Below are 144,179 nucleotides of genomic sequence, written 5' to 3'. Positions count from 1 at the left end.
AAGTGATGCCAAAGGCCCACATGACTGACAATATTTAACAGTATAGGCAACGGGTCACCTCTAATGGGTAGAGAGAGGTGGCATGCCCTGCATCTCATTTCCACGGTCTCATGTTCCTCCATATGAAAGATTAGATGCCATTGTTGATTGCCTGCAGTATGGAGGTCCGTACTACCAGTGTCAGAATTCTCAGGATGTATATGAAGCAAGAAACTATAAACATTTTGACTGCCTGTACTCTCCGCAAAATGGATAGGTTGAGGGGTGCCCCTTTTGCATTTTCCCCATTTAGTGCTGGCCATAAGTGGGTCTAAGGTTTTCCATATCAACGTTTCCAACCCACAGTTAATATACATCCCCAGATATTTCAAGCGGTTCTCCTTCCAATGGAAGTTGTATTCAGTTATAGCCACTTTTGTGATGGCCCAGGAAAGTAGCAAGCCTTGCTTTTGTCCTAGTTAAACCGATTGCCTACAAACTTCTGGATAGTAGACACGAGGGCTGGCAGAGATATAGGCAGGTCCGCAAGGGTAAGTAGTATGTTATCAGCAGACAATAAGATTTGTGAAGTGATCGCTGGGATGAAGAAGCCTATAAAGCAAGGATCTGTCTGATGACAACTGCCAGGGGTTCTAAAGCGAATGGGAACTGCAGAGGGTAGAGAGAGCAGCCTTGAAGAGTACCCCTCCTGATCCTGAAGGAGTCTGAATGGAAGCCGCCGCAGTTCACCTGTGACATGGGTGCCGCGTACAATCATGAAATAAAGTTGTCCCCTAATCCAAACCACTGGAGCATCCAGAAAAGGTAGGGCCATTTATATGTGGTTGGCGTATAAGAACAGGTTGACCCTCTCCTCCTCTGTGTCACTCGAAAGCCATAGAATGTAGGACAGAGAGTGTAGATGATTGCGGGACGAGCTACTGGGTATAAACCGTACGTGGGAGTCATGTATCAAGGTGGAGATCAACTATTTAAGGCTGGCCGCTAATATTGCTGCCAGCCGATTTACATCAGTATTGAGCAGGGATATGGGGTGATAGATGCCTCATTGAAGCAAATCTTTCCGTGGATTAGAGAGGACTGTAAGAAGCTCCCTATTGGTTGAGAGATGTGCTAAGCTTCTATCGTCCTCTGCCTCTTTGAATACATCATAGAGGGAATCAACTACTTGGGTTGTGTCTAAATGTAGTATTCGCCTGGGAATCAATTTTCCCTAGGTGGTTTATTATAGGGGATGTCAGTGATGGCTTCTGAAATTTCCTCTTTTGTTATTTCACCTGTTGGGAAGGCCATGCCCTGGTCAATAACAGATTAAATAAGTGGTCTTCTATGCTAGTCTCATCCCTGACTTCCAAGCTGCAAATGACCATGTAGCAGGTCACAAAAGTGGCATTTATCTCTTGCGAGATCATAGTCAAGTCAAATCAAAGATATTTATTAAGCGCACATATTACCCGGAGGTACCATGGCGCTAGCGTAAAAACAACTGGGGCTAAGAAGGTTAGATGAGGAGTAGAGCGATCATCATAAATGATCAAATAACCAGGTTTTTTATTACCTGTGGAATAACTTGCTATCTGTGATGGAGAGGAGCTATGATGAAAGTTTATTCCAACAGGCACGTGCCAGGAAAGAGAAAGATCTACCGCCATTCCTGACAGTGCAGATTCTACGAGGGGTAAGAAGAAATTTGGTACATGACCTAAGCGTCCTATTAGGTTGGTACCAGCTGAGTTTTTGGGCAGAATAGCTTGGCCCATTTCTGTACATGTTCTTGTGAACCAGACAGAGGAACTTGAAGCGTATTTGCTTCCTGATGGGAAGTCAGTGAAGAGTCTTAAAACTGGGCGCTGATGGGGACCTCAAAGGGCAGTTTAGAATGAGCCTGGCAGCAGTATTTTGCAGGACTTGAAGCCTAGAATAGAGCTCCTTGTTAATGGAAGCCAACATGGCATTTCCATAGTCAATACGACTTATGATTATTCCCTGGACTTTATTATATTGGGATCCATTAAACATTTTTGCGTAGGTTGCGCATTATTCCATATCAGGTACTGATTATATGATTTATATGGCTTTTCATTGACAACTGATTATCAATCATCACTCCAAGGTTCTACACCATGGGCTTGGAAGATGGACAAGGACCTAGGTTTTGGGGCCACCAGTCATTCAACCAAAATAAGTGTGCCTTGCCAAAAAGAATGACCTCTGTCTTACTACCATTAAGCTAGAGATGGTTGGTATGCATCCAGTTGTTGATGTGGGTCATACAATTTTTAAACAACGGAGCCTCGTGTTGGTAGACTCAGGGCCTAAGGTAATCAATATTTTGGTGTCATCCGCATATGACACCACATCAAAACCATAGGACCTGATTCCATGGATGGCTGGAATGGCCATCGCAGCCTCTCACTAGTGCATTGTGCAGCCAGTAGGCAGCCTACCTTTCCAATCTGCTCGTAATGTCGGGTCTGTAGGAAGTGGAGAATGTATTCTGCATTAGCAGTAAGCAGAGAGTTCAGTTCCATTTTCACCCATTCCAGGTTTCTGTTTGAGCTTAGATTGGAGCATATGTGATGGGATTGTATTATGGATTCAATGTCCTTTCTAAGTTTGTATAGCAGTCTGACCTGTGCTTATTGGCAAGGAAAAAGTCTCTCATGATCGGGCCCCTTTGGAGAGCCTTAGCCATGGCCCAGAATATATGGGGGTTGACCGATATAGTATTGTCCACCAGGTATTTAGAAAGATGGATTTTCAACCAGTTCAGCCAGGGAATCTCTCATATGAAATATTACAGTGCCATGGCTTCCTGTGGCACACGGTAAATTGCTGTCAGTAGAGAATCCTGTCGGGTCGTGATCATAGAGCCACTGTCACCAAAAAAATAGTTGCTGTGGGAATAGGAGTCATGGGTCTGGGAGTCGAAGTTGTACCCCTTGTCTAGTGGATGGAGGAGATGCAAGAGGTTGAATAGACCATGGCGATCTAGGAGATCCTGCAGGAGGGCCAGGTCATGATCATGCGTGGTGTCCAAGGGGCCTTGCCTTGCAGTTCTAGGTGCATATTCTAGGCTTCCAGAGGCAGGGACGGGCTCCAGTGTAATGAGTGCTTGGGCATCCTCTTCAGTGCGACTGAGATGCTGCACAGCGGATCAGGGCAATTCAGGAGGGTGCAGACAGCCCCAGTGCTGTGTCCTTGGCAGCCCTCTCTCACCTCAGGTGTATCGCTGTGCACCGAAATGGTCATGCCGGGTGAATAGCAGAAGGTCTTGGAGCAATCCAGGCCATAAAAAGAATGTGTGGTGCACTAATCGAGACTCTATGGGTAACCAAGTGCACTCACACAGCTGGCTGTAATCCACCTTGTAGGTCTTGGCAAGGTGTGATCGAGAGGGTTTGTAGAGCCGGCGCCCACCGCAAAAGTGGGTCCCAATTCATTCTCCCACTCTTCTACGGTGGTAGCCCCAGGTGTGGGCATCCTTGAATGTGGGAAGAGCTGATCGGGCAGTTGAAACTCCTCGCAGGTCAGAGGAGCTTCACACAGAGGCAGCGTTGTCATTCAGCAGCCTGACTTCTTTTTAATATTTTTGTCAACCCGCTGGTTTATTTAGCGGAGACATTAGGGGCTAAGGTGATGGCCTAGGCTGATGACACCCAGCTGCTGTTCTCTTGGGGAAGGGGCGATGACTCAGTCCTTTCTGCTCAACACTGTCTGTCCTCTGTATTTCACTGGCTCGCCCAGGCGCAGCTGAAATGTAATGAAGAGAAGTCTGAGGTCCTCTTGTATGGCATATTTCCTGCTAACTTCAGAGAGAGTATCAAAGAAGGGTTCACCCAAACAAAGTCGCTGGGACCTGGGTAATATAAGTACTGAGAAAGGGGGTCCCAGCAAGAGTTAACAGTTTCAAAAAATAAAATAATGAGAAAAGAGAAGTCAATTAGCCTGCATTGTGGTTTATTCACAATGTAGGTATGTTCAAGTTGTCATCAATTTAAATACAAAATCACAGATACTTTGTAGTGCCCCGGGGGGGAAAAGGGGAGGTGATAAAGTGCAGGGAAGTGTGGGTATAGGATGGTGACAATATAAAAAACGGCCAGTCGGCCTCACTGTACTGTGTATCAAAGTCCAATAGTGGACGCATAGAAAGACCGTGGGTTCAATACATCATTACATATTCATCATGCTCCACATATTACAATAAATGTTCAAATCATGGGGTGAAGCTGAAAGAACTTCTAAGCTGTCGACGTTTTGACCCTCTACTCGTTGCAGGTGTTAATTGTGACCTTGCATCGGGGTCTTCATCAGGACGGGGGTGGGGGCAGGCAACCAGGGGTTGCTCGTCTCCAAGATGGATGAGGTTGAGGACGCTCTCAAAGGGAAGAATTTCTCAAGATCGTGTAATGTTGGTGTAAGGCGTCCTGCAGAGAGAGGCTGCGGCCCCCGGGCTTCACCTTGCCCAGCGCAAGGTTAAGAAGCCGGCTGGGACCTGCTTCGGCACTCTGAAAGCTCTGAGGACGTTTCTTCCTCTCCTTCCAAGACCTGCTAAAGAAACTGTTGCTCTGCGCTTGTCCCGCCTGGACTATGCCAATGCTCTTTATGTTGGCATCCCGGGCTACCTCTTAAATAAATGGCAGGTTGTTCAAAATTCGGCTGCCAGACTCCAGGTGGGTCTGTCTAGCAGGTGTAGTGTGCGGGCTCACTTGCGTTCTCTGCACTGGCTCCCAGTGGAGTCCCGAATAAAATTTAGATATTGCCCATAGAGCTCTTAATGGCCTGGGACCTATCTACCTACAGAAGAGATTTGCTTTTTATAACCCAGTGAGACAGCTGCATTCTTCTCTCAACTTCTGGTGCAGACCCCTAGGTTCAACCGCCTAAGGCTCGTTGGGAGCTCCTTTGCCCGGAAAGTGGCCCTGGCATGGAACGCACTGCCCCTGGTTCTGCGCGGCATTCATGATCCTGCGATCTTAAGAAAAAGTTTATAAACTTTCTTATAGTTCTGCTCTGCTTCCTTTTTCATGTAAGTGCCGGGACACTCTGTTGAGTATCTGTGCGCGTTATAAATACATATAACATAACAACACAACACTTCTCCCACAAAACCTACAGTCTTGAGGATCAGTGTGAACCTCTGAGGTCATGTTGGTTAGTGGCAAGTGAGAGTCCCTAATAATAACCATGAGTTTGAGGACCTGACAGGGGATTAAGAGACCTGAGGAGGAGCAATGGCTCGGGGATCTAAGGGTGAGCAACAGATTCAGGGACCGGATGGTGAGAACATGTATTGGCCAATGACATCCGTCGGGCGACCTGTGGAGGAGCTGCAATGAAATAATGGTGTTTTAACTTAAGTATTGGATAATTTTGCTGGCTCTAGATAATTTGAAAAGATTAATTTATCACAAATGTCTCTCCAATTCAAGCTCCTGATACTAAGCAAGCAACATTTCATGAAGGGTTTGGATCTGCAAATGTAGGTGACTTTTTTTGAGTATTTGTACCATTATTTTGGTCCTAATACAATGCTGTCAGTTATTCTGTCCTCATCTTTACACTTGCTCTGCTTACGTGTACAGTGTCTCGGTCCTAGTTGACTAAATTCATTTCTCGGTTGCTTGCTATACACGCATACCACAGGCATGCTGTCAGGAAAGTGATCCCATGCAGTATGTAGAAGGGGGGCAGTGATAGCACAGCATTCAGCAGGGATGGACACACACACACATATACACCTACCTTTCTTCAAGGCAACATGGCGACTCTGATGGGGATAAGAGGGGATGCGCCACATCAAGAAACGGGTCGCTTCTTCCTGTTCCTTCCATTCCTGCCAGCCAGTGAGGAAAGATAGCACATCACAATGAGGGGCAGGTGAGGGGGTGCACACTCTGCTGCCTTTGCAGTGAGTCATGACAGTTTCCTCTTGTTCCCCTGAGTCTTTGTCGTAGAGCTCCAGCTGTTGGTCTAAACCCATCCCTGTTGCCTTGGTTATTTCACTTCTATCGGTGCGCGTGGTGTGAGTGAGGAATATGAGGAGTGAGATACGTGAGTGCTATATTATGTAGGTAGGAAAGAAAGAGGACAACCCAATAACCTCTTAAGGGTAACAGTCCGTACTGGGCTAAAAGGCCAACGAGGTGATCTTTTGTCAAGCGAATGTATGACGTTACAACGCATGCTTTTACCACGCATGCTGTTACAACGCAGGTTTTACCACGCATACCATTACAACGCATTACACTTGGGGGTGCTGGATAGTGAATAGTTTAAATTACTATTCCAACTCCAGTCCCCGTGGATAGTAGGGAAGGTGTTGGATAGTAAATTAAACCTATTCCCTATCCTAGAGCGCCCCCCAGTGTAATGCGTTGTAATGGTATGCGTGGTAAAACCTGCGTTGTAACAGCACTGCGTGGTAAAAGTTTCGTTGTAATGGTTGTAAACCGTCATCCACACCCTATGAAACACTGCCCTGAGGATGGTCTAATGTATCCATTAAGGCAGAGACTGAAACGTCAATGGTTATCCCACTTGATTCAATTAAAACAACATTACCTTCCATATCCAATGTGATTTCTTCTGTGGACTATCTTTGAACAAGTGTGGCTCATCATACACATGTCAAAGAATTGTTTTGAACCTGAATTCTTCAATATGTTGTTAATTATTTATGACAAGTGTTATTATAAAAGCTGCAGTTAAAACTGGCTTGAGTGATGCTCACCAATCAGTCTATTCAATTGAGACCATTGGTATTGCAAAAGCCAATCACTAAAGCAAATATGAGTTATGAGTGTAATGTATGTGATAATATGGGAGATTCTGGGTAACAAAACACCTCTCTGCGCACTTTAATGCGGTGTAATAGCAATCCACCTATATCATATCCATAGTCACTTTTAACATATGCTTTTCACAATAAATATATCTAGCCTCGTGTTTTTGCGTAGCTTTCCATAATAAACTGATCGGGCCGATTGATACAGTAAAATAGATTTTTATTATTTCGGGCCTATTGCTGCAGTAAAATTGGATTTTTATTATTTTGGAGAGCTAGCAGCTGAGGGAAATTGGTGTGGCGTTACTCAAGCGAGTTTAACTACAGCTTTTATAATAACAGGGTGCTGCGATTAAAGGTTGAATGTTTGTCCCAAATAAAAAATGTCACTCAAAATGCTATGCATAGATTATGTGGATCAAAATCATATTCTGCTCTTGGTTTTACCTCCCTGTATAAAGACTGAGCAGCATGGAGAATGTGAGCTGGAGTGCTGTCTTCTAAGCACTGTCATCAGTCACAAAAGAAAGAACAGAGTCCGGGAGGGGAGAGAAGAGAGACAGAAATGATGACAGCACTGTGATCAGTCTGAGAGAGCAGAACCCCGAGTTCACTGCTGAACATCCATGGAGAGGGAAATAAACATTGTGAGTGGGGTGGGGAGGCTTGGATTCTTGTGACAGCATGGGGTTAGGGAAACATGGGAAAGTACTGGGCTGGCTGATGAGCTATGGAGTTTTGTGGCTGTTTCTGCAGACAGGTTGAATCTGTGTGCTTCCAGGCACTGGAGAGTTGTGCATGCCCTGAGTGTAAACAGATCACTGTGATCCCAGGCGTGCATGCTTCCTGAGAGTGTAACAGCGACTCCGGCTGTTTGCAGAAGTGTATTCCTGCTGACCCCCTGCCAACCCTGAGTGGCGAGCATTCAAGGAAGTGAGGTCATGAATGCATTTAACCACTTGGGAACCACCAGAGGCATTTTTAAATGGTGCATACAGCCGTACAATGCAAATACTAACATTTTATTAATGACAGCATTTCCATTTGTAATGGTGCATACAACCGTAGAAGGCAAATTCCAAACATATTCATAGGCGGCCGGTCCTGAGCAGGGGTCAGCTTACCTGTGGTGAGAGGTCATCCATTGCAAACTCTCTGCAGTCCAGGCTAGAGGCGCGGCCTTGGGGCGACCACTTACAACAGAGAGAATCCATCCACCAGGACTGACGAGTCCCCAGAGGGACTTGGGGGCATATAAAAAACGGCCAGCGATAATCATTGCTGGCCGTTCTTAGCGATAATTATATTTTCGCAGGCTATCTCTGGTAATTATCACCCTGGTAGCGCGTAATTCACAACACGTTACTCCAGGGCGATAAAAATTCCAGAGAAAGCGAGGTTATCTCCCTTTTGCAGGGAACATCGCTGGTTTTCCACCGATGTTCCCTGCAAAAGTCAGGATTTTAGCAGACGTTAGATTTTGACGAAAAGGGCTGTTTTCGCTAAAATCTAATGAGTGCTAAAATCATGTGGGCTGCCTTGTAAATATTGTGATGTAAACATCAGCGATATTTGCAAGGTAGTCCTTCTGGGGTACGCCCAGTAACGCCCACGTTGCATCTCATTGGAGATGCAAAGGGAGGTGTTGGGGAAAAAGGGTGCTAACATGCGATTATGCATGTTAGCACCCTCTTGTAAATAGGGTGCTGGTTTTATCTCGCTATTTTGGCTTTGTAAGCCAAGAAAGCAGCGATAAAGCCCTTGTAAATATGCCCCTAAGTCATCGGAAACTTCTGTGCGATCTTGTGTCCAGGCCTGTGTTGCAGCTTCTGGTCTCAGCAGGTCCGAGCTGGAACTGGGGAGAAGTGCACGTGACTGATTGAGTGCTGGAATTTTGAATGCCGTTACTGCAGGAAGGGGAGGGGCCATCAAGCTCAGTGGGCGCTGTTGCCCAAGCTCTTAAGGGCTTATTGGGGTGTCCTCTTTTTTTAAACCAACATAATATAGCATTCACATATCTCCCTTCTCATATCCGCCACTCACACCACTCGCATCAGTCGTGCCACGCATACCACTGGCATATCTTACACCACAGCTCCCACAGAGCTCTCATCAGTCACAACAATAGCACCAATCACTCCATTATCATTATTCTCAAAAGTGATATCACTCATATTACGCACAACGCTCACTTATTTCACATCACTCACGGTTCTCACAGTGCTCGCCCTACCTTTATCATTCACACCCCTCATCATGCTTACTGTGCACATCACACACTGCTGTCAGAACACACAACACCTACTTTGACTGCACTATGTGAGATGTCCCAGACTGTACACCCTTCTGTGTTGGAGCCTGCCTGATTTCAGTTGCCCATTGCCTGCTTTGGTACAGATTCTGGTGGAACACTTGTGATGTATGGGAAACAGTGGTTTAAAAACCGAGACACCAATCAAAATGTACCTAGTTCCAATTGATGCTAACACAGCTCTTCAGAAGCACGAAGGCTAAGGATGAAATGAAATACCAGCATTTGTAAAGCGCACAGCTACCTCCGTAGTGGTATCCAGGCGCCTGTGGGCCGTTTGGAAGATTAAGCAAGCTATTGCCCCTAGTCACATGGTGCTGGGCTAACCTGCTGCTGGCGCCGGGGATCGAACCGGGAACCCTGTTGTCTGGAGTCAGGCACCCTGGCCGCTGCGCCACACCTCTTGCACTATCTGTTTCCTCTGTATGTTTGCTTGCTCTAGGTATGAGCTTGTGTACCACCCACATTGTCCCTAGCCACTTAGTAGTGACAAGGGCTCAGTACAGTAGGCTCTGTAGAGCTAAGACGGCTGCGGAAAAGGTTACATATTTGGTTCCTAGAGGGCAGACTCAGACTTGCCTCTTCAGGGACCTTAACATGAGAATGATGTCTTGACCTTCGAGGGTGCAGGTTTTTGATATCAATCCATTCCTTCTAATCTGGTACCTGTTTCTAGGGCAGTGATGGGACCTATTTCCCTGGCAGTCACTTCCTCTTTCTTGTCAAAGCCTCCAACAGATTCATCTGATGTCTAATATGCTTCATTTCTTCCCACCTTTATGGATCTCTTGATTGGTGCAAGTGCATAGTGTTTTTTCCAATATCATTTTCACAAGAGAAAATGTTCTGTGGATTCACTTCATCGCTGAAGGAGACTCCTTCGCTAAACCCAACTGGCACTTTCATCGTGGTTGGTTTCCGGGTGAATACATTCTTCTTAGATTTCTCCCGGATTCTTCAGATCTCTTGAAGTCAGCTGCAGCTCACAGATGTGCTTTCTCATTGACAAAACCAACTTTGTATATACCGCATATTTTCGTACCGGCATCGTAATCAGGGCCTTAGTGTTGGGAGATGTATGGATTGAATATTTTTGCTATAACAACTTTGGCATGGTGTTATACAGCTTTTACCAATGATGCTTTCATATTATAGTCTACTTGGATATGGCATACTGTACTATGAGATATATTTATATAACATTTTATGCTTACACACAGCTATACAATTTTAAATATCCTTTTATTACAGACATTTAAAAGAGCTTCACGTCGCAGGGAGAATCAAATGTATCTTAACATATGATGTCACCAAAGTCGACAATGGAATGTGTGCAATAAACCTTGATCAGAAAGCTATTTACAAATCAGGTGAGCAGTTTTTGGTTCAATCCGAAAATGAGAATAAAGGAAAGTACACTGTTGATTTGGTCTACATGTCATCTGACTGTCATTTCGCATCAAGAGTCAATTGTGTAAACATATAGCCATTGTTCGATTCAAGAGTTCAGACTTTGGAATGGATGATGATGTGAACCATTATGAAATAGCAGCAGGACTACAATCTGAGAAAGGATATGTTGTAGATGGCATACTCTTTATTGTACATAACTATGGACATATTGGCATTGCAAACCTTAAAACTGACACACGTACATGTCTTGCAAACAGCCATGGGTAACAGTGTGTATGCATGCATGTAGCAAAATCTGTGCACACAGACATCTTTATAGACAATGGAGATGGTTTAAAACGCATTAAAAAATCATGCTTAAAGAAACACACTAGAGCAATGTAATGTACAACCCACACCTCATCAGAGCACATCAAAGTATTGTAAAAAACAGGCGCTTAGGGATCTCAAAGAATGGAGTGAGTCTAAACCATGTAACAATTTGTTTGCATCCTTCAAGCATGCACATCAGCTAGTTTGGGGAAAATACAAAACTACACCAAAAGTAGAAAGAATGAAAAGCTAAAAAGCTATCAGAAAGCAACTGAAGGCTGAAAAAGGTGTTTATTAGCAATGCATTCCTACCACATTTCACAACGTAGGATCAAGCGTCTTTATACACATCGCCAGAGTGCTCCCCAAAAGCAAAGAGTGTATATTAGCAAGGGAAACCCATTGTGCAGCGTAGACCAATCAATGAATCCGGAAATTATCACATATAACCATGACTTTCTGACACTATATTGACATTATGTAATGCACATATTACTGACCCTAAACTGACTCTTGCTGTGCCTGCATTCTGACATCTAGTAGGCAATGTGTAGTGACAACATTAAATAAATAAATAAGCAATTGCTACAAGATACAATTGAGCAACCAAACCTTCACTTAAACATATTGGGATCCAATTTTGTCAACTACAGATACAAGCCAAGAAGTGTAAAAGGAAATTTGCAATTCTTTCATTCAGAGTAAATGTTTAAGGTTTTTATACTAAGGCTGCAATGCCTGTGCCCTGTTCAGCAACACACACAGCACATACCAAGCAACACGTAACACACAGAAAGGGGCTTCAGGGCAGTCCTCTTCAGCTGTGCCTCACTGATGTGATTAATCTAAAACCAAAAATTCCTTGTTATAATCTGACCTCACCATTTTTTTTATTTTTATTTTTTCAAAGCATGTTTAATTGGGCAAATGTTTCCTCTTTCCATATTCTATTCTTAGCTCATACTTTGTGCCTGTGATATTTCTATGCATGAGGAGAAGGAGCCCTCAGCAGCATTGGAGGCATCATTGTGGTGGCGCTGAAAAAGTTGTGAAAGGAAAGGGCGCTGCAGCTAGCCAATGGCTCCCAGAAACTGGAGTAGCAAATAGCCCTCAGAGGCTGGGAGGAGGCCAGTTGGCTGCAATGTACATCACAGGAGCAGGAGGAGGGCGATGATGTGGAAGGGGAGAATGAAATGTAGGTGGAAGGAAAGAACCTCCTGGCCACGGCCCCATATACAGCGGGAGTAAAGTCCCCTGATGGATACAGAGCAGGAAGCAAGGTGTCCTCAAGCAACCTATCCCCTGAAAAGTTGGAAAGCTGAAAGAGAGCTGATAGAGTGACTGGCCACCGTGGCCATGGAGGATAGGAAAGCAGTAGCAGCTACAAAGAGGGCCTCTGTGGTTTATGAAATGTGTCAGAAGGAACAGCACTTGAAGGCTAGAAGGATAAAAGGCTCACAGAGTTCAGTGAAGATGGTGGCAGCAGTACAGAGGTTCCTAGAGGAGGTAAAATGGCCCACATTCCTAAAGATCTAGTGCCTAGCTATGGGTTACGGGATATTTATAAGTGATTTGTAAGGAAGACCTGTGAATACATAAAGTACCAGAGGAAGACTGGAGGGCTAGTCTATGGAAGCATGTGCCGGTTGTTCGGAGGGATATCCTGTTGGGTTTAGCTGTAGCTGACCAGATGACATGTGCCCCATGAAGGCAGCCCCTAACCCCTTCGGTGCTCAGGACGGACCCCGGCTATCCGACTTCACAGTGGGCAAGTGCTAAGGACGGCCGGGAGCCGTCCGAATCCCGCCCACTTATTAATTCTCCCTCACAGCAGGAGAATTTGCGCAGAGCCGAAGGGGTTAACACCAAATTTGGCTTCACTCAGGAGAAAAAACGCTTGAGGTTCAGGTATAGTCACAAAAGTCTAACCAGTCTTCACTAAATTTTTGGGAATACTCTGGTAAGCCACTAAATTGTTTGGTGAAGGACATCAAAGTGAAAGACTTTTTAAAAATATATCTTTAGTGGCATTTTGAAAGGTAAATATACATTTACTGTGTACAAGTAGTTGTAAAGAAATGCACATTTCACTTGGTTATACATATTCTGCATCAGTTTCATATTATAGTACATAGGCATCAATTTTGTCGATTTCCTTTCATACATGAAGCAATGCATATATCAATCTTGTATTCTGTACTTCGACTTATGTGTACTTGAGAGAGTTACTCATGCCCATAGCTAAAGATACATTTCTATGTTCTCATGTACTATTAATGTTTAACAAACTATAATAAACATTTGGTGGTGTGCCTCCTGGCCTCTCCTACGCTACAGGGTTTTTTCTCTCATGTGCTTCTCAGATGATGTGGTGATTGTCTAGGACAGTATATTGTGCCCAATAATAATCTCTATAATTTGAGAAAAAGGGGATTTGAGGGGTTCTGCAAGTGAGAGAGTCACGGGCCCAGGCCTGTCTCTCCAGCTATGTAATTTACATCTTTGTCCCTATTTTGGTTCCTCTGTCCCGGGGTTATTATCCCTCATTTCTTCTGTTCTAGCTTCTCCGCTCTCTGATTCAGTTTTGTGTCTACTTTCCCATCCTCTTACCATCTCTGTCCATAATTCTGCTAAGGATCTTCTACTAACTCCCTGAGTGACTTCTTTCTGTGATTCCCTTAGTTCTGCTGTGTTTCATACGTCCACATTGTTCCCTCATCGTTATTGAGGGAGTGATATATGCTTTCCAATGTTGGGCTATCTGTCATCTCGCTAGCATCAGCACTAGGTCTGTAACTCTGTCCCCTATTTGCTTAGCTTTCATTCTAGGGAATAGACCTAGTAGGCAGACCTTAATTATGTTTGGTAGGGTTTTCCCTATCATTGTCAGGATTGCCTTCCAGAATCCTCTCAAGTTTGCACATTCCCAAGCCACATATGTGAATCCCACATCTCCCATTCCACTTCTCAGGGAGGCCTGGGTTGCACCTCCACATATAATGTTCAGTCTATGGGCTGTCAAGTATACCATGTATATATAATAAAACCGAATCACTTTGAAGTTGGAATTCCTATAGACTCTTTACGGGCTCCTAAATTCTTGGGTCAATTCTTCATCTAATAACTGTCTCCCGACTATTGTGTCCCTTTTCCCTCTGCTGTGGTCTAGCGGCTTTTTGACTGCTTAAAGTAGTGCCTTATATAACCAGTTAATTAGGTGTCTGGCTGCTCCCAAAGTCATCAGCACTTGAAGCACTCTGTGTGTTTTTGGCAACTCTAAACTACTTTGTCAGAGATCCCAAAATGATTGTGTCAGTGAGTGATAAGTCAGAAATTGCCCATGTGGTAGGTTATACTGGGACATATATGGGTATTAAAATTCCCATTTGGAAGCAGTCTCCGACTGTTGTGATAACGGCCGTAGTCCATTCTGCGAGTTGGAGTCTTGTGTATGGAGCCAAGGTATCCACAAAAGGGACTCCGGTGAGGGGTATTTTAGGTGCATAAGGACGGTCCTCGCCTGTACTTCGGAGGCATCTCTTCCAGTAGTATACCGCTGCTTGAAATAATACATCTAATTTGGTATAGCTACTGCCAGATGTAGCAGTTGAGCCAATAGCCTTATTTGAGTATATTGCCCTCTCTCCTCATCTATTGAATCCATATTTTGAACATCCAACCACTGGGCCATCCATTGAAGTTGGGCTGCTGAATAATACAGTTCAAAGTCGGGGCCCCTAGACCTCCCCACTCAGGTGCTCTTTGCACCACTTCCAAGGCTACCTTATTTCGCTCCTAGTCCCAAAATAACTCCCGGAGTAACTGATTCAACTCTGAGAACCAGGACTGAATTATTACCACTGGCAAATTCACAAAAAAATATAGTAGTCCGGGGAGCATGATAATTCTTTAGAGCGCTATGTGTACCATCAGTGATAGTTTCAGTGAGCGCTAGTACTTCACGCACGTCTTTAATGACCTAGTTATCGGGTTCAGGCTGCCTTCTCGTAGTTCTTCTACTGTATGGAATATTTGTATTCCCAAGTGGTTGAAGTTATGGGGGGACCAATGCAGTCCCGGACGGTGATTCAACGGTTGTGTGCAATCATTTCCTAGTGGGGAAGGCACAGGTCTTGGCTTATTTGTCTTTAGCCCGGCTAGTGTTGCATATTCATCCACCATACTCAGGGCCTGTTCTGCACCCCTGCCTCCATCTTTTAAATACAAAAGATCATCGGCATAGAGAGAGATTAAGTGCAATATGTTTCCCATGTGTGTGCCAAAAAGATGTCTTCATTGCTGAAAGGCTAATGGGTTTGTCTCTATTGCAATTGCAAAAAGCAGTGGGGAGTTGGCACCCTTGTTTAGTGCCTCTATATATCTTATATGGTTCCAAGATTACCCCATTAGTTCTAACCAGTGATGTTGGGTATATTGATAATATTTCACCAATTTTTTCCTTCCCCTTCCCAGTCACATTGGTTTCATTGTGACATCTAAGAATTCCCACATGGAAACATGGATTAAAATCAATCTCGGCGAAGGCTCTCATGTCTCTAGGAAGATTGAGACGAGAAGCGGGGTACAACAAGGCAGCGTTCTGGCACCTCTCCTTTTTAACTTATTCATAATGGATCTCTCACAAATTCTCGACAGCGTCAACAACAACTAGATGGGGTACGTATTTCTAACCTTTTATACGCCGACGATCTGGTGTTGCTTAGTCACACGAAAGTGGGCCTACAGAGGCTACTTGATGAACTGCTCCCCTACACTAAAAGCAACTTCCTAGAGTTGAATCTGTCAAAAACAAAAACAATCTCCTTTGGGAAGCAAAAGAAAAGGTGTGGTAAAAATAGACTCAACAACTCACTATAAATATCTGGGAATATTTCTCGACTCCTGAAGTTCTTTTGTCAAACAGAAAGAAGCACAGAGGACCAAAGCTCTGGCTTTAGAGGTTGTCGCCACGAAACTTTCCAAAAAACTACTTGGCCCCAGCTTAATCCCATTGTTGAAGGTGATGAACGCCAAGGTAGCCAATTCATTAACGTATGATCAAGAGATCATGATGGGCACCACGAATACCCTCTTAAATAAATTAATAACAAAAATGTGTAAACGTGCATTTCATCTGCCAAAGTCAACATCGCCTGCACAAGTTCGTCTAGAATTAGGTCTACTTGATCTCCACGGCACAGAGACTAGTGCCTTCATAAAGTTTTGTAATTGACTGCGTCATGCCCGGGAGGGCTCTTTGGAGGCCAGACTCTGGCAAGAAATTCAGAAAAGTCAAGCCAGTAACAAATATCGGATCCACTTGGACCAAAGTTTACAACAACTCGGTGTTGAGGAATTCTGGGGAACAAATCCCTCCCAGTCGGCATTAAAAGTAGTCATTAAGAAGAGCGCCAGGCTGTGGTCCTTCCATTCAGACAGGGCAATACTGTCAAAAAGGAAACACGCCTGGGCAGTGATCACAAATTTTAAACCTGGGGTTGTACCCCCCCATTTATCAAGCACATTTGCACTTTTTTTTTAAAGAAAGTTGTTGGCCCTAAGGATGGGTGAATGGCCTTTTTTAATGAATCTGCCAGAAAGGCGCCGACCAGATAACTATACTCACTGTATGTAAGCTGTGTGGCTATCACAGCGAAGAACTGGAACACACAGTTTGTCTATGTCTCGCATTGCTCGATGTCAGACGTTTTTTACTGCGTGAAGAATAGAACAGGCTTGGAATTCGATCATGCCGCCAAGCCATAATAGCAGCTTTAAACCCGAGCAATACAAAGCTGAACATCGGATCAACAAAACTTGTAATGAAGGCGCTAAAATGTAGTTGGAAGCCATTAATGTTTCCAACCATTCCCCTTTACGGCAGAGTGGCACTCCATCTCTGGGGTCAGCATCTGTTCTTTAACTACCAAAAACCTGCCGACCCTAAGCTGGCCCTCGGTTGGAACATTAACCGCCAAGAAGGTCTCCAAGGTTCCAAAGTAAAATGCAAATTTGGACTTCTGTATAATTTTATATACTGTTTTTTCTTTTAAAGAATATGTCGCAACTGTTTTTATATTGTAAGGGTTTTTAACCACATAACAATAAAGCCTTTCATTTCTGAAAGCCGGAATGAAATGTGATACCAGAATTCCCACCTCACTGAATAAAAGCCTTCTCCAGATCCAGATGAGCGCCTCCGAATATTGGATCCTTTCAGGGTGATGCATAACATGAAATTGGCGCTGCAGGTTCTCAGATGTGGATCTTGCCGGCACAAACCTATTTTCGACATTATGTATCAGGTCAGTCTTATAGGATAGAAGGCGAGTGGCCAGTACCTTGCTCAGAACTTTAAAGTCAACATTAGGCATTGAAAGGGGACGATGATCTGGCACATGTGGTTGTGATGTTTTAGACTTTGGAAACAGTATGACCAGGGCATCCCTGGTCCAGGGAGGTAATTCCCCCTTGTCCCAAGCTTCTTTGTATAGCGCTTCTAACTTCGGTACGAGTATCTGGGCGTAAGTAGAGTAGATTTCTACTGGCAAACCATCTGAGACAGGTGTCTTCCCCATTGCCATTTCCTTAATCACTGCAGAGATTTCCTGCATGACCACTGGACCTCCCAGGCCCTCTTACCTGTCGTGTGCTAGGGTTTCTAGGGGTAGGGGTACTAAATATCCCAAGAGGTCCTCCTGTTACTGTGGTCTCGGTCTACTGTATAGTTCTACATAGTAGGCCCTAAATGCTTCGATTATCTCTTTAGGATTATACACTATCCTCTCATCTGCCACTCTAATCTGGGAAATGGGGGAAATGGGGGACCACACATTCTTGGGATGCACCAACCAAGCAAGCAATCTATTTGCCCTACCCTTCTCCATATGTACCCAACCCTGATATTCCTGCACGTCCAAACATCTCAATCTCTCCAAAGCCTTGTCATATTTCTGTTTAGTATCACTTAGTTTTTTCTGTGTATCTGCACCTGAAGTTAGTGCAGTCTCCTTTTTTTTTGCAAATGGGTTGTGAGTTTTGTAAGTTCCTCTAAGATTGTCTTCCTCATTCCAACCTTTTGGTCCATACACTGCCCTCGTACTACTATCTCGAAGGCTGCCCAGTCTACAGCCCTGGACTTAGTTGAGCCTTGGTTAATCTGAAAGTACTCTGTAATGGCCATGAGTTGAAGGGAATGTCCTCTAGGACTGCTGGATCTAGTCTCCAAGTGGGGGCAAGTGCGGGTTCCAACAGGGGATAGATATGAAGTAGTAATAGGTTGTGATCAGATACTGTACAACCAGATATTCTGTATGGGTGACAGCAGATCCCAGTCGTTCTGAGCAGGTAAACATATCTAGTCTCGTATGCAAGCTTTGTGATTGGAAATACATTGAATAATCTCGCTTGTTGCCATGTAATGTTCTCCAAATGTCCCTCATATTCCATGCCTCAACCAGGCCCGGAATCCCTTAGTTATTTTAGGTATAGGGGTACCTTTCAGTGGGGAGTCGATCTGTCTAGTTCTATATAGGCTACACAATTGAAATATCCTCCCAGTAGGATGTGGGAGGTATCCAATGTGGTGAGCTGTGTTGACAATCGGCGTAAGAATTGTACTTGGTTCTGATTTGGTGAATAAAGACTCCCTAAGGAAATCATTTAACCAAGTATTTTTCACTGTATCAAGACACATCTGTCCTCTGGGTCTCTGATGGATCTGTCTTTAACTATAGGAGTAGGCGCCCTGATCCACCCCCCCCCCTCGATAATACAGAGTATGTGGTGGCATATATGTGACCCCACCATTTACGTGTCAACCGCTTGCTCTCATCTAATGTGAGATGGGTCTCTTGCAACATAGCAATGTGTATTCCTCTGTGTATGAGGTAACTGAATTTTATGTAATTTAGACATCGAACCCATCCCTCCCACATTCCAGGTTATAAATTTTACATCATGGTGTAATAGTGGCATAGCAGACATTGTCATGTTTTAGAACTTTCTCCATCCCCACCCCACTCTTCAACCCCACCATCACAGTGAACATGTAACATTGACAACCACCTGGAGACCACCAAACGTCCCCAACAAGTAACTCCCTCTCCCTAGGGTAGCTTTGCAACGACTGACCGCCCAAACCTGTTAAACTTTAAAGTCATTAGTGGAAGAGTGTTCCCTCAATCCGCCCAGTGAGGACTATCTGGTGGGAGGTGTGCAAAGTATTAGTCACTGCATGTATCTCCACCAGTGGCCCCAGTAGTCTCTGACAGGCACATACGTCCCTCCTGCGGTGGTTAGTCCTCCCACTCCCCTGCCTATCAGCAATTCCCCTTCCCTGTGGTTAAGGTCTTCAAAGTCACTAATATCAGGTTTCCTCTATGTCTCTGTTATCTCACTTCAGATACGAAAGGGCAGAGCTCCCTGTTTATTCTTACCCTTAGTAGGTCTCAACTATTTTTAAAGGAGCTGTTAAATAATGCTTTTTGTTGTTTGTGGAGTAACCCCCGGTAGTATTAGATCACGTCTGACCGAGTCACCTGACACTGATTTCTCTGTGCTATGCTCAGAAGATTTCCCAGAGCTTTCCTTCTCTGTCTACTGTGTCAACACCTCTGCCACCACCTGTAATGCTGCCATTCGTTCCTGTGCCATCACTGATGAGAAGGGTTTCCGTAGATGGATCCTTCCTGATGAGTGCCTGGGTTGGTTCTTTTGCTGTTTAGGTGTTCTAGAGGCATGGTTCTCCCCTTGAGACACAGCATCACCCTTTTGTTAAGTTTCTAACCAAGCCCATATGTCTTCCGGTGAGTTGTAAAAGTGTGTTTCCCCATCTAGTGTGACTTCAGTTTCACTGGGTACAACAGGGAGTATGTTATGTCTTCCGCTCTTAATGCTTCATTGGCTTCCATGAAGAAGGTAAATTGGGCCTGTACTTTCGCCATAAAGTCTGGGAGGGTGGACACTCTGATGTTTTCAATCACATAGGGTCTATCATTACAAGCATTTTGGATGAGGATATTTCAGACATTTTAGCTCAAGAGGCATGCTATTACCGGGTGGGGGGGAGTCGCTCCGGCACCTGTGGGTGTGATGGCACCCTATGTGCTTTTTCCAGTGAAAAAAACTTTGTGAGACCTGGGGCTACCGTGTTTCGCAGACATCCCTCCAAGACAGTTACCATGTCAGTGCTTTCTCTACCTTCCGGTATTCCCACTACTCGTTTGTTATTGTGTCTAATACGCGTTTCTGTATCTTCAGTCCTAGAGTGGTCACTCTGGAGCACAGGTCTTCCAGTTTGTGGGACATAATTGTCTGTTTCGGTTGTATAACATCTACTGCTTGTTAAACTGTTTTCATCCTGTCCACCAGCGTATGGTATTCTGCCTGTACTAGTCACAGGCCAATGGATGCTGTGCTAATGTTTTGTTGCAGTATTGCTTTTGTATTTGTGATGCCCGCCAATATCTTATCTAGGTGTTTGTGTATGGCCTGATCTGTGGGCTCTGGCCCTCCATGTTTGGGTCATTGGGCGTGCTACAAGCCTCCCCCTCCTCAGAGGGCGCACCTCCCTCTTTCTGCTGTGGCTTGCCAATGTTTTGCAGCTTTCTGACTTCTCTGGTTCTAGTGGAGTAGTTCTCCTGGTCATCGCTGGGGTCTTGGTTTCCAGGCGGCAAAGATTTCAGTGTACACTTCATGCACTTATGTGGAGTTATGTTTCAGCTTTTAATCCCACCTTTTTATGTATTAACCCTATTTTCCCTCATTCTTTCCGGCCAGTCGTTGCAATGACGGTTTCAGCGTCACAGGTGCATAACTTCTTCTATGTAGCAGACTTTCTGATTGTTTCTTTCTCTTCCGGCTCTTCTGGGCTTGGCTCTGCTGCGGTACCTTCAACCTTGGAGAGCGCTGATTATTCCCTTGTGGTTTCTCTATTTTCACCTCCTTTGTACCATGTGTTTGGGGTCTCGGACGAATTGCAAGTCACAGACCTGGACCAATCCTCTCCAGGCACTTATACGGTCATGGGGGCTGAAATCTTGAGGGCCCGCTTGGTTCCCTTAATCACCGGTCAGTATCGTCTCCGGCCTCTTGCCCCCTGTGTTTCTTGCTTCTTGCAACTATATTGGCTGGTAGTTCCCCCACTTATGACTAGAATGGGTACGAGGCATCCACATCAGTTAACAAGTCACTGCCGATGTAGCCTCTGCCGACATGGTTCCTGGTGTCCCTCTCTAGAACCTCATCTTGCAGCCCTCCACTACTTTTTCAAGCCGGGACCCTGGCTATGGTTCTCTCCACAATCTCCGATAGTTGGCTGGGCGCCCGTCCTGTGGGCTCCATCTTTCGGGCCTTCCTTGTGAGTCTCAGCTGAGCTGCTCAGGCATCTTATCTTGATTAGCTGCTTGTGGCAGATTTCTCTATTGGGGCACTCTAGTGGTCACCATTACACTTTCAGCTTTCCAATGCCGCAGCTCCAGGACGTTGAAGCAGCCTTCCCAGCAGCGCTGGCTGGTTATACCTTCTGATGAGAAGTTACCCGTCTTACGCACGTTAAGCTCAGGTGCGTGTTCGCCGTCAGCTCGCAGCCTCCGGCTCACATCATACCTCACCAGGGCTCGAGTCGGGGTACCACGCAGGTGGACGGTGTCCCCCTACTTATTTTACCAGGATTCCGATAACTATAAACTGCAACTGAGTGCAAGCCACCTTTTGTGACGTCAGCGTCCCCCCACTAATTTTTTTTTTTAGGACTTGTGGCCTGTACCTCGTGGTGTTACATCATTGTTTGGTGTCCTGACACCATTCCACTACTGCTCCACTGGCTTCCTTACATTGGGAGGTGGTTTGGGGTTATTCAGGCCCCATTAGGAACCTGGCATCCCAGAATTTTTATTGGCCCGCTGCGGAGCTACTCATTCATATGGATGCCATTGTTTGCATCCAAGCCATGCCTCAAGCAAAGTGAAAGACTTTCATTGATGGTACAATGTGGTTCTGAGCGCAAACATGTTCAGTAATTGTTTTACAGGTAAAACCTGACAGATTGCAATATCTACTACCCAGGAAGCGTGTAAGGGAGGATGACCTCTGGCTTAGTTCTGGAGTGTCAAAAAAGATACCTAGGTGGTATTTACTGAAGGTGGATCTCACTAGACCACCAAAAGAGGTTTCAGGGCAAGGATTGCCAATACAATCCTGATCAAAGGAACCAAAGAAAAGTGGCTTTAATTTGAAGAAGCTGCAGGGTTACTTCAGTTCCAAGTTCCATGAATGCTATCAGTATGAGCTCTTCGAAGGGGATTTTATCTCTCAAGGAAGGAACCATTCCCCCTATCATTGTCCTATCCACAGGATGGCTAGTATAGTCAAGAATGAGGTTGCCCCTGTTAGTGTTGGTGGGAGTGCAAAGGTTACTCTAGTGTCCCTGGGTGACAAGGAAGTGATGCCAAAGGCCCACATGACTGACAATATTAAACAGTATCGGCAGTGGGTCACCTCTAATGGGTAGAGAGAGGTGGCATGCCCTGCATCTCATTTCCACGGTCTCATGTTCCTCCATATGAAAGATTAGATGCCATTGTTGATTGCCAGCAGTATGGAGGTCCGTACTACCAGTGTCAGAATTCCCAGGATGTATATGAAGCAAGAAACTATAAACATTTTGACTGCCTGTACTCTCCGCAAAATGGATAGGTTGAGGGGTGCCCCTTTTGCATTTTCCCCATTTAGTCCTGGCCATAAGTGGGTCTAAGGTTTTCCATATCAACGTTTCCAACCCACAGTTAATATATATCCCCAGATATTTCAAGCGGCTCTCCTTCCAATGGAAGTTGTATTCAGTTGTAGCCACTTTTCTGATGGCCCAGGAAAGTAGCAAGCCTTGCTTTTGTCCTAGTTAAACCGATAGCCTACAAACTTCTGGATAGTAGACATGAGGGCTGGCAGAGATATAGGCAGGTCCGTAAGGGTAAGTAGTATGTTATCAGCAAACAGTAAGATTTGTGAAGTGATCGCTGGGATGAAGAAGCCTACAAAGCAAGGATCTGTCTGATGACAACTGCCAGGGGTTCTAAAGCGAATGGGAACAGCAGAGGGTAGAGAGAGCAGCCTTGAAGAGTACCCCTCCTGATCCTGAAGGAGTCTGAATGGAAGCCGCCACAGTTGACCTATGACATGGGTGCCGCGTACAATCATGAAATAAAGTTGTCCCCTAATCCAAACCACAGGAGCTTCCAGATGAGGTAGGGCCATTCATATGAGGTTGAACACTTTCTTTGCGTATAAGAACAGGTTGACCCTCTCCTCCTCTGTGTCACTCGAAAGCCATAGATTGTAGGACAGAGAGTGTAGATGATTGCGGGACGAGCTACTGGGTATAAACCGTACGTGGGAGTACGTTCAGACTCCTGAAGGAGTCTGAAAGGAAGCCGCCGCAGTTGACCTGTGACATGGGTGCCGCGTACAATCATGAAATAAAGTTGTCCCCTAATCCAAACAACTGGAGCATCCAGAAGAGGTAGGGCCATTCATATGAGGTTGAACACTTTCTTGGCGTATAAGAACAGGTTGACCCTCTCCTCCTCTGTGTCACTCGAAAGCCATAGAATGTAGGACAGAGAGTGTAGATGATTGCGGGACGAGCTACTGGGTATAAACCGTACGTGGGAGTCATGTATCAAGGTGGAGATAAACTATTTAAGGATGGCCGCTAATATTGCTGCCAGCAGATTTACATCAGTATTGAGCAGGGATATGGGATGATAGATGCCTCATTGAAGCAAATCTTTCCGTGGAGTAGAGAGGACTGTAAGAAGCTCCCTATTGGTTGAGAGATGTGATAAGCTTCTATCGTCCTCTGCCTCTTTGAATACATCATAGAGGGAATCAACTACTTGGGTTGTGTCTAAATGTAGTATTCGCCTGGGAATCAATTTTCCCTAGGTGGTTTATTATAGGGGATGTTAGTGATGGCTTCTGAAATTTCCTCTTTTGTTATTTCACCTGTTGGGAAGGCCATGCCCTGGTCAATAACAGATTAAATAAGTGGTCTTCTATGCTAGTCTCATCCCTGACTTCCAAGCTGCAAATGACCATGTAGCAGGTCACAAAAGTGGCATTTATCTCTTGCGAGATCATAGTCAAGACAAATCAAAGATATTTATTAAGCGCACATATTACCCGGAGGTACCATGGCGCTAGCGTAAAAACAACTGGGGCTAAGAAGGTTAGATGAGGAGTAGAGCGATCATCATAAATGATCAAATAACCAGGTTTTTTATTACCTGTGGAATAACTTGCTATCTGTGATGGAGAGGAGCTATGATGGAAGTTTATTCCAACAGGCACGTGCCAGGAAAGAGAGAGATCTACCGCCATTCCTGACAGTGCAGATTCTACGAGGGGTAAGAAGAAATTTGGTACTTGACCTAAGCGTCCTATTAGGTTGGTACCAGCTGAGTTTTTGGGCAGAATAGCTTGGCCCATTTCTGTACATGTTCTTGTGAACCAGACAGAGGAACTTGAAGCGTATTTGCTTCCTGATGGGAAGTCAGTGAAGAGTCTTAAAACTGGGCGCTGATGGGGACCTCAAAGGGCAGTTTAGAACGAGCCTGGCAGCAGTATTTTGCAGGACTTGAAGCCTAGAATAGAGCTCCTTGTTAATGGAAGCCAACATGGCATTTCCATAGTCAATACGACTTATGATTATTCCCTGGACTTGATTATATTGGGATCCATTAAACATTTTTGCGTAGGTTGCGCATTATTCCATATCAGGTACTGATTATATGATTTATATGGCTTTTCATTGAAAACTGATAATCAATCATCACTCCAAGGTTCTGCACCATGGGCTTGGAAGATGGACAAGGACCTAGGTTTTGGGGCCACCAGTCATTCGACCAAAATAATTGTGCCTTACCAAAAAGAATGACCTCTGTCTTACTACCATTAAGCTGGAGGTGGTTGGTATGCATCCAGTTGTTGATGTGGGTCATACAATTTTTAAACAACCGAGCCTTGTGTTGGTAGACTCAGGGCCTAAGGTAATCAATATTTTGGTGTCATCAGCATATGACACCACATCAAAACCATAGGACCTGATCACTTTGGCCAGAGGTGTCACATAGCCAGTGTACCTCTGATTCCATGGATGGCTGGAATGGCCATCGCAGCCTCTCACTGGTGCATTGTGCAGCCAGTAGGCAGCCTACCTTTTCAATCTGCTCGTAATGTCGGGCCCGTAGGAAGTGGAGAAAGTATTGTGCATTAGCAGTAAGCAGAGAGTTCAGTTCCATTTTCACCCATTCCAGGTTTCTGTTTGAGCTTAGACTGGAGCATATGTGATGGGATTGTATTATGGATTCAATGTCCTTTCTAAGTTTGTATAGCAGTCTGACCTGTGCTTATTGGCAAGGAAAAAGTCTCTCATGATCAGGCCCCTTTGGAGAGCCTTAGCCATGGCCCAGAATATATGGGGGGTTATGACCGATATAGTATTGTCCACCAGGTATTTAGAAAGATGGATTTTCAACCAGTTCAGCCAGGGAATCTCTCACATGAAATATTACAGTGCCATGGCTTCCTGTGGCACACGGTAAATTGCTGTCAGTAGAGAAACCTATAGGGTCGTGGTCATAGAGCCACTGCCACCAAAAAAATAGTTGCTGTGGGAATAGGAGTCATGGGTCTGGGAGTCGAAGTTGTACCCCTTGTCTAGTGGATGGAGGAGATGCAAGAGGTTGAATAGACCATGGTGATCTAGGAGATCCTGCAGGAGGGCCCGGTCATGATCATGCGTGGTGTCCAAAGGACCTTGCCTTGCAGTTCTAGGTGCATATTCTAGGCTTCCAGAGGCAGGGACGGGCTCCAGTGTAATGAGTGCTTGGGCATCCTCTTCAGTGCGACTGAGATGCTGCACAGCTTATCAGGGCAATTCAGGAGGGTGCAGACAGCCCCAGTGCTGTGTCCTTGGCAGCCCTCTCTCACCTCAGGTGTATCGCTGCTGTGAGAAGTTGGCCTGATGTATGATGTCTCCAATTCTGGGGGCACCTTATATCAGTCCAAACAATCCCTTATGGTGGTGGTTGTAAGTCAATCTTAAAGACAAGCTATCCTAGAGGTAGCATGGACTAAGCAGCCTAAAGGCTTAACTCAAGAGGACATGTGAAGCCAGCTGTTTTACTATATGCAATCCTGTGATATCAAATGAAAGGACACCACACAAGTTATATATTATAAAAATATATGTATTTATTCTCAGAATAATCCCCAATACTCTTTATGAGTAAATTAAGCACAAGCGTTTAAACAAGAGCACAGTATAACATATACAAGTTGCACAATTATGGATGAGGCCGGTGGCCTCTCAAACCATATATCAAAAAAGTGGTATAAGAATCACTAATCGATCAGGAATCGCTGGGACTACACTGGACAAACAGCAGTTAGGACGGAAGTAGCCCGTGGGATTCGGGTGCAGTGCTGAAAGCACACGCATGCACCAATGCAAAGTCAATGGTGCGTAAAAGTTATCGAGTTACAGTTTTAAGAGTCTTCCGACTGGACTACAAGGACAAAACTTTAGACTTAGACACTAGAGGTGTAAACCACTACAGGAGCACTGGCGTTCAAGAGTTACCTCACCCACAAGATGTGTCGGGTTTCATCACGAAGATCTATGGTGCCTGGAGATGAAGATGCTGCAGGCGCCCAGAAGAGAAGTGTCCCGTATGATCCAAGGGTGGATCGAAGATGTAGAGTACCTGAAAGCAGAGGGGATAGAGTCTGGGTCACTAGCCAGTGACCAGGAAGGAACCAGGAAGGAACAAGGCAATGTCGGCGCAATCAGGTGCTTGTTGTGAAGCTTGTCTCCGCTGCCACGTGGTCTCTGGGGTACCGAGGATGTCCTGGAGTGAATTACGAGCTGTCCCACAAAGGCTCACGCTGTCGGCAGTGTCGGCTTCAAGATCGGAGTCAACAGGCCTTGGCAAATGCAACACACGCAGGATTCGAAGATCGCTTCTTACTCGGACCAGCAAGGTCTGAGCGGGTGCTCCTTTTCAGGGGAGCGAGGGCCAGTCTGGAGCAACCAGACTAGCAGAGCAAATTCAAAGGTTCATCGGTACTGGGGCCACTAGCCAATGGGCAAGCGACCGGACCAACGCGTCAAGCAGGAAAATGCAAAAGGGCCCCACACAGCACTCGAGGAGTGTGGAGGGGTGAGCTTCAGTGCAAAAGCTGCTCGGGGCTGGAGCTTCTCAAACTCCAATGCACAGCTTCGAGGGAGCCTCGGATGCTGCACGGTCAGCGCTTCGTAGTTTTTCCAAGATGGCCGGCCCCATGCTTCAGGTTGCCTCCACGGGTCTCAGCTCTGCAGGGACTGTGGATCAGGCTGTTAGAAGGCAGGCACGCTGGATCTTGTTGATCTCTGTCGCTCGAGTTCTGGCGGGAACTGCAACAAAGCAAACATTGAGGTGCTGGATGGTGCCTATTTGCACAGGGTGGTCACTCCTTGACCACAAGGGAGATTCTTCAGTCTTCCATGTCAAGTGGGATGTCGAAGGTTCCAGAGTTTCGTTTCATAAGTTTCAGTCAGGATAATCTGATGTGCATCTGCACAGCTCCTACCTTTATTCCAAATCAAGGGGCTGGATTACCTGCTAGGTCCCTCCTATGGGTGGGACCCAGGAAGGGGGTGGTAACACCCCTTTCCCTTTGTCCAGTTTCGCGCCAGGACTGGGGCTGGAGTGCCCCAGAACCGGTTTGACTGGATTTTGCCTGGGACACCTTGTGCGCCCCAGGCAGTGTCTAGTTTCTTTCAACCCTCCCTGCTCCAATCCACTATCTCCTGTCTGGGGTGGTATAGCACCTCCCTGTGACAGGAAACCCTTTGTCCAGGCCTCCCCTGCCATGTTTCGGTCAGCAGCAGGAGGTCAGACTTGTGTCGGGGCAGCAGCGTCCATTTTGTGATGCTGGGGCTCTGGTTAGGATTAACCGCGTTTTAAGTAAAGTAACATGTCTTCTCCCTCTAAAAGGGTGGAATGCTACCCCTGTTGCCAGAACTGGCGAGGGGGTAGTATCCCAAAGTGTATGACACCAAACACGACATGTTTTGATAAAGCCAAACCAAAGTTAGCATTAACCGCGAGGATTGTAATGCACTTAAGAGTATATGGTATGGCAGTATCACTGGAACAGCATTAAGGAAATGGTTCCAACACTGAAGACAGGCTCAGCTCATGCTAGAGCACCATCTCACATAAAACCAAGATCTCAGCCTCCAGGATTGGGAAGGCCTGCCATAGGAGTGACTTATAGGTGTCTATGTGTCCAGATATAGGTTTAGACATAGGTATACTATATCTAAGCAAGGGGTGAGTACACCACCTTGCCCCAGATGTGTGAACAGCCAGTTGTGTCAATTTAAGTACCAGCCAGGGGTGGCAAAAGATATGCTACAGCCCCTGGTAGGCCTTGGATGTATCTATGCCCTGGGCACCTATAGTGCACTGTACAGGGGCTGATAAGGTGTCCAGTACCAAATTGGTTATGTACCTATAGTACATGTCTGTGAATTTAGAGAGAGAACAGCAGGCTGGGGGTCTGATTAGCAGGTCCACAGTCGAAAACCAGTGAAGCAAAAAGCAAAAATTGGGGTGACCATAGGATAGCAGACACTTCTCTCCTACACAACACCCCCCAAACACAGGGACATTAAACTTAACCTTGACCAGATAAGTCTTCATGTTTTAAGTGGAAGTACCTGGAGAGACCATCTGCATTACCATGGTCAGTCCCTGGGCGGTGCTCCACTGTAAAGTCCATCGCCTGTAGGGAAATGGACCCCCTGAGTAGTTTGGGGTTTTCACCCTTCATCTGATTGAGCCACAAGAGGGGCTTATGGTCTGTCTGAATTAGGAAGTGAGTACCAAACAAGTATGACCTCAGCTTCTTCAGGGCCCAAACCACAGCAAAGGCCTCCCTCTCAATGGCTGACCAACGTTTCTCTCTTGGGGTCAGCCTTCTGTTAATGAAAGCAATGGGCTGGTCTTGACCATCTACATTAAGTTGTGAAAGCACAGCTCCCACCCCCAACTCAGAAGCATCTGTTTGAACAATGAACTGTTTGGAGTAGTCAGGACTCTTAAGGATTGGTGCAGAGCACATGGCCTTCTTCAGGTCATCAAATGCCCTTTGACAGCTAACTGTCCACTGAACCTTTTTGGGCATCTTCTTGGATGTCAGATCATTCAATGGTGTCACTATGGACCCATAGTTCTTTGCAAATTTCCTGTAATACCCAGTCAGGCCCAAGAAGGCTCTGACTTGTGTCTGGGTAGTTGGAGGAGCCCAGTCCTGTATGGCCTGGATCTTGCTCTCCAATGGTTGAACTTGGCCTCCACCTACTAGGTGGCCCAAGTACACAACCTTGCTCTGCCCTATCTGGCACTCAGTAGCCTTGATAGTCAGGCCTGCCTTTTGCAGGGCCTCCAGAACCTTCTTCAGGTGGATCAGGTGATCCTCCCAGGTAGAGCTAAAGACAGCAATATCATCTAGATATGCTGCACAGAAGTCATCCAACCCAGAAAGGACTTGATTCTCCAACCTTTGGAAGGTGGCAGGTGCATTCTTCAAACCAAAGGGCATCACCACAAACTGATAATGTCCACTGGGGGTAGAGAATGCTGTTTTGGCTGTAGACTCAGCTAACCTGATTTGCCAATAGCCAGCTGTCAAATCAAATGTGCTCAGATATTTGGCAGAAGCCAATTTATCAACGACCTCATCTGCCCTTGGAATGGGATGAGCATCTGTCCTAGTGACAGCATTGAGACATCTATAGTCCACACAAAATCTCATTTCTCTCTTTCCATCTTTGATATGAGGTTTTGGCACAAGGACTACTGGGCTGGCCCAGGGGCTCTCTGATGGCTCAATCACTCCAAGTTCTAACATTTTCTGCACCTCAGCCTTTATACAATCCCTGACATGGTCAGGTTGTTGGTAGATTTTATTCTTGACAGGCAGACTGTCACCAGTGTCCACCACATGGGTGCACCAGTTAGTTTGACTGGGTGTAAGAGAAAACATGTGTCTATGGGCTTGCAACACCTGTCTGCAGTCCATCTGTTGTTGGTCAGTGACGCTGCCTGCCAAGGCTACTCCATTCACTGAGCCATCATCAGGGTTTTGGGAAAGCAGGTCTGGGAGAGGGTCACTCTCTTCCTCCTGTTCCCCATCTGTAGCCATGAGTAAACCCATGTCTTCCCTGTACACTAATGCTTTCAATCTGTTCGCATGGAGCACCCTGTGGGGGCTCCTAGGGGTGCCAAGGTCCACCAAGTAGGTGACCTCTCCCTTCTTTTCAATTATGGTGTGTGGTCCAGACCATTTGTCTTGGAGGGCTGCTGGGGCCACTGGCTCCAATACCCACACCTTCCGCCCTGGCTGGTACTCAGTCAGAACAGCCTTTTGGTCATGCCAAGCTTTCTGTAATTCTTGGCTGGCCTCCAGGTTTTTGGATGCTTTCTCCATGTACTCAGCCATCCTGGAGCGGAGACCAAGTACATAGTCCACAATATCAAGTTTTGGCTTTTTGAGTGGTAACTCCCATCCTTCCTTCACAAGACACAATGGACCCCTCACAGGGTGGCCAAACAAAAGTTCAAAAGGGCTGTAGCCAACCCCCTTCTGTGGGACCTCGCTGTAAGCAAAGAGTAAGCAGGGTAAAAGGATATCCCATGTACGCCTGAGCTTTTCAGGTAATCCTTTTATCATTCCCTTTAGGGTCTTGTTGAATCTCTCCACAAGCCCATTGCACTGAGGATGATAGGGTGTGGTGAACTTATAGTTCACTCCACACTCTTTCCACATTGCTTTTAAGTATCCAGACGTGAAGTTGGTACCTCTGTCTGAAAGTACCTCATTTGGAAAGCCCACTCTGGATAAAACTCCAAGTAGGGCCCTTGCTACAACAGGAGCTGTTGTGGTCCTCAGGGGAATTGCCTCTGCGTACCTGGTGGCATGATCCACTACCACCAGGATAAATCTGTGCCCAGATGCTGTTTGGGGATCCATTGGTCCAACAATGTCAAGCCCAACTCTCTCAAAGGGCACCCCCACCACAGGTAGAGGTATAAGGGGGGGCCTTTGTGGTGCCACCTGATTTGCCACTGGCTTGGCAGGTGACACAGGAGCGACAAAACTCCTTGGCATCTTCTGACATGTGAGGCCAGTGAAAGTGAGGGACAAGCCTGTTCCAAGTATTGTTCTGGCCTAAGTGTCCTGCAAGGGGAATATCATGGGCCATGGTTAGAAGGAAGCCCCTAAATTGCAGAGGTATAACCAACCTCCTGGTAGCACCAGGCTTGGGGTCTCTAGCCTCTGAATAAAGGAGCCCATCATACCCAATACACCTTATGGGTAACTTGAGCATTCCCAGCAGCCTCAGCAGCAGCTTGCTGTATGAGGGGTTCAAGAGAAGGGCAAGTTAATTGAGCCTGCCCCAGATCTGCCCTTGAGGGTCCCCCTGCCCCAAGAAACTCAACCTGATCAAGTTCAAGCTCTTCTGGGACAGTCTCCTCTTGGATCTCAGAATCAGTCTCCTGTGAGGTCTGATCCTCAACCTTGGGCAAGTGGGAAGGCACTGCCTTGACCCTCATGCTCTTTCTCTTGGGTTGTGGTTGGTCTATAGTTTCAAGATCCACCACAGGTTCAGGTAGGCACTTCTTGGCCTGGGACCTGGTTATAGCAAGGACATGTGCTGAAATACTTAGCATTTCTGCATGGGTCCTGTACTCCACTTCTGACCATAAGGATTCCTCAAGATCATTGCCCAACAAACAGTCAACTGGGAGGTCTGCACTAACAACAACTTTCTTGAGGCCAGTTACCCCTCCCCAGGAGAAGTTAACAACAGCCACACTATGTGTAGTAGTGGCATTGCTAGCATTGGTCACTAGGTAGTTCTCACCTAATATCATCTGTTCAGGGTCCACAAAGTTAGGTGTCACCATGGTGACACTGGCACAAGTGTCCCTGTAGGCCTGAGCCAGTTTCTCATTAATCAAAGGTGTCTGCCTGTACTTGCCCAAAGTATTAGGACTTATAGTAGAGGACATAGCTATGTCCCCCTCACAGATCAGAATTGCCAGAGTAGGGATTCTGACTAAGCCAGACTCCATCTCAGATCCCAGGGTTAACCTTACTATCCCCTTGGGTTGTGCACTACCACTGCTAACTGTACTAGGGGGTGCAGGTGCCTTAGGGACTGCAGTGGTAGGAACTGGGTTTCTCTTAGTGCATTCACTTCCCCAATGAGAAGTGGACTTACAAGTATTGCACCAAGGTTTCTTTGGGCCATCCTTCTTCTTTTTCTAGTTTCCATTTTGGGAACCACCCTCCTTATTAGAATTTTGGGGGCCTGTAGAAGACTTCTGGTCTTTTTATTTCTTATCTCCACCCTTCTGGTCTGCTTTCTTCTGATCACCTCCTTGGTTCTGGGGTTTCTGCTTAACCCTTGTTCTGACCCATTTATCTGCCTTCTTACCCACTCCTTGGGGAGAGGTCAGATCTGAGTCAACAAGGTGTTGATGCAATTGCTTGTTCTGACAGTTATTAAGGATCTGCTCTCTCATTATAAGATTGTACAATCCTGTATAGTATGAGACTTTACTTCCCTGCAACCAACCCTCCAGAGCCTTAGTGGCATAATCAACAAAATCAGTCCAGTCTTGAGTCTGTGCTTTTGGGGTGTCTCTGAACAACAACCTGTATTGCTCAGTGGTTAGGCCAAACCCCTCAATAGGAGCACTCTTCAAGACAAAGTAGTTTTTAGCATCCTCAGGTCTAACAGTCAGGAGCTAATCTCTGCCTTTCTCAGAAAAGGAGAGCCACAAGATTGCTGCCCACTGATCTTGATGGACCTGCTGTACCATGCAGGCCCTCTCCAGAGCTGTTATGCATTTGTGGATATCATCCCCATCTCTGTAGGGGGGGCACAATCTTACTCAGGTTTCTATGTTCATAGGACCTGTCTTTATCCTTAGGGATAATGCTGCCACCAGTGGGAGTCTCCCCACTCAATCTCTGTTCTCTTGCCAAAGCAAGTCTAGCTTGGGCCAGGGCTACTTCCTTCCTCTCTATTTGGAGTTTAACAGCTCTCATCCTGGCCTTATGCTCTTTCCTCTGAGGGGAAGTCATTCCTCTATGAGATTCTCTTGAGGCACTAGAAATGTGAGAATCCCTTGAAGGGGTTCTCTCTCTCCTGTTGCCTGGGAGAATTCTGCTATTGGGTCTGGAGAAGTGTCCTTCTCCATTCACATGCAGGGCCAAGTTGGCTTGGCTAACCCTTGCAACTGGTACCTGGTTTCCCCTCTGATCCTGATCTGACTCTTCACCTTCCGATTCAGGGTCTGCCTCCTCATTTTCTACTTCTGGGGAGGTATTCTCAGTCTCTGGGGGGTTCACTCCTTCTCCTGACCCTCAGGGAACTATTCTAGCTTTCTCAAGATCATCCTTCTCCGGGATGGCTATCAGGATGGGAATGGTAGGGTTGTGACCCTTTCTCAGCTTCCTTGCAGTGCACAAGGCACTCAAGTCTCTATGGCTGAAGCTCAAATCCCACCGCTGCCACCAATGTGAGAAGTTGGCCTGATGTATGATGTCTCCAATTCTGGGGGCACCTTATATCAGTCCAAATAAACCCTTATGGTGGTGGTTGTAAGTCAACCTTAAAGACAAGCTATCCTAGAGGTAGCATGGACTAAGCAGCCTAAAGGCTTAACTCAAGAGGACATATGTAGCCAGCTGTTTTACCATATGCAATCCTGTAATATCAAAGGAAAGGACACCACACAAGTTATATATTATAAAAATATATGTATTTATTCTCAGAATAATCCCCAATACTTTTTATGAGTAATGAAGCACAAGCGTTTAAACAAAAGCACAGTATAACATACACAAGTTGCACAATTATGGATGAGGCCGGTGGCCACCCAAACCACATATAAAAAAAGTGGTATAAGAATCACTAATCGATCAGGGGTAAGGCCTAGGGCCTTGGGAATCGCTAGAACTACACTGGACTAACAGCAGTTAGGACGGGAGTAGCCCGAGGGATTCGGGTGCAGTGCTGAAAGCACACACATGCACCAATGCAAAGCCAATGGTGCGTAAAAGTTATCGAGTTACAGTTTTAAGAGTCTTCCGACTGGACTAAAAGGACAAAACTTTAGACTTAGACACTAGAGGTGTAAACCACTACAGGAGCACCGGCGTTCAAGAGTTACCTCACCCACGGGAAGCGGGTGCACAGGTGCAAAGATGTGTTGGGTTTCGTCACGAACATCTATGGTGCCTGGAGATGAAGATGCTGCAGGCGCCCAGAAGAGAAGTGTCCGGTGTGATCCAAGGGTGGACCGAAGATGTAGAGTACCTGAAAGAAGAGGGGACAGAGTCTGGATCACTGGCCAGTGACCAGGAAGGAACCAGGAAGGAACCAGGCAATGTCGGGCGCAATCAGGGGCTGGTCATGAAGCTTGTCTCCGCTGCCACGTGGTCTCTGGGGCACCGAGGATGTCCTGGAGTGAATCACTAGCTGTCCCACAAAGGCTCTTGCTGTCGGCGGTGTCGGCTTCAAGATCAGAGTCAACATGCCTTGGCAAATGCAACCCACGCAGGATTCGAAGATCGCTTCTTACTCGGACCAGCAAGGTCTGAGCGGGTGCTCCTTTTCAGGGGAGCGAGGGCCAGTCTGGAGCAACCAGACTAGCAGAGCAAATTAAAAGGTTCGTCAGTACTGTGGCCACTAGCCAACAGGCAAGCGACCGGACCAACGCGTCAAGCATAAAAATGCAAAAGGGCCCCACGCAGCACTCGAGGACTGTGGAGGGGTGAGCTTCAGTGCAAAAGCTGCTCGGGGCTGGAGCTTCTCAAACTCCAATGCACAGCTTCGAGGGAGCCTCGGATGCTGCACGGTCAGCGCTTCGAAGTTTTTCCAAGATGGCCGGCCCCACGCTTCAGGTCGCCTCCACAGGTCTCAGCTCTGCAGGGACTGTGGATCGGGCTGTTAGAAGGCAGGCACGCTGGGTCTTGTCGATCTCTGACGCTCGAGTTCCAGAGGGAACTGCAACAAAGCAAATGTTGAGGTGCTAGATGGTGCCTGTTTGCACAGGGTGGTCACTCCTTGACCACAAGGGAGATTCTTCAGTCTTCCACGTCGAGTGGGATGTCGGAGGGTCCAGAGTTTAGTTTCATAAGTTTCTGTCAGGATAATCTGATGTGCATCTGCACAGCTTTTACCTTTATTCCACATCAAGGGGCTGGATTACCTGCTAGGTCCCTCCTATGGGTAGGACCCAGGAAGGGGGTGGTTACACCCCTTTCCCTTTGTCCAGTTTCGCGCCAGGACTGGGGCTGGAGTGCCCCAGAACCAGTTTGACTGGATTTTGCCTGGGACACCTTGTGCGCCCCAGGCAGTGTCTAGTATCTTTCAACCCTCCCTGCTCCAATCCACTATCTCCTGTCTGGGGTGGTGTAGCACCTCCCTGTGACAGGAAACCCTTTGTCCAGGCCTCCCCTGCCAAGTTTCGGTCAGAAGCAGGAGGTCAGACTTGTGTCGGGGCAGCAGCGTCCATTTTGTGATGCTGGGGCTCTGGTTAGGATTAACCGCGTTTTAAGTAAAGTAACATGTCTTCTCCCTCTAGAAGGGTGGAATGCTACCCCTGTTGCCAGAAGTGGCGAGGGGGTAGTATCCCAAAGTGTATGACACCAAACACGACATGTTTTGATAAAGCCAAACCAAAGTTAGCATTAACCGCAAGGATTGTAATGCACTTAAGAGTATACGGTATGGCAGTATCACTGGAACAGCATTAAGGAAATGGTTCCAACACTGCAGACAGGCTCAGCTCATGCTAGAGCACCATCTCACATAAAACCAAGCACTCTGCCTCCAGGATTGTAAAGACCTGCCATAGGAGTGACTTATCGGTGTCTATGTGTCCAGATATAGGTTTAGACATAGGTATACTATATCTAAGCAAGGGGTGAGTACACCACCTTGCCCCAGCTGTGTGAACAGCCAGTTGTGTCGATTTAAGTACCAGCCAGGGGTGGCAAAAGATATGCTGCAGCCCCTGGTAGGCCTTGGATGCATCTATGCCCTGGGCACCTATAGTGCACTGTACAGGGGCTGATAAGGTGTCCAGTACCAAATTGGTTATGTACCTAAATGTAAATGTAGTTGAGCTTATATAGCGCACAGCTACCCGCAGTGGGTTTCCCGGCGCTTGCTTAGGGAACCCTTCCTGGTATTCCCCTGTGAGATAGCAGGGTATCCACAAGGTGAAAGTCAGGCATCCCGCCGCGAGGGGCCGTTGTGGAGATTAAGCAAGCTATTGCCCAGAGTCGCAGAGCGTGAACCCGTGAGTCAAGGAGGCACCGGGGCGAGAATTATCGAGTCCTTGGAATTTTTAGCCCAAGACCCGCCGAGGCAGGGAATTGAACCCTGGTCCAGGACCGATCTCAGCTTCCGGGTCTGCTGCCTCTAACCCCTGAGCCACACTTCTCCACCTATAGTACATGTCTGTGAATTTAGAGAGAGAACAGCAGGCTGGGGGTCTGATTAGCAGGCCCACAGCCACATTAAGTTGAAAACCAGTGAAGCAAAAAGCAAAAATTGGGGTGACCATAGGATAGCGGACCCTACTCTCCTACAGCTGTGCACCGGAATGGTCATGCCAGGTGAATAGCAGAAGGTCTTGGAGCAATCCAGGCCATAAAAAGAATGTGTTGGGCACTAATCTAGACTCCCTGGGTAACCAAGTGCACTCACACAGCTGGCTGTAATCCACCTTGTAGGTCTTGGCAAGGTGTGATCCAGAGGGGTTGTAGAGCCGCAAAAGTGGGTCCCAATTCATTCTCCCACTCTTCCACTGATGGTAGCCCCAGGTGTGGGCATCCTTGAATCTGGGAAGAGCTGATCGGGCAGTTGAAACTCCTCGCAGGTCAGAGGAGCTTCACACAGAGGCAGCGTTGTCATTCAGCAGCCTGACTTCTTTTTAATATTTTTGACAACCCGCTGGTTTATTTAGCGGAGACATTAGGGGCTAAGGTGATGGCCTAGGCTGATGACACCCAGCTGCTGTTCTCTTGGGGAAGGGGCGATGACTCAGTCCTTTCCGCTCAACACTGTCTGTCCACTGTTTTTCACTGGCTCGCCCAGGCGCAGCTGAAATGTAATGAAGAGAAGTCTGAGGTCCTCTTGTATGGCATATTTCCTGCTAACTTCAGAGACAGGCTGCGGCCCCCAGGCTCTGGGGGTCTGGTTCAAGGAGAATCTGACTTTTTCGACCCAGGTTAAGAAGCCGGCTGGGACCTGCTTCGGCACTCTGAAAGCTCTGAGGAAGTTTCTTCCTCTCCTTCCAAGTCCTGCTAAAGAAACTGTTGCTCTGCGCATGTCCCACCTGGACTATGCCAATGCTCTTTATGTTGGCATCCCGGGCTGCCAGACTCCAGGTGGGTCTGTCTAGCAGGTGTAGTGTGCGGGCTCACTTGCGTTCTCTGCACTGGCTCCCAGTGGAGTCCCGAATAAAATTTAGATTTGGGCTATTGCCCATAGAGCTCTCAATGGCCTGGGACCTATCTACCTACAGAAGAGATTTGCTTTTTATAACCCAGTGAGACAGCTGCATTCTTCTCTCAACTTCTGGTGCAGACCCCTAGGTTCAACCGCCTAAGGTTCGTTGGGAGCTCCTTTGCCCGGAAAGTGCCTCTGGCATGGAATGCACTGCCCCTGGTTCTGCGCGGCATTCGTGATCCTGCGATCCTAAGAAAAAGTTGAAAAACTTTCTTATAGTTCTGCTTCTGCTTCCTTTTTCATGTAAGTGCCGGGACACTCTGTTGAGTACCTGTGCGCGTTATAAATACATATAACATAACAACATAACACTTCTCCCACAAAACCTACAGTCTTGAGGATCAGTGTGAACCTCTGAGGTCATGTTGGTTAGTGGCAAGTGAGAGTCCCTAATAATGACCATGAGTTTGAGGACCTGACAGGGGATTAAGAGACCTGAGGAGGAGCAATGGCTTGGTGATCTAAGGGTGAGCAACAGATTCAGGGACCGGATGGTGAGAAAATGTATTGGCCAATGACATCCTTCGGGCGACCTGTGGAGGAGCTGCAATGAAATAATGGTGTTTTAACTTAAGTATTGGATAATTTTGCTGGCTCTAGATAATTTGAAAATATTAATTTATCACAAATGTCTCTCCAATTCAAGCTCCTGAAACTAAGCAAGCAACATTTCATGAAGGGTTGGGATCTGCAAATGTAGGTGACTTTTTTTGAGTATTTGAACCATTATTTTGGTCCTAATACAATGCTGTCAGTTATTCTGTCCTCATCTTTACACTTGGTCTGCTTACGTGTACAGTGTCTCGGTCCTAGTTGACTAAATTCATTTCTTGGTTGCGTGCTATACACGCATACCTCAGGCATGCTGTCAGGATAGTGATCCCATGCAGTATGTAGAAGAGGGGCAGTGATAGCACAGCATTCAGCAGGGATGGACACACACACACACACCCCTACCTTTCTTCAAGGCAACATGGCGACTCTGATGGGGATAAGAGGGGATGCGCCACATCAAGAAACGGGTCGCTTCTTCCTGTTCCTTCCATTCCTGCCAGCCAGTGAGGAAAGATAGCAAATCACAATCAGGGGCAGGTGAGGGGGCTCACTCTGCAGCCTTTGCAGTGAGTCATGGCAGTTTCCTCTTGTTTCCCTGAGTCTCTGTCTTATCAGCACCAGCTGCTGGTCTACATGCATCCTTGTTGCCTTGGTTATTTCACTTATATCAGTGGGCGCATGGTATGAGTGATGGGTATGAGGAGTGAGATACTTGAATGCTATATTATGTAGGTAGGAAAGAAAGAGGACAACCCAATAACCTCTTAAGGGTAACAGTCCGTACTGGGCTAAAGGGCCAACGAGGTAAATGTAAATGTACAGAAATTTATATAGCGCAAATCACCAAGCGGTTTCTAAGCGCTTGCTTAGGGAACCCGTCCTGGTATTCCCCTGTGAGATAACCCCGGCAGCGTATCCGCAAGGTGAAAGCCAGGCATCCCGCCGCGAGGGGCCGTTGTGGAGATTAAGCAAGCTATTGTCCAGAGTCGCAGAGTGTGAACCCGTGAATCGAGTAGGCACCGGAGCGAGAATTGTCGAGTCCATGGACATTTTAGGACTCAAGACCCCGCCGAGCCGGGAATTGAACCCTGGTCCCGGGCTGACCTCTGCTTCCAGGTCTGCCTCCTCTAACCAGTGAGCCACACTTCTCCACCGAGGTGATCATTTGTCACGCTGCTCAAGACCTATATCCAACCCATTGAGCTATGATATGTGAATAAAACTAACCATTTAGGGGTCAGTCATCCACACCCTATGAAACACTGCCCTGAGGATGGTCTAATGTATCCATTAAGGCAGAGACTGAAACGTCAATGGTTATCCCACTTGATTCAATTAAAACAACATTACCTTCCATATCCAATGTGATTTCTTCTGTGGACTATCTTTGAACAAGTGTGGCTCATCATACACATGTCAAAGAATTGTTTTGAACCTGAATTCTTCAATATGTTGTTTAATTATTTATGACAAGTGTTATTATAAAAGCTGTAGTTAAAACTGGCTTGAGTGATGCTCACCAATCAGTCTATGCAATTGAGACCATTGCTATTGCAAAAGCCAATCACTAAAGCAAATATGAGTTATGAGTGTAATGTGATAATATGGGAGATTCTGGGTAACAAAACACCTCTCTGCGCACTTTAATGCAGTGTAATAGCAATCCAGCTATATCATATCCATAGTCACTTTTAACATATGCTTTTCACAATAAATATATCTAGCCTCGTGTTTTTGCGTAGCTTTCCATAATTATCTGATCGGGCTGATTGCTGCAGTAAAATTGGATTTTTATTATTTCGGGCCTATTGCTGCAGTAACATTGGATTTTTATTATTTTGGAGAGCTAGCAGCTGAGGGAAAATGGTGTGGCGTTACTCAAGCGAGTTTAACTACAGCTTTTATAATACCAGAGTGCTGCGATTAAAGGTTAAATGTTTGTCCCAAATAAAAAATGTCACTCAAAATGCTATACATAGATTATGTGGATCAAAATCAAATTCTCCTCTTGGTTTTACCTCCCTGTAGAAAGACTGAGCAGCAGGGAGAATGTGAGCTGGAGTACTGTCTTCTAAGCACTGTCATCAGTCACAAAAGAAAGAACAGAGTCTGGGAGGGGAGAGAAGAGTGACAGAAATGATGACAGCACTGTGATCAGTCTGAGATAACAGAGCCCCGAGTTCACTGCTGAACATCTGTGGCGTGGAGAGGGAAATAGAAAGTGTGGTGGGGAGGCTTGGATTCTTGTGACAGCATGGGGTTAGGGAAACATGGGAAAGTACTGGGCTGGCTGATGAGCTATGGAGTTTTGTGGCTGTTTCTGGAGACAGGTTGAATCTGTGTGCTTCCAGGCACTGGAGAGATGTGCATGCCCTGAGTGTAGACAGATCACTGTGATCCCAGGCGCGCATGGTTCCTGAGAGTGTAACAGCGACTCCGGCTGTTTGCAGAAGTGTATTCCTGCTGACCCCCTGCCAACCCTGAGTGGCGAGCATTCAAGGAAGTGAGGTCATGAATGCATTTGACCACTTGGGAACCACCAGCCTTCACAACTTGATGTTTTGCACTTCATCACAGAGGCATTAGACCAACATTTCCATTTTTAAATGGTGCATACAGCCGTACAATGCAAATACTAACATTTTCTTAATGACAGCATTTCCATTTGTGATGGTGCATACAACCGTAGAAGGCAAATTCCAAACATGTTCTTAGGATTGCCGGGCCTGAGCGGGGGCCAGCTTGCCTGCGGTGAGAGGTCATCCATTGCTAACTCTCTGCAGTCCAGGCTAGAGGCGCGGCCTTGGGGCGACCACTCACAACAGAGAGAATAATCCATCCACCAGGACTGACGAGTCCCCAGAGGGACTTGGGGGTATATAAAGAACGGCCAGCGATAATCATTGCTGGCCGTTCTTAGCGATAATGATATTATCGCAGGCTATCTCTGGTAATTATCACCCTGGTAACGCGTAATTCACAACGCGTTACTCCAGGGCGATAAAAATTCCAGAGAAAGCGAGGTTATCTCCCTTTTGCAGGGAACATCGCTGGTTTTCCACCGATGTTCCCTGCAAAAGTCAGGATTGAATTTGAATTTAAAAGTACTTTTAGAGCGCACGTATACCAGCGGTTTCTTGGCGCTATAGCTAACGGACTCTGAGGTTGCAAACAAGGAGGGCAAAGGGAGTATTTATTCAAAGGACTTCGTGAATAGGTGGGTTTTAAGACATTTACGGAATTGTGGGTAGAGGGCAATGGAACGAAGTTCAAGGGGGAGGGAATTCCAGAGGGTGGGGGCAAGGACAGCGAATTTAGAGCCTCCCCATTTCTTTCTCCGGAAGCGTGGGATGGTGAGGAGGGACTGGGAAGAAGAGCGAAGATCCCTGGTGGGAACATATAAGACAATCTCGGAGGAGATGAACGCTGGCGCCATGCCAAGTCGGGCCAGGAAAGTAATGGATGCGAGCTTGAATTGGATTCTAGCTCGTACAGGGAGCCAGTGTAGGGATTTCAGAAGAGGGGTAGAGTGGTGAAATTTAGGGAGATTGAAGGCCAGGCGGGCCGCCTGGTTTTGTATCTGTTGTAGGCGACGCAGACTGTATGCAGGAATACCGGCATACAGGGCGTTACCATAGTCCAGGCGGGACACCACCATGGCCAGGATGATAAGTTTGAGGGCAGAAAAGGTAAAGAAGCGAGACACCCTGCGAATAGTGCGTAGTGAAAGAAAAGAAGAAGATACCACGGAGCTAACCTGGGAGTGAAGGGTGAGTTGAGAATTAAGTTTTATACCTAGTGTTTTGACTGAGGGAGAGGGAACAGGAGAAGGACCAAGAGAGGGGGGCCAAAAGAGGGAGGACCAGGGGCTGGATGAACCACCCGTCAACACCAGCTCGGTTTTGTCAGGGTTGAGTTTGAGGTGGTTGTGGTTCATCCAGTCCCTGATATGGAGCATCACAGTTTGAAAGTTTCGGACAGCAGAGGGAGAAGAGAGATTGAAGACCAGCTGGAGGTCGTCTGCATAATTGAATACGGCGACCTCCATCTGTTGAAGAGAGAAAATCAGGGGAGCAATATACAGATTGAACAAGAGGGGAGAAAGAGAAGATCCTTGGGGGACCCCGCACTGAACTTTCCGGACGTCCGCCGTGAAGTCACCCAGGCGAACGGCCTGGGTGCGGCCGCTCAGGAAGGAGGATAACCAGACCAGGGCAGTCCCTCCGATCCCCGCCGCCTTGACACGGGAAAGTAGAATGGTATAATCCACCGTATCAAAAGCGGCTGAGAGATCAAGGAGCACAAGGGCCTGGTGCTGATTAGTATCCATACCCTCCCTGAGGGTGTCCAGGACCGACATGACGACGGACTCCGTAGAGTGTGCGGGGCGAAATCCAGCTTGGCGGGGGGCAAGAGCTCCATACTTCTCCACAAAGGAGCTCAGGGCGCTGGTGACGTGGCGCTCGAGCACCTTGGCCAAAAATGGCAGGAGGGAGATGGGGCGGAAATTGGCGGGGACAGAGGGATCTGCCCCAGATTTTTTCAGGATGGGCACAATTACCGCAGATTTCAAGGAGTTAGGAACTATGCCTTGGGCTAGAGAGCTGTTAAGGAGGTGAAGGGGGGGGTCTGGACAAGAGACAAAGATATGACGGAGGATGTGAGCGGGGCAGGGGTCGAGCGGAGAGCCAGATTTGATCAAGGGCACCAAGGAGGTCAAGCTTTCCAGAGTGATAGGGGGAAGGGTGGTGAATACACCCTTGGGGGGGGGACAATGAGGATCAACAAAAGATAAGGAAGGAGAAGGGATATTGGCCTTGATGGTGGTAATTTTGTCAATAAAATAATTATTGAGAGAAAAACAGAGTTCTTCGGATGGGGCTGGTTTGAGAGTGGTTCTGTCCGAGAACGCCAGGTTGTGAATGATGGTAAAAATTTCCTTGGACTGGTTCTCCGCGGCTAGGATTTTGGAGGAGAAGTATGATGTTTTGGCCCCCAAGATGTCTTTTTTATACTGGATGAGTATGTTGGTATATTCCAGTTTCAAAGCGGGGCAATAGTTTCTCCTCCAAGCCCGCTCCGCGCGGCGCACTGTTAGTTTGGTGGCCTTAAGCTCTTCATTGAACCACCGGTTGGCGTCCTTATCGCGTTCAGAAGTAATGCGTTTGAGCGGGGCAACAGAGTCGCGGCCGTGGGAGAGCCACTGATCTATGGCTTCAACCTGGGAGACGGTGGTAAGGCCCTGAAGAGAAGGGAGAGAGGAGGTGAGGAGGGCAGAAAGATTCTCAAGGTTGACACGGCCCCATGATCGGACCCAGGTGTTTTTGGGTCGGGGAAGCTTAATTGGGGGAAGAGTAGAAAGGAGAAATGAGATCAGGTGGTGGTCAGACCAAGAGCAAGGAGAGATTGAGAGTGATTGTACAGGGCAGTTCAGGGACCAAATCTGGTCAAGCAAGTGACCTTTAATGTGAGTGGGGGAGTGGACATGGGGTGTGAAATTAAGGGAGTGAAGGGTTTCAGAAAATTCCTTCGAGGATGGGCATTCGGCGGGGTCGGAGGGCCAGAAATTAAAATCACCAAGGAGCAGGATAGAAGAATTGTTTACTGTAATGGTGGCCAGGACCTCCAAGAAGTCAGGGAGAAACTGTAGGGGGGACTGAGGGGGACGATAGGTAAGAAAGCAAGTCAGGGGAGGAGAGGTGAAGACTGTGCGGATCACCAGAAATTCGGTGGTCGCAATGTTAGGCAGGGATAAAATTTGAAAGGGAAGATCGGTGCGTGCGATGACCGCCACGCCACCCCCGGCTCTACCTGATGGACGGTCCGCCCTGAGGGCATAGTAGGTGGCCGGTAAGGTGGATAAAAGGGCGGGGAGGGAGTCATCGCTGAACCATGTCTCAGTTAAAAAGAGAAGATCGGGGGAATGGAGATCCAGTAGGACCGAGAGCTCATGTGCATGAGCGACAGCGGACCGGGTATTAAGGTAGAAGGCCGTAAAGGTTTTGGGGGTTGATGAAGGAACCGTGCTACCAGACGTGGGAGAGAAATCAACTATGGAGAGAGGAGAGAGAGGGGCGGTGGGGGGAGTTAAACCAAGAGAGGAGATGCGGGAGCAGATGGAGACCGTGATGGGCCAAGGGCCCTGGAGGCTACGAAGTAGGTCCGGGGTGTAGGTGATAAGTGGGGCGGAGTGACATGCCCCTAGTCCCGGCCAGTCGCGGACGGGCGCAGACGGGCTTGCCTTAGGCGCGCCTTCGGCGCGCAATCGTCGCGCCCGTTGCGCTCGTCCGCTGCGCTTCCTGCCAAGACACATGATTTAAGGCAGTGGGACAGGATGTTGGAGGGGGCGTGGCCAACAGAGGGGGCGTGTCTGTGGCGCGCCTCGCGCTCGAGAATGGCGGCAGAGAGAAGGGGGTCGTTGCAGCGTGTAGCGCTGTTTAAAAGATGCCAAGGAGTGCAGGTAGGAGGGAAGAGTTACAGGAACACAGTACACAAACAAGTTTTTTAAAATCAAACTTATGCTTTCTCCCGGCTATTTTGCCTCAGGAGTCCAATCGCTAGTGAGGCGCCTGCCGTCTGCGCATAGTATTTATACAATTTGGCGAGGGGGCGTGGCCAACAGAGGGGGCGTGTCTGTGGCGCGCCTCGCGCTCGAGAATGGCGGCAGAGAGAAGGGGGTCGTTGCAGCGTGTAGCGCTGTTTAAAAGATGCCAAGGAGTGCAGGTAGGAGGGAAGAGTTACAGGAACACAGTACACAAACAAGTTTTTTAAAATCAAACTTATGCTTTCTCCCGGCTATTTTGCCTCAGGAGTCCAATCGCTAGGATTTTAGCAGACGTTAGATTTTGACAAAAAGGGCTGTTGTCGCTAAAATCTAATGTGTGCTAAAATCATGTGGGCTGCCTTGTAAATATTGTGATGTAAACATCAGCGATATTTGCAAGGTAGTCCACTCATTGGAGATGCAAAGGGAGGTGTTGGGGGAAAAAGGGTGCTAATATGCAATTATGCATGTTAGCACCCTCTTGTAAATAGGGTGCTGGTTTTATCTCTGCTTTTTTGGCTTTGTAAGCCAAGAAAGCAGAGATAAAGGCCTTGTAAATATGCCCCTAAGTCATCGGAAACTTCTGTGCGATCTTGTGGCCAGGCCTGTGTTGCAGCTTCTGAGGTTGTAAACTGGTCTCGGCAGGTCCGAGCTGGAACCGGGCAAAAGTGCACGTGACTGATTGAGTACAGAAATTTTGAATTCTGTTGCTGTAGGTAGAGGAGGGACCATTAAGCTCAGTAGGCGCTGTTGCCCAAACTCTTAAGGGGTTATTGGGGTGTCCTATATTTTTTATACCAACTTATATAGCATTCACATATCCCCCTTCTCATATCCGTTACTCACACCACTCGCATCATTTGCGTCACGCATACCACTGGCATATCTTACACCCCAGCTCCCACACAGCTCTCATCTGTCACAACAATAGCACCAATCACTCCATTATCATTATTCTCAAAAGTTATATCACTAATATTACACACATGGGGGCAGATTTACAAGCCCTTTGCACCACCTTTACGTCACTTTTCCCATGTTAACAATTAGGCAAAAGGGGAGCAAGGGGCTTGTAAATGATCCCCATAGCTCACAACGCTCACTTATTTCACATCACTCGCGGTTCTCACAGTGTTCGCCTACCTATATCATTTACACCCCTCACATCAATGACATCCATCACATCCCACACTCCTTTGACATCAATCACACGCTGCTCATATCAGTCACTGAAGGTACATCCTAGACATCATGCTTACTGTACACATCACACCCTACTGCCAGAACACACAACACCTACTTTGACTGCACTATGTGAGATGTCCCAGACTGTACACCCTTCTGTGTTGGAGCCTGCCTGGATCTGAATTCTCCTTCAGTTGCCCATTCCCTGCTTTGGTACAGATTCTGGTGGAACACTTGTGATGTATGGGAAATGGTGGTTTAAAAATCGAGACATCATTTAAAATGTGGCTACTTCCAATTGATGCTAACACAGCTCTTCAGAAGCACGAAGGCTAGGGATGAAATTAAATGAAATACCAGAATTTGTAAAGTGCACAGCTACCTCCGGAGAGGTGTCTAGGCGCTGGGGGCCGTTGGGAAGATAAAGCAAGCTATTGCCCAGAGTCACACAGTGCTGGGCTAACCTGCTGCCGGAGCCGGGGATCGAACTGTGAACCCCGTGGTCCGGAGTCAGTCACCCTGGCCGCTGCGCCACACCTCTAGAACTATCTGTTTCCTCTGTACGTTTGCTTGCTCTAGGTATGAGTTTGTGTACCACCCACATTGTCCCTAGCCACTTAGTAGTGACAAGGGCTCAGTACAGTAGGTCCTGTAGAGCTAAGACGGCTGCGGAAAAGGTTAACTATTTGGTTCCTAGAGGGCAGACTCAGACTTGCCTCTTCAGGGACCTTAACATGAGAATGATGTCTTGACCTCCGAGGGTGCAGGTTTTTGAGCCCAATCCATTCCTTCTAATCTGGTACCGGTTTCTAGGGCAGTGATGGAGCCTATTTCCCTGGCAGTCACTTCCTCTTTCTTGTCAAAGCCTCCAACAGATTCATCTGATGTCCAATATGCTTCATTTCTTCCCACCCTTTATGTATCAATTGATTGGTGCAAGTGCATAGTGTTTTTTCCAATATCATTTTCACAATGGAGGTTTATAGATGATGCAGTTTTACAGAAGAGAAAATGTTCTGTGGATTCACTTCATCACTGAAGAAGACCCTTCGCTAAACCCAACTGGACGAGCGTCCATCTTGGCACTTTCATCGTGGTTGGTTTCCGGGTGAATACATTCTTCTTTAGATTTCTCCCGGATTCTTCAGATCTCTTGAAGTCAGCTGCAGCTCACAGATGTGCTTTCTCACTGACAAAACCAACGTTTCATATATCTCATATTTTCGTGAGTGTATTTTACTTCATCTCCAGTTGTTGAGTGATTTTATCAAGTTACTTCATATACCATAAACATTCATAGCTGTGGCAACTGCACACGGACTCATTTCAAGTAACGTTCAGTTTCACCTCATGTGCATTGACCATTCAGATGTCAAACTGCTTTAGAGCTTCTATACAATCATTTTATTTTGTGTAATTCTGTGGAAGTCTACAAACTCGTATGGAGTCCTTTGAAACCTGAGAGGCCCTCTATACCAGAAGAAATGCACTGGGGGTAGCCAAAAGCAAAGCCCTTGAAACACAAAAAGAATAAATGCCCCTTCACCAATGGCGTCCATATGCAAACTGAGGAAAATACATATGTCTGCAACATCTCCTGTCAGATTATATCACCAAACGTGAGTTCTGGGTGAGAAACCAAGCACACATTAAGTTAAAAAAAACTCAGCAGAAGTCATGCAACTGCTGATCTTTCTGAGTGTTAATAAGGAAAGGGAAGAGGCAGACCTTTTGTTGTGTTATGTGATCATAATACGGAATGAATGCTCAAGCTCTTCACATTTCAACACAGTCTCTCAAAGACGATAGATATCATCAGTCCCTCCTCTAGGATATTGGAGGGATTTTATTTACAATTTTCCTTCTTCACCAACAAAATGTGGATTGCAGTAACCGTTCAAAATGAACATTTTTGCTTTTGGATTAGTTCTAAATATTTGTCTTTTGCTTTCCCACTCCTTTTGATACCTGCATACGTTACTAGCTCTATTATTATTTTTTTCTCCATTTTACATATCTAGCTGCATAAAATTCCAGGATTAGCATTATAACATTTCAAGGGACTCCACCACTATATCTTGAGAAATATGACAAAAATATTGCAACCACTACATTACAAAGAAAGTATAGCGAATCAGGTAAGGATTGAACAACAATAAATGTATACTTGTATTAACAACTTAGGGGTTCATTATGATGTCAGTGGGACCGACACAGACGTTGTGTTGGTCCCACAGACATCTGAAGCAGCGGTCAGACCGCTGCATTACAATGTGGTCGGTCCGACAGCATGTGTGAGGGACAGCCCGCTGTGGTTCCAACGGGCTGAAGTAGCCTGTCGTCCCTGCAGTCTAAATGTAATCCCTACAATGAGGGCTGTGCCTGCTCAGGCACTGCTGTAGGGATTGCAATTGCCCTTTCCAACAGCCTTTCAATGGCAGTCCAACTGCCATTGAAAGGCTGTCAGAAACTGACTTTTGGGGCCCCTGTCCCTCTGCGACCTCCACTATCAGGCCACATGGGCATCACAGGTGCCCCCACAAACATCCAAGCCCCATGTGGCAGGCATCATTAGTTGCCTTCCACAGCGTGCAGGGGTGTTTAAAAACATGCCTTTTAGCATTGGGGCTTGTGCTGCGGCCTGGAAAAGTGCTACAGCACAAGCCCCAATGCCAAAACAGGTAGTCAGATCCTAATTAGGTGGTGGGGGCTGTCGACTACCTGTCGGCCAGTCCCTTTCCCGCAACAATGTGGATTGGACACTTGTCCGACCGGCATCATAATCAGGGCCTTAGTGTTGGGAGATGTAATGGATTGAATATTTTTGCTATAATAACAACGTTTGTATGGTGTTATACAGCTTTTACCAATGATGCTTTCATATTATAGTCAACTAAGATATGGCATACTGTACTATGAGATCATTTATTAACATTTTATGCTTACACACAGCTATACAATTTTGAATATCCTTTTATTACAGAGATTTAGAAGATCTTCACATGGCAGGGAGAATCAAATGTATCTTAACATATGATGTCACCAAAGTCGACAATGGAATGTGTGCAATAGACCTTGATCAGAAAGTTATTTACAAATCAGGTGATCAGTTTTTGGTTCAATCCGAAAATGAGACTAAAGGAATGTACACTGTTGATTTGGTCTACATGTCATCTGACTGTCATTTCGCATCAAGAGTCAATTGTGTAAACATATAGCCATTGTTCGATTCAAGAGTTCAGACTTTGGAATGGATGATGATGTGAACCATTATGAAATAGGAGCAGGACTACATTCTGAGAAAGGATATGTTGTAGATGGCATACTCTTTATTGTACATAACTATGGACATATTGGCATTGCAAACCTTAAAACTGACACACGTACATGTCTTGCAAACAGCCATGGGTAACAGTGTGTATGCATGCATGTAGCAAAAGCTGTGCACAGAAATATTTATAGACAATGAAGATGGTTCAAAACGCATTGAAAATCATGCTTAAAGAAACACACTAGAGCAATGTAATGTACAACCCACACCTCATCAGAGCACATCAAAGTATTATAAAAAACCGGCGCTTAGGGATCACACATAATGGAGTGAGTATAAACCATGTAACACATAGTTTGCATCATTTAAGCATGCACATCAGCTATTTTGGGGAAAATACAAAAATACACAAAAATTAAAAAGACTGAAAAGCTAAAAAGCTATCAGAAAGCAACTGAAGTCTCAAAAAGGTGTGTATTAGTAATGCATTCCTACCACATTTCACAACGTAGGATCAAGCGTCTTTATACACATCGCCCAGAGAGCTCCCCAAAAGCAAAGAGTGTATATTAGCAAGGGAAACCCGTGGTGCAGCATAGACCAAGCAATGAATCTGGAAATTATCACATATAACCATGACTTTCTGACACTATATTGACATTATGTAATGCACATATTACTAACCCTAAACTATGAACTTTCGCTAACAGACCCCACCGCTATCTCTTTCCTCTGACAAAATAAAATAAAATATTAATCTATTATGTCAATGAAATGTTGATAAGTTATGACGTACTGAAGCAAAAATATTTGTCTCAGCTGTTGTAGGAATAGAAATCAAGTTTGTATCTACTGTGATTGATTTTGGGATCAGTTTAAGTTTACAAAGTTTTAAAAGCATACCTCTCATGGTTTGAACGTTAACTGGATTTAACTGATTTTAATATTTGTTACAAAACATACACTTTCTGAATTATAGTCATATTCAAGTTTGTATTCAATACATCTTGTAAAAACATAATAAGAATCAATGTTATTTCTGTAAAGGTATTTGCCCAATGTGCAATTATGGAATAGAATATCTTCCTAGAAGAATCACCTGAGTGTCAGAGTCCAAGGTACAATGGAACACCAGATCCCAGTGCAGGTGCAGAACAAAGCAAAAGTAGATTATCAAAGATCTGTCAACTGGGTATGGGCCAGTCAAAGAGGTGAAAGGAAGCTGTCAAGAGACAGGTGGCATCTTAGGGCGAAGCAACAATTTATATAAACCATCCTTAAAATGTAATAATGAAAATACCACTAAAACGTTTCTCTGATAACAAAACGGAACACAACAAAAAAGTCCCCTACTTGTCATTTGCATGCTCTGCACTGAGAAACATTTCTCGTTCTTTTAAAAAATGGCAAATCATTTTTGTGGAAAGCGAGATCATTTTTGAACCCATTCCATGGGTTACCAGGTCAAAGTCCACCATGCATTTCTGAAGTTCTAATGAAGCATCAGACACTGACTTTCTAAAAAAGAAAAAAAAAGAAAAGTAAAACAAAACCGTTAATACAAAGAAGAATGTTTAGAGGCATTGTCAACTGACTGTCTTTTTTAATTTAGGTAAATACATAGATTTAAGATTGAAACAAAAAAATAGGCAGCTTTGTGGTGATGGCTGCTGACAAGATACTAAAGTACCTCTTGTTGACAGTCTGCCTTTCTCAAGGTTTTAGGAGTTTCCCTTTGCAGGTCAGGAGGTTCTAAACCTTTGGGCGTCTGGTGATTCCTTATTAATCAACACTGGAACCCCAGGGGACCTCCTGCTCCCCAAATTATTATTGGAATCCACGGACCCCCCCACTGAGTCATGACTGCTATCAGAGGGCCTCAGCCTAAGCATTGTTGATTATTTGAACCACAAAACACACAAAAATTACAGAAAAAAACATTCCAATACATAAATGTTGATGTATTTATATTTAATTTGCAAACACATATAACAAAAAAACTAAATTGTAATTTTAATGTGAATGTTGGAGCTTTTCTAACTTCAATTGGGGCTCTCATTATCCATACTATAGTCTGCTCGATGCACTTGCACTGCTCCCACGAATCAATCTGAGGATACTCATGTGATTAGTATTCTCCAATTTCAAATTCCTTCGAACTTACAGTACAATTCAAACTTTTCAATTATACATTTATCTTCTTTTATTATACACATATTATTATTCTGTTAATATTATTTAATTTTCTAAGTAGTCGCGGACCCACTGAGGATGGTTTGCGGGCCCCTGAGGTCCCGGGACCACAGGTTGGGAACCACTGGTCTATAGCATTTGTGCACAATGCAAAAGATGACACCTATTAGTGGGAACCATCAACCAGATTCACCCAACAATTCGTTCTCTCGTGTCTACCGCTATATCTACAGTCAAAGAGCAACAGTGTTGTTGGCTTTATATGAAAAAAGGAGGACTAATAAGGGCTACTGGTACAACATTCACAAGAGTCAAAAAATTTATTTTTCTCATTTGTCCAGTCCCTCTTTCTCCAGACATTTCAGCTCGCTTGGGCAGTAGACCTACAAATTACAGTTCCAATGTGAAGTGAGAGATAATACCATTGGAGGAAAATAAGCCAAGCAACCGCTTTACAAAAGACTTCTGGTAAGGAAGGCCCACACACAACTTAGGTTCCTTATGCTAAAAAGCCACAAACAAGATGAAAAGCATTAAACTTGAACACATTTCTGTGATACATGAAAGAACAATGGAATCTATGGATCCTTGTCAACAACCAGAGCAATGTGCAACAGAGACTAGTTGCCCTACACATTTCCACCATAATTCAATATTATGCTAAATTACATCTTCCTCATTGAGCCAGCGAAATGGATGTTAAATGTTAATCCTCATGGTGTTTTTTCTGCTTGTATGAAAATGGGCAGCCTAGTTTAATTTGATGAATTAATGGTATGAAGAAATGAAAATTTATAAAGCACACCGGTAATCTAGATTGCCATTCTGGATCTAGGGACAACTGTAAACTGAGACCAACCAAGATTTAAGAGTATTTTTTTGCTTTGTATTTACCAAGGTAAATAATTCGCCTCATTGAAACACAAGTCCCAGCTAGTTATAATTTTACTGGCTTAAACAAAAAACCTTTTAATCTCTGTCTACTGTGCGTTCTTTTTCCTTTTAACAAACTTGATTTAGCCGAAGAGAAAAAAAGATAGATACATTTAGGTAATGATTGATGAATACCATTTCAGCAAACAGTTTGTGGCGGGGGAAGGACACAAGAGCGCTTCATCTCCAAATTGGAATTATGACTGGTTTTAAATGTTTATTAAAATAGGAAAACCTCTCATGTCCGGAAGAGAGAAGAGGAAAAATTAGTAAATGCTATAAAAATGTATCTACACCTTGCTACTCACCTTAATTGTTTTGACTTCAGGATTGAGTCTTCCAAATCTGAATTTGTCAATTGATGTGGTTTATAATTGGGTTTGATATATCGGCGGGATAATCTTCCCAAATCAGTTACTAAATCTTCAACTTCACCTGTACACAGAGATACATGCACCCAAACACAAATATTGTAAGTTACCAAGGGCATGGCTGAGATGTAAATGATATACTATAACAATGTACAGCAATACAGATATGAAGAAATAGAGCATGATCCCAAAACGAAATTGTATATAATGAGATGCATACCCACCCACCCCCCATTTTATTAGGTTCCCATCAATAATAGAATAATGGTGGAAGAGAAACAACATTATTTGGGAATTTGTAATCTTGTATTATCTATAATGGTAAAGATAATTTTAGGGTGGACCTCCTCCTTTCTGTATCTCTTGGCATACGATACTTTTTTTTTTTTACTAGAGACTATTTTAGGATGCTTAAATTCTGTTTTGTTTGAGGGGTAGAAAGAGTCAACAGCAAAGGAAAGAGTAATACTCTCCATTAAACATGGTGTGAATCTACTTGGTTACCTAATAATGTGCAGGGCTCTTCTCTGGCTTCATGTTCAGTCTGTGTAGTGGAATCTGATATTTTTGCAATGCTAGGAAAGGCCGAGACCTGTCAATCAGACTCCTCTTTCTGTTCCTCTTTGGTAGCATTCACCAGCAAAAACGTTTTCCTACACTACTTTGGCACCATTTGATTTAAAAGTGGGAACTAGAAGTTTTTTTACAATCAACATCAATAGCATAAAATTGCTGTAGTCTTTGACAAGGTGCTTGAGTGTTTTGGGCACTATACCTGGGAGGTGTCATGCAATTGTGATTTTTTTACAATGATAAAATATCTGGTTACTGACAGGCCAAACATGGAACACTAGGGAGACCATATTGCTTCAAAATCCCCAAACTGTATAAGTGGTGCTAGATGGATGTCTCAAGTAAGAGATCCATTCATATTTGAAGCCATTCTAATACACAAGCAAAATTTCATTTTAAAGAGCGAAGGCAAAGATTAACATCAAGATGGGCCTGTTGAGCCTCTCTCAAAGGACCCTGGGGCACATGCATCATTCTAAATACCGGTCGCAACGGGGGAGATTCGCAGAATCTGCCCCTTTGCGACCAGTATTTTTGCAGTTGGGATGCATCAACTCAGATGCAAATGCACAATTTAAATAATCACAAAATTTGCAATTACTGAAATTGCGAATGCATTTAGGGGATCGCAAATTGCAATTCCCTAAATGCAGTGCATGATGCAATTTTAAATTGCGATTTCGCAATTAGGGATCGCAAATTATCATCAATTTAAAGTGAATGGTAATTTGTGAAAACTTTAAAAAATGCACTAAAGTGCTTTTTTTTAATTTCCATGTTACAGATATGTGCAACATGTGGCCACATGGCAATTTCAGGGGGGCATCAGGGTGTCCTTTTTGCACCCTTGAAGTTGCAGGCACAATTTGCGACTACCTATTTGGTACTCGCAAATTGCGCATGGAATCCCCAGCCATTCGTATGAGCATGTAGGCCCATAGGAATGAATGGGAAGCTATTTCTTAATCGTGAATCGCAATTTGCAATTCGCAATTAATAAATATGTAAGAATCACAACTTTTTTTGCGATTCCTACATGCATAAGGAATTGCCATTACTAAAAAGTGATTTCTAGAAAATTGCTTATGTTGATGCATGAGCCCCCATATCTTTATGCAGGAATATATAGGCACAATTAAATGTGGGTTCTCGAGAAATGCCTGTTAGTGTTAATGAAGTGGGGTGGGGGATGGTAACGGAGGTGGTGTTTCTTCACCTCAAAATAATCCAGGTTTGAGGACTGGGTTTGACAGCGATGGATGTAAAATAATTTGTTAATACACTTGATATACGAAAAGAGCCTTATAAACAAACATATTTTAAGTTCAGCATGTTGTAAAGTTAATAAGCACATATCCTGCTACTGCACACCAATGGCAAGCTGACCTTCAGTTAATTTGGAACACAGAGATGAGACTGATGTACTTTCACATGGAACAATTCCTTGTGCTTGCAACTTGTCTTTCAGTTCACTCTTTTGAGACTTTCCTTTTCGTAAATATGACACAAGGCCGTTCAATGACATACACTCAGGGCGAGCACAACGGCGCCTAATTTCTTCCAGATCTACAGAATATCTGTAATTTAGAGAACAAACATATCAATAGCAATCAAACAGTATGGCCCTATGATATGGCTACAGAGGTATGCAGTAGACAAGCAGTCAGAGGAGCAGTAGAATCAGTAGGCTGTACGAGTTAAGCGTGTGTGTATGGGGGGCCCTTATTGTAACCTTTAACTGAGTCATATTTATTACTGATATTTAGAGAACAATGAAAGCTGAAAGAGGTGCTGTAAGAGCATACATACAAATGAGTGATTATCACCACTGTTAGAATTGATGGTTAAGCCCCCTCACATTTATTCTGCTGGGTATTAGGAATTTCACACACCTTTTGCAAGGCTGTTTGATACAAGTGGAAAATATTTTCATAGTTTGATACTTAACTGCCTTATGTGACTTCAAATGAATACGTCTTACCGCACATTACTGACAATATGAATTATCTTGGGTTATCTAGGGTTCAGACTGGTACAGAATAGATTGCCCACGGCAGTTTATTTCCAGTGCTGTCCGGTTTCGCCATGCAAGTTCAGTCACATCTCGGCAAACGGATGGTGGGTGTCTCAGACAGCTGGGTTAGAGAGGTTTATTGTGCGCATTTGTGTGTCTGGCCGTCACAAGACAGCCGGCCAAAGAGACAAGTGAACTTTAAACTAGTGCACAGGCACCTCACCACCCCTCCCTAGCACCATTCAGCAGGATCCGCCCCGTCCTGGCACTTGGTTCCGGACATGTTGACAAAAAATGAAATGGTAATGAATTAATTTCATTGCCATTTTATTTTTCGTCTCTGGGGCTTTTCTGGGGGCATTTCAGAGGGGCGACTCTCCTCTGCTATAACGGAGGTGTCGCGCCTGCTTCTGACATGATGATGCTAGATTATATTAGGTCCTGGGAGAAATTGCTTGAAGAGAAAGCCGACTCATCTCTAATGCACTTCAAACCATTAGGGCTAGGGATGTTTCTGTTTGTGTTCAGATGAGACCATGTCTGGCTGTTCAATCTGGACCTGGGGGTCTGCGACCTTTTCTGTAGCGAAAGCTACTTCTGATAACTGAAAACCAATGTGAACTGTGGGAGGAGCTGGACCCAGCCTCACTTACACCTGAATAGACTGTGCCCTGTATACACAAAAAGGGCTGCAAACCTCCCTGTAATGGGTATTGAGAAAGGGCAGGACCTCTGTGCATTTCAAATGTTTTCTTGGAAGTCCCTCCCACTTCAAAGGTCAACTGGTTATATGTACTGGACCTCTGAGATCACCACTTAACTACACTCCTGGACCTGCAAAGAGTGTTGTGAAGAAGGACTGCTGTGCTGTTGGAAGGACTGCCACTCTGCTGGACTGCTGTTTTGCTAAAATCCTGCCTTTGCTGTGTGGACCTGCTGCCCTCTTGCCTGAGTGAGGGGATTAGACCTGCATCACTTGAACCCGGAGTGCCTTCAAGGGGTAGCTGGCTTCCAACCAACCAGCTTTTGCACCAAGACTCTGCTATCTGTGAGTCTGCTGTGCCAACTGGCACTTCACAGTTCAACTGAACCTAGGAATCGTCTTAGCTGTACCACGCATCCTCGACACTGGCCTTTGCATTACATGCCCCATTGACAGGATCCTCGAAGTCGACACACAGGACCTTACACTGCTGCCTTGTAGCATCTCAGAACTTACATTCTGAGTGCTACACAATGCATTTTCGACTTGGATCCACGTAAAGATGTGCAACCAGAATTTAAAGCACTGTGCTTCACCAGGCCTCAATGGGTAACTGTAGCCAGCCTGCGCTCCATCCTGGTTGGCTTGAACATTTGAATTTGTTCCTGTCTGGCATGACAAGATATCCCTCGATAGCGATTTGTGTTTTTTGGCACTATTTGTGACTTAAAATTCAATATCAGGATAACTATCAGAAAGGACCTTTCCCTCCTGAGGCGGAAAGCCGGGAGGTTCTCTCTCTATCACTTTCTTTTGGCACCTTAGAAGTAGCGTTTTACTTTGTCTGTATTAGTGCTTGATTAGGAAGCACTTTTAAAACCGTGTAATCTGTTTGTATTGTTTGTGCATGATTAAAAAAGCACTTTTTAACTGTTTCTTAGTGTGCCCGATAGCGCTTGATTACTAAGCGCTTAGACTAAGAGACCCATTCAGCGCTCTTGAGCGCTCTGTGACCTCCCCTACCCCGAACCGCCCTCGGCTGAGTATCGACGCCGAGGGCTGGGATTCGTTATTGGCGGCCATATTGGGTGTGGGCCAGGCGAATCGCGCGCTCTAGCAGTGCCATAAAAAGGAACCTGAGACTTCTGCCCCAGCGATAACTATCAGAAAGGACCCTTCCCTCCTGAGGCGGAAAGCCGGGAGGTTCTCTCTCTATCACTTTCTTTTGGCACCTTAGAAGTAGCGTTTTACTTTGTTTGTATTAGTGCTTGATTAGGAAGCACTTTTAAAACCGTGTAATCTGGTTGTATTGTTTGTGCATGATTAAAAAAGCACTTTTTAACTGTTTCTTAGTGTGCCCGATAGCGCTTGATTACTAAGCGCTTAGACTAAGAGACCCCTTCAGCGCTCTTGAGCGCTCTGTGACCTCCCCTACCCCGAACCGCCCTCGGCTGAGTATCGACGCCGAGGGCTGGGATTCGTTATTGGCGGCCATATTGGGTGTGGGCCAGGCGAATCGCGCGCTCTAGCAGCGCCATAAAAAGGAACCTGAGACTTCTGCCCCAGCGATAACTATCAGAAAGGACCCTTCCCTCCTGAGGCGGAAAGCCGGGAGGTTCTCTCTCTATCACTTTCTTTTGGCACCTTAGAAGTAGCGTTTTACTTTGTCTGTATTAGTGCTTGATTAGGAAGCACTTTTAAAACCGTGTAATCTGTTTGTATCGTTTGTGCATGATTAAAAAAGCACTTTTGAACTGTTTCTTAGTGTGCCCGATAGCGCTTGATTACTAAGCGCTTAGACTAAGAGACCCCTTCAGCGCTCTTGAGCGCTCTGTGACCTCCCCTACCCCGAACCGCCCTCGGCTGAGTATCGACGCCGAGGGCTGGGATTCGTTATTGGCAGCCATATTGGGTGTGGGCCAGGCGAATCGCGCGCTCTAGCAGCGCCATAAAAAGAATGGTCACGACTCCGCGCAGCGGACGCGTACTGCGGACGCGCCGGATCTGCGCCGGAGTCGTGCCAGAGTCATGCCCGTTTGCGCCCGTTCGCGACCAGTCGGGACCACGGGCCAGGACCCCTGGTACTTCATCCCCATGCCCCCCATTATACTCTCGTTCGACACTCCTTTCGCTTAAAGGGGAACTCCCATCCCACTGTAGCCACTCTGTTAACATCGATTCCGGCTGTCTCTCTTGCATATACTGTCCCTTTAGGGCAACTGAGGCTACCATCAACACCACTCAAAGTATAAAAAGTAGGAAAGGAGAGGTTGTCTTAAAGATGGCTTTGGTCAACTGCCGCTCTTTACCAAAGCATGCCACAGAGATTGCTCTACTAATTGAAAATTCAAATTTAGACACTCTCTTTCTAACAGAAACGTGGCTTGGACCGTCATCCGGTCCCGATATTGTCCGCGCCCTACCATCCGGATATCTGATCCAACATAGGGATCGAGGACCGAAGGTTGGTGGAGGGATCGCTATTTTATATAGGGAATACTTAGCTTGTCGCCTGATCGACTGCCCTATCCCAGACTGTGAGAGTATACAATTCTCTATCGCACAATCCTCAGAACTTTCTCTCTCTGGTCTTTTAATTTATCGCCCACCTGGTTCGATAGGTCAATTTGCAGAAGGGCTAATTGAAGCCACCCTGGACACGGCCAGTAAGGTCTCTAATTTTATAGTGTTAGGAGACATGAACCTCCACTTTAACAATCCCTTGGATACTATCGCACAGGAATTAATTAAAGATCTAGCCACCTGTCATCTCAATCTGATTGTTCGGCATCCCACCCACCTTAAAGGGAATCTTCTAGATACTATATTTTCCAATGTCCTAGAGCTGTCCACAGATGATTTATATCCAATTCCTTGGTCAGACCATATGGTCATTCCTTTCTCATGGAAAATAATCAGACCCAGCTACAAAAAACCTTCCCATAAAATTTTAAATAGACGCTGGACAAAATTGGAACCCAGTGACTGGATTGAATCACTGAAGCAGAATGAACCTCTGGCCAACCAAAACATTGAAAGGGCCAATGCAGATTTCAATCGATGGATTGAGCTGTCACTGGACAGTGTGCTCCCAAAAAAAGAAATCACAAACAAAAAAAGCTCCAATAAACAGCCCTGGTTCAATTCAGACCTTAGGTTACTTAAACAGGAATGTAAAAGAGAGGAAAGGTTATGGCGAAAACATTTTGAGGAGGAGAAGAAAATTATGTATAGATCATCCATAAAAAAATATAAATCTGCCCTCAATACAGCTAAATCCATCTTTTATGCTGAAAAAATTGAAAATTCTGCTAATGCCCCTAGAGAGATGTTTAGAATAGTAAAAACTCTGGTAAAAGCCCCTGACCCACCCTCCTCTGAACTTTCTCCAGAGGAATCTGGTGCTCGCTGCAATGATCTCGCAAGCTTTTTTGCCACAAAAATCGAAAAAATTCTTCTCTCTCTTCCCCCCCTTCCTGCAACCGAACCGAATCTGCCGCTGATGGATGCTGCAAATGCTACCCCACCCCGCCTGGCATCTTTCCATCCGCTTAATGTTGAACTTTTTCCGGCTCTTTTTAACTCCATAAAAAGTGGCTCTCCACTCGACCCTGCACCTATGACTGTCCTGAAACTGGCCCTACCCTACGCTAGTAATCATATCATTAATCTTGTCAACACCTCACTGGAATCCGGTATAGTACCACAAGATTGGAAACTAGCTATGGTAAAGGCCCTGTTAAAAAAACCAAACCTCAACCCCGATGATTTCTCAAATTATCGCCCAATTTCCCTCCTCCCTGGTATCAGTAAGCTTACTGAAAAATGGGTAAATAAACAGCTAGCATCATACTTGGAGACCTATGATCTGCTACACCCCACCCAAACAGGATTCCGAAAGGGACAAGGGACTGAGACAGCCTTGCTGAGAGTGGTCGAGGCTTCCAGGAGGATTTTGGACGCAGGTGGCAGTGCGGCCATCATCCTCCTGGTCCTCAGTGCCGCATTTGACACGGTTAACCACCGTGTCCTTCTAGCTCGCCTCGAGAGGATCGGAGTCACAGGCAAGGCCCTCGAATGGCTCCGGTCCTTTCTTAGTGACAGAGTCTTTAAGGTCTTCTCAGACACCAATTGCTCCCTCCCCGTGCCATTGCAGTGTGGGGTACCACAGGGTTCTTCCCTTAGCCACACACTGTTCAACATATACATGGCACCTTTAGCGGAGGTTGTAGCCCCTTTTGGAATCCAGCTGATAAGCTATGCTGACGATACTCAGTTAGTAGTCTCCCTAAATCGAGTGGACCATCCTCCAACCAATCTCTGCAGCTGCCTGGAGGCGGTGGCGAAATGGATGGATGCGTCCCATTTGAAGTTGAATGGGGGAAAAACTGAGCTAATGCTGCTGGGAAGGAAGGCCACCTTTAACAACACCATCATGTGGCCCCCTTGTATGGGTCCCGGGCCCACTCCAAAATCTGAAATAAAAAGCCTCGGCTTCTGGCTTGACATGGAATTGTCTCTCAAAATCCAGGCAAGAAAGACAGTAGCCACCTGCTTCGGCCTAACCAAAACAATCCGAAAAATCCTCCCCCAGTTACCAGAAGCTGCTAAAAAAAACATAGTCCAGTCCCTTATTCTATCAAGGCTGGACTATGGGAACGCACTCTGTCTGGGCGCCCCCATCTCAGTCATTCGACAACTTCAGACCGCCCAGAGTTCCGCAGCAAGATTACTTACCGGAACCAGTCACCGTATATCAGCTGCATCATCACTTAGGACCTTCCACTGGCTCCCTATAAAGGAGCGGGTACATTTTAAATCCCTCTGGCTGGTCCACAAAACCTTCTATGGGAATGGCCCTCCCATCTTAAATGACATGGTCATACCATATATACCATCTAGGGATCTTCGTTCAAAACAACAAAATCTCCTCATAATCCCCAGGACCTACAGAGCTCGAACAGGGGACCGCCTGTTCTCGCGTAATGCGGCTAGGCTGTGGAACGCTCTCCTCTTCCACTCCGTTTAGAGCCCAGTCTGACTGTTTTTCGGAAAAAGTTAAAAACTGTTCTGTTCCCTAATATATAGATAATCCGGCCCAGTATATTCTAGATCTCTATCTCCTCTCTCTCTTTTCCTTTCTGTTTAACTATCAAGCGCTAGGATGCTTTCGAGTAGCCATGCGCTAAAGAAGAACCAATTCAATTCAATTCAATATCTCAATTGGATTTTTGTTGATTTGGTCTAGTGTTATTTGTTAAATAAAGCTCTATTTTCCTAACCTTTGTGTGGTGTTTTCCCTGTTTCACTGTTTGAAGTTATGCATAAATACTTTGCACATTACCTCTAAAGATAAGCCTGACTGTTATGTGCCAAGCTACCAGCGGGTGAGCACAGGTTAAATTGGGGTTTGCTTTTGCCTTACCCTTACTAGGATTGTCGTTACTCCTTGACAAGGGCTCCTACCCCAGTCCACTACGAACCCAATTTCTAACAACTATTCATTGGCCCCCTGAAGGCTATACAATAATTATGAACAGAGAAGATGCAGCCAATAGTAAAATCACCATAGCACAATTGTCTCCTTTGAAGAGCATATTTTGTAGGGCAGATTATATATCAACATAACACACAACATGTGTGGCACACTGACAACTATGTATACATTAGTCAGAGAGATTACTTACCTTTTTTTCTGTCGGAAGTTGCAGGATGTCAATAGAGACTCTACATAGTAATGAGACACCTTTGGTTGGTTCAGAGATGCTAATAAATGAAAACGTGTCACAAATTAAATTCATACTTCTTTTTGTATATATTAAGTCTGGCATTGCTGGTCTTTACATTTATCATGTACTGCACCAAAGATTGAAGCGGTAGATAAATAAATATAAATAGAAACAAAATAAAATGTAATGGGTAGGAGAAGAATGATTAAAAAGCCAGCATTTTTAGTGCAAACTAATCCAGATAATTAAACAGGAAATTACTCATAGTGGTCAATATCTGAAAAGATGTCTACAACTTAACTAGCTTTAAAGAGGGGACTGCGATAAACTAGCATCATCAATGTGTAAAGAAAATTAGAATCCCCAAAAGAAGTGCAGGGTGATTCTTTAATACTACATGGTGTCATTTATTAAAAATAAACAATAATAAACAATTACTGTTTAGCATTCATATTATCAACCAATGTTCACCTTGTCATAAAATCTGACTAACAAAAACCTCAATATAATGGACTGGTCACTGGAGCTGCTCACTCACCATTCTGAGTCAGTTGTTCAACAGAAGTGGATTTTTGAGGTTGAAGTTCTGTGGTCATGTTTATTTCAGCGGCTTGTTCTGTATGGTTACAAGGGCATGGGCATTTTAATATAAATGTGTCTATTTGTTCAGGAGCTCAGTTTATTGAGTAATCGCAGGTGACATCTTCATGTTAAGAAAACATATCAGCATAATACGTTTGTCAGCTAGCCACAACTTATTTCCTTTGCAATTGATTTATATAGTGATTTATATTCCTGATAAGGAAGCCTACACATTACTTCAAGCATTACTCTTCCATTGGTGGTGTTGGTTTATCTAAGAATCTACCTGAGCATTTTGCGTAATTACTTATGAGGTTGACTTCTCCTATATTTGCTGTTGAACTCAGAATCTAGTACAAGCTCATTTGCACAATCAAACATGTTTAAAGCCTATAAACAATCTGGCAAAGTGGAATGTGTGATCATGTCTTACAGTCTCCTAGCAATGAATCGAACCCATGCTAACTGCATAAACTTAAGGAATATACAAGTGCATGATTGGCTTGAGTTTTGCATGGTTGGTTTGGTTACATGAATAGTCTGAATTATGGGGAAATTAGTGACAATTTTTACAATAGGCTTTGGTTTTCACTGTGGTTTACTTCTGATGCATCAGGACTTAAATATGGTGCATTTAACTTGGGTGACTAAGACACAATTGATATATTTTGGTCTCCAGTGCTAACTAAGAATAGAGGGCAGATCATGTAGTTATGTTGCTGGGATCTCCCATCTAAAACCCATAGAGAGCATCCATACTGAAGATTGAAGTCAGCCCTATATGGGGGGTCACTGAGAGAATGTTCGGTGCTTACCCTTGTGTGGGGTGCCAACTGACACCCATGCCACAGACCAACGAACCAAGCTAGAAGAGGAGAATACTTAAAACTAGGGGTGAACAAGATGGCCTTCAGGACACAGAGAAGGTTATTGTGAGCATAATAGGAACCGGGCAAAAAGGGACAGTCCAGTTTTAACTACATGGAGATGTAGAAACAAGTGCCAGGCCACTACATTTCCATTGGATCCTAGATAAGACACCAAACCATCTTAAAGCACAGCACTTTATCCACTTACAACGCTAGAAGGGCTTAAGATTCATCATCCCTACACAACACCATTGTCTTAGGTGAACTGGACAGGTGAAAGACTCAAACACCCTTTGCAGAGCATTCCACAATGCTGAATAACCCCTGACACAAAAAAGACACAGTATGTTAGCAGACTATATGACCCAACATTCCCCAACGCTGTCAAATCTACCTTCTATAAAACTCTCATCTTATAAACAAATTCAGCAACTCTTGACTGACAGCACTCTCCCTTCCACCCCACATCCCTCGGAGAGGAGAAAGACCATCATGGTAACCCTCCATCGAAAACCAGTTCTGTCGACAGTAGTGCAAAGTGCCAGACGGGCAGGAAATTAGCAAATACCGAGCCATTCAAAAAATGTGTAACAGTATGTGCCATTGCTTATTTTGTTAGAAATGCCCAGCAGATACAAAGCTGTTAGCTTAAAATGCAATTTTTTGTGTCACTTTGGAGTTATAATAAATATTGTAAAATGTAAGATGAACGCAATATGAACTGATTGTGATTAACATATAATACATAACCTTGCAATAATCCAGGAACTCTACTAACATCCTCTTTGGTGTCCTTCTTTTGTGCTGCATTCTTAATTTTTGATAGGGCTGACGAGATACATTCATCCTGTGTACATATAAGGTGTAAAATAATAAGGAACTAGTTAGGCACAAAATTAAAAAATACGAAAAACAAACCAGCATTTATATGACAGTAGAATGAAAGTAAAAAAGTGAGAAAATGTAAACTAAATACTACTATAATTATAAACCTGTTTCATAATAACCCATGTTTCAACCATTTTATTTTGTACAGAAGACATGTATGAACATTGTCATTTTTGGGTAAAAATGCAACTTCTCACCACTATAGGTGATTCACAGGATTTAGGTCCTTTACTCACATATTTAAAGCAATCCAACATACGTTCATTATACAGAACAAATATTCCAAAATGGGTGCTAAGAACTTGAATATTCATAAACAACAATTACAATTAAGCTAAAACCGGATAAGAGTTAAAAAGGAGCGAAGCAATTAACAAGTATGACACTAACAGATATATAGGTAGAATTACCAGTTCACAGTGTTTGTTTTTTTTGGAATGCTTCACTGATTCTACATGAGATCTTTTGCAAGCCATTTGAGTGATCTAATAAGAAAACAAATGTAGACATAAATTATTCTTTTTTTAGTAGTATGGTGAGTTACAAAGCACTCCTAGACAAAATAAACTAAACACAACATGGGCATAATTTCCAAAATTTGGAATCACGTTAGCCATTCAGCCAATAGTCACAAAAATGTTTGCATTCACCCAATGAACACAATCACCACATCCAGTGAACAAACTAGTTTTAGACAATAACACTGCACTTGAGACAGCAATTCCAGTGTTTACCATTGGTGCTGCCACTATCCATTATTTGGAGCGATTCTCCAAGGGAAAATAATAGCCAGTTATACAAGACGTGCATTCAGGGGTACCAATAACTAACAATAGGTACTTGTGTAGCCCTAGAGGCAACAGTAAATCAACGTAGAGGTGTGCCTTGGCTTGGAGTTAACAGTCACAAGAAAAGGCAGTTTATACTGCTCCAGGGACAGATGACACTAGCAACAGTAGTCGACGCTGCCTTGAAGACAGCTGTAACCTAACACCGCGGTTTGTGCTGCCCCGAGGGAAGTAGTAAACTAACATGGTTGGTTTGCACCACCCCGGAGGCAGGAGCCACCAGCAATTGTAATATATGCTGCATTAGTCCTGGCATCCTTGTCGGTTCCCCCCCTATCATTTTGCTGTCAGACCGCTTGTTGCTGGCCATAGGACTTTGCACACGTAACCACTGCTACCCAGTGCTAAAGTGGTTGCGCTCTCCGCTTAAAACATGGTAACATTGGCTTATCCGTGACTAAGTTTGGGTGAAGGTTGGGCCTTGTGTATTTCTCTTAGACAAACACACAAAATGGGAGCTTAGTTGTGACTGGACAGCTCATCACTGGCAGGATGAGAAGGAGAAGTTAGGCACCGCCCCACTAACACTTGAATAGGCTGTGTCCAGCGTCAACACAAAGGGGCTACATACCCCCTGTAATAAGTCTGGAGCTAAGGCCAGTAAGGCAGGGCATCTGTGCATTTGAAAGGCATGCCTCTAGAAACTTCTCCCCACTTCAAAGGCACCGACTGTCTACAAAAGAATGACCTCTGACACCACCACTTCCATACAGCTCTGGACCTGGGATACTCTGCCAGGAATGACTGCTGTGCTGCTGAGAGGACTGCTACTCTGCTGGAGTTCCACTCTTAGGGAGCTGCTAATCAGTTGTGCTGACATGTTGCCTGCTGCCGTCTTTCGTGGTGAGGAAGAACTGAACCTGCAACTTCATCCTAGACCCAGGATCCAAGAACGACTACAAGGGCTACTCTGCTGGTCTCCTGTTATGAGCCTCAGGGAGATAACAGGCTCCCCATCAGCTTCTCAACCCGCCTTCAATGAGTTCCTGACACCCAAGGTATGCCTCTCACATTAAGAACCCTTGGTTAAACTCTTGAAATCAGGAACTATGCCGCTCACCCTGAAATTCAGCATGAGTCACCACCTGCCCATCTCTTCTCACAGCAGGCATCGATCGCCGCGGAGGACCGCCGAGAAGAAGCTCGAGCCCGCCCATCCGCAACGCCTGCTCTTCACGTCACGCTGACCACCGCCAGGGACACCCTCTCTGCGATCTTCACCAGTTCTAACGTCACTCCTGGCACACAACTCGTGAAGGTAAACCTTTAGCAGAACTATTCTGGGATTCTATCCAACCCACACTCCATTGTGGTCAGGCTGAACTTGTGACTTTGACTTTGTCTGCAGCATGACCAGATATCCCCAGATGGCACTGTACATGCTTAGGTGTTATTTTGCAGTTTAATCTTTTAAAATTAATTGGATTTTGTCTTTTTGGTCTTGTTTTATTTATTAAATGTTGTTCTTTTTTTCTAACCTGGGGCAAATTCTTGTGTTTTGTGTTTTCACTGCATTTCTGTTTGACATGTTGCACAAGTACTTTACACATTGCTTTTGAGTTAAGTCTAACTGCTCTGTGCCAAGCTACCAGGGGATTGAGCACAAGTTAATCTGGAGTTTGCTTGTGCCTTACCCTGACTAGGATTCTGGCTAATGCTCGACCAGAGCTCACACTCCAGTGAACTAGTAACTTAGTTTCTGACACTGCCCTTCTAGCAATGTCAGTCAATACTAACATGGGGGCAGCTGTAATATAACACGGAAGTTTGTGCTTCCCTGGGGAAAGCAGTAAAGTAAATTGTGGTTTGCCATGATTATGGGGCAGCAGCTATCAACAGTAGCTGTGTAGGCTCTCTGAGGGAGCTAGTGATGGAGCGAGGTGATGAATAACATTTTGTTCAAACTCGCAAAGTTAAACTTCCATAATAAATGTAACAGTATTAACAAGCATGTGGTGAAATTATTAATCAACTTAGTTTTAAAATGCATTCATTCAGAAAACACGTGGGATTAACCTATGTGCTCTACGTTGCAGATGCGAAGAAAATAATAAACTAACCTCGTCTATTGTCTTTGTCAGTATTAAATGCGGCTGTTTAACTAATGGCATGTGCTTATTTGTGTGCTTATGTTATGTCTTTTTGTGACAAGATGCATAAAAGAGTTCCTGCAGTTCCTAAAAGAAGAAGGTAGATATAAATGCTGCTTTGTGTGCTCAGCTAGGTAACATTAATTAACGGGTTATTAATTAGCAAAGGGGGTGGGTAACAGAATGGGTCTCAATTCTCTAATTAATTGATGTCTTGTGTTTGTTTGAATAATAGTTTCTGAATGAGGCCTAAGGCATGCAAAGAAAAGGCGTTTCGAATCTTGTCCAGAGATGAGCCTTGCACATATTCAGGAGTGGAAACTTTTGCCACGTTGACATTTTTATCAGAAAATGCAGTTTAATAAGTTGTGCTAAACGTGCTCTTGGAGAAAATGGCTCAAGGACAGGAAACCAGCAAGATTGCCAAGGCAAGGAAGTTGTGAACTGTAACTCGAGAGAAAAGTATCTCTTTTGAGGAAGCCAAATAACGTGAAAGCAAAGGACAATAGGGCTAAAGAAATGCCTGATCTTGGTCTAGAAACGGTGATGACCTAACGTGGACTGACATAAGACAGCCAATAGGAAACCCGGATTACAAAGAAAGTATACAAATGTAGAAAAGTTTAGCTAGATAGAAAGGTATAAAATCTGACCTCATGGGCAGGAGGGCGCTTCTCGCTTTCCGATTCCTGAATGACGTGACGTGCTGTTGGACTCTTTGGCGCACGTAAGCCCAGCAGACTTAAATCAATTTTTCCTTTCTAGGTGAAGTGAGAATAGTCAGGGAAATAGATTGAGGGAATGGAAACTGTTATTTTTGCTAATACTCATGCTTTCTGATTTGCCTTAAATGTGTCAGTCTATTTAATCATTCCTATTAAATTGCTGCTTTCAGGTTTGCTAATAAATTAAAGATTTATAATCGAAAATCCTCTTTCTTTGAATAATAAAGTCAATAAAAATTAGATTTGAAAAGACATGCTGGTCTTGTTTATTCATGGTCTAGTTGCCATCAGTTGATCCATTCACCTTACTGGCTTAATTAAAATGATTTATGTTTAAAACCATGGTAAGAAAAGAAACTGCAGTTGTATATAAATATGTAAATAGTTTGTGAATAGTTCTGATTAATTAAGTCACATGATTCAGTCGCTCAAAATTGTCTCATTGGTTTATGGGCCTTTAGAGGAGATTCATGATTAATGGTGAGTATTGCGGTGATAGGTAGGGTTGGTGAGACAGTTTTTCATTAGGAGCGCTGGATCACTAGCAATCCAGTCAATACTGCCCTGGGGATAGCTGTAAACTCAGATGGTGGTTTCCACTGCCCAGGTGGCAGCAGCCACCAGCAATTATGGCATAGCTGCCCGTTAGCAATCCAGCCAATACTGCCTTGTGGCAGCTGCGATTTAACATGGTGCTTTGCTCTGCCTTGCTTATGGTGACCAACTGGCATGGGTTGAAATTCATGATAGTGTGTGTAAAAAATTAGGATAAAGGGTCAACATTCAGATAATAAATTCAGGACAGAAGGATAGAATTCAAGACAAAAATTCGGGACAAAAGGTACATTTTACAGACACATCAGAGGAGGTTCATGATAGTGTGAGTAAAAAATTAGGATAATGGGTCAAAATTCAGGTAAGAAATTCAGGACAGAAGGATAGAATTCAAGACAAAAATTCGGGACAAAAGGTACATTTTACAGACACATCAGAGGAGGTCGCGAAACATTACATAAGTAAGGCTGCTCGCAGGAGGCAGCACACTCTAAAGTTTGAAGTTACGGAAAAAAGGCGTCCGTGCAAGAATTCTTCAGAGACAACGGACAGGAAACCTAAATTACGGGCAGTCTGTGAAATTTACGGACGGTTGGTCACCCTAGCTTTCCTGGCAGCAGCCAACCATCAATAGTGGTATATGTTGCCCTGAGAGCAGCTAGCAATTCAGTCAGTAATACCCTGGAGGTTGCTGTAAACTAACATGGTGGTTTAAGGGGCAGCATCCGCCAGCAATGACAGTGTGCTGGACAAACATGTGCTCTGACCTGCAGGAACAGGGTACTGCTAGTGCACGGTCCGAGGAACACAAGACCAGTCCCTGTCAGCTGAAAGCCAGCCGAGTGCTCGATTTTTTTGCATGCAGGGATCAGGAAACTAGCTTTGAAATCAGTAGCCTCCCGCGCGAATCGGGAGAGCTGGCAGGTATACTTCAATACAAATTGTTCTCTTTATAATTTTTTTTATTTAAAGCGATTTTATATAGCGCGAACATTACCCAAAGGTGTCAGAGAGCTTTACAAAAGAACCAGTTGCATTACATAAGGACTTTGGATTACATGAGTTACATAAGAGAAACAAACAGAAAAAATTGCAAATGTACAAGTTGTAAACTCACCCAAGGAAGAGATATAAACAAAGAAAAATTGCAAATGCACAAGTTGTAAAGTCACTCAAGGAAGAGGTATAAACTCTAAAAACACATAGGAATGGTAGTTAGTACAAAGGTATACTACATATACTAGTGGTGAGAGTTCTATATATGCAAATAGTAAATCCCGTTTCAATGTAATTCTCCATGCAGAGGTCTGCTTTCAGTTTCCTTTGAAGTTGCATTAATAACTCACCTGACTTTCTTTATTCTGTTCTTCCAAATCCGTGATGTTATAATTATCACTAGCCAGTTAATAACCCAGTTCGGAGCTCCCCAGCTTGGGCGAAAGCGAAAGTAAGGACTTCGGAGAGAGAATGACTGTGTTTGTGTGAATCTATCACGTAGCGAAAGCACGGGCCAATAGGCGCGAGCGTTGCGTGCGCCAATCACAGCATGCGCGGACTCCTTGGCGGAAGTGAGTGCATCAAACCCGACCGATCTCAAACTAGGAGGGCGGGCCCATTCTGAGCGTGTCCAGGACATGACAGCTCAGCTGCTCACCTGGACAGTGGACCCGATGCTGCCAGGATGTGGCAGGGCATTCTGAACACACCTAGTGAATGCGTGACTCCGCTGGTGCGCAGGCGCCATGGGTCTGCGTGGGCACAGATGGGAGCAGAGATCGCGGCTTGTGTGTGGGCGACCAGTATTCCAGGTCTGCACATGCGCAGATTGAGACTCTCTGAGGTGATCAGTATCTGATCCGCGCACATGCGCAGTCCATCAGCAACTGTCAGATGCACAGAGGATGCTGCATCTCTGCCAGCTGCACCTTTCTGCCTTGTCTCCTCTCAACTAACCTTTCTAAGGGCCACTTTACTATTTCCAGTTTACTTGTTACTCATATTACAACACGCTTACTGCGAGGGCGAAGCAACTCACTGGGAGGAAATGGATGAGCAGGATTCACGGGAGGTATGCCAATTAAAGTGTCAATTAGAGCGCTTCAACTCATTATTATTATCATAATAGTGTGTATGTAATTTCAAAAGTAAGTCGGCTCGTCTGTCCTCTCTTAATTTAAAACCATTTCGCCTAAAACGTAATGCAAGATTCCCTAAAAAGGATACCGAGGTTAATTGGGATTTTATTTTTAGATGACACTGTTTTTAATGAATGTCTCACTTACATTAAGCTTACTTTTTCTTCCCAGATTGAATTTTCACTACAGTTGCGCTTTGCAAGGGAAATTGTGATTCCAAGATATATTGAATCTCTTCAGAGCCTTTTTACCGTTTGCTATTTGACTGGTAGCCTGGCCATTGTGGAAAGTAAACAAAATAATGGCATTTAGTTGTTTGATAATTATCTTGTTTGCACTCATTTGTGTTTTCTTCATATCCTTGTCAGTGTGCAGGGGTGCATTTTGCAAATTAAAGACCCTTTATCCCCTTGTCTTGCACCCCTGATACTGTCTTTTTTAGGTGTAGGCTGTCAGAGCGGCTTTCTGCAAGACGTATGTTTACCAGTTCTATGATATGTACACAAAGAGGGCTATAGCTCAGTTTGAAAGAGTGTTTATCTCTCACTTCATGCTATTGTCCACCTCCTATAAAGTGCTTGCATTGCAGTGCATAAGGGACTATTTTATATTTAAATGTACACCAATTCCTCACACATTTGGAATCTGGTTTGCTATTCCCATTTTCAAACAGGCGACATGCAATATGCACACCAAAGTTAAAGTTAAGGGTTTTATAAAGCGCTCGTAGACCAAGCGGTTTTTTGGCGCTGAGGACAGAGATACCACTGAAGGAATAGGGGGGCCGCCTATCCTGCGAATGCTTGTGTAAAGAGGTTGGTCTTCAAGGCCATGTAAAAGTCCATATAGGAACCAATAGACCTAATGCTGAAAGGAAGAGTATTCCAAAAGGAAGGGGCCAAGAATGAAAAGCTCATACCACCATGTTTTTTCCTTCTGAACCGAGGAACGCACAGGAAGAGTTTAGAGGAGGACCGCAGAACCCGGTTGGGGATGTAAGCTTTGAGTCTTTGAGGTGGTGTAGACTGTAGTGTAGTTCCTATATTCCCAATAGGCTCTGCGTATTGGAATAATATAAACAGCAGTGTAGACGTAGGACTGAGGTCATCTAGGTCTCCACTGACTATATTAGACTTAATTAGTTTTGCCAGCTAGCTCAGAGGTCACTAGAAACTTTCTCGAATGTTCAGGAAAGAGTTAACTCTCCTGATTTAGACAAGAAGGGATTAGTTTCTGACAACCGCATAAACATGACAACTTTTCTCCCTCAGAATAAAGAGTATATCTCTAGAGTCGTGTGAAAACAATAGGCAGCTATTTCACTCAGTCAATCGTGCGTACTTAGTTTCACCAGAGTGCAGAGAAATAGAGAGACAGGCGTTTTCAATAAAAAAAGTGTATTTATTGAGCAGTCTTCTTTCTCATGCAAGAGAAGTGAATTGCCACTATTGCAATACTTATCATGAAGTAAAGTGCGTACAGTAAAAGTAGTATTATGAAATAATACTGTAAAAGCGTTGATATAATATAGCCGAGACCTGCTTGCAGTCTTTCAGTAATTTCATACCCAGAGTTAAAGCAGGTTTGGACCGTATTCATTTTGAATCTGTCTTAGCACATCTGGTATTACCGCCATGGACGGAACACCATGTGTTTTTGTGTAAATTGAAGCAAAGACTGTGCCCCAAGTGTCACAGTCCTCCACATGTGGTGCGATCCCCATTGGAAGGCAGATAGTCAGAATTCTGTGTTTCTCCTGAGGTGTAGTATCAGGAAATACTGCCTCTATCTGAGTGAATTTTTAGGCTAACCAGAATGGAATTTGTTCCCGTTTTGGGGGTATTTTGCCAATGGCTAATTGTATATTCTGTGGTGTGATTTTATTTGTGTTCCCCTGGTGAGGGGTGGTCTCTGGAATTATTATTGCTGGTTAGACTGTTGAAGTCCGCATGACATATTGGACCAATTGTCTATGTATTTTAATTAGTAGTTTTAGCTGAGCTAAAAGTTCCCGGTCTGACATTTTATCAATGTCTGGATGTGGTGTGTAGCTGGCTAGAACCGGCCACGTGGCTCCTGGTCTACCTAGTGGACCTAGCCTGGTGATGTGATTTTGATGTTTTAGGGCGCCTTTAAAACAGAGCATGTGCTCTTGGTAACTTAGTGGGATTTCAACTTCCCCGAAAGGAGCGTATTCATCCGGAGGTTCCTCTATTTTGTAATAGTGGAATTCGTGTGTCACACCGTGTGCTGCTGGAAAATGTATCCATGAATAGAATACCTCTGTCTGCCGATATTCATGTGCCTCTACCACAAATATGACTGTACCACCTTGTGATGATACTCCATTTTCTATAAGTTTTTTAGTTATAGTTTTTCTTACATTGACCGGAATGATTATAGCATTCGGGTCATTTTGTTGGAGACTTGTGTCATCCGCTAGGAGTTGAGCTGCCAATCTAGCTTCCTCCCTTTCATCTTCACTTTCCGTCATTTTTACTAACAGAAAGTTTTTTGTTTCAGATCAAGTTTCAAGGGAAATAAAGATTAGGTGCACAATATTTTGGAACACTGTATCCTTCAACGTTGACTAAGCCACAAACTAATACATAGGAATCTCTTCCTACTAAGTTCCGGCGGATATTAACCTTTTACCCACTCCAGACGTCTATTGGAGTTTTTACGGGAAAAAGGGTCTGTGTGAAAAAGCACGACTGAGTTACTCTAGTGTCTTGCGTTAGATTATCGCCTTACCAAACGTTGGGCGCCATGTAGTGTAGTTCCTATATTCCCAATAGGCTCTGCGCATTGGAATAATATAAACAGCAGTGTAGATGAGGACTGAGGTCATCTAGGTCTCTATTGACTATATTAGACTTAATTAGTTTTGCCAGCTAGCTCAGAGGTCACTAGAAACTTTCTCGAATGTTCCGGAAAGAGTTAACTCTCCTGATTTAGACAAGAAGGGCTTAGTTTCTGACAACCGCATAAACATGACAACTTTTCTCCCTCAGAATAAAGAGTATATCTCTTGAGTCATGTGAAAACAATAGGCAGCTATTTCACTCAGTCAATATTGCGTACTTAGTTTCACCAGAGTGCAGAGAAATAGAGAGACGGGCGTTTTCAATAAAAAGTGTTATTTATTGAGAAGTGAATTGCCAATATTGCAATACTTATCATGAAATAAAGTGGGTACAGTAAAAGTAATATTATGAAATAATACTGTACAAGCATTGATATGGTTTCTTAGCCATATGATACTTTAAAATGGTACTCAACTGGTGCTTCTAATATACGCCTACCCCGGTGTACCTGACCTAAGCCTAATACGTGGGAAGGAGTAAGTAAGTTGCAGTTTAAGTTAGGTTAGTTTTTGCCAAGGAATCTGAATCAAGAATTCTCTAAAGGGTTTAGTCAGCTCCGTACCTTGGTTCTAGAATGTAGGAGGTCTTGTATCTCTCTCTCAGGACTCGATCTCCCAGCAACCCGCAAGGGTGACTGGAAACACCGGAGCTGGATTTTCTCGGCTGGAGAAAAAGACAGCGTCTCTCTCAGTGCATCAAGTGGGAGGGTCGGCTTCCTTCGGCTCTCGCATCAGCTGGGCTTCGGGCAAGTAGATAGCCGCTCTGCTCCAAACGACCGGGTGTTTGCTTAAGGCAACGTTGGTATATTTATACCTGAAAGGTGCCGTGTTTGACGTAAGGTTGGACATAAGACGTCACTAAGAACTTACAGTTCTTTCTGGACTCCAGGAGTTCTTGTGCAAATCAAAACAAAAGCAGGGGAATTCCCGGGCTGCTGGAGGCTTGGTTTGTTTAAAGAACGCTGTTGGACCTGGGCCTCTTGGCAGGGTCATCCCTAAACTTTTTGCCTTCCTCCAATACTCTCTCTGACCTGTTTTTGTTGGTTTAATGACTCTGGGCACTTTACCACTGCTGACCAGTGCTAAAGTGCATATGCTCTCCCTGTTGTAAAGTGTACATGTGATTGATGTCCATGATTGGTTCATTGGATTTACTGTTAGTCCCCAGTAAAGTGCACCAGGAGTGCCAGGGATTGTGAATGCCAATACTGCTAGTGGGCCTGCAGCGCTGGTTGCGCCACCCACAGAAGCAGCCTTCAAATGTGTCTAGGGTCTGCCATTGCAGAACCTGCGTGCAGTCTGGTACTGTCATGCTGGCTGGGCAAGTGCACACACTTGCCAGCCCCTAAACCTTCCCTTAACTTCATGTTAGTCACCCCTATGGTAGGCCTGAGGGCAGGGTGCATTGTAAGTATAAGGTAGGACATGCCCTGATGTGTGTGGCATGTTCTAATAGCGAATTACTGCCAAATTCGTTTTTCACTATTGTAAGGCTACCAGTTCCCTTTTAGGCCAGATGGGCTGCTGGAATTATTACACTCTATAATCCCAGCAGGCTCAGGGAACATGGTAGAAATTAATGTTTAGTATGCCTGAACTCAGAATAATAAAATACTTCTTTTAGTAAAGTTTATTTTAATATCCTGTGTTTGCAAATGCTACTTTTAGAAAGCTAGCATTTGCTTGTCTAACCATTTCAGCCCGCCTCTGCTTTTGTGTGTATCTGACTGTCTGAGTGTGTGACTGACAGGGCTGGGAGTTGACAGGTGGTGAATAGCAGGATGACACCTTGGTGGGGGGTGGGAGTTTCCCCTGAGTGATGCATCAGGCTGTGCTCTGCCTCCACAATGCTGGCTCCGCCCTCCTGGGGAGCGACTGATGACTCAGCCTGCACCTGGCCCAGGAAGGACCGAAGCTTGTCAACAAAGTGCTCAGGCTGCCCCTGTCCTCACAATGCCGGCTCCGCCCCCCTGGGGAGCGGCTGATGTGCCTGCCCTCACACTGAATGCAGAAGCAGAAGTACCCACCACAAGTGCTCAGGAACCGAGAGCAGTTAGGCAAAGGCCCCCCTGGCCTGTAAGAACAAAAGAAACTGGGTATAAAAGTAGGAGCCCTGCTCCTTGTAAATTAGATCCTGTTTGCGCTACAGAAGAAACTCTGCCCGAAGAGAAGGACCTGGAAGGACTACAAGGAGGAGTGCTGTCTCTGGCCTGTGTCTGGTGCCTTGCTGCAGAAGGAGAGGAAAAGAAGAGACTACAAGAGACTTTTGCTTTTACTGAACTTTGTGCCAAACTCTGCTAAAAGATCTCCAAGGGCTTGCTTGTGAACTTGCCCCCTGACCAGCGCCCAGGAACAGTGGGCGCTACCCTCCCTGATCAAGGAACTGCTGTGTGGGCTGCTCATCGCTGCAGCGCTGACTGAGGAGACCGAGAGCGTTGTGCGTCTCTGCCACGCTCCCCGTGATCCAGGACATCGATATCCCCCCGAGCACCGTGACAGGGGCCCAAAGTGGACAGCAAGAGCAACGTGAGGCCCAGCCGCCGCTGGCCCGAGCACCGTGACTGCATCTGCCTGTGAGCCCCGAGAGCAACGTGAAGGAGGACCCGTCCGGTCCCAGCACCCGAGTCGACTGCGCCTCGCGCCGTAGACCCCTCTGCAAAGACGGACTGCCGCCCTGTGATAACCCCCCTCTGATCGGCATCCTGCCCGACAGCTCAGCTGTGAGCGCACAGCTGCAACCGGCACTTTGGCTGGGTACGTCCCGCACTTGGGGACCGTACTGCCACTTGCCGCCACCACACAGCCGCCGCCTTCAGGGTCGGAGCGAACTCCAAAGAAAGGACCCTGCCGCCACCAATCACCGCCGCCCCGGGTGACCCGTGACCTGCCCGGCTGAGAGCCGCAGCGCGCATCGACCCCAGGGAAGCAAGGCGACGTGGGACAGGCCCCCCTTTCAGCCGTCCGCTCCACAAGACTTAAGGTACTGTGCGCTGCTCAAAGACCTGTGTGCCTCGCTTGAGCCGGAGTGTGCGCGCTGAGAGTCGTGCGCTTCACACCCCCCTCCTACACTCGAGGCGCACCGTGCCCTGAGCCCTGCCTCTACTCCCTGGCCCTTGCCCTTGTCTGGGCTGCATCGCACCCTGACCAGTGGGGAACGTACTGAGAACAGTGCGCCTCCGCTCCACGGCAGTACGCCTCGCACCGCCGGTTCGCAAGGACCGCACTGTACGCCGCTCACGCGTCATGCGTGAGGCTTAGGGGGGGCCGCGGAGGAAAACCGAACAGAGCGCACAGGAGCGCCGCAAAGCGCCCAGAAGCGCTAGAAGGCACATTACCTTACGGAAATTGGGCAGAAGGCCCAGAACATTGCATTTTAGGGAACATTGCCTACTGAAGAACCATCCCTAAAGGCTAAACAAGAACTGTGACATTGCTTAAAGTAACTGGAACCTTGCAATCTTTTAAAGTAACAAACTGTATTTACAAGCCTGCTTCTAAAAAGTATATAAAGAGAATATATTTTTAATACAATACAGTTTGGTGTCATTGTGTGGTGGGTTGGTTGTGATGGTGTGATATTGCAAATGTTTAACCCCATGTGCCCCAGAGATTAGCCAAGACTGCTTGCGCCACACTACCTAGAGGGTAAGCAGAGGTTGTTCTTGAAGGTAACCCTTAGCCCTGACGTGGAAGAGAGAGTCCCTGCTTGTCGCCAGTGCTGCACTGCGCCAACCAGAGACTCCCCTTTCCAACATTGGACGCAGCGGTGAGGATAGCGGATTTACATTTGCAGTGTTGTTACCTTAACTATTGACCATTGCACAGTGATGACAGTCCAGTAACCAAGCCACAGACTTTGTTTTGATTTATGTTTTACTGAGAGAATCCCCATTTGTTGTGAAGTCATGGCTGGATCAGTCAGAATGGAAATTGAACCAGCAGGAAGCATCATGGATTTTGGTAGAGCCCTGTCGCCAGAGGAGTTGACGGACAGGAAGGAGGCCAGAATACATGAAATGAAGTTGGCGGAGCTGAAATTGAATTGCCAACTGGAGCTCGAATCTAGGAAGTTAGCCCTGGAAGAAATGAAAATGGAGCTTGCGCATGACTTAAGAATGAGGAAACTTGACTTGGAGCTCGAGGGGCTTGAGGCCAGGAGGGCGTCAGCCCAGCAACAAGAAATGTGTGTAGCTCAGAGATTGAGCTTTGCTGAGTTGGAGGTGGAGTCCAGCTCAGATGGTGGCAGCAACATTAATGTAACCAGTGCAGACAGCATGGCGCGCGCACCTAGAGGTATGGCTCCTGACTTGGAGGGGGTTAACATACACCAGGAGGTTCAAGGGCATGAGGTAGCTCCAGTAGTGTGCAGCGTCCCTGAAGGGAATAGGGTAGCTGGCGTAGGAGTTCATGGTCCTAGTGGTGGGAGGGATTCCCCCATGGTTGAGGTCCTGGTGGGTGAGTGTAAGGACCGCCCAGAAGAGTGTGGGTTGTGTGACAGAGACAGTTCGCTACTGTCTGGCCAGTCTCAGAAGAATGGTGTGGAGTATGTGTGTGAGGCGCTGGATGGTGAGGTGAAGGATAATTTGGTTAACCCTGCTAGGGGGCTGTGTAATCCAATTGTGGGAGAGCATATTGTAAGTCCCAGTTTTCCAGAGCTATGCCAACACCTGTTTGAGAGTGAGTTCTCTGACCCCAGGGAGCTCACATTGGAGGCAGACCTTCTGGTGGATTCCAGAGGGTCTGGAGAGGCATTGGGGTGTGATCCTGTGGGGAGTGGCTCAGGTATCTTCCAGCCCAGAGTGGTGGAAGTGGCGCAGAGTAGCCCAGCTAGGTCCTGTAGTAGTGAGAGGGGTGTAGGGCCTCACGTCCTGTCCTTAAGGGGAAGGAGTGAGAAGGGGTGTTGTCCCGGTAGTGCCCAACCTCAGTCTCAGAGCCTGGATGGTTCTTTAAGGGAACACCAGGTGGGGAGCCTAGGCTGTCCGGATGAGTCACCCACTGAGGGGGATCCCCCAGTGGCTAGAGAACGTGGAGGCTCTGTAAGCAGAGCTCCAGTAGTTCTGGTGTCTGGCAGTACCGCTCCAGTTGGGAGGGTGCAGAAGTCCAGAAAGAGGGGCGAGAGGGGGAAAGAGTCCCCAGTGGAAGAACCAGTGGGTCAGGGGCCAGCCAGCAGGGCTGCGTCCCCAGTGAATGACTATGGGGACACCACTTCTGTCCTGGGGGATCTTCCCGCACTGTCAGAGGGACAGGGGTTGGGAGATCTGCGCCAGGCAGACTGTCGCACGGCACATGAGCTATGTGCCACCCTCAGGGGGGGCATGCGTGCTCCCCGGGAAGTCCTGGTGCGCCAGGCAATGGTTCAACTGCAGGGTTGGGTCCCTGAGTTGGAGAGTCAGGTTCAGGTGTTGTCTGACCTGGAGGGTGGGACCACTGTAATCAGTGTCCTGACCCATGTCACTTCTAGGGGTATCACTCCAGTTGGGAGTGGGCGGTACTCTGGAAGGGGGTGCAGAGGGAGGGAGTCCTTGCCTCTGACCCCGGTGCAGTTTGAGGGTGTAGACCCTAGGATAGAGGGCCAGGTGCAGGGTGTCCCCCCTGACCTGGTGCCCCAGTTGCAGGATAGCACCCCTGAACTGGTGGGCAAATTGTGCAGGTCACCTGCCACAGGTGCCCTGACAATTCTGGAAGGGGGTACCACTCCAGGTGGGAGGTTACAGAGCCCCGAGGTGGAGGACCGGGTGTGGGAGAGCCCACCCCAGTCTTTGGTCCAGCCGCCAGGTACAGGCCTGGGGCTGGTGGGTCAGTGCCAGGATGTCATACCTGACCTGACAGGAGGGAGAGTGGACAAAGGGTGCCAAGCACCTGGGGCTACCGCCCCCCGCTCTCTGAGGCCACAGAGGTTTGAGAGCACTGAGAGGCATGAGGCCTGGGTCTCAGCCCTGACTACTGTCAGTGGCCACTGTGATTTGATGACTGCCTGTTGGGACACACCTGGGAGCGAGTTAAGGTTAGACGCTGCACAGGTGGTGTCCCCAGGGGAAGAGAAGGGTGCTCCTTGGATTAGCTGGGTGGACCCTGAGAGTATGGACAGAGGATTTAAAGTAGGTGCAGATTGGCGTAGAACTGGAATGTGCCCCTGCTGTTGCGGGCCAGGTCCAGGTTCTATCGCCCAAAGCAGGGAAGCCCATCACAGTGGTGATCGGTCTACCCTGCGTTTTGGCTGGAAGGGGGTTGTGTTGGACCTGGGCCTCTTGGCAGGGTCATCCCTAAACTTTTTGCCTTCCTCCAATACTCTCTCTGACCTGTTTTTGTTGGTTTAATGACTCTGGGCACTTTACCACTGCTGACCAGTGCTAAAGTGCATATGCTCTCCCTGTTGTAAAGTGTACATGTGATTGATGTCCATGATTGGTTCATTGGATTTACTGTTAGTCCCCAGTAAAGTGCACCAGGAGTGCCAGGGCTTGTGAATGCCAATACTGCTAGTGGGCCTGCAGCGCTGGTTGCGCCACCCACAGAAGCAGCCTTCAAATGTGTCTAGGGTCTGCCATTGCAGAACCTGCGTGCAGTCTGGTACTGTCATGCTGGCTGGGCAAGTGCACACACTTGCCAGCCCCTAAACCTTCCCTTAACTTCATGTTAGTCACCCCTATGGTAGGCCTGAGGGCAGGGTGCATTGTAAGTATAAGGTAGGACATGCCCTGATGTGTGTGGCATGTTCTAATAGCGAATTACTGCCAAATTCGTTTTTCACTATTTTAAGGCTACCAGTTCCCTTTTAGGCCAGATGGGCTGCTGGAATTATTACACTCTATAATCCCAGCAGGCTCAGGGAACATGGTAGAAATTAATGTTTAGTATGCCTGAACTCAGAATAATAAAATACTTCTTTTAGTAAAGTTTATTTTAATATCCTGTGTTTGCAAATGCTACTTTTAGAAAGCTAGCATTTGCTTGTCTAACCATTTCAGCCCGCCTCTGCTTTTGTGTGTATCTGACTGTCTGAGTGTGTGACTGACAGGGCTGGGAGTTGACAGGTGGTGAATATCAGGATGACACCTTAGTGGGGGGTGGGAGTTTCCCCTGAGTGATGCATCAGGCTGTGCTCTGCCTCCACAATGCTGGCTCCGCCCTCCTGGGGAGCGACTGATGACTCAGCCTGCACCTGGCCCAGGAAGGACCGAAGCTTGTCAACAAAGTGCTCAGGCTGCCCCTGTCCTCACAATGCCGGCTCCGCCCCCCTGGGGAGCGGCTGATGTGCCTGCCCTCACACTGAATGCAGAAGCAGAAGTACCCACCACAAGTGCTCAGGAACTGAGAGCAGTTAGGCAAAGGCCCCCCTGGCCTGTAAGAACAAAAGAAACTGGGTATAAAAGTAGGAGCCCTGCTCCTTGTAAATTAGATCCTGTTTGCGCTACAGAAGAAACTCTGCCCGAAGAGAAGGACCTGGAAGGACTACAAGGAGGAGTGCTGTCTCTGGCCTGTGTCTGGTGCCTTGCTGCAGAAGGAGAGGAAAAGAAGAGACTACAAGAGACTTTTGCTTTTACTGAACTTTGTGCCAAACTCTGCTAAAAGATCTCCAAGGGCTTGCTTGTGAACTTGCCCCCTGACCAGCGCCCCAGGAACAGTGGGCGCTACCCTCCCTGATCAAGGAACTGCTGTGTGGGCTGCTCATCGCTGCAGCGCTGACTGAGGAGACCAAGAGCGTTGTGCGTCTCTGCCACGCTCCCCGTGATCCAGGACATCGATATCCCCCCGAGCACCGTGACAGGGGCCCAAAGTGAACAGCAAGAGCAACGTGAGGCCCAGCCGCCGCTGGCCCGAGCACCGTGACTGCATCTGCCTGTGAGCCCCGAGAGCAACGTGAAGGAGGACCCGTCCGGTCCCAGCACCCGAGTCGACTGCGCCTCGCGCCGTAGACCCCTCTGCAAAGACGGACTGCCGCCCTGTGATAACCCCCCTCTGATCGGCATCCTGCCCGACAGCTCAGCTGTGAGCGCACAGCTGCAACCGGCACTTTGGCTGGGTACGTCCCGCACTTGGGGACCGTACTGCCACTTGCCGCCACCACACAGCCGCCGCCTTCAGGGTCGGAGCGAACTCCAAAGAAAGGACCCTGCCGCCACCAATCACCGCCGCCCCGGGTGACCCGTGACCTGCCCGGCTGAGAGCCGCAGCGCCCATCGACCCCAGGGAAGCAACGCGACGTGGGACAGGCCCCCCCTTTCAGCCGTCCGCTCCACAAGACTTAAGGTACTGTGCGCTGCTCAAAGACCTGTGTGCCTCGCTTGAGCCGGAGTGTGCGCGCTGAGAGTCGTGCGCTTCACACCCCCCTCCTACGCTCGAGGCGCACCGTGCCCTGAGCCCTGCCTCTACTCCCTGGCCCTTGCCCTTGTCTGGGCTGCATCGCACCCTGACCAGTGGGGAACGTACTGAGAACAGCGCGCCTCCGCTCCACGGCAGTACGCCTCGCACCGCCGGTTCGCAAGGACCGCACTGTACGCCGCTCACGCTTGATGCGTGAGGCTTAGGGGGGGGCCGCGGAGGAAAACCGAACAGAGCGCACAGGATTCGCAAAGCGCCTAGAAGCGCTAGAAGGCACATTACCTTACGGAAATTGGGCAGAAGGCCCAGAACATTGCATTTTAGGGAACAACGCCTACTGAAGAACCATCCCTAAAGGCTAAACAAGAACTGTGACATTGCTTAAAGTAACTGGAACCTCGCAATCTTTTAAAGTAACAAACTGTATTTACAAGCCTGCTTCTAAAAAGTATATAAAGAGAATATATTTTTAATACAATACAGTTTGGTGTCATTGTGTGGTGGGTTGGTTGTGATGGTGTGATATTGCAAATGTTTAACCCCATGTGCCCCAGAGATTAGCCTAGACTGCTTGCGCCACACTACCTAGAGGGTAAGCAGAGGTTGTTCTTGAAGGTAACCCTTAGCACTGACGTGGAAGAGAGAGTCCCTGCTTGTCGCCAGTGCTGCACTGCGCCAACCAGAGACTCCCCTTTCCAACAAACACGTTGTACTTTCTAGGAGTCTGTGGGAGTAGCCTTGCCGTATTTGGACGGCATGGGCTATGACTAGATATGGACATGATTCCTATGCCTTTATAAGGGTATGCTTTGTTATAACCACATAAGGGCATGAATCGGGAATATCAAATTAGGGTCCTAGATAGATTCACAACAAGACAGGTGCAGTGCCAGCTCGAGCCTTAAAAATCATGCATCCCAGTTTGAACAGGGAGCGTTCAGTGAGCGGAAACCAGTGTAAAGTTTTTAACAGAGGGGTGACATAGTGGTGTTTAGGCAGTTTGAAAACTAACCTGGCAGCCTGGTTCTGGATTAGTTGGAGGCGACAGAGCTCGTATGCCGGGATACCAACATACAGGACATTTCCGTAGTCCAGACGGGATATGACCATGGCTAGTAAGATGATTTTCAATGCTGTAATGGAAAAAAAACCTGGGAGACTTTGCGTATAGTGCGGAGCTTAAGAAAGCAAGAAGATACCACCGCACTGATTTGAGAATGCATGGTGAGATCACTGCTAACTCCTTCACCAAGAGTCTTGACAGAGGTAGAAGGAAATGGAGGGGGTCCCAGAGAAGAGGGCCAGAAGGAAGAAGATCAGGGACTGGAGACCCCGCCAGTAAGCACCAACTCGGTCTTATCGGGGTTGAGCTTAAGGTGGTTGAGGTTTATCCAGTCACTGATAAAAGTCATAATAGATCGAACATTAAGAGCAGAAGAGGGAGAAGAAGAAATGTTGAAAATGAGTTGAAGGTCATCGGCGTAATTAAACACCGTGACATCTATAATAATAATAATAATAATTAATAATATCTAGATTCCGAAGAGCAGCAATAAGAGGAAAGATATAAGTATTGAAAAGAAGAGGAGAAAGAGACGACCCTTGGGGGACACCGCAGATGATAGGGTGCGGAGCGGCGGAGAAACCCGCCAGCTGGACCGCCAACTGGTTTGCGAATGGAAATGCAGTTTGCGATAAGACATATATAGTAATAGATTGCAATATAAATTAAACAATTTCAGGGGTCACAAAATTACCTACCTTATGAATATTAATTAGGTACATCGCAGGTTGCGATTCCCTGTTTTTGGCTGATGCAGGGAAGAAGGCCTGCAAGGGACAGTGGACACCAGTCCCAGTATCTGCACTCCTGCATGGGAAGTATTAAAAAAAAAAACAGTTTGTTTCCATCAAAGGGACCAGTGCTTAAAAAAAAAGTTTTGAGTTTGGGGGACAACGGAGAAATAAGGCAGCAGTTCTTTAGATCAGTGCCTACTCGCTAGAGTGCGCCGTCTCCATCCTAAAAGAGATGTCTTACGTGGATAGATTCTTTGAGAATCAGGTACCACACCTTTTGTGGTGTTGTTCTCTGATTCACCCACAAACTATTGACACACTCCTCACTAAATCACAGAAATGTGGGGCACATCCCTTTCAGGCCCTCTCTAATGTGTGATCCTAAAAGGATCCCACAACCTTTTCTAGGAATCAGGAATACTTTTCAGATTTGTAAAAGAGCTTTTATAAATACCAGAAGTATATTTTCCAATCAGAAACCATGCGCTTTTGTGAATCAGGATTCCAGCCCATAAGTCTGGGGGGGGCAGGAGCAGTAGTGAACGACAAGAAAGAGGCAGAGGCAGATGTGTTGTTCAGAACTACTACTGCTGGTGTGCAGGCTGTGTTTTTTTAGTCTGACATCACTGGTATGTGGATGCATGTTTTTCCACTCATTAATCCTTATTCTGAAAGTGCATATATCTCTGAGTCTAATGTAGCTAGGATGCTAATATATCCATGCTGAGTGGATGTGTAAAATGGGGTCAAAAGCTCTCCTAATTACTCATCATAAAAAAAACACTTGTAACATTTTCCCCAAAAATGGGCACCAGAACTGGGCGGAAAACGCTGTTTTATGAAGATGGTATTATAAGGTATAGGATATTACTGTATCTCTCTAGGGGCCTCTGCTTTTATTTCTTATTACAGGCCAGCTCTAAACTCAAAACTTGCTGAAAAGAAGTATAAACATCACTACTTATAAGCCCTCAAGTACGCTATTAAGCCCCATGCAGTCAGAGGCTGTGCGTAGATCCTTGGGGTCCTAAAGGCAGAAGGCAAACTGCTATACTCTACAGAAAGAAAACAAATTGTTTGCAAGTGGCACCTTCCCACCAGAACTCTGGAGAGGGCTACCTGTTTTTTTCTTTTTTAAATTCTATTAGAGTTGAGGTTTGGCACAACTGCACATATTCCCTCTCTGTTCTTGAACAAGAAAAGAAGCCATGAACTGAGCTGATCAAGGATCTATTTTGGCAGATGTCTACCTTGCTGTGAGATTCCCCTGAGCCTTACAGGGCACATGCTTTCCTGTGCCAAGGGGATCTTGTCTTCACTGATCCTTGATGGGCATGGGCAGAGTTTACTTGTGAATCATGACTTTTGTAGAAAGATGGCCTTTGCATGGATGTCCCCTGCTGGATTTCAGTTTCCGTGGCCTTGATATCTTTTCTTTCCCTGAAGTTCTGCAGTGTCAGCTGACTAGGTTCAACATTTTAGGATACTGGAACATGACTTAATGACAGGAGAGTGGGTAGGTCCCAGAATTATCTGGCTAATTTCCTGGTTGGGGTTCTGGTTTGCCTTCAGGATAATTTCCTGGTCAGCTCCCTCTTCATTTTTCCCCTCTGCAGTTTGAGCCATTGGTCTTGTGGTTGTGTGCTCTGTGTTTGAGGCTCTGTATTTCTGCCTTGCTGCTGGCTGACCTCCCAACTCTGGTGGTCTTAAAGCAATGTGCAGTGGTGTGGCAAATGTTTTTGTATCATCTTGGTAAAAAATGTAACATGTTGCTTGGCTTGCATGTGCAAATTGATAAATAAGAAAATGGTTGAACCTAAAGACGCCGTGGGTGAGATGCTGTCAATGCAGCTTGGTGCCTATCTCACAGGATGGAATTGATTTACAGATAATTAAGGACCAAAATTTCAGGTTAAAGAGGAGATAATATGGCCAATGTGATCACTGGTACTTAAAAGGCATTTATGCCTATGAACATGTCTTTTTTTAAGTTCAAGAAAAGGTTTATTGAAAAGATTAATATGATCATAAAAACAATACTTCGTATATACAGTTATTTGTTAATCCATAAATATATGAAGGTGAAATAAAGAATAATAATAATATATAATATCTATTAAATAGTAAAAGGATAATGTAGAAGATTATATGAATACAATCAAAGGTTCACAAAAATCGTAAATTACAGTACATGTGAAAAATACACAATTTTAAAAGATGTTATAGAAAATTATAAATTAAGCATAATGATAAACAAACAATAGGAGGTCAAGGAGGCTTGTTGTGAGGGAATAGGTACAAATGTTTTCTTCATGGTATCATCTAGAAATTGTGTGTGTGGGCCCCAAAGGTGAGAACGTTTAGTAGCAAGAGAGATAGGATGGACAAGTGCTGTATCGAGGCGATGATTGTGACACACAGCATACCACCAAGCTAAATAGGACAATTTAGAGGAATCTTTCCAGAATTTTTATATTTGCTGAGAAGCTACAGCTATAAACAAATCAATAAGAGATAATTGGGATTGACTTGTTTTCCAATCCGATAATATACTACCTAGAAAAATGTTTCTGGGGGAGAGGGGAATTGTGGTGTCGAATATAGTTTTGATTTGGTGCCAGACCTGTTTTCAAAATATAAAAAGCTGTGGACAGGTGGAAAGCGTATGATGAAGATCAGCATCAAGCTGGGAACATGTCCAGCAGGTGTTAAAATGTGTGTTGTGTATTTTATGTAGGTATGTGGGGGTAAAAATCAATCTATTGTAAATAAAAAAGAGTGTTTGTGTTTTGCTGGCCACTCTGGATGAATTCCTGAGTTTCGTCCAAAGTTTGATCCAAAAAGAAATGTGCCAATTCGTTCCCAGATCAGATTCCCATGAGAGTTTCACTTTGGTTTTGTCCCAGATCTCAGGAGGTGCCATTAAACAGGAATTAATGGTGGACGCTTTGGGGTGTATGTGCAAAAGGTTATGCCAGGGTGAAAAAGGTTGGGAGGGTGAGGAAGGTGAAGATTTGAGTTTAGCGTAAGTATCAAGTATTACGTTCTGCAAGGTCAAAAATGTAGGTTTAAAGGAAGAAGGCAAATGATAAAGAGTTTGTAATTGCGTACATTGAATTGGTGAGCCCTGATCTAAAAGTTGAGTAACCCAAAGTAGATCTTAGTTTCTCCAAACCTTCCAGTATATAGGTTTCCTGTTAAGAAGGATTTGTTTATTATGCTAAATTGTGGAATTGAGAAAAGTGTCTAAATTGTGTACCACTAAGTGGAGTGCAGTGGATAGAGGTTTACAGGAATGCCTTTGAACATATCTAACAACGCAGAAAGTCCTGATATGCTTACTTGTTGCATCCTTCAATATGGACCACTTGTGCTGAGTGTAAAGTTTGTGTAAGTCTGGAGTTAGCATCATGCTGGTGTGCAGATGAAATTCATATATAGTATGCTGGCCACCACTACACAATATCATTTTATGTTTATAATTTGCAAAGAGATCTTTGTTAGCTACAGTTGCTGCCTTTTATATAAGTTTATGTTCATGTGAATAAAGTGTCATAGAAAAAAGGGGAGAAGAGCTAAATCTATTTGCAGAAAATAAATGAGATCTAACTTCTGTGATCACTGTATTCTGTTTATGTTCTTCATAGTGCATTTTATGAGTGTCTGATGCCTAACATGCTATTTCAGGCGCGAGTTACCTTTCGCGATGTTGTTGCCTTATTTAATGAAGAGGAGTGGACACATCTGCATGAGTGGCAGAAGGATCTTTACAAGAGCGTGATGATGGAAGTTCACCAAGCTTTACTCTCTCTTGGTAAGAAACACTGTACTTAAAGCTAGAATCGAAAACCGAGGCATCCAGAACAAGTGTAGGAGGTACAGATCCATTACAGGTTTTCAGGATATCCACACACAAAACAATTCTTGACTATGAATCTAAATGCAATCTGTTTACATAGCTGTAGAAAAGATTTGGCCAACCTGGACCTACATTGGATGCCAAAGACAGTATATAACTTTAAAGAACATCTTGCAGGCACAGACAATTTCATTATTTGCCATCATTTGATCGGTGCATTTAAATATTGTGAGGCCCCTTTTGGGCAACAAATGTAAGTAGGTTTTTTAGTTCATGTTACTTGTATATTGAAGTGCAAACCCAGCACCAAGCACCAGTTGAAATGGTTACAGAATTTCATACTTTGAGCAGGTGCAAGTAGATATGGATTTGCCCCAAATCAGTAGACTTGTGGTCAGCTTCTCAGACTTGGATATGAACCCTGATGTCTGAATTTCATGATCAGGAATTTAGCCTTTTCTCTTTACCTATATAAATAGTACTAGTGAATGAAGGGTAATAGCCACATTGCAGCCTGTCTTTGCCAGCTGTACATAACCCAAGGTTACTAATGACAGCTTTACCTATGTTTACAATAACAGGCTATACAATTGTTAATCGTGACATTTTACTCCGGACTAATAGAGAAAAAGAGGCGTCCTTCCGCGACCCTCCGCTTCCTGAAAGAGAATCAGACGTGAAGGAACCCACTTCATGTAAGTTGGAATTTTTATGAAAGTCATTTTGACTGATGAGCAGACACCTAAATAAACAAGCACATACTGGGTGTAAGAATCGCCACCGCGCCTGATGAATGAAAGAAATCCACTCACAGCTGCATGTACCTGTAACACCATCATGCATGCTATCCTGGAACAATTGGTTGCTGAAAAATCATATTTAAGTGATAGCTGTAACATACACAAATTGCATGTGATACTTGCTTGGGATGCTATTAATGTTGCCCTGAGAGGAGCACCCGTACCATATCATGGTATTGTTAGCAGGACAATACAGGTGGGTTGGTGCATTCAGGGACCATACATATATTTTGTTTAGGGTTGGATTACTTGCAGGTCATGGTAGAAGTTTATCTATAGCTGCATTCTTGGACTGTATTTGGTAAAGGAATACGATCACCCCTCTTGTTTGGCAGTGCCTTGGAGCCTGTTCACCACACAGCAACATTCAGTTAATGCTGATTGAGCTCCCATACTGCTTATTGACACACTCCATGGACTGCTCGTCCATTAACCCACCTCCTGCCCCTATGTAGAAAAGTATGCGCCACTGCAGTCGTGCTTTTCATTTCCTGCAGTCCCCTTCTTTATCCATCTGGTAACATATGATAGGGACATACTCTTGCAGTATCTTCTTAGACCACTGCTTTGTGTAATCACCATTCCTAAAGAGAGCCAGGTGGAAGTGAGGGTTCTGAAGCTGGATTCGTATGTATGAAGCACAGCGTTCAAGTTTGATAAAGGAAAATTAATTAGTACGATAGCACTAGAAATATAACTAAAGGATAAAGCAATGAACCTTGTGTGTATGCACTAATATTAACTGGCCCCTTGCGTGCAGAAATGTAGAACTAAATTCTATAGTCCCAAACACTATGGCCATTTAAATTAAATTCTCTCTCTTAGCTGACTGAACTAAACATGATAATTAAATTTTCCCTTAATGAGGATAAATGTTAGTTCCCACAATGATGCCATGTAAACTTCCATCCTTTTCCCTAACCCAGATTATTTTGAATAGCCTGAAAAGTAATATTTTGTAAACCTTTCACTGCTGATCCTTCTATGCTGTAACTGTGCTAATGCACTGCTTGATGTGTTTTTGAAATGAGCTCTTGAGGGTGTGTGGTGAATGCTGCATGAGAGGATACTGCAGGACTTTGCACTGACACAGTGAGCGTGTCAGTGCACCCCTGATATATCGATTTGGGCTCTTTGTATCCTTAGCGCTACTACCCTCATGTTTCTTGTTGTCTTGGTCCTTATCTGTGTGAAGCAGCAGACAGTCACTACACCTCACTGCCCTACATGGTGTGATGTAATCTTTGAGATTTCAAGTATCCAGGATTTGTAATTACTGTGATTCTGGTACATGGTTCACTATTGCGCATTATAAGACCTGCTCCAGGAGTTCACTGACAAAATATTGTGACCACAAATATAGTGGTATATAAATATTGTCGAAAATATCGATCAATAAAATATTGTTTTCCGATACTCATAATGTATATGACAAAATACCCCCAAAAATCGTTGAACACTAATATTGAATACAAAAATATTGTTTTTTATCATGTATATAGTTTAAAATAATAAACATTACATATATTAGCATGTAACTGTAATATAATGTAAATGAAATACATTGAAATAGTTAAAAAATGTATATTCTATTTATTTAAAAACACACCTATATATGTATGTGTGTATGCTTATCTAAACATATATAATTTAAAACTATTATTAAAATAATTTAAATGTCCATTATATAATTTACTATTTTTTATAAATACGACTAATATAACAAATATATATAGATGCGTGTAAATTAAAAACTGTAACAAATAAAATGGACATAGCTGTAAAACACATACCAATTTATTTACACATAAGAAAAGTAAATAATATCAAAAATCACATTTTACTAAAAATATATATTATGTATTTCAAACATTTTTAATTCAAAATAATAACATTTTAAATACACAGACAGATCATAAATATACAGCATTTCCCTGTGTGTACAAGCATTTATTTGGACTATATATGTGTACATAGTTATTTGTATTATTTTTTATAAATGTGTAAATAATTATGTTTAAAGATATATAGCTATTCATTAGTTCTACTTAACAAATGTACACATTACTTATGGTTATATTATTCTATGTTTAACATGTATATAGGTGACTGCATAAAAAAGATAAACCTTTACTACCTTTTATCTACAATTGCTTCACTATTAAATTACACAAATATATATAAATACAAAGTAACTTAAACTACAGCAACACTTGAATGTCTGAGTTTATTAAATACAATTGAAATCTACTTATAAACTTCCTTACACATATATACCTTCCATTGACTTGTGTATCTTTATATTTATTTCTTTGCTTCTCATTCAGCATCTCCAATGCACTACCCTAGATCTCACCCTATACCTTCTCTCAGTATATCCTCTACCTACACTCTCTGACTCATCCCAAACCCAAATCACCCTTTCTAGACTTCTCCCTCCTCTACCCCTCCTTCCATCATGTCATACCTCTCTTACTATTCATATCTCCGAAACAACCCTTTTTAAACCCTTCTCTCTCACTCTTCCCCGCCATCTCTCCTTTACACCTCCCAAACCTCCTCCTACTGCTATGAGCCAAAAAGACCCTTCCCTCTACTATCCTTTTCAATCCTACTAACAGACTAACATGTCCACCTCTCAAATTAATTTCATATTTCCCTATACTAATTCCCCACTAATCCTGTTTTGGTTCCGGAGTACCGTGCTACCCACCGAAAAGTGCTTTAACATCTCGTCAGGGGTAGCAATTGTTATATAAATGCAAACCCTTCCCTCTCCCATACAGCCACTATCCTTTTTCAGTGCAAATAACAAACTCACCTGTCCACCGCTCAAATGAATTCTCATCTCCACATACTAATTCACCACTAATCCTCTATGGGTTCCGGACTATATAAATGTAAAGAATATAAGCAAAACTATTACATTTTAGCAATAATACATATACTATTCCCACTCCAGTCTGTTCAACACTAAGGAAAGCATTAAACTCAGGATAGGTAAAACTTGCTAATCCCATTCTAGTCCGTGAGAGTGTAGGGAAAGTGCAAGTTAATATTCCCACTCCAGTCGGTGCAACAGTAGGGAAAGTGTTGGATTGCGGAGGGCTCCAATTTTTTATTCCCACTCCGTTCTGTGCAACAGTAGGGAAAGAGTTGGACTCCGGACTATATAAATGTAAGGAATATAAGCAAAACTATTACATTTTAGCAATAATACATATACTATTCCCACTCCAGTCTGTTCAACACTAAGGAAAGCATTGAACTCAGGATAGGTAAAACTTGCTAATCCCATTCTAGTCCGTGAGAGTGTAGGGAAAGTGCAAGTTAATATTCCCACTCCAGTCGGTGCAACAGTAGGGAAAGTGTTGGATTGCGGAGGGCTCCAATTTTTTATTCCCACTCCGTTCTGTGCAACAGTAGGGAAAGAGTTGGACTCAGGAGGGGTAAAAATTACTATTCCCACCCCAGTCTGTGCAACAGTAGACAAAGCATTGGATTACAGAGGGGTTATATTTACTATTCCCACTCAAGTCTGTGCAACAATAGAGAAAGCTTTAGACTAAGGAGGGTTAAAATGACTATTCTCACTTCAGTTGGTGCTACATTAGGGAAACCGTTGGATTCAGGAGGGGCAAAAACTACTATTGCCACTCCAGTCTATGCAATAGTAGGGAAATGGTTGAACTTAAGAAGGGTAAACATTTACTATTCCCACGCTAGTCTCTGCAATAGTAGGGAAAGGGTTAGAGTTAGGACGGGTAAAAATTACTATTCTCACTCAAGTCTGTGCAACAGAAGGGAAAGGGTTGGACTAGGGGGTAAAATGTACTATGCCCACTCCAGTCTGTGTAACAGTAAGGGAAGCGTTGCATTGCAGAGGGATGAAATTTACTATTCCCACTCCAATGAGGGCAATGGTAGAGAGAAAGTAGTTGACTTTAAACAAATAAATTTTTTTAACAACTATATCAAATAACAAGAAATATAAATATTTAAATATACAAATTGTATTTATAAATCTATGTTTTTAAACAAATTGCATGTTTAATACATTTAATACAAATTATAACTTAAAACAAATACTATCAATATAATTGAAATATCACACTCTATTCTCACAAGCATAACATCCAACAGATATTTTTTTTAACAACTATATCAAATAACAAGAAATATAAATATTTAAATATACAAATTGTATTTATAAATCTATGTTTTTAAACAAATTGCATGTTTAATACATTTAATACAAATTATAACTTAAACAAATACTATCAATATAATTGAAATATCACACTCTATTCTCACAAGCATAACATCCAACAGATAACAGTTATTTACAATTAAAAAACATAACACAGCTAACACATAATATGATACTTAACACAATTTTTTAAGAATGAATGCATTTATTATTACTTAAATACCTTCCCACCCTAAAACTCTACAGGGCTCGAAAAATCGCAAAATTCTTACTAGGCCTGAAGGTCTAGTAACTTCAAAAATAAAAAATCTACTAGACCTAACTGTAATGCACTGACCTCTGTGAGTAATTTGTGACAAGTTAGCAAGATTTAAAGGTATTTTTATTGCTCATTCACGTTGTGAGCAATAAAGATGCCTGTCACATTTGCTCTGCTTTCAGAGACAGAGGTCAAAAGTAAGTCTGTCTTTCCACTCGCCAGAAAGGGCGAGTAGTACCTAAAAATAGCTTGCCCTAATTAAATATGCCTTGCAAATACGAGCGGGCGAGTGGATTTTTCAATGCCTGCCTCTAAAAACCAATCAACACACATGTAAGATATATTGTATACATTTTAATATTTAATTATCAATTAAACAATGGATAATAATTATTTAATAATAGCATAATTATATTTAATTAAGTTTCCACCCTTTATCTCTACAAACCCAACAACGAGCACATAAATCATAACTTAAAAAATATCTTCATTACATATTGTATCTAATTATCAATTAAACAGTAATTAATATTGAAATAATAATTAAATATATTTAATTAACTTTCCACCCTTTGCCCTACCAACCCAACAACCCACATCTGATATAGAACTTAAAAAATATCTTAATTACACATTTTACATTATTAAGAATCAATGTAATAATTATTAATAATTAACAATTATAATTAGCTTCCTTGTCACCCTTTACCCCTACTAAAACCACAACACACACCCAAAAAATAAATGAAACATGAAATAAATTACACAATATACATAATGAGCAATTGTAGGAGAGTGGGGTCTGCAATCCCATGGCCACCCCAGATTTTTGTTTTTTGCTTCACTGATTTACGACTTTCCCTGGCTGTGGGCCTGCTAATCAGACCCACAGCCTAGCTGTTCTCTCTCTAAATTACAACCATGTACCCTAGGTGCAGTACCAATTGGGACTGGGCCACCTTATCAATTCAATTCAATTCAATTCAAAAAGCTTTTATTCGATTTGTACATACAAATCATACAAGCAGAAATACATGATTGAAATATTAAAAAACACCATATAATTATTCCAAAAGGAAAAGAAGGCTAAAGTGCATCAGATTGGAAGTGATCCCACCTCTATAGGCCAGCATCATTATAAAATACAAACATTCTTACATAAATTAGCTGGGGATCAGTAGGAGTTACTCACTAGACTTTTCATGGGTAACTGTACATTAAAAATTATTATAATTAATCAATACTGTGGTCAACATCAAGTTTAGCAATACCTTAAATACAGAAATTGATATAAAATTTAAAAGTGGAAGCATATCTATACAGACAGGAGCGTTAAACAGTAATATCATCATAAACAGATCCTGGCAGCTGTAGAGCATAGGTACAGACAGGTAAGTAGACAACATTATAATACAATACTTTTCCTGGCAGCTGTACATTTTAGAATAAAAGTAGCTAAAAAAAAACAAGTCTCCTCGTTCTCTAATGAAGATAAAAATATCAATGCTGTTTGTGTAGTGCAAATATTATATTTGATAAAAATAGGTTTAAGGTATTTTAGCCTAAAGCACTGATAAAATTTGCAAAAAAGCAAAAAGTGGCAACTACTCTGCCTAGAGGTGCTATCGCATGGACAGGGGATGTTTGAACTAGTCTTTGTATTTGGAAAAGCAACCAAGTGGTGTACTATGCCCAATCTGACCCGTGTTAAAACGTACTGGTGAGAAGGGCGAGTCACAAATACAAGGTAGGATTGTAGTCCGGGAACTAGATTTAGGTCTTTATAAAATTTTATAGTAACAAGATTGCCAACGGCTTTGTCTCGTTCAGCCTTACGAAAATTAAGAAACGTTATCTTGATTTCTTTTTTTGAAATGGAGACAACCTTTTCAGGCTCACGAAACACATCAATATTAAAAAGAAGTAGACAACCATGTACCCTAGGTGCAGTACCAATTGGGACTGGGCCACCTTATCAGTCCCTGTACAGTATACCTTAGGTATCCAGGGCATGGGTGTACCCAGGGCCTACCAGGGGCTGCAGCATGTATTATGCCACCCCTGGCTGGCCATCCAAAACAGACACAACTGGCTGCACGACAGCTGGGGCAAGGTGGTGTAATCACCCTTTGCTTTAGATATAGTTCCCTATATCTAAACCTAAAATGGACACATATATCCCTATCATTCACTCCTATATCAGTCCTGAAGGCAGAGTGCTTGGAATTATGTGAGATGGTGCTCTGGCATGAGCTGAGCCCGTTTGCGGAACCAAGCCCTAATAGCTGTTCCATGATAACGCTATACCATATACTCTTAAGTGCATTATAATCCTCGCGGTTAAATGCTAACTTTGGCATAGCATTATCAAAACATGTCGAGTAAGGTGTCATACGAATTGGAATACTAACCCCTCGCCAATTCTGGCGACGGGGTTAGCATTCCACCCTTCTAGAGGGACACGACATGTATGTAACTGTGAACCCCGGTTAAAGCTAACTCAAGCCTCAGCATCACAAAATGGATGCTGCTACCACAGACACAAGTCTGACCTCCTGCTGCTGGGAGTCCTTCCAGCGAGGGAGGCCTGGACAAAGGGTTTCCTGTCAGGGGCGGTGCCAGCACCATCCCAGACAGGATTTTGTGTATCCCAGGTAGGCAGGGCTGAGAGGAAGGTGACTGCAAGTGGCACCCCGGTGCTCACTGTGCATATGCCGGCTCAAACCAGTTCCAGGGGCACACCAGCCCCTGAGCTGGGGAGAGACCGGACAAAGGAGAGGGGTGTAACCACCCCCCTCCTGGTCCCACCCATGGGCAGGACCTAGTCGCCTGCCAGCCCCTTTTTTTCAGAATAAAGGTAGGAGCGGGCACCCTTCCCAAATTGGATAATCTTGAAACTTGAACTACTTTCCACGAAAGGAACTCTTGTCACTCTCTGAAGACTCTCCCTTGTGGCTAAGGAGTAGCCACCCTGCATCAGCAGGCACCATCTAAGCGCTTGCGGTTTGCTGCACGTCCATCCTCCGGATCAAGACTGACCAGCTCGACGAGACCCGGTTTCCCTGCCATCTCTGACTCCTACCTGCATCATCAGCCCAGCTGAGATTCGTGGGTGCGACGAGACCCGTGGGACCGGCTATCTTCAAGACCTGCACGACGCTTAACCAGCACGACCGCCGAGGGATCCTCGAGTGAGTGCACTGGGGTTTGAGAAGCCCCAACCCTGAGCAGCTCCAGCGCCGAAGTTCAGCCCCCCAGCATCCACGAGATCTGCGTGGGGCCCTCCTGCTTCCTCGCTGCTTGCCACGTTATCCGGTCACTTGCCCGATGGCTAGTGACCCTCCTGACGATGTACCACGACTATTTCACCGCTGGTCTAGGTCCCCTAGACTGGCCCTTGTTTCTTGTCCAACAAGAAGTACCCTGGACCCTCCTGGTCCACTCCAGACGCCATCTTGACTCCACCTCGTGCGCTTGCCTTTGCCAAGGCTTGTTGCTCCAATCTTGGATCCAGCATCGCCGACAGCAGACACCATCGTGGGACAGCTCGCACCTCCAGCCTGGACGCCGACAACGCCTCCTGGCCCGTGTAGCTGCAGAGTCCAGCGTCGCCCACTCACCTGATCGCGGTGACTTTATCCGGTGCCATCCTGGTGCCCACACAATCACTGGCTAGTGATTGAGAACTGAGTCCCCTCTACTTTCAGGTCATCTTCTTCATGGATCCAGCCTTGGATCACACCGAACATATACACTGGTCGCCTGCCAGCAACATCTTCTTTCAGGCTCCATAGACTACAACGAGGATTCCCGACGTCTTTTGAACCCTATGCAGCCGCAGCCCCTGGGCTAGGTAACTCGAGCATCTCGGTGCTCCAGCACAGGTTCACTATCCTAGTGTCCAGATCCTTTGTCGTGTTTAGTCTACATAGTCGGATTCGTCCGGAAACAGTAACTTTAGAATTGCTAGCATCCATAGACTTTGTCCCGCATCCCGCGTAAGAGTTCCCACTCTGCACCCGGGTTCCCTAGGCCTCCTGCTCCTAACCTGAGGGTTCAGTAAGGTAGTCTTAGCGGTCCTGAAGCCTCTGGATCGTGTTACTCACCTGCTAGTTTTTCGCATTCCACTTTTAAAGTATATGGTTTTTCGTGCCCCTCGGGCATTTGTGTTATTTGTGCAACTTACAGTATTTTCTTAAGAGTTTTGTATTGTGCTTAGCTCCCTGACTCATAAAGAGTTCAGGGTAGACTTGTTATTAATAAATATCCTTTATTTTTATAACAACTTGTGTGGTGTCCTTTCACTTGGTGTTCAAGGGGTATATGTGATGGTAAAACAGCTGGCTTAACACGCCCTCTAGAGTTTAGCCTAAAGACTGCTTTTGTCCACGCTACTAGGATAGCTGGTCTATCAGGTTGACTTACAACCAATCATCAATAAGGGTTGTTTGGAATGATACAGAGTGATCACTAGAATAGTGAGCACTATATATCAGGCCAACTTCTCACATTGGTGAGCAGCGGTTGGGATTTGAGCTTGCTGTTGTTTTACCACACACGTATCCTAAGAATATCATTTGAAAGATCACATAAGTACCAAGGTACATATAACTTAGCTTAGAATACTCTGAGTTCTACTGAACCAGCTGTTGTAGTGTAACAGGGCTCAGCACACCCTAACTACAACTCTAGCAAGGGATCAGTCGGTAAACCCATAGTGTAGGTAGGTGCATCACTTACACCACACTAGAAGCATGTCTACCCATGGAGAGTCTTCAGAGACTCCCCTAGTGGCTAGTGACCCTCCACAGGTCCACTCAAGATATGCAGCTCTCAGTTTCCAGGAGATGAGACAGTTGTGTACCTCCAGGAAATTGAAACAGGGTTCTAACCCTACCACTCCTTTTCTGTTAGGTCTCTTAGAGACATATGATGCTAGGAAAGCTTCTCAGACAGATGGGAGCATGCCAGCCTTAGAGGGTACCCTTGGTGATCCTGACCTCCCTGAAACTGAAGAAGTAGAGGAGGAGGAGGATGAAGAGGATCTCTCTGGGGATGAGGCAAACAAAGGTCCTGAGCTAGTCAGCAGACTTACTAGGGCCAACTTAGACCTACATAGGGAAGGATCTGGGGGACCCCCAGTACTGACCCTAAGCAGGCCTAACTTTGGAGTTAGAAGAGACAGGTCTCCTTCTAGGGACTCCAATAGATCTGTGCACTCTCATGCCTCTTATCAGAGGAGGATGATTTCTTCCCAGAGGAGAATGACTTCCCCTCAGAGGAGAGAACATGAAGCAAGGATGAAACAGGCTAATCTGAGGATTCAGAGGGAAGAACTTGCCCTTGCCAAGGAGAAGCTTGCCTTTGCTAGAGAGCAACAGTTGAGTGGGGCAGTCCCCACTGGTGGCAGCAATATCCCTAAGGATAAAGACAGGTGTTTTGATACTAGACACCTGAGTAAGATAGTGCCCCCCTTTAAACAAGGGGATGACATCCACAAACGGATGACTGCTTTGGAGAGGGCCTGCACTGTCCAGTGCATCCCCCAGAGTCAGTGGGCAGCTATATTGCGGCTCTCCTTTGAAGGTAAAGGTAGAGATAAGCTCCTCACTACTAGAGCTGAGGATGCTAACAATTACCAAGTCCTGAAGAATACACTGATTGATGGGTTTGGCTTAACAACTGAACATTACAGGTTGCTGTTCAGAGACACCCAGAAAATTCAGTCTCAGGATTGGGCTGACTTTGTTGATTGTGCCACTAAGGCTTTTGAAGGCTGGTTACTGGGAAGTAAAGTTACTGATTACACAGGATTGTATAATCTAATTATGAGAGAACAGATCTTAAATAATTGTCAGAATCAGTTGCTGCATCAGCACCTTATTGACTCAGATCTGACCTCTCCCCAAGAATTGGGAAAGAAGGCAGACAGATGGGTCAGAACAAAGGTCAAGCAGCAGAACCAGAACCAGGGTGGTGGCCAGAAGAAAGCAGATCCCAAGGGTAATGAGAGTAAGCAAAATGACCAGAAGTCTTCAACAGGGCCCCAACAATCCAAGGAGGGTGGGACCCAGAATTCCCAAAAGAAGAAGAATAATGGCCAGAAGACACCATGGTGCCAATACTGCAAAAGTAATACTCACTGGTTTAGTGAGTGCACCAAGAAAGGCCCAACTCCTACCACTACTGCCCTTAAGGCACCTGCACCCCCTAGTACATTTAGTAGTGGTAGTAATCCTCCCAAGGCTATAATGGGGTTAACCCTGGGAACTGAGGCGGGTTCTGACTTAGTCAGGATACCTACTCAGGCTGTTCTTGTTTGTACTGGGGACATGGATATGACCCCTACAATAAGTCCCAGTACTCTGGGCAAGTACAGGCAAACGCCTTTGATCAATGGAAAAATGGCTCAGGCCTACAGGGACACTTGTGCCAGTGTCACTATGGTGACACCAAACTTTGTGGACCCTGACCAGGTAATACTAGGTTCAGACTACCTGGTGACCAATGCTAGCAATGCCACTACCTCCCATAGTATGGCACTTGTTAATTTCTCCTGGGGAGGGATAAATGGCCTCAAAAGGGTTGTTGTTAGTTCAGACCTCCCAGTGGACTGTCTTTTGGGCAATGATTTGGAATCCTCCCTATGGTCAGATGTGGAGTATAGGACTCATGTGGAAATGTTAGGTTTGTCAGCACATGTCCTCGCTGTGACTAGGTCACAGGCCAAGAAATGCCCAGCTGAACTAGTGCTGGATCCTGGAAGAATGGACCAGACACTACCCAAGAGAAAGAGCAGTAGGGGTAAGGTTGACCCTTCCCCCCTGCCTCAGGTAGAGGATCAGCTCTCTCAGGAGACTGACCCCAAGACCCCAGAAGGAACTGTCCTAGAAGAACTTGAGCCTGAACAGGTTGAGTTTCTTGGAACAGGGGGACCATCCAGGGCAGACTTGAGGCAGGCACAGTTAGACTGTTCCTCTCTTGAACCCCTAAGACAGCAGGCTGCTGCTGAGGCTGCAGGGAATGCTACAGGTGCCCATAAGGTATATTGGATGATGGACTCCTATACTCTGAGGCAAGAGACCCCAAGCCTAGTGCTACCAGGAGGCTGGTCATCCCCTTGTCTCTTAGAGGTTTCCTTCTCACATTAGCCCACGAAATTCCCCTTGCAGGTCACTTAGGCCAGAACAAGACTTGGGACAGGCTTGCCCCACACTTTCACTGGCCTCATATGTCTGAGGACACTAAAGAGTTTTGTCGCTCATGTGTCACTTGCCAAGGCAGTGGCAAATCAGGTGGCACAACAAAGGCCCCCCTCATACCACTACCTGTGGTGGGGGTTCCCTTTGAAAGAGTGGGGATTGACATTGTTGGACCAATGGACCCCCCCAACAGCATCTGGGCACAGATTTATACTGGTGGTAGTGGATCATGCCACCAGGTATCCAGAAGCTATTCCCCTTAGGACCACTACAGCTCCTGTTGTGGCTAGGGCCCTGGTTGGAGTTTACTCCAGAGTGGGGTTTCCTAAGGAGGTTGTCTCTGACAGAGGTGCAAACTTCATGTCAGGATACTTGACTGCTATGTGGAAGGAGTGTGGTGTAAATTACAAATTTACCACACCCTATCACCCACAATGCAATGGGCTTGTTGAAAGATTCAACAGGACCCTCAAAGGGATGATAAAGGGGTTACCTGAAAAGCTTAGGCGAAGATGGGACATCCTTTTACCCTGCCTTCTGTTTGCTTACAGAGAGGTCCCACAGAAGGGGGTTGGTTACAGCCCTTTTGAGCTTTTGTTTGGACATCCTGTAAGAGGACCCCTATGTCTTGTGAAGGAAGGATGGGAGTTACCTCTCAAAAAGCCTAATCTTGACATAGTGGACTATGTACTTGGTCTCCGCTCCCGGATGGCAGAGTACATGGAGAAGGCATCTAAAAACCTGGAGGCCAGCCAAGAACTTCAGAAAGCTTGGCATGACCAAAAGGATGTCCTAACTGTTTACCATGCAGGACAGAAGGTGTGGGTGTTGGAGCCAGTGGCCCCAGCAGCTCTCCAGGACAAATGGTCTGGACCCCACATCACCATTGAGCAAAAGGGAGAGGTCACCTACTTGGTGGACATGGGAACTCCCAGGAGCCCTCACAGAGTACTTCATGTGAATAGGCTGAAAGCATTTGTTGACAGGGAGGACATGGGCTTGCTCATGGCCACAGATGAGGGGCAGGAGGAAGAGAGTGACCCTCTCCCAGACCTGCTCACTCAGGACCCTGATGATGGGTCAGTAGATGGTGTAGTCTTTTCTGACAGCCTCTCTGAGCATCAACAAAAGGATTGTAAGCAAATCCTTCAATCCTTCAGACAAATATTTTCTCTGACCCCCAGTCAGACAAACTGGTGCACACATGAGGTGGCCACTGGAGACAGTCTGCCTATAAAGAGTAAAATCTACAGGCAACCTGACCACGTCAGGGACTGCATAAAGCAAGAATTACAAAAGATGTTGGAATTGGGAGTCATTGAACCCTCAGAGAGCCCTTGGGCTAGTCCTGTAGTTCTGGTGCCTAAACCTCACACCCAGGATGGTAAGAGAGAGATGAGGTTTTGCGTAGACTACAGTGGTCTCAATGCTGTCACTAAGACAGATGCCCATCCAATACCCAGGGCAGATGAACTGATAGACAAGTTGGCTTCTGCAACTTTCTTAAGTACATTTGACCTCACAGCTGGTTATTGGCAAATCAGGTTAGCTGAGGATGCCAAGGCCAAGACAGCATTTTCTACCCCAGGAGGTCATTACCAATTTGTGGTGATGCCCTTTGGTTTGAAAAATGCACCTGCCACTTTTCAAAGGTTGGTGAACCAAGTTCTCACTGGGTTGGATGACTTTTGTGCAGCATATCTAGATGATATTGCTGTCTTTAGCTCCACCTGGGAGGATCACCTGATCCACCTAAGGAAAGGTTTAGAGGCCCTGCAAAAGGCAGGCCTCATTATCAAGGCTACTAAGTGCCAGATAGGGCAGGGTCAAGTTGTATACTTGGGCCACCTTGTAGGTGGAGGCCAAGTTCAACCTCTGGAGAGCAAGATACAGACCATAAAGGATTGGGCTCCTCCAACCACCCAGACACAGGTCAGAGCTTTCTTGGGCCTGTCTGGTTACTATAGGAAATTTGTCTGAAATTATGGAACCATTGTGACTCCACTTAATGACCTGACAAGTAAGAAAATGCCAAAGAAAGTTCAGTGGACAGTTAGCTGTCAGAAGGCATTCGATGACCTAAAGCAGGCCATGTGCACTGCACCTATTCTCAAGAGTCCAGACTACTCCAAGCCTTTCATTGTCCAAACAGATGCTTCTGAGTTGGGTGTGGGAGCTGTTCTATCTCAGCTGAATATTGATGGTCATGACCAGCCCATTGCTTTTATAAGTAGAAGGCTGACCCCTAGAGAGAAACGTTGGTCAGCTATTGAGAGGGAGGCCTTTGCTGTGGTTTGGGCCCTGAAGAAGTTGAGGCCATACTTGTTTGGTACTCATTTCAAGATTCAGACCGACCATAAGCCCCTCTTATGGCTAAATCAAATGAAGGGTGAAAACCCCAAACTTCTTAGGTGGTCCATTTCCCTACAGGGGATGGACTTTACAGTGGAGCACCGCCCAGGGACTGACCATGGTAATGCAGATGGTCTCTCCAGGTACTTCCACTTAGAACAGGAAGACTCACCTGGTCAAGGTTAGTTTAATGTCCCTAAGTTTGGGGGGGGTTATGTAGGAGAGTGGGGTCTGCAATCCCACGGCCACCCCAGATTTTTGCTTTTTGCTTCACTGATTTACGACTTTCCCTGGCTGTGGGCCTGCTAATCAGACCCACAGCCTAGCTGTTCTCTCTCTAAATTACAACCATGTACCCTAGGTGCATTTACCAATTGGGACTGGGCCACCTTTCAGTCCCTGTACAGTATACCTTAGGTATCCAGGGCATAGGTGTACCCAGGGCCTACCAGGGGCTGCAGCATGTATTATGCCACCCCTGGCTGGCAATCCAAAACAGACACAACTGGCTGCACGACAGCTGGGGCAAGGTGGTGTAATCACCCTTTGCTTTAGATATAGTTCCCTATATCTAAACATAAAATGGACACATATATCCCTATCAGTCACTCCTATGGAAGGCCTTATCAGTCCTGAAGGCAGAGTGCTTGGAATTATGTGAGATGGTGCTCTGGCATGAGCTGAGCCCGTTTGCAGCTTGCGGAACCAAGCCCTAATAGCTGTTCCATGATAACGCTATACCATATACTCTTAAGTGCATTATAATCCTCGCGGTTAAATGCTAACTTTGGCATAGCATTATCAAAACATGTCAAGTAAGGTGTCATACGAATTGGAATACTAACCCCTCGCCAATTCTGGCGACGGGGTTAGCATTCCACCCTTCTAGAGGGACACGACATGTATGTAACTGTGAACCCCGGTTAAAGCTAACTCGAGCCTCAGCATCACAAAATGGATGCTGCCACCACAGACACAAGTCTGACCTCCTGCTGCTGGGAGTCCTTCCAGCGAGGGAGGCCTGGACAAAGGGTTTCCTGTCAGGGGCGGTGCCAGCACCATCCCAGACAGGATTTTGTGTATCCCAGGTAGGCAGGCCTGAGAGGAAGGTGACTGCAAGTGGCACCCCGGTGCTCACTCTGCATATGCCGGCTCAAACCAGTTCCAGGGGCACACCAGCCCCTGAGCTGGGGAGAGACCGGACAAAGGAGAGGGGTGTAACCACCCCCCTCCTGGTCCCACCGATGGGCAGGACCTAGTCGCGTGCCAGCCCCTTTTTTTCAGAATCAAGGTAGGAGCGGGCACCCTTCCCAAATTGGATAATCTTGAAACTTGAACTACTTTCCACGAAAGGAACTCTTGTCACTCTCTGAAGACTCTCCCTTGTGGCTAAGGAGTAGCCACCCTGCATCAGCAGGCACCATCTAAGCGCTTGCGGTTTGCTGCACGTCCATCCTCCGGATCAAGACTGACCAGCTCGACGAGACCCGGTTTCCCTGCCATCTCTGACCCCTACCTGCATCATCAGCCCAGCTGAGATTCGTGGGTGCGACGAGACCCGTGGGACCGGCTATCTTCAAGACCTGCACGACACTTAACCAGCATGACCGCCAAGTGATCCTCGAGTGAGTGCACTGGGGTTTGAGAAGCCCCAACCCTGAGCAGCTCCAGCACCGAAGTCCAGCCCCCCAGCATCCACGAGATCTGCGTGGGGCCCTTCTGCTTCCTCGCTGCTTGCCACGTTGTCCGGTCACTTGCCCGACGGCTAGTGACCCTCCTGACGACGTACCACGACGATTTCACCGCTGGTCTAGGTCCCCTAGACTGGCCCTTGCTTCTTGTCCAACAAGAAGTACCCTGGACCCTCCTGGTCCACTCCAGACGCCATCTTGACTCCACCGCGTGGGCTTGCCTTTGCCAAGGCTTGTTGCTCCAATCTTGGATCCAGCATCGCCGACAGCAGACACCATCGTGGGACAGCTCGCACCTCCAGCCTAGACGCCGACAACGCCTCCTGGCCCGTGTAGCTGCAGAGTCCAGCGTCGCCCACTCACCTGATCGCGGTGACTTCATCCGGTGCCATCCTGGTGCCCACACAATCACTGGCTAGTGATTGAGAACTGAGTCCCCTCTGCTTTCAGGTCATCTTCTTCACGGATCCAGCCTTGGATCACACCGAACATCTTCACTGGTCGCCTGCCAGCAACATCTTCTTTCAGGCTCCATAGACTACAACGAGGATTCCCGACGTCTTTTGAACCCTATGCAGCCGCAGCCCCTGGGCTAGGTAACTCGAGCATCTCGGTGCTCCAGCACAGGTTCACTATCCTAGTGTCCAGATCCTTTGTCGTTTTTAGTCTACATAGTCGGATTCGTCCGGAAACAGTAACTTTAGAATTTCTAGCATCCATAGACTTTGTCCCGCATCCCGCGTAAGAGTTCCCACTCTGCACCCGGGTTCCCTAGGCCTCCTGCTCCTAACCTGAGGGTTCAGTAAGGTAGTCCTAGCGGTCCTGAAGCCTCTGGATCGTGTTACTCACCCGCTAGTATTTCGCATTCAACTTTTAAAGTATATGGTTTTTCGTGCCCCTCGGGCATTTGTGTTATTTGTGCAACTTACAGTATTTTCTTAAGAGTTTTGTATTGTGCTTAGCTTCCTGACTCATAAAGAGTTCAGGGTAGACTTGTTATTAATAAATATCCTTTATTTTTATAACAACTTGTGTGGTGTCCTTTCACTTGGTGTTCAAGGGGTATATGTGATGGTAAAACGGCTGGCTTAACACGCCCTCTAGAGTTTAGCCTAAAGACTGCTTTTGTCCACGCTACTAGGATAGCTGGTCTATCAGGTTGACTTACAACCAATCATCAATAAGGGTTGTTTGGAATGATACAGAGTGATCACAAGAATAGTGAGCACTATATATCAGACCAACTTCTCACAGCAATTACAATATGAAAAATGTATTAATTAATTATGATTAAAAAAACTTTCCACACTATACCCCTGAAAACCCACCAACCTAGAACTAAGACGTAACTTAGAAAAAAAATAAACAATTAACATAATTACCAATTAAATAATTAATATTAATCGAAAATTAATTATTAATTGACTATACTTAATTTACTTCCTACCTTGTACCCCGATTAGGCCCACAACCTGCTACGATCTTAAAAATGAGAATAAACTATTACATTAAATTAAAATCATATAAAATTTACAGACTATATTAAAAACATTAACAATAATTATTCAAACAACTTATAACATATACAATAGAAATATATACTAAAATACATATAAATGATTTAAAAACGTTATTGTTAGCAACAATATTTTTGTAAATGATATTAACACCATAGATATTTTCAACATCGAGATTACATACAATATATATTTTTTAACACAATATTTCTGCATCATGATATTTACAACTCTGTATTGCTGCATCTCAATATTTTTTTTTATTTATATCTTATACCGCTCCAAGTTGCTCCAAGGCAATTAGGAGTTACTGGGCTCTAATTGTAACAGCTGGAGCAATTTACCACTGCTTCTTTTGGGCACACAGTACTATGGCAGATGGTGAACAGTTTAAGGCTTTCTTAAGGAGCTGGTGTACGTCAGACAGGTAGTGAACAGTAAAACACTTTAATATCACTTAATAAGGTAAACCCTTGAGTGACTGTTTTATTTTGGAAAATAAACAGTACTTCATACACATATGTCAATGTACTATACATAAATTAAGGATATAGAGAGAAAATAAGTCCCCTGTAACTCTCCTGGGCCACAGATCAGACACAAAATGTTTTTATCGTGCCTGCCTATGCTCTAAAGTGCAAATTTAGCCTCAGTGCTGGAGCCTATGGGTCCAGTGTACTCAACACACTCCAATACCTAAAAAATGCCCCTCCTTTTTTATGAGACTATTTTACACTCTTTTGTATAAATATCACATGACTCTAAAGATGTATTGAGTCCTCTTCCCCCATATGTTTGGTCACTCCTTGAGAAGACTGTAACCTACAGTCAATGTTGTTTTACCCAAATAGATTCTGGGACTTTGTGGTGGTCCCACTATTTTTCGTAGTTTTTAGAATAAAACCGGAAGTCAATGTGGAGCCAGTATAGTTGTGTATTAGCACTACTGCACATTTCTAGCAATGAACATGGTTATTTTCTGGAAATGTTAAGTCTGGTTAGTGGGATTGAGAGATACATAACGTTTCATTATGAATACTTTAAATCCTTTTTTTTAGGAAGAGATAGTGCATTGCTAAGGCATGCATTTACACACAATTATTACCATGCTATCAATTATAAAAATCTACAACTTTGGGAATCTCTATTCATGCTCATCTTTGCTGCCTGATAATTGAAAATTGTATCATTGAGAAAAAATGTGAACTCCACCACACATTACATAAATGGTGTACCTCTCGCTCACCATTGAGACCATTCCCTCATACCAGTTACCATTACCAGATTTTCATTAGAATTGAATTCTCATTTACAATCATACTCCATAACCCGAGGGTGCTATGTATAGTACTGTATGTTGTTCGGGATTGTATGTTCACAATCTGAGTAGTGACATTTTATTGTGTATGATTGCACATTACACATTTTTTCTGTAGATCGTCACCCGGCTGTTGTTCCAGATATCTTGTTAAGGATAAAGCATGATGAAGAATCGTATTGCAGAAACTTTCATGATTCACTGGAAGCCCAAATCAAGAGTAGTTACACCTCAGGTGAGTTGGATGTTCTTAAGATATTACCTGTTTTCTTAAAAGGGAAAAAGTGAGAATGTGGATGCAGACATACACTGAAGACGTACAGATATAATTTGGAAATTGGTCTTCTCCTAGTCCCACCACAGCATACTGCCCCATGTCTACAGATTTATTATTATTATTATTATTATTATTATTATTATTATTATTATTATTATTATTATTATTATTAATCTTTATTTCGGCACATTATGGCCATAAAAGATACATAAAAAGAGAATGCATTTCACATTGCAAAGGGACAATTTACATGATGAAGGAATGGTTTTTGCAGGAGTACAATAAGAACCTTAAATTAGTTAAAAAGGCATATATAAACAATACATAAAACAGTTGTGCATAACCATACAATTGATTACTAGGAGCATTTCATTAGTACAAAAAATAAAAAAATATGGATACAAAACAACCTTTCCCATCATGGGTATATAAACACATATCTAATCAATTATAGATCGAAGCACATTTTTTTTCGAGTATAACATACCGACAGTAGAAATCTGCTTACACAGAAAACAACCATTTGTTTAGAGTCGGTTTTAATAATCCTGTATGCTTCGACATAGGAACGAACACCAATAAAATTACACAATGGTCTTATCCATTTTTTCCTTGCCAATAAATACGCACTGCAGAAAAATAAGATCTGGACATCATCCTCTTTTAAGCTGGACGAACAACACGTTCACCTCGTGTTTTTTGGAGGCATCATCATAGACGACCAGCTTGCAATCATTACATTAGTTTTAAGTATTCCATATCTGAATTTCAAATAAAGACTTTTTGCAAGTGGAGGTTGAACCTCATCAAGGAAATCCTCAAAGTATGGTAAGTCCTTAAATACCAAAAAGTTCCTAGTGATGGAACCCCCTGTATGGCAATTTGGGAGATTTTGTACTATATATGCCCAAAATGTGGTTTTGACCACTTTTTTGCAATTGTATGAGAGGCATTGAGGTTCCTCCCAGTAGTGTGACAACCCAATCCTACATAGCCAGGTTTGAACGTGCTTTAACCAAGGATTCGAGTTATAGTGGTCCAGCCTCTTTAATTCAAGGAGTCCGTCTCTATAATCACCAAGATCTTCTGTGCACCAAAGTCTCACCCAGTAAGAAAGTGGGCGTAAGAGCGCAAAGTGATCTGTACGTTTTACACTTAGATCTAACAGTAGTGGTAAAAGTGGGGTACGTTTGGGTAGTCGTAGTAAACTTCTGTAAAAATAGTTTTCACTCTTTACAAAAAGGTTCCCAGCTTTCGGACCCCAAATTTCAGCCCCGTAGAGAGCTGCAGACTGGGCCTTAAATTTAAATACTTCTAGTGCTGGTGATACAGATTCGTTGAGGCTCGCCCCATGTTTCCTTAAAATTGGTAGGGTGTTCTGTGTTAAGATGGTTTTACTTTTTTCGGTTTGAGTAGTCCATGAATTTTTTGTATCTAAGGAAACTCCCAGGTAAGTAAAATTGGACACAAGTTCTAGTTTTTTGTTGTTCAGGAAAAAGTTCCCCGAAAATGATTTGTGGGGATTTAGGGCCATACATTTGTTTTTTTCACATTTATCTCGAGCTTTTTCTCATTACAATAAAATTGAAATTTGCTTAAAAGGGTTTGAAGACCTTTGGGCGTCTGCGAGATCAGAATGGTATCGTCCGCAAATAAGAGTGCGGGGACCCTTATGCCATTCAGTTTTGGTGAATCGTTGTTACAATCATCCAGATAAGCTGGTATGTTATTAACGAATAGCGAAAAGAGCGTGGGCGCCAGCACACAACCTTGGCGTACTCCCCGCTTAATGGGTATTGGTTTTGATAATTCCCCATTTTGGCCCCAACGCACTCTGGCATAATTATTGTCATGTAGCCTTATAATCTGATGGAGTAGACAACCCGGCAGCCCAAACCTGTGCAGACAGTTCCATAAACGATCACGTAAAACTAAATCAAAAGCTGCCCTAAGGTCAACAAAAGCAACATAAATATGTCCTTTCCTTAATAAAACATATTTCCAGTAAAGACAGCAAAATCTAAAAACGTGGTCAATTGTGCTAATATTGCACCTGAACCCAGCCTAAAACTTTGTAAGGATAGCATTATCAACCAACCAGGAGTTCAGACGCGTTAAAATATGCCTTGCAAATAATTTTTGTAAAATATCCATTACATTTATCGGACGATAGTTAGATGGATCATTTCTGTCGCCCTTTTTAAAAATTAAAATAATCTCCGCACCCCTCCAGCTATCAGGTAAATCTGCCCCAATTGCTAGAAAGTTAAAAAGCCGATTTATATATGGTGCCCAGACTTGGATCACATGTTTATAGAGATCGCCAGGGATTTTGTCTGGGCCTGGAGCTTTATCGTTTTTGACTAGGTTGATAGCTAGCTCTGTTTCCTCTAGAGAGAACATTCGGTCTTCTGCACTGTTTGTATACCGGGAATACTCTAATACATTCCCCTCAATAGTATCAGGAATTTCATATAGGCGGGTAAAGTGTTTGACCCGGTCTGTTCGTCAATGAACACGTCCTGGGCCAATCTTCCTGCATGGTTCCCATTGGCTACTAGTCTCCAGAATCCTACGTTATCCTTGGCCTTTGCTGCCAATAACATGTTCCCCCAGCATTCCTCATCCCAATTGGCTCTTGCTGTCGCCTGGATTTTCTTGTAGTCCTCCTTGATGCCCTAATTGCTTCAGGAATTTTGGTTTTGATTGCCTCGACCAATAGATCCTTGCTTATACGACAGTCTTTGTTATACCAGGGTTGTGTACCTACTGCGCTGATTTTACTTTGTATCCTTTTTTTTGGACATTTTAGACACATAGGGCAATAAGGATCTAAAAAACCCCTTGTGTAAATCAATAAAATCATTGCCAACTGCCATTTTACTTGTATCACTGGCGAAAGTATCAGCAAACAGCTTATAGATACCCATTATTAGTTCCCTGTTGTCTAATAGGTGGGCCCATTTTAAAGAGCGTCTATTATTGCTTACTGGTGGTAGATCATTAGTACCAATGGCCAGAGAGCAACGCTCCTTCTCTAGGCCATCTCTAAGCAACAAACTATGATCTATTGATAGTTTGAGCGGATGATGATCGCTATCAATCCGGGGCATAATCTCAAGATCAACTATATGAGGCCAGACGTCAAAGGATGCTAGAATGTAGTCTATCCTGCTTTTGTCATTGTTATTGACGAAGGTTACAGCTTAAGGAGAGTCTGATGGAAGACGGCCGTTACAGGCCCTCAACCCAAATGTGGTGGTTAACCTCAGTATTTGAAGTACTAGGGTAGTACAACGGACTGTTTCCATATAGCTCAGAGATGGTATGTTATTTGCCATGTCCTCGTCACCAAAGACATCGTCAAATCCAATGATGGGCTCAAAATTGCAATTCAAGTCCCCTCCTATTATCATGCTTAGAGAATCGTCCTTGTTATCTAAAAAAAGACCCAGTTTTCCCATGGTCGGGGACTCTTTCGAAGAGCTACTAGGACGGTTATATGCATTGAATAGAAGTAGACACCTCCCATCCTTCGATTTTACCTTCAGCCCTAGTATGTCAACTGAATCAATAACTAGTTGGGTGACGGTGATTTCCAGTGATACTTTTACCCATACTGTTAAGCCTCCCGATGGTCTACCTCTAACTGAGGGAACAGCCTCTGTATTAAAAGTCTTATATCCAACTCTATAGGGCGTTTCTAAAGCCCATGTCTCTTGTAGCAAGCAAATATCGCATGTATCTATAAATCTTGACCAATCAGGGTCACAAAGGTTTTTAAGCAATCCCGCGATATTCCAAGATATCAGAGTTAGATTAGTTGGAATATACCCATTGCTACCAGCTTGCGTACCCGCTAAAGAAGCACCATGGTTGCCAACCCCGTGAACAAAAGTTGGCCCCACAGAAAAATCACGAACAGCCCCCGGGCCTGGAGTAATTTCACATCCCACCTGGGTATTCGGTCTCCCCAAACTTGGTCCGTCTGGCAACTTCGCCTCAGGATCCTTTATTAAAAATGAGGTTAGACCAGCTACCTCATTCACAACATCCAAAAGGGGTTTGAATAGCATTCGTACCTCGGAGCTCGTATGGCAAGTGCTAGAGTTTAATGAATTAATGTAGCCCCATGGGAATCCAACAATTGCAGCCCTCGACTGTTCCCAATAGTGCGTAGAAAGACGGCCCCTGGGTATTGAAATGGGGAGTCAATCAACTCCCTCCAGACCAGAGAAGGCAGCATAGCGATTGCAGGTGGGGATGTTAAAGCTAGGGCCTTCTGTCTGACACATATACTGTATCCGGGGCTTTAAAGGGTTTGACAGCAGAGCCCGGGGATAGAAGTAACTTAGGTCATGCTCCATGATTCCACCCCTACCTCTCTCTGCATACCAGTCGACAATATGTGTGGTTGCCCTGCAGTCCCTAAAATTAATAATAATTATGTCCCCCTGGGTGTCCTTAGGTCTATTGCCCACCCAACCAAGGCGTCGTACATGAAGGATTTCCCCGTTGATGTAAGGGGGAAGTGGCCTATTGTGTTTTAACCAGTATACAACTTTGTTCTTAAGGTCGTGATAGCCTTCTGTTTTCCCATCACCTAGTTCTGGGACTCAAGTAAGTACTACCACGTACGGAGCCGCCTCTGGGGGCAGATCTATTTGCTGTCTGTTTCCCCTTGAGGACTTACCCAGGGCATATGTATTAGCAGTAGTGGCCTGAATACTGTTGGAATTGTGTAGTTGCCCTTCTACCCCTTCCCCCTGTGATCTATCTTCATTTTATCTTTTAACTAGGGTGCCAAAATATTAGCATTGGGTACGAGTAATAGGTCCCTGTTATCCACTGTCTTAGTTGGGTTTGCCTCTGTAGTTAAATCTGGTTCTAGTGGAATAACACAGACAGAAGGTTGTATACTATTGGTGGACAGTTCTTTTACTAAGTCAGAGTTATTTGCAACGGCTTTTTCAAGAGACCCCAATTGTTCGGCTACTCTTTTCACCCTCTCAATGAGTGGTAGTAGGAGAGATCTGACTAATTGCTCTATACTCCCCAGTAAGTCCTTAATTGATTGGTCTTTTGGGGCATAATCAATTTTCTAAGCCGTTGTACTAAGGTCCTTTAGAGGACTCAAAGAGGTTTTGGATGTTTTGGCAAGCTTACCGTTGTGACTGGTCCCCCCCGCTTTCTTTTTTGTTGTTGTGGGTCCTTGGGCTGCTTTTGCAACATGGGGCTTATGTGTTGGCATTTGGGGGAGCGCTACTGTCAGTGTGTGGTTCCCTAAGCTAACTTCCAAAAATGAGGCTGGATTTATATTGTCAGTGATAGAGTTACTAAGTGACTTAATTGATGATGTAATGTCTTGTAACAGTAAAGGAATACTGTTATCACCTGTGGACTCATTGTCGGGATAAACCGTTCGAGGTGTGGTTGCTAACTGAATAGAACCCAGAGACGAGCGCTTGTTATGAAGGTGCTCAGCAGACAAACGCCGCTCGGTAATAGCGATTTCCCTTTCTAGTACCAAGACGGCCCAAGTGAAAAAATTATCCAGAGTCCCTCTAGCTGACTCTCCCACTAGGGAGCTTGTGCCTTTAGTAATGCGAGAGACCATATTAAGTAGATTATATTTCAAAGAGCAAAAACCAGCACAGCATGAACATCAAAAGGAGCACAAATAATTGAAGGCAGTAGGCCTGAGTCCTGCTAATATTATTGTAATAAGTATTATCACCAAAGGAGTGGCAGTTTCTTACTGAAAATGTCCGAGACAGCAAACTAAAGGGACATGGCCCAGCCCAGCCTTGGCCAGCCCCAGACGGCCACAGACGGTCCCGCCCTTGTCCCGGGCTTAACCCGCGCGCGTCCCGCGACGCGGAGGAAGTGACGATGGTTTTGGCGCGGAAGTGGGCGTGGGTGGGCGTGGGTGGGCGGGGCAAGAGTCTCCAGGAATTCTGGGGGTTGTAGTAACCCCCACTCGGCGGCCGCTTCAAGATGGAACTACAAGCGGCAACGAGGGGGACCGGCAACCGGGGGAAGAGCGCGCTCACAGTTCAAAAACAACCTTCAAAGGGGCTCCAATTAGTCTTTAGGCACTTGAACCCAGGGTGACAATACTCCAGCGAAGCCTCCCGCTCCACTATGGAAGCGACAATGGTTTTGGCACCTCCAGACGCGGAAGTGGGCGTGGGTGGGCGGGGCAAGAGTCTCCAGGAATTCTGGGGTTGTAGTCCCCCCACTCGGCGTCCGCTTCAAGATGGAACTACAAGCGGCATCGAGGGGGATCGGCAACCGGGGGCAGAGTGCGCTCACAGGGCGATAACAACCTTCAAAGGGGCTCCAATTAGTCTTTAGGCACTTGAACCCAGGGTGACAACACTTTAGCGAAGCCTCCCACTCCACTACGGAAGCGACGATGGTTTTGGCGCCTCCAGGCGCGGAAGTGGTCGTGGGTGGGCGGGGCAAGAGTCTCCAGGAATTCTGGGGGTTGTAGAACCCCCACTCGGCGGTCGCTTCAAGATGGAACTACAAGCGGCAGCGAGGGGGACCGGCAACCGGGGGCAGAGCGCGCTCACAGCGCGAAAACAACCTTCAAAGGGGCTCCAATTAGTCTTTAGGCTAATTGGAGGGGATTACTCCATATCAGCTGGTTACCACTATTTAATGCCTATGCTTGTCCCAAGCCTTACATCACACCAGACGTCTAACAGCAGCCACAGAAGAAGCACTCAACACCAAGGAACTATCTTTAAGAGACTAACCAGGGAGATTGATGTGGATGATACAGACCTTCTAATGACTCCTGAAGACCACATAAAACAGCACAGCAGAGGGGCAATGAGGCAACATAAGTGTGTAACAAGTTCTCCCTACTCCCAGACCTTTTTGTCTTTTAACCTTTACGTGTGTCTGCAGTCTGCTAAAAAGGTTGCAAACAGTTGACGCTCAATGTAAAATAGTTTCCGTGTATACTCCTAAAGTTCAATACCTTTTTCACTAGTGCAGCTCCTGTTAGCATGTAGCTGGTACGACACATATTATGCCGATTTATAGAGCTCATTATTACCCAGGAAGGTATCCTGGCACTGAAGAGGTGTTGGTATAGGCACACATAGGATCTAGCGAGACTACTCAGAAACCAGGTCCTCAGCCTATTGTGGTATTCAAAAAGTGAGGAGGAGGCGCTTATATGTAGTAGCGGGTCCTTCTACGCTTTGGGAGGGATGTAGAAGAAGGCTTGACCACCACATCTGGTATTCTGTATGCATGGGATTTGTGTAGTTAGGAGCCCCGACAAGTGGAGGTGTCTGGAAGGTATGTGAAAGCAGATGAGATGTTTGAGGAATGCTGAGCCAGTGTTTTGCAGTACATTGTGTGGAAGAGGAGTTTGAATTGTGATACTTTGTGAATGAGGAGCCAGTGGAGCTCTTTCAAGTGTGGTGTGAGCGCACATGGGAGGTTGAAAGTGATTCTGGCTGGTGAGTTCTGAATGGTTTGCTGACTTCTGCTGAGTTTTTTGTTGATCCCGGCATAGAAGGTGTTCCCATTGTCCAGCATGCTTGCAGCCTAGGCATGAGGATTTTCTGGGTGACTATTAGACTTTGCACCATTGACATTAGTTTCCCTTCCAATTTTTGCTGTTGCCTTTTCTGTTTTTGTTGGTCTAGATGCTTTAGGTACTTTGCCACTGCTGTTCAGTGCCAAAGTGTAAGTGCTCCCAATTGTAAATTGTTGTATGGATTCCATGGTTGGTTATTTGATTTACCTATCAGTGCCTATTACAGTGCACTATGTGTGACCAGAGCCTGTAAATCAAATGCTGCTGGTGGGCTTACAGCACTGATTGTGCCCCCCACAGAAGCAGCTTGTAAAACATGGCTCAGGCCTGCCATTGCAGAGTCTGTGTGCAGTCTGGGACTGCCATGTCAACTTGGCAACTGCCCACACTTCCCAGTACATAAACCTTCCCTCTTCTGCATGTTAGTCACCCCTCAGGTAGGTCCAAGGTATCCCTGTGGGCAGGGTGCATTGTATGTGACATAAAGGAATGCCCTGATATGTGTGGCATGCCCTGCCAATTTTGTTTTTCACTATTGCAAGGCTATCTGTTCCTAGGCCAGAATGGGCAGTTTGATTATAACATCTTATAAACATAACTGACCCAGGGAACAAGATAGGAAAATAAAGTTTAGTATGCCTGAACTCAGAAACTGCATCTCATAGTGTGGGAGAGTTTAACATGCTGCGTTTGAAAATACCACTTTTAGAAAGTAGGCATTTTCTTGCCTAACTATCCAGCGTGCCTCTGCTAGGTTTGTGTATTGCATGTCTGGCTTGTGAGTGACAGGAGCTGGGAGAGGAGTGCGGCTCCAGCAGTCTGATGAGTCAGGGCTGTGCTGAATGGGACCTGGGTTGAATTTAGAGTAGGGGGAGGATATGTCCTTTCACCTACCTGGTCCAGGTCTGCTTTCAACAATGCTGTCTTCACCTCCTGGAAGCTGAACCAGAGAGGACAGAACTGGCTTTGGTTGGTTACAGACACTCTCTGCCTTCAAAGATCAAAGGATTTGTGTGTATAAAAAGTGGGGCCCTGTCCCTAGACATTTGGATCACTTCTGGGAAATCAAGAGGAAACCTTTCCCAAGGAGAAGAGCCGGAGAACCTGAGCAGGAATACTGCCCCTGTGCCGTTTGCTGTCTGGGGTTGGCCTGCAGTGGTTGCTTGCTGCCAAGGAAAGGAGAAAAAAGACTTTGCTGTTTTGCTTTGTCACCTGCTCAAAGAAAAGATCTCCAAGGGCTTGAAACTGAGCTTGCCTCCTGTTCTGAAATCTCAGGAACACAAAGACTTGACCTCTACTGTCTATCTGCTTCTAGAACTGCTGTTTCAGCTGCTACAACAGGAAATTGAACCACCTACGCCGGTTTAGCAACGCCGTAACCTGCACCAAAGCCGTGGTTACGCTTGTGAAGAGCACAACACACCGCTCCGACTGGCACCGTAGGCCCGACGCTTGCCGATGCCGTGCTGCGTCAACTCCAAAGCCGACTTCATCATCGTGGAGCTGATCCTCGACGTGGGCAATCCCCGAATTCATCGACATCGCGCCCTCGTAAGGAAACGTGGTTTCGGCGCCATCGTGATGTCACCTCCCCGACGCAGTGAGGAACCGTCGTATTGCCTCCCCTGTGCTGCAGTAAGAAACAGAGTTTACACCTCCCTTGGGGTTGTAAGGAACAGACGCTGTGCAGCGCCTACGAAGCCGCACCTCCCGGCCGCCGTGGACTGTCTTTGTTTTCATCAAATTCAAGGTACTGTTCTTTGTGGGTCTGCTTGACTCGGGGCCCAACGCCATGCACCTCGCGGTGAGCGCCGTTCTTTGGGATTTTCACCAGTTGCGACGTCGTTATAAATCCAGGTAGAGTTATTTGTTGCTAAAAGCTTGATTTAAGTGAATAACCTATTTTTAAGGATAGTTTGAGAACTGTATTGTGGATTTTTGTTGTTTGATCTTGTTTAGATAAAGAGTACTTATTTTTCTAAACTGGCGTGGTGTCCATTTGTAGTTTTTTCACTGTGTTTTTGTATGTGTTCACAAATGCTTTACACACTGCCTCTGAGATAAGCCTGTCTGCTCATGCCAAGCTACCAAGTGGGTGATATGGGGTTATTTTAGGAGTCTATCCCCCTTACCCTGACTAGAAGCAAGGGCCCCCTATTCGGATAAAGGTGCAAACCATTGCCAACTTGAGACCTCCATTTCTAACAGTGGCCATTATGGTTGCTTGGGAGCTGTTTGAAAATCATCTTCAGCATCTTCAGGGTATGGAAGAATGAGGTGGTAAAAGCATTGATTTGGGCGGTCATGTCAAGTTTGCTGTCGATGATGAACCCGAGGTTCCTGGCGTTGATGGTGTATGTCAGTTCTATCTCTATTGACTTCTAGGTGGAGTCCCACGGTGATGTTCTCTTCCTGAAGATCATCAATTCCAGTCTTGTCGGTGTTCATCTTTAGACAGTTGGTCTTTATTCAGTGGGTGATTCCAGTCATGCAGCATTGAACTTGATCCTGGTACCAGGCGTCTTGTCCACAAGGGCGAAAAAGAGTGGCATGTCATTATCATAAAAGAAGATGTTTCTATCATGAGAGCAGATGATGCTCGGTAGAGGGATCATGTAAGCATTGAAGAGGGTCCGGCTCTGGGACGATCTTGCTTAACTTCACATGTGAGGTCTCAGGCATCCGAGGTGTACGGTGTAGGCTGACCAACTTAGTTATTTCAGTCAGGAAGCAGCAGATCCATCATAGTGCATGTCCCTTTCCAGAGTCATGAAGATGTCTTTTGTGACAGTGATGAGGGTAGTTTCCATGCTGTGGTTGGGTCTCAAACCAGACTGATTGGTGCTGAGGAGTTGGTGGTCATTGCAGTATCCAGTGACATATCTGTTGTTGATTTTCTCTAAGACCTTGGCCGGGAATGGTAGTAGTGAGATCAGTTTGTAGTTGGTGAGGTTTAAATGATCCACAGAGGTTTCTTCTGCAATTGAAGGCCAGTGTGAGTTTCCCAGCATCTAACAAAATCATGGAAAAGGTGGAGACTGGATGTGAGCATGACGCTGATGGTTTGCACTCTTCTGGAGTAGGCGTGGTGGGGTCCGATTGGGCCCCTCAGTGGATGGACTTCATAGTGGCACAGTTTCCTCTAGGGTGATGACAGGCCATGTGGCTAGCGTTGGCCCATTGGATAATACGGGAGGCATTTGGCGAAGTCTGTCAGGTCCGGTTGCAGGCTGATGTTGCTGTAAACTGTGGTGATTTTGTTGCTGAGAAATTGGGAGAGATTGATACAAAGGTCCTGCTAAGGCGTAATTGAGTTGGGGGCGGCTGATGGTGAGGTAAAATTTTCACAATGGGGAAGGAAGATCTGTTTGCTTCTGTTGATGCTGGCATCTGTGTGGTCTGCCACAGTGGTGTGTTGGGTCTCACTGAAAAGTGGGTGGTAGCATTTCGGGGCATATTTGCATGTGGTCCTGTGTGCATTATGTTGGCTCATTCTCCATTTGTCCTGCAGTTGTTTTTAGGTGTGTTTCATCAGTCTGAATTCCTCTGTGTACTAAGTGGCTTGGTGACTAGATTTTGTTGTATTGTTGTTCTTGAGGGTGGCCATTGAGTCCACGCAGGAAGTGATCTAAATGTTGAAATTCCTGATGGCATTGGGGAAGCTGTTGCTGTGTTCGGATCGGTGGGTGTTGTGAGGGGAGTTCCTTGGAGAGGCCACCAGGCTTACACTTGAAGGTGTCAACAATTGATTGCTACTATAAGTTGGCCTTAGGTGTACGTGGTTAAACATACTTTGGTTGTGACACAGGGGTATGTGGCTTTTCGCTTCATTGGCTACAACTATCTCTCACAGTTCTGTGCACACCAAGGCCCCCGTTATGAATAACTTGTGGTCTTCCTGTTGAACTACTACGGCCTATTGGGAGTCGAAGGAAATCTTTAACACCACAGGCACTCACAAGTTCTCATGGATACTCAAAGCAGCAGGAATGTTTAAATGACATCCGAGAAGGAATAGAGTTTACTCATGGGATTTTGAAATCCAATTCCACTAGTTATTCTCCATTTCTAAAAGGACCTTGACAGTCTAACTTTCAATGGTCCACTGTTTCAGGCCCCTATTATTATTCCAGCTGGTAATTTTATCTCAATGGGCTGCAATGTGGTGCCATTAATGGACCATTCATATTTAAGACCTATAAGTTTTTGAAGTGCATAGCTTGCTCTCTACCTAACTTATATCCATTTTCATCATCTTCTTTTGTGATGGCCATTGGCGTCATTTTTTAAGGTATAGAAGTGTGCGTCTATAACTCCCAAATATTGAAATGGAATTTGATTATCTTGTTTAGGTCAGGTTTAAAAGGAGCAGGGTTGTATATATTTTATATAGTTTTATTTATCATTAAGTCCAAAGGATATGATACGCAAATGAATTCCGGCAAAAAACAAGTAGCTCAATTGAGATTTGTTTCCTAGGAAACATTGATCTCTGCAGACTTTAGTACAAACCTATCTTCATGAGGATTATTTTGGGTAAAGCGATATCTGGTTTCTGCAAGGAAGTGACATCACAATGTGGAGTGGACATTAACTTTTAATGTCCACTGGGTTGCTTGCGTCCTCTGTAGGTCCATGAATTACAAAATGATTCTCACCAGCTGCATTTCAGGGATGTTTTATGTGCCTTTGAAATACAAAATGTTAGCATTACATCCATGGCAAACTAATTTTCCGAGGAAGAGCTCTCTATCCTCTCTATCACCTTAGGTGGTCGTGACATGATCTCTGAGATTTGATTCACGAAGATTCAGGTCTCGCAGACATTTAGGGCCTGATTATGATGTTTTTCAGACCAGCACTGACAGCCCGTTGGCGACAATCTGACAGACTGACAGCCCTTCGGTCTCACCGCTGCATTACGATGCAGCCAGTCGGACACTCTGGTTGGGGGGGGGGGGGAGACCACCGCTTCCGACAGGATAGGAGAACCCATATGGGCAGCGGTCGGAATCGTATCCCTTTAATGGCGGTGGTGCCATGGCATGCACGGCTGTCAGGATTACGACACCCTTTCCAACAGCCCTTTCATGTCAGACAGACCACCATGAAAAGTCTGTTGGAAGTGGCCTTTGGGGGCCCCAAACAAAGCCCCCATCCCATCCCTTGCTGGCTACTGTAAAGTGGCCCAGGGGGCACATGTAGTGCCCCACGCACCTCCATGTAACATTGTTATGCACAACATGGTGCAGGTCACACAGTGCATGGAAGTGCACAAAGTGCTGATTTACACTGCGGCTATTACTACAGCCCCTTTCCGGGCTGCAGCACAAGCTGCGGTTTAAATGAGCTCTTTTCAAACTTCAGCCTAGCAGTGACATTCAAATGTGGTGGTTGAACCACCAACTGCTTTTCCTGCGGTCTTCTGCCCGTTTCGATAGTTGTCAGGGTAACGACTGACCACAATCCTAATCGGGCCCTTAATTATTATTCTGACGTGTATGGCTTAGGTGTGAGCCAACTTGGGGACAGCTAGAGGGTCAAGACTCCTGCTTAGCATTTCTGTCCCTCCTTTGAACTCCGAATTGGGTATAAGGTTCATCTGCGACCTGAAATTAGAGGAAAGAAATCCTTGATAAACTCAAACCCACACTGTCCAATCACTTGCACTAATTTATCGTAAAAAACGTGCTCTAGTTTTTTGAAGACTGTGCATAGTTTTTATTCATAGTTTTCCTATGGGAAAGGTCAATTAAAAAAAAAATACGTTTATTTAATTCATATAACATTTATTTTATTCACTTGTGTATTGCTGTAGGGTTTAACATTTATTTTAATAAGAGGCATATTGTTCCTGCACTAGTGGTTGCATCCTGCAAGACTTCGGAGGAAGACAAGAATTCCGTGATCTGTCAGCAGACTGAGAAAAGGGAATGTGCCACTCCTATAGGTAGGAACACAATTCTTACTTTATTGAGAATATCAAGTAAAGGAGCCACATATGAGATATGATGTAAAATAAGCTTGAAAATCCATGACATCTAAAAACAGCAGTTTTGGAATTTTAGGTGTGTGTGCCCTGGAGTTGATAGATGCAGGACATGTGGTAATGCAGCCTCCAGTTGTCTGCTTTTAGTTCATATGTGGTTTCCCCATTGTGGACTCACCCCCTATTGAAGACATTTCTATTGGGATTGTAATACCACCCTAAAGCTAAATGAAAAAAAAACGTTGTTTGCACCTCTGCCCCTTCTTGTTGCCTTCCTCTGTTTCCTTCAGTGTGGTTTCACATGCGTCCATGGTCTTTCCCCTCCCGTAGCATTTGGAGCACTTTTGTCTTTACCCCTCTTGCTATACACTTTGTAGTATGAAAAGGTTTTTTGTTGGTTTTTGTTTTACATGAAATGCTTTTGTATTTGTTTATAAATTCAAAAGATTATTTTAGTTAACATCAACATATAGGCTGTCCGATTATGGGTTTAATAATGTTTATTTTAGTATGTGTTCAAATAATATTTTTCATAGTCTGCCTTTCAAGGTCATTGGATCCCTAGGATGGGCTCAACACAGAGCCACATTTCCTATAAAGATACTTTGCATGGTGACAAATATGCTGCACACATCTTGTGGGCCTTACCAATCACTTCTAGGGTGGGCATCTGGCTGTAACATTCAAAGGATGTTTGTTTTATTGTCTTAACTCATGGCTTCTGACAGCCTTCCTCATCATGGTAGGGTCTAAAAGAACCAAATCAGAGTGCCAGAGGCCCACTCCCAAATGTGCCATTGGTTTTCATGTTACAAGCTCTGTCTCTACTTTACACAGCTGAGGGGTGTGGCTTGCCACCTCTCTTGAAAGGCTGTGATAAGGTAACCAAATCTCAGTAAATTCAGGTTAAACCAAGCTCATCCATTGAACTAATCTAGAAAGGGAACGGATCCTCAATACTTTGTCTTTGTCTTTCGCGTTGTCCTAGCCCACAGCCCACTCCATTGTCTGGGTTTGGATGCTTTACATCTGGTTAAGGTATTCTTTTCCCAAATATTTCAGGAATGGAATTACAGGGCTGTATATGTATTTAGGTCTGCCACATCAGTGTTTTATGTAATATTAGTCCTTACATAGTATATACTGTTTGTGTATATTCTAATAATCTGATCTTCATTTCTATGGAATCAAATTATCCTGTTATCAATACCTTGAACAATGTGTAGTATCCTGTTTGTGGCTTCTGCAGTAGTTACTCATGGGAAGATGAGTTTCAGAAACTTACTAAGGAAGCTTGAGGAAGTGTCTTCTCTTTCTTTCTTTCTACGGGTTACCACGAACCTTAATATTCGATTTTTAAGAGCTTGCTGCTATAGAGCAGGTCTCCACTCTGAGTATCTGGTGACCGCATTCTTCTTACAGAACTCTCTTTTGTTACTGACAGTTCCCTTCGAGGTTAGAGTAACATGGTCCATATTATCAACCTGTAATGACCTACAATGCTCTACTTAATCTAGTTCTCTGAGTTGCACCTCAACAATTGTACTCTTGAACATCGTTGGGCAAATTCTCTTTAGTTTATTTCCCTTTGGTCTTTTGCATTGTCTCGGGAAGGGCTTTATTTTCTGTCCACACATCTCTTTTCCTCATCTTGAAAGTGTGGTTCATCATTGAAAATCTTTTCCCTGTTAGGCTTTCTATTGTCTGTACTTTTTGCGGTATGACTCCTCCCACACTTTGGACTGGCTATGAGTGTGTCATTTAAAAATCGTAGCCTGCAAATGGATAATGGTTGGTGCCTTTTAGTGAACGTTCCGGTCATCCTGTGTGATTCTTCCCTGTTAAGTCTATTAACCTTTTTATGTACCCTTTTTTTACTCTAATTTGCAACAACTAGACTTGATAAATCCAGCAATAGCATTTTGCACTCCGTAAGCAGCAAAATAATCTTATAGGTACTATCAGGCAAGAAGTTGCAACGTACTAGGTGACGGCTGCGCCATGGTCACAGCACATCTAACCCAACCCCCTTGTTTTGCTTGAACAGTGGAACGAATTAATGTCCTGCATCACGAAGAGCAGCTAGTACATGGCAATAGCATGTCACATCAGGATAACAAGTCAGCATTCCACTCCCACACAAAGCGTCTTTTGTAAAGCCTGACCGATAGGCTTATTTACTACTCAAAGTATTTGTGTGAAAGTTTTCCAGAAGAGGGAGTCATTTGCCAACAAATGAATGTCCGTTCCCTTCATCCACCAACTTGTTTCCGTATCCGACGCCACAATAAATGGCACTCCCCTTTCACTGGTTTGTTTGATGTTAACCAAAAATGTGCCCCCAAGCATCTGCAATGAAGCCTTACACAGTGTACTGGATGAGGTTTCTTTAAGCACTGAAGAGCACGTCGGACCCGCCCCGTTGCCCAGGGGACAAATTGACCACAGTAAAATGGTGCGTCAAGGCGATGAGGAACTAGGTTTAAAAAACATATACTTGTGTATTGTTTATTTATACTTGGTCTGTCTTGTTGTGTAAAGATGAGGAAGTCAACTGTGTTTTCAGTTGCTTGTAAATCATGTTTCATGCGCATTATGACTCCAGGTTATTTGTTCTGCCTTGAAATTAGACTTTTATACCCATTAAATCTGACAACAATGTTGCACTCAGCACGTCGGGCCAGGTCAACCAAAGTTTAATCATCTGCAAAGTATTATGGCTCTAATAATTCAACATCATTCACTTGCATATGGCCATGTCAGAACTGGGGTGGCTTGGTCAGCAAAATAACGATGGATTAAACCCAGATCTGTGACTGGGGTGAATGTTTTGCCATTGTGCAACATTCCGTCCATCATCTTTTGTGTTTTGCTGTTCACCCTATGTGGGAAGGGTATGCCCAGACGTGGGTCCCGTGCTCACTACGCCACTAGAGTCAAGCTATTCTGGCTGATGAAGGCTGATAGCCAGAAACCGGTCCTAGGATGCTTGATTCCGGTCCAGGGAAGATATGGCTTGGCAGTTCGGTCTGGACTGTTCCCATGAGGCACAGGGTCAAGATTGATTTGCATATGGCCATGTCTGAACTGGGGTAGCTTGGTGAGCAAAATAACGATGGATTAAACCCAGATCCGTGACTGGGGGTGAATGTTTTGCCATTGTGCAACATTCCGTCCATCATCATGTGTGTTTTGCTGTTCACCCTATGTGGGAAGGGTATGCCCATACGTGGGTCCCGTGCTCACTACGCCAATGGAGTCAAGCTATCCTGGCTGATGAAGGTTGATAGCCAGAAATCGGCCCATGATGCTTGATTCCGATCCAGGGAAGATATGATTTGGCAGTTTGGTCTGGACTGTTCCCAGGAGGCACAGGGTCAAGATTGATTTGCATAGGGCCATGTGTGAACTGGGGTGGCTTGGTGAGCAAAATAACGATGGATTAAACCCAGATCTGTGACTGGGGGTGAATGCTTTGCCATTGTGCAACATTCCGTCCATCATCTTGTGTGTTTTGCTGTTCACCCTATTTGGGAAGGGTATGCCCAGACGTGGGTCCCGAGCTCACTAAGCCACTGGAGTCAAGCTATCCTGCCTGAAGACGGCTGATAGCCAGAAACCGGTCCTAGGATGCTTGATTCCGGTCCAGGGAAGACATGTCTTGGCAGTTCGGGCTGGACTGTTCCAATGAGGCACAGGGTCAAGACTGATTTGCATATGGCCATGTCTGAACTGGGGTGGCTTGGTGAGCAAACTATCGATGGATTAAACCCAGATCTGTGACTGGGGGTGAATGCTTTGCCATTGTGCAACTTTCCGTCCATCATCTTGTGTGTTTTGCTGTTCACCCTATTTGGGAAGGGTATGCCCAGACGTGGGTCCCGAGTTCACTAAGCCACTGGAGTCAAGCTATCCTGGCTAAAGATGGCTGATAGCCAGAAACCGGTCATAGGATGCTTGATTCCGGTCCAGGGAAGACATGGCTTGGCAGTTCGGGCTGGACTGTTCCCATGAGGCACAGGGTCAAGACTGATTTGCATATGGCCATGTCTAAACTGGGGTGGCTTGGTGAGCAAAATAACGATGGATTAAACCCAGATCTCTGCCTGGGGGGTGAATGTTTTGCCATTGTGCAACATTCTGTCCATCATCTTGTGTGTTTTGGCCTGAGAAGATAGAGGCTCAAGACCTCAAGACCTAAAAAACGATAGTGAAGTAATCATGGAGAACCTTCAGGACTAGTCTAAAAGTACACACAAAAGAAACTGGACAAATGAAGAGTTCAAACAATAAAGTCCACTAAATAGTGGGCAAAAACAAATGAGCCTCTGAGAACAGAAATTGTACATAATAATTTACTAACACTGACTGATTGTCATTGATAAACGTGAGTGGTGTTCTAACTGATTTGACTCTGTGTTTGTGTACTAACTCTCCAGCTAAAGTCCAGTGCATGTGTACCTGAGCTAAGGGCAGCTGGTAGAATGTGTGAGCATATTTGGGATCTCTGTGTGATACAAACTCATCACACTGCATTTTTAAAAGGTCACCATAGGCCGCACAAGCTTGTGGCACCATCCCGTTACTGAGTCGCATGGAGTGTGCTTTCCAGAGGATGTGTTCGCAGAAATTTCTATTCTTGAAATAGGCATACATCAGCGTGATCTACGCCACCTCTGGGAAGGGAAGCAAAAATTCTACTTTTTATTCTCTTTGGCTTGTGGTTAAATAGATTTTCTGCGGCCTGATGACTAACTCAAATCATTTGTTCAATAGACTTGAAGGATTTATGTGCTTCCTGTGGCAATTAATTAACATCTGCATCACATTCTTAACACAGTTTTATCAGGGTTCTTAATTTCGTAATTTCTTAATTTAAACTCTTGTCTTTCAGACAATTAATTAATGTAATTCTTTGAGCAAGAATGCAAAGGTCCTTGTAAAATACTCTGTAGCTGCAGTAGTCTATATTATCCGACATGCTTTATTATTCATCTGAATATGTTTTATATTCTCTTTATTACAGGCACAGCACCAATACTATCTACATGTTCATTAAATATCACTCCAAAGGGTGAATCACACTTCCAAGGAAGCATAGAGTCAGTTGATACAGGTAGGTAATAAGTAAGTGGTTTTGCTATAGCCAATAATGCTCGCTTTGTACCTTCTGCCTTTTTGGGAGGCTCTTGAGCTGTAAGCAGAATACACTGTTACTTGAGCATGAACCTGGAGAAGAGACACTATCCGTTTCCCTTGTAAGTAATGCTGTATAAACAACCTCGGGGACTACAACATCATTATTAAATACTTAATGCTTTCCTTGATTCAAAATTCTCTTATGCTTCAATATAAGTTCATGTTTTCAGCTATTAGTTAAATATAACTACGGTTCCTCTGAAGGGAACCTTTTCACAACACCACTTATTAGAAGGTTCCTATAAGGGACAAGGAGACTGTCCCCACCGAGGTCAGTCACCACTTCCACGTGGATCTTCAAACTGGTACTCTTACAGTTAAGGAAATATCCCTTTGAACAGTTTTGCATTTTTGAGCTATGTTAAATTCAGGTGGACCATCACACCTACCCTGTGAAAGGTGAAAGAAAAAGCAAACAAGTAAAGCTGCACAGTAAATAAAACTACTCCATCCACAACAAATATCACATCAACAGGTAAATAAAGAATTCAAAGACAGTGACTATGCACTGGGGCTCTTGGATCTTATTTATAAAGTCATTGTGGTCAGGCACTGCCTTACATCTGGTTGATGTCCAAAAGAGAAAACATAGGGACAATTCTAGACCCAACAACTAGATGGCAAAATAATGCTTTGCACCTTAGTCCTCTAAAGTTTCAGGTTCCTTATATTGGTTTGCAGTGTCAAAAGCACATACATAAATCTCAGATTTTTACAAAATAATGGCATGAATTGCAAGCAAAACATTTTGGAAACAGAGTCAGGCAATCATTGTTTACAATTTGTGCTCAATGCAGTTCATGCTTTAACTCAGAGAAATTATTAAGGCAGTGCAAGCCCATAAGAAAAGTTGTTCCCCTTTGCGCGAAGCCATTGCAACTGTTCTGAAAAACTGCCTTACGATAAGTTACTATCAATTGTCCAGGCAAACAAATCTAGCAACTGGAAGCCTCTTTACAAATCAATGCATTCCCTATTGTCTCCATTTACTTTTTATATACCATGCCCCCACATCAGGAAGGCTCTATCTCTAGGTGGAGAAGCGTGGCTCAGTGGTTAGAGGCGGCAGACCCGGAAGCTGAGATCGACCGTGGACCAGGGTTCAATTCCCCGCCTCGGCAGGTCTCGGGCTCAAAATTCCACGGACTCGACAATTCTCGCTCTGGTGCCTACTCAACTCACGGGGTCACACTCTGCGACTCTGGGCAATAGCTTGCTTAATCTCCACTACGGCCCCTCGCGGCGGGATGCCTGGCTTTCACCTTGTGGACACCCTGCCGGGGTTTCTCATAGGGGAATACCAGGACGGGTTCCCTAAGCAAGCGCCGGGACGCTTACGGGCAGCTGTGCGCTTTACAAGTCCAATACATTTACATTTACATTTACATCACCTTTAAATACTATGTTTGTTGAACAGCAAGACTTTGTGAACACATAGACTATCTACCCAAATTAATTAACTTGACTGTACCCTACAATTGTAAGGCGATTCAGCAGAACTAAAACTTTTGCTTGCTTGGTCGTATGGATTCTAAGGACTGAACAGGCACCAAGCACACATTCATAGAAACTAGATACTATCACCATGGCTCCTTCAAAAAGAGGCAGTAATTTAAAGATAGGTTGTTTGTATCAGATATGATCTCTTTAATAATGGTAGAATTATGTCAATAAAATATTGAGGGACATATTTTCCATAAATAGTAGCTAATGCACCAGTGCTCCTCACCGTTACCTTATAATACACATTTTATACAATAATTTTTCTGATGACATGCTTTTTCAACCACTATGTTTAATGCTTTCATACGGGTCAATATTAAAAAATAAATGTTAGTAAAATGCAAATGGGTGTTTATTGGTATGGAAACCCTGACTTCATGTTCTCTATCACAGAAATGCCATGTTTTCTGTACCAGTATCTCCGATGCCTCAAAACAGATGTGCATACAAGTTGGTCAGAAAGTAAAAGGCTCCCATGGCAAATCTGTTTTATAGATTTTTCGTTGCGGTCACTATTATAATATATGCAGTTTTTATTCATTCCATTTGGGGGAATTATGGTGTGCAATATTCTGGTGATTAGCTTTACTTTAGCATTATTATGCGAAATGTAAGCAAAAGTACATGAAACTACTTGTAATTACGCAAAGTAAGCATTTGGTGCTGTCTTTTAGCATGAATTGCATCCTCATTTCTACTTTGGATGCAAGGATGCATTTTGGGCTGAAAAGTAGTGCAAAAAGCAAACACACAATGAAAAACAGCCACTCATGCTCTGTTGTTCGTGTTGTTCTAGTGAATTCGTAGTAAATGTTTACTGTGAATAGTGTGTTATTATGTGATGCGGCTTGATAGTGCAATTTTGCGATTTTCATATAATAAGAGTTATATGAAAATACCGGAATTATGCCGATTACACTGGCATAAAGACCGAGCCTAGTATTTTCCATCCAGTACTGAAGATTTGCTGACAACAATATATTGCTATTAGTTTGACAATTCTAGCATGATCTGAGCTTGAAAGCACACCTTACATTCCATTTACAACTTGGAGTATAAAATCAGTGTACTGTGGATTTATTATAATATGTGATTGCTTTAATTTTATAACAAATGTTGATTTATTCTTTAGCATGATGATAGTTTTTTTCTTCACTTTGCAACAGGTGGTTTAACTAGCATATCTGTATGTTCATGGATTCCTAAATCACAGGAGGAATCCAATTGCCAGAAAAATGTTGAGCAGCTTACTTCAGGTATGTGTGAACCACATGATCTCTCACAGTGCAAGATTATCCCTGTAATCTCCCTTACCCTAATTGGAAACAATTTCCACAGTAAGCATGGTTGAACAAAATTTTATTATCGGCATATCAAGAGTCTGATTTATGTGGGTGATATAGAAACACAGCACTGTGGCTCACACCCCAATAAAACCTAGTGTAAAAAAACAAAATCTTCTGTCTATTGCCACTTTAAGAACCCACAACAAAACACACATTTAGTCTCAAAGTAGAAAAGCATTGGAAAATATCGTTTTGTTTACTAGATTCTTTATCATAACAGCTACAGTAACATATTACAAATAAACCATCATGAGAGCATGAAACAAAACAAAGCCCAAGGTGTTTAGATTAAGCATACAAAAAAACAGTTGCATTTAGGTGGCAGGGGTTGTATGATGTATCCACTGCAAATGCAACTCTAGCATTTGCTGCAGAAATGGCATGGAAACAACATGCAACCTGACAAGGGGAGAAGGAGGGGAAAAGTCTCCAACTTGTATCAAATCCTAATTGATGTCCTGTATTCAACCCCGCCTCTCTATCTGCAAGGGAATACTATCAAGACTGCCTTAGTCTGACCTACACAGGTGAAGACTGGCCAAGTGTGATGGAGACGTACGGCTACCCTCCTAGAGAAGCCAGGTTAAAATTAATGCATTTCAACATTCTGCATAACTGGTACTGGTCTCCATATATGCTGAAAGGGCACAACTGATTCCTGAAGACAATTGTTGGAGGTGTAACACTGCAGGGTGTGATATTGCTCATGTTGTATTGTACTGTGTGCAACCACAGGCAAATTGTACATGAGTTAGTCGCAAACTGAATAAATCCTGTCTTTACTCCACTGTGTAGTCAGCCAAGCTGGAATTGTTGCACAATGCATCTGACATGGAAGGTGTTGCTTCTCAATGGTGCTGCTGGATGGCGACTGCATTGGTGGTGGCTACAATCTGTGTATTTTTGTACACTGGTGCAGACCACTCTGCTCATATTAAATGGAGCAGTGAGCTCTTCCATCTAGCCACCTATGAGAAACATGTATTTAGACTCCATAAATATCAGTGTTTGAAAATATCTGTGAACCATTTCTGGACACCAATGCACCACGGAATGAGCACAAGCCCCACCCACAGGACTAGATCCTACCCTGAACTTTGAGCTGCCAACTTACAATCGGAAATGCTCACTGGTGAGGTTAGAGCCTAATAAATGCATTGTACATACATATACCCTCCCCCTTTTGCACATTTCTTATATCTCCCTGAGCCAACTCATGCATTTTATCGATGACCCCGTCCACCTCTTCTTATCTATCCTATTAACTTCAATGGACAATGCAAGCAGGATGTTATGGTAGGTGAAGTTAGAGTTCAGCACTGCAGTGAGCATATAGTATAATGGATTGGAACATGTTATCTTATGTTTGCACAGCGAGGAACATGGGTAATTTCTGTGTTTAGAAATGTGAGTGACTCATAGGGCCACAGTAACATTGTCATTGATCCTAATTGATGTGCTTTTTCAAAATAAGCAAACTCATAAAGAAATGATACAAAAACAACATACAACAGTGCAGACAAAATATGAATGTTATGAGGTACAGTTGTGACTTTGATAGCCCACCGCTAGAATTATGTTTGAAACACAAGAAGTATTATTTTGTATTGCACCTAACATTCTCTAAGCCAAATTAACTTTTAATCTGTATCACTGTAAAACAGTTCTCCCTGCAAATCAACGTAGAAGACTTTAAAGTAGGGTGGCCCTTCTGTTCTGCATCACATGACATTAGAATCAAACTATGACTAGCAAGATCCTCATACCATATATGCACACACCAATGAAGAAATGTTTGCTGCATACTTTTTTGAGTGGATATACTGTACTGTCAGGTATCACTCATTACATGATATTTTTTACTATCCTTTGAAGGAAGACCACCCTGGAGTTGTGACATACGTATACTCTATACCTTAGAAGTAACATAGTTAATTGGAATTAGGACGAAAATAACCAGAATTGTTAATGATTGCATGTAGACACACCTTAGTGTCCTCTCTAAGGATTGGTGGGAGGGTGATAGTTGGTAAATGGGCATGTTTTTCTAAGTGACAACTTCTGTATAGATTCAAAATGTTTGTATACCTTTAATCTGATCAACATTGCCTGTCTTCTAAATTCATGTGTCATGACACTCAGTTGTAATGTTCTCGGGTATGTCAAGTAGTTAACCACAGATAGCTTCCATATCAACTTTGTTAATACAGTGAGAGTTTAAGTCTTCCTGTAGGGTTGCATGCTCACAACTTGGTGGCTAATCCTATTTGATTTGATTTCACGTTCTATGGAATTAAACCTGCATTGCATGTTGTAACACTTTGAGACATGTTTTTATAGCTTGCCAGCCAACTAACATCCCTGATGTAGTAGTAATGATCAAGGCTGAGGAACAATCAGTTTGCAAAAAGGAGCTGAAATTGGAGGAATCTGGAATCCACAGTGTTCAGACTACAGGTGAGTTGATAGCTCTTAGATGATGACACATTTCTATTTCAGGAAAAAGGCAGGTGGTTTGTTTAGGGTCTCAGTTGTAGTTTGGATAACAAGTGACTTGTAGCCTCTATCATTTATAACGTTGCCCTTTTCCTGTCACTACACTGCCCCTATTTTCTCTTGCCCAGTATAATTTCAATACTATTGTAGCCCCACATTGGGTCAATTCTAAGGGTCTTGGGACCTGATGTAAAGTTAAGTGTTAAAGAAAAGTCCTTTGATTCGTGGAGAAAGTTTATAATGCAGTGGAGAAACAGCTACTGGCAGTATTTCCACTGCTATACGGATGGTCTGATTTTTCACTGGTAGAGTCTCATGTGATTGTACCATATCTTCCCCACGTTGGAGGACTTTTAGTTACCACCAAAGTATAAAGCTGACATTGAATGTCTTGTTCCAGCGGAAATGTCTGGGGTCAATCTCTGATTTAAACCTAATCTTTATAGTGAGTTCAAGGTGCTGTAGCATAACACCCAGGCAATTATGACTGATCCCAATACTTGAATACTTGTCTCCCTTTTCCTGTGAACTTTGGATTTAATTGTTGAGAATGGCCCTCTAAAACATCTTAAGGCGTTGGGACTCATTTAAAGTTTGGAAGAGCTACACCAAGCTGCTAGTTCTCCTGCCTAATTATTTTGAGGTGGGGCAAACTAAATTTTTCAATAGGCAGCCATTCACAGTGGTGTTTACCTCTCCCTATTAGGGTGGGATGACCATCACTGAATTTCTCTGCCTGACACCCCTTGACGGAGCATGTTCTTATCTGATAGCAAAATGAACAATTTCCTCAACTCACTGGAATCTCTGTGGGTATCATGGCCAATGTCTTCCTGTGTTTATAAAACAAACTTCTGATTCTGGAGTTTATTTTGTAAAAACAGCAGATTTTTCAGAGACGAGCAAAAGAAACATAGCGCCCATTCTGCAACCTCTTGTATCTACTGAGCACCTTCTACTATGGTGATTTCTCTGAGCTCAGCAGGATCTCCACCAGGTAGGCACAGATCTAATGTTGGGCAAGCCTCTGCCTAAGGAGAGGATGTCATAACATCTGCTGACCTTGCAAGCTGGATTTCTGCTAAGGTCAACATGAATTCCTGTATTTTATTTCCTAGCCATTTTCAAGAAATTATAGAAACATTTTACTATCTAGATTTACCTCACAGGATAAGTATTAGCAGGTTGTTTTTCTCTGCAAAGGACTGTTGCTAAATTTTATGTGATGACTGTAAGAAGACTGATTAAGTGATTGAAGTTGACTCCAATATTTCTGGATGATCTCATAGAATCACAACAAAAATTGAACATTTTAAAACATCCAGGGAAATAATGAACCAACTTGTAAATGCGAAAAGTTAGATAAAGTCAGGAAGAAATCAGGATACTGTCTGATATAGCAAATGGGTTTTTTAAATGTCAGAGTAGACATTCCTATTGTGGTAGTGTGATTGCACACTCTGCCCTTATTCTTCTGGAGATGTACCTACAGAGTTTATGAGTTGCTCCACTTAGGGTCTGTAAAGTATACTGTCAGATTTCATGTATTTATGTCCTGACAGTCCTGCTACACTGTGTTAACAATGGGTTTTGACTGCACAGGGATCAAACAGATATATTGTTAATAGTATACATGAAGTGGACTTTGGGTCAGCCCCTTTCAACCATTGGCTTACTTTCACCAGCTTATTTTAGCCATTAGCTTGTCACTGTCAAATATATCTTTGCTGATCCCAATATTCACCGCTCACCTAATGGCAATGTGTGTTTGGGTGTATGATTCTGCCTCCAATTGAATGCTTGCATGGAACTGCATTTGGATCTACTTTACATCTGTAGCCTTTTTTGTCCGCACCTGCCAGTCTCCCTCCCTACTTCTTGTGAGTCTCACACATTTCACTCCAGCTCTTCCTTCCATTCCCTGTGGGGTTCTCATTCCCCCCACTTACCATCCTATTGTATTTACGAAACCTCTGTCAACTCTTCATCACCCAGTACCAACCAGCTGCTTTCTTTCATAATTCATCATGGCCCCTCTCTTTCTCCTGTGCACCTTTTGTCGCAGATCCACCCTCCACTCTCTCTTTGTCCTCCCTCCCACCCCACCCTTAGTTTGGCCTGCTTGTCATCCCTGTCACCCGCTCTCCTTCTCCCGCTCCCTCTTTGCCTTTTACACTCTTCTCTTGTAATGGTTTCCAATTAATGCTACTAGGAATGGCTATTTTCGATTTTTCCTTAAAACATAGGGCAGGCTATACAGAATGTTGCCTTGCCTTCAATACCATCCTCTTTTGTTTCTATGACAAAAGAAGATTCAGAGGCATGGCAAGCTGAAGTGTAGGTCTTAATTTCTTTCAATGTTGTAGTAACAAAGGAATGACGGCAAAGAAGGCAGCAATGCCATCTGCCATTATATTAACTAGAAAGAAATATAGGATTGTACAAATGCATGGATGTCTTTACTACAGTTTACCACTTTGTTTCTCTGCCTGACTGTAATGTACTTAAGCTACATGCTTGCACACATTAAACCCAGACATGTTGCTATTGTCAATCCTTGTTTTTTAAAAACATTCCTACCATGTAATAACCCATAATGCTTCTGCGTATCTTGATTTTGACCAATAATATTGCTCACAATCTCTATGTTTTTAATATTACACTGAGCACATGGTGGTTGTAATTTTTCCTTTTGACTTGTTAGATCACTGTTTCTGATTGTACATGATAATTTACCCACGTTTGTCATCAAGAAGTGCCCCTTACCATCTGATTTAAGCCCACTCTTTAGCACATTTGAATCTGTGTTTAGTTCTCGCTATCAGTTAGTCAGCCACCATACCAGTGGCTTCCACCAGAAGGATCCGTAAGTAATTCAGTGGCCTTCTGTGTGGAACCATGTAGAAAGGTTCACTCAGGATAAATGACATCAAAAACTGAGCCTTGATAGATTTCCCTGTTTTCCCTTCCAGAAAAAGCTATGTGCCAGATGTGACTTCCAATTGAGAACCCACTGTGGGAATTGAGATTCCTTAAATGCAGTGCATGAAAGTTTTAAAAATAGTGAATTTGCTAATAGGGCACACAAATTACCATGAATTACAACTTCATGGTAATTTGCAAAAACTTTGAAAAATGCACTAAAGTGCATTTTTCAAAGTTTCATGTTGCGCACACACATGCCCTAAGAGCATGTGTGTGCGCAACATATGTGCACAGATCAATTTCAGGGGTGCAACAGGGTGTCCTTTGGACACCCCTGCACCCTTGAAATCACAATCTCAATTTGCGATTCGCTAATTGCGATTCGCAAATTGAGATTGTCCTCCCATTCATTCCTATGGGCCTGTAGGCCCATAGGAATGAATGGGGAGGTATTCCTTAATTGCAACTCGCAATTTGCGAGTTCCAATTAAGGAATTCTAAGAAATCGCTATTTCTTTAGTGATTTCTTGATGCATTCCATTTTGCTATTCCTTAATAGCGAATCGGTATTTTTCGCTATTAAGGAATCGCAACATGGGTTGTTGATGCATCTGGGGGTATGTCTCTTTTATACACAGGTGTACAACATTGGTTAATTTCTATATGCACTATGAGAGTTAATATGATAGTCTTGATAAAGATGTTTTAAGTGAGGAAAATACCATTGAAACACATCAATGCCTTTGACTCCTAATCTGTGATGTTGGCTGGCACAACAGATAAAATATTTTTAACATATCGAGTTCCAGCCTTAACTTAACTTCGTCACAGATAGGTTTTATTGATGATGAAGTGCATTGTCTTGTTGATACCCTCATTTTAGATATTTCTATCTTCTTCTTTGATTATTCGCTGCATATGTAGCATCTGTGGTACACTACCGTGTATTTGTATGTGATGTATTGGATCTGATTGCTTTTTGACATTGGTTTTTAATGTAATGAATTGATAACAAGGTTTTATTATTGATTGTATAACCGTATTAGTATATCTGCATAGCTGCACACTATATGTGCATTATTCTGTATTTTTTGCTCTCTTTTTGTGTGTGAACTGATCTATGTGGTTTGGATGATTGTGAAGAATAGTATGTATCCTATCGTCACCAAAGGAAACACGGATGTTTATTGAGCTTATAACTGAACCCTATTTCTTTGGTTGTAAGGGGTCCCTCTCATTTGTTTTTTGAGTAATGAAACTGGCCAGCACTGGGACATAACTGCTCATGCAAGTATGACCTCACATTTAAAATGAAGCACCCTTCTTTAGGGGTGTCAGTCCTGCTGTAGGGGTGACTTACATGTATCACATGCAGTGGTAGGAGACATGGCACACAGGGATATGTGGCATGTAGTGTTTTCACTTCTGTCTGCACCAAGACACGCAACCTGCAATAGCAGCCTTGAATGTGCTTGGTGAGGGGTAACTTAGGGCAACACAAATCATGAAGCAGCCCTTGTGAGGCCCTCCTTCAGTTCCCCAGGGCCTAAGTACCAAGTTACCATTTACTATGGACTTCAAGTGGTAGCTCAAGATTTTGCCAATTTGGAAACAATTTCACAGTTTTGTGAAAAAGCTCTGGCACTGGGGTCCTGGTTAGCAGGACCCCAGTGCACTTTCAGTCAAATTCACTTAATTTACCAGGCAAAAGGTGGGGGTGACCATGGCAAAAAGGGGCACTTTCCTACAGTATCCTAACATTGGAAAGCAGTAGTACAATCCCTATTATAATTAACCTGTGATACACTACGCTTTCTAACACTCATCCTCGGTTGTACAGTTTTTGCTTTCTGCTGTTTAATGTGTGGTTATACTGGTCTTTCCTGCAAAGTGTTTGCTCTTTGCTTCTTCAACCCTCATAATCCCATTTGGATGTGATCCTTTGACTCATTTAGGAATTTTCATCCAGTCTTTATAATTTCTTAGCAAACATTTGTGAGCTTGGTTTCACCTTGTTGCAAGCCTTTACTTTTCTGGTCACCTCCATGGAGATAACTCTCTGTGTTTAGACAAATGAATTGTTTTCCTTTTGTTGTGGTGATTAATTGTACATCTGAAGTTCTGCCATTTGTATACTTATTCTACCTACTTTTGTGTCCTGCTATATGTTTCTCTTTTTCTCTTTTTTCATAACATTTTGTAATATAAATCATGTTGGTCATGACATTTAAAAAAAAAAATCATACCTATAAATAATGTATTGACCAGTTTTTTTATCCTACAGGCAATGGATCTATAAACCCAAACACAAAAGCAGAAGATTTCATATGTTCTATCGAAGCAACAGAGATTTTTGACACTCCATCAGGATTTGATAATGAGTGGCCACACAGCACTGACAACGGAGTAAGGCAATGTTGTTGCACTGAACATGACCAGAGTCTCGATCAAAGGGAAATTTGCGGCAACCTCCAAAGGACCCATACTGGTGTGCGACCATTTCAGTGTCCTGAGTGTACCAAAAGCTTTGCTCAGAAAGCAGGACTCATTTTCCACCTGAGGACACATTCAGGAGAAAAACCTTACAAATGCAATCAATGTGGAAAAAGCTTCAGTCGAAAGGGGGTTCTTAGGATTCACCAGAGAACACATATGATAGAGAAACCTTTCCAATGTACCATGTGCAACAAAAGCTTTGATCACCGTGAAAGTCTAATTTGTCATAAGAATTGGCATTCTAGATTAATGAAACATGAACGTAGAAAAAAAGCACTAGGCTCTTTCAGCCATTCCAATATGAGAACATTTCAGTGTACTGAATGTGAACAGAGTTTTACTCGTAAAGGCGTTCTCATGAATCATCAGAGGACACATATGGAAGTGAGGCCCTATCAATGTAGTGAATGTAACAAAAGCTTTGCTCAAAAAGCAGTTCTTATAAACCACCTCAGAATTCATTCAGGGGAGAGACCTTATCAATGCAGTCAATGCAGCCAAAGCTTTAGTCGGAAAGGGATACTTGTAAATCACCAGAGAACACATACCGGAGAGAAGCCTTACCAGTGTTCCCTTTGTAACAAACGGTTTGCTCAAAGTGGAAGTCTTCGTACTCATGAGACTTGGCATTCCAGAATTAAAGAGAGAGAGACCCCTAAAAGAACAAAAATACAAACCTTTCCATGTACTATGTGTGAGAAAGTCTTCAGGCTCAAAGGAGTTCTTATGAATCATCTGAGGACACACATGGAGGTAAAGCCATATCAATGTAATGAATGTGACAAAAGTTTTGCTCAGAAAGGAAGCCTGATTGACCATCAGAGAACACATTCAGGAGAGCGACCTTATAAATGTACCGAGTGTGACCAAAGCTTCAGTCGGAAGGGGATTCTAGTATCTCACCAGAGAACTCATACTGGTGAGAGACCCTACCAGTGTGCCCTTTGTAGTAAAAGCTTTGCTCAGAGTGGCGGTCTTAGGAGTCATGAAAGATGGCATTCAAAATGTATAGGTCTTTCTAATGAGCCACTTTGAAACATTTTCATTGTGCTAAATGTGAATAAAGGTTCAGTCACTGGTGTTAATATTGTTCATCTCAAGATACATCTGTTTTGAATCTGGATCAATGTAATTAGTGTGTTGTCAGTGCTGACACTGACCAGCTTACTATCTACCATAGTACATATTTAGTAAGAAGACATTACTTTTTTATTTTTTATTTGTATTGTTCCACTGTTGCAATATAGGAGAGAACACAAAAATCAATAAGTGTGATGCCCTTATAAATGATAAAAATACATCACACATCAAGTCTCCATATGCTCATGGAGGATCCCCAGATATACATACTCATTTTATGCTTTCTTACCCCCTTTACGAAGTACAGACTCCATTCCAAATTAAACAAATTATACAATTTGGCCCGCCAGAATTCAAATGCTGGAGGCTCCGATTGTAGCCAATCTGATGCTATGCATAATCGTGCAGCAGTCATTGCAACAAATAAGAAATACCTATGTTTATACAAGGGAGTCCCCTTTTCAACAGCTTGACCAGTCCCTATTAGTATAAGAGCCGGAGAGCTCTTAAGCGTAGTCCGAAGCATTTCTGACAAAATATTTTCAATACCATACAAAAAATGAGACAGTTTAACACAATTATACAAAATATGAAGACTATCTGCCTTGTCGCTCCCACATGGAAAGCATTTACCATCATATCGGCTTTCCCACTTAAGCATGCGATCAGGGGTATAATACAAATTAAATGCTGTTTTAAAAAAATTCGCTTTCAAATTGGCTGAGAGAAGAACTTCCCCAGAGGTAATAATAGCATTTTCTTTTGAAAAATCTTGTTCCCCCAGAGTGACTGCCAATATGCATTATATTTCTCAATATCATCCGGCCTAGTTGATAATAATATTTTATATAATGTCCCGATTTTCTCTTGCCGTCAGACGGCCTCTACCAAGCCATTAGATGTAAGGGTCATATGCTTTCGACTAAGAAAGTCACGAATTCGGAGATATTTAAAAAATGATGAGTATCTGATCGCTACACCACGGGCAGGTAGCCGTGGTCTGACCGCCCCATTTCTTTGTAAAAGATCTTAGTGGTAACGTCCCAACTCTGAACTGGTGGTACAGTTTCCTGTAAATACTCTTGGTAATAACATCCCAATAGATTATAATAAGTTAGTCCATCCAAGACCGATATTTTACGTAACTACCTCCATACTGTAAATACTGCTTCCAAAACTTTAAACCTAGTCCTTTTGTAGTAATTACCTTCGAGCTCTTTAAATAAACATCTGCTAGCCTCAGTCCATAAGATTAGCTGAAATATAGACGGTGCTTCAGCTATATTGTCTACTTAATCCCCAATCAGTATTATATGCATCCTTTGCAAAAAACAAACATAATAATAAAGAATAAAATCTGGTATGGCCGACCACCTCTTTCAATTGGCAGTGTCATCAATCTCATAGCCCGTTGCGGTTTACCAGGAGCCCAGAGAAATTTAGAGCAGAGCGACTGCAGCTGTTGCAAGTGGCTTAGGGGTATCTCCAAGGGAATGGATCTAATAAGTATAATACTTTAGACAAAATGTTCATTTGTATGATATTCCCTCTACCAATTATAGTAAAGTGAAGACGTCCTAATCTATCAAAAGATTGTCTTATATTCTGTAATAGTGACGACCAATTTACTTCTACTAGATCTTTCATTGCTGTTTTAGTTTTGATATCCAGGTATGTAACTTCAGAAACTATTTTCAGTGCATACAACTTGCGTTTTTGAGACATTGAGTTTCTAGCCAGAGACCTGACCAAACTCAAATGCCAACCGCTCAATCTCTAAGAGGGCCGTAGCCGGGTCGGCAAACGTCACAGCTATATCATCCGCATACGCGAAAACTGAATAAGGAATATCCTGTGCAAAAAAAGGTCTTATCAACTGACTATTAGATAACATTTCAACAAAAGGGTTTATATATAAAGCAAAAAGTAAAGGGGAACAGCAGCATCCTTGCCTAGTTCCTCTTGTAATTTTGATTATCTCTGATCTCATATCCATAGCAGCAATTCTAGCGACTGGAGAAGCATAAAGTCCCTGTATTGCCATCATAAAACCACTCCCAAAGCCTGCCCGGTTCATCACTTTCCAATGATAATGCCATTCCACGCGATCAAACGCTTTCTCAGTGTCTAATACAATTAACCCAAGTTTCCGTTTCTCAGCTTGAGCAATATCAAAAAGAGTAACAACTTTATTAACATGTGTGACAGTACCCCTATCCGGAATAAATCCATGTTGATTTACTGAAACTAATGAGGTTATAACTTTTGAGATACGGTTGGCCAAAATTTTTGAGTACATTTTACTATCACAGTTAAGTAAAGAAATCGGGCGATATGAACCGGGCAGCTCTGGAGCTTTAAACGTTTTATTAAAAACCGCTATAAATGTCTTCATCCCATGATTTAGGTGCCAACCCTACTTGCGCTGCCTTAAATGTTTCAAGCATTGTATCCTTCAACTGTGCAAAAAAAACTTATAAATCTCCCCTGGGAGAGGGTCAGGGCCCGTCGCCTTTCCTACTGCTAAACTTTTCACTGCCGTGTCTAGTTCTTCAATCGTAAGTGGGCTATCCTGAAACTCTATCTTACTGGGGTCTAATTGATTAAAAATCCCCCCGGGTATTACTGGGTCATCTCCCTCGTCCCGACTCTGCTGTGTATAAAGCTCTGTGTAATACTGATGAAAAATAGCTAAAATCTTCTCTGAGTCATAGCATAATTCTCCTGAAGAGTCTATTAAGCCCGCAATACGTCGCGAGGCTTCCTGCATACGCAGCCTTAGAGCAAGGCACCTCCCTGTTGCTTCCCCACACTCGTGGCTTTGCTTTTTATATGCCAAGTATTTCCTCGCAGTCCCAATATTCCAGACCCCAGTAATTTTTGCTCGACACCTAACAACAGCATCTTCAATATCCAAAATATTCCCCCGTTCTATTATCCCTTGAGTCAACTTCTCCTCTGTTGTTCTAAGAGCGGAATACAGGTCTCGCATTTCTAATTTAAGTTTCCTTTGATGAGAAATGCCATAGCTCAAAACTTCGCCCTTAAAACAGGCCTTAAATGAGTCCAATACAATATCTATACGGGCAGAGTGTGTATTAATATCAAAATATTCTGTAATCCATTTTGACATGTGCCCCTTAAATTGATCATCTGCACATAGTTTCCGATCAAAAGTGAAGCTTCTACTTATCCGATCTATCCATAAAGCTGGTATTTCTAAGACAACAGGAGCGTGATTAGAAGAAATCCTGGGAAATATTTGCATTATCGCCCCGTCAGCAAAGTAGATGACATAAAGAAATAATCCAATCGTACCATTTTTTTAATGGGGAAAAGAATAAAAAGTATAACCAAACTAATCCAAACATCTACTAAACCATGATCTTCTAAGAAATTATAAAGTGCCTTAAAGACCTGTGGTTTACGTCCTCTATAGTTTTGAGGTCCTCTAGTAACGTCTTGAGGAGTTAAATTAATATTAATATCTCCACATACTATCAGGGGAGTTGCCCATGCCGCCAGTTCTATTTTTAGATCCTCCAACATCGATGCCTCGTCTAAATTGGATCCATAGATGGAACATAATGTAAATTGACAACCCCCAACCCTAGTTCTACTATGGCCCAGCGACCCAACTTATCCGTCAAACAGCCTCCTATTGAACAAACATTAGATTTAATTAATATCATGACTCCTCGTATCATTAATGACTGTTGTGAGGCAGCGATTAAAGAGTACCCCAAATCAGCTACTAAATGAGGATTACTCCAGGGCAAATGTGTCTCCTGAAGACATACTACATCAGCTTGTATATTCCGAAGTTCTGCAGTAACCCTCTTCCTTTTGTTAACGTTGTTAAGGCCCGAAACATTTAAGGAGCAAATTTTAATCCCTCTAAGCACCATAACGAAAAATAAATAACATACTCCACTGAAATCTTATTAGCAGTTTACCATAGACTGTATAATTGTCTGGAAGCATTTTATCCATTTTATTGCTCAACTTCTTTACTGCAGTTGTGGATTTTACCCCATTTTTCCCCCACCTCAGTGCCCCATTCCCCCAAACCCCTCCACCCCTGCTCCACCCTAACACTACCCCAACCCTTCCCGTTACCGAGGCTTTAGGGCTTATAGTCCTGCAGATGTAAAGCTTCCCTACTTCCCCTGCCTTTACTCACAAGATTATACATACAAATATACAATATTACTATTTTCTATTTAGGAGAAGCAAAAACCAGAAACCTTAACACTACCATGATACATCTAACTGACCCTCCATGACAGAATAAACCTAAATAGAATTCAAAAACTCCTTAGCAGGCCCATCATTTGTAAAGAACCAAGCACGTTCCTGAAAAATAACCTTTAGCTTGGCGGGACTCATTAAATAAGCTAGAGCCCCAGTGGCCTGCAATTGTGCAATCAGCTGACGAAGCTGCCAACGAGTCTCCATTGTATATAGGCAAAAATCAGGCGTAACAAAAAACTCAAACCCCACCTCAACCCTTTTCTTATCAGGACGGGGGGGGGGGGGCAAGATGGCGTCCGCACGAGTGGACGTGTAAGCTCACCGCTCCTACTGGACCTCACAAGTAGTTGGTGGAGGAGCAAGAATCAACATAATAAAGCGGAGAGAACGAGTCGTACGCGGATGAAGTTTTCAGATACCGTAATTTAATCACTTGACAGAAGTTTTCCCGCGAGTGTGCCTTGTGGCTCTCTCTGCTGTGCTATTAAGGAGACAGCGGATGTGGGAAGTTTTCTCAGCGCTCGAGGTGGGAGTCACCAGGTGCAGGCGCACTTGGTGGGCGGGTACTGCCGCTGCTGCCTGGCTGAGGGAGGCTGCGAGTGATTCCACCTGGGCTGATTCTGCTAGGAGGAACGCCAAAGCAGCTTGCCGCTTAGTTATGCCACAGAAGGGAACCCACGGCAGACCTCGAGGTCAAGAGGGTGATAATGGCGAGACACTGAATGAGAAAGCTGTGAAGAACGCCACCAGCTCCCTTAAAAACCCGGACGCTGACGCTGAGAGGAGTAAAGGTAAAACACACGTGGGGGATAATAGAACTATTCCTGCCATTTTTTCTGCCTCAAAAGAGAAACGGGGGGGGGAAAAAGACACTTGCCGGTTTGGAAAGGAAACAAGCAACACTGAACGTATGCCCTACGGAGACTGTGGAGTTAAACGCGGAGGGTGGGGATATCCCTGAAAATATCGACCTTTTGGGTCACAATATCACTACAACCACTGCAACCACTGACATAACCACACCAATGGCTTCGGCTGGCTTGTGGTTCAATGAGGTTTGGAATAACCAGAGTAAGCCTCAGAGTATGAATGTTACTGATAACGAAGATACGGTCTCAAATGGTATAAAACAAGGCGCTAAACCCCATACCCAGACTCAAACATATAGTTCGCAAGGGGATGAGCAAATACAGACACAGGCATATGCGCTGGACGGCGAATCTGGGGACTTCTATTCCATTTCAGAACAATCTACCTCTTCTTGTGAAGATCTGGCGCTGCAGTATTCTAGGCAGATGAATATGACGGATGGTAGTGCCCATAGTGCTCACAGTAGCATCTGTTTGGAGGATTCAGGCGACTTTATGGATGGTAGCCCACATACAGTGCGGAAAAAAGGTGATATATTCATGGATAAGGGGGACACAGAAACTGACCCACAATATTCCATTAATTATGGGCAGAAAAAATATACTGATGAAGAAATTACTTTATCAATGATATACCAGTCTTTTATGTCCCATCAAGATGAGACACGAGCGGAGAGCCAAAGGGTGCAAAATTCCTGTCGTAAGTTGCAGAATTCGGTACCACGGTTGGCCAAATCTCAGGCAGACTTTGCTTTAAGGTTCACCGAGGCAGAGACGAGAATTTCAAATTTGGAAGAATGAACTGGCACAACAGAAGGCTATGACGGAATAGCAACGCAACATTAAAGAAGACACACAATGGAAAATGGCTGATTTCAAAAACAGGGCTCGTCGAAATAACTTAAGAGTGATGCAGATTCCAGAAGGGAAAGAGGGACAGGATCCTCGCTAAGTCATAGTCGAACTTTTTAAAAACGCCTTTCCTGAACTTGCTAAATGGGACTGGGATAGAGAAATCGAAAGAGCGCATAGATTTCCTTTTAATATTCGTCCCCGGGCAGGTCAGTTTGAGGCTAAGCCTAGATCCTTTCTGATCTCCTTCAATAGCTTTTTGGCCAGAGAGGAGGTTTTTTTGTTTGTAAGAAGACATTACAATGTAATTAACTTGAACTTGTCTTCTAGCTCAAAAAATATTGTATGAGAGAATCACCTGATTATCATATACTAAAAGTGAAATAGTCATCTACTAGAAAGCATATTTCATTAGTCACTAGCCAGCACATTAGGAAGCGATGGTATTTTATTTGATGTATACTAAAACATTCTGACAATCAATCAGTCCAAACGTTATCTGAGTGTCCAAAACTTAGATAACAGTATGCAAAGCAATTCGATAGATATATATAAAAGGAAAGTGATTAATTGTGATATAGCTGAAAGAAAAGTGATTGATTATAAACAGATGAAGGGAATGGGGAACCCACAATATATACAAGCTTACACAGCTAATATACCACTAAATCCTATAGGAACTATGGAATTCCATCCTATATCCTATGATCTCACCTTATAGCCCCACAACAATCTGGCTCGGGCTAATCTACTCTCACTCGTGTCGGAGAGCAGCTCTTTCCCACTTGTAGTCCCACGACGATCCGGCCCAGACTACTCTACCCCCTCGCTCCTCGGGGAGAAGCTCCAGCATATAACGCCCTATCCTGAGCGACCTCTCTTTATAGTGTCCCCACTTTCCTA

At 44.3% G+C, this 144,179-nt stretch overlaps 2 protein-coding genes across 3 annotated transcripts; one reads left to right on the top strand and one right to left on the bottom strand.

The window, feature by feature from the left end:
- Nucleotides 1–48,712: 48,712 nt before the first annotated feature.
- LOC144770851 (transcription factor AP-2-alpha-like) lies at nucleotides 48,713–69,726 on the bottom strand. 2 transcript variants are annotated; one of them, XM_078655632.1, is made up of 9 exons: nucleotides 69,448–69,571; nucleotides 67,475–67,582; nucleotides 64,294–64,368; nucleotides 63,746–63,842; nucleotides 62,083–62,160; nucleotides 61,503–61,581; nucleotides 54,485–54,675; nucleotides 52,463–52,589; nucleotides 50,243–50,546 (listed from the first exon to the last, which is right to left on the bottom strand). In XM_078655632.1, exons 3-9 carry the CDS (start codon nucleotides 64,357–64,359, stop codon nucleotides 50,378–50,380), a joined length of 807 nt encoding a protein of 268 aa, XP_078511758.1. In that variant the 5' UTR covers nucleotides 64,360–64,368; nucleotides 67,475–67,582; nucleotides 69,448–69,571; the 3' UTR covers nucleotides 50,243–50,377. The 2 variants fall into 2 exon arrangements, with proteins under 2 accessions (XP_078511757.1, XP_078511758.1); XM_078655631.1 differs by lacking the exon at nucleotides 67,475–67,582 and having other exon boundaries at nucleotides 48,713–50,546; nucleotides 69,448–69,726.
- On the top strand, nucleotides 69,672–137,306 carry LOC144770850 (uncharacterized). Its single transcript, XM_078655630.1, has 9 exons — nucleotides 69,672–70,169; nucleotides 86,909–87,035; nucleotides 87,662–87,775; nucleotides 106,548–106,664; nucleotides 120,131–120,217; nucleotides 125,283–125,372; nucleotides 128,125–128,214; nucleotides 130,645–130,761; nucleotides 136,010–137,306. The coding sequence occupies exons 1-9, from the start codon at nucleotides 69,966–69,968 to the stop codon at nucleotides 137,254–137,256; spliced, it is 2,193 nt and encodes a 730-aa protein (XP_078511756.1). The 5' UTR covers nucleotides 69,672–69,965; the 3' UTR covers nucleotides 137,257–137,306.
- The last annotated feature ends 6,873 nt before the right edge of the window (nucleotides 137,307–144,179 follow it).

The sequence above is a fragment of the Lissotriton helveticus genome, chromosome 7 (genome assembly GCF_964261635.1).
Source record: "Lissotriton helveticus chromosome 7, aLisHel1.1, whole genome shotgun sequence".
NCBI lineage: Eukaryota > Metazoa > Chordata > Amphibia > Caudata > Salamandridae > Lissotriton > Lissotriton helveticus.
This window is presented reverse-complemented; position numbering and strand designations above follow the sequence as displayed.

What these genes read in the sequence shown, in the direction of transcription:
- LOC144770851 (XM_078655631.1), bottom strand. Translation starts at nt 64,359, where the DNA reads ATGGCTTGCAAAAGATCTCATGTAGAATCAGTGAAGCATTCCAAAAAA. An exon ending in TGAACAACTGACTCAGAATG is followed by an intron (nt 61,582 to 62,082) that starts GTGAGTGAGCAG and finishes TTCATTTATTAG; the next exon opens with CATCTCTGAACCAACCAAAG. An exon ending in CTGAAGTCAAAACAATTAAG is followed by an intron (nt 50,547 to 52,462) that starts GTGAGTAGCAAG and finishes TTTCTTTTTTAG; the next exon opens with AAAGTCAGTGTCTGATGCTT.
- LOC144770850 (XM_078655630.1), top strand. Translation starts at nt 69,966, where the DNA reads ATGCGCAGTCCATCAGCAACTGTCAGATGCACAGAGGATGCTGCATCT. An exon ending in CAAGAGTAGTTACACCTCAG is followed by an intron (nt 106,665 to 120,130) that starts GTGAGTTGGATG and finishes TTCCTGCACTAG; the next exon opens with TGGTTGCATCCTGCAAGACT. An exon ending in CCACAGTGTTCAGACTACAG is followed by an intron (nt 130,762 to 136,009) that starts GTGAGTTGATAG and finishes TTTATCCTACAG; the next exon opens with GCAATGGATCTATAAACCCA.